This window comes from Danio rerio, chromosome 17 (genome assembly GCF_052040795.2).
Source record: "Danio rerio strain M-AB ecotype USA chromosome 17, GRCz13ab, whole genome shotgun sequence".
NCBI classification, from domain to species: Eukaryota; Metazoa; Chordata; class Actinopteri; order Cypriniformes; family Danionidae; genus Danio; species Danio rerio.
The window spans coordinates 13,429,938-13,574,116 of NC_141037.1; the positions used below are offsets into that span (position 1 = coordinate 13,429,938).

General features: G+C 35.0%; 5 protein-coding genes, 2 long non-coding RNA genes, 1 other non-coding gene and 1 pseudogene across 23 annotated transcripts in view; 4 read left to right on the forward strand and 5 right to left on the reverse strand.

Annotated features, from left to right (window-relative positions):
• LOC110438035 (serine/threonine-protein kinase pim-2) overlaps nucleotides 1-444 on the forward strand; it is a 6,188-nt gene extending 5,744 nt beyond the window's left edge. For 4 of the 5 annotated variants that reach the window (XM_087290148.1, XM_087290149.1, XM_087290150.1 and 1 more), the window contains one exon: nucleotides 321-444. In XM_087290148.1, coding sequence (XP_087146274.1) covers nucleotides 321-332 — 12 coding nt within the window. In that variant the 3' untranslated portion in view covers nucleotides 333-444. Of the gene's footprint in view, nucleotides 1-57 lie in introns of all 5 variants that reach the window. The other variant, XR_015513107.1, reaches the window with a different exon arrangement.
• Nucleotides 445-9,783: 9,339 nt separating this feature from the next.
• On the reverse strand, nucleotides 9,784-100,191 carry snap25b (synaptosome associated protein 25b). 5 transcript variants are annotated; one of them, NM_131434.2, is made up of 8 exons: nucleotides 100,078-100,191; nucleotides 49,065-49,194; nucleotides 42,850-42,891; nucleotides 35,087-35,135; nucleotides 28,439-28,556; nucleotides 18,721-18,837; nucleotides 14,017-14,161; nucleotides 9,784-10,654 (listed from the first exon to the last, which is right to left on the reverse strand). In NM_131434.2, the coding sequence occupies exons 2-8, from the start codon at nucleotides 49,134-49,136 to the stop codon at nucleotides 10,586-10,588; spliced, it is 612 nt and encodes a 203-aa protein (NP_571509.2). In that variant the 5' UTR covers nucleotides 49,137-49,194; nucleotides 100,078-100,191; the 3' UTR covers nucleotides 9,784-10,585. The 5 variants fall into 5 exon arrangements, with proteins under 5 accessions (NP_571509.2, XP_087144718.1, XP_087144720.1 ...); XM_087288592.1 differs by having other exon boundaries at nucleotides 49,065-49,186; nucleotides 100,078-100,134; XM_087288594.1 differs by lacking the exon at nucleotides 28,439-28,556 and adding an exon at nucleotides 28,768-28,882 and having other exon boundaries at nucleotides 49,065-49,186; nucleotides 100,078-100,134.
• LOC147839936 (uncharacterized) lies at nucleotides 22,061-25,018 on the forward strand. Its single transcript, XR_015513112.1, has 2 exons — nucleotides 22,061-23,358; nucleotides 23,404-25,018. It is a non-coding gene; the product is annotated as an uncharacterized LOC147839936 (long non-coding RNA).
• Nucleotides 31,749-31,831, forward strand: trnal-uaa (transfer RNA leucine (anticodon UAA)). Its single transcript has one exon. It is a non-coding gene; the product is annotated as a tRNA-Leu (tRNA).
• Nucleotides 45,548-45,666, reverse strand: LOC137488168 (5S ribosomal RNA; annotated as a pseudogene).
• A 10,177-nt stretch (nucleotides 100,192-110,368) lies between the features above and the next one.
• Nucleotides 110,369-122,173, reverse strand: ankef1b (ankyrin repeat and EF-hand domain containing 1b). Its single transcript, XM_087290145.1, has 9 exons — nucleotides 121,831-122,173; nucleotides 120,395-120,782; nucleotides 119,863-120,062; nucleotides 119,555-119,704; nucleotides 119,350-119,473; nucleotides 115,355-116,186; nucleotides 112,524-112,750; nucleotides 111,756-111,909; nucleotides 110,369-110,490 (listed from the first exon to the last, which is right to left on the reverse strand). The coding sequence occupies exons 2-8, from the start codon at nucleotides 120,777-120,779 to the stop codon at nucleotides 111,797-111,799; spliced, it is 2,031 nt and encodes a 676-aa protein (XP_087146271.1). The 5' UTR covers nucleotides 120,780-120,782; nucleotides 121,831-122,173; the 3' UTR covers nucleotides 110,369-110,490; nucleotides 111,756-111,796.
• Nucleotides 121,937-137,613, forward strand: khk (ketohexokinase). Of its 5 annotated transcripts, XM_087288941.1 has the most exons (9): nucleotides 122,125-122,300; nucleotides 122,472-122,588; nucleotides 126,107-126,241; nucleotides 126,508-126,642; nucleotides 129,161-129,233; nucleotides 129,368-129,514; nucleotides 131,772-131,860; nucleotides 132,545-132,702; nucleotides 135,692-137,613. In XM_087288941.1, the coding sequence occupies exons 1-9, from the start codon at nucleotides 122,209-122,211 to the stop codon at nucleotides 135,778-135,780; spliced, it is 1,035 nt and encodes a 344-aa protein (XP_087145067.1). In that variant the 5' UTR covers nucleotides 122,125-122,208; the 3' UTR covers nucleotides 135,781-137,613.
• Nucleotides 126,989-127,882, reverse strand: LOC147839937 (uncharacterized). The gene is made up of 2 exons (XR_015513114.1): nucleotides 127,631-127,882; nucleotides 126,989-127,494 (listed from the first exon to the last, which is right to left on the reverse strand). It is a non-coding gene; the product is annotated as an uncharacterized LOC147839937 (long non-coding RNA).
• A 3,743-nt stretch (nucleotides 137,614-141,356) lies between the features above and the next one.
• Nucleotides 141,357-144,179, reverse strand: part of emilin1b (elastin microfibril interfacer 1b) — a 181,960-nt gene continuing 179,137 nt past the window's right edge. For 3 of the 4 annotated variants that reach the window (XM_087289502.1, XM_087289501.1, XM_087289503.1), the window contains 4 exons: nucleotides 143,904-144,020; nucleotides 143,656-143,673; nucleotides 143,207-143,341; nucleotides 141,357-143,126 (listed from right to left, as the gene is read on the reverse strand). In XM_087289502.1, the coding sequence (XP_087145628.1) occupies nucleotides 142,798-143,126; nucleotides 143,207-143,341; nucleotides 143,656-143,673; nucleotides 143,904-144,020 (599 nt within the window). In that variant the 3' untranslated portion in view covers nucleotides 141,357-142,797. 4 annotated transcript variants of the gene reach the window in all.

Here is a 144,179-nt window from a genome sequence, read left to right on the forward strand (position 1 = left end):
ATTAATTGCTTCAGGTGTGCTTGATCAGAGTTGGAGCTGAACTCTGTAGGAAGGTAGATCTTCAGGAACACGGTTGAGCACCTCTGTCTTAAATCAAAAAAAAGAAATTTTTTAAACAATGGATGTGACTTTTACTCTAATCATATAAGGGTCCAAGAACATATTTGTAAGCCTACAAAAAAATACAGAAGATAAGCAAAAGTCTCAGAGGATTGGAATGAGTGATTAAAAGCGGGGTTTTCATTTGTGGGTGTACTAAACCTTTAAAATGTGTCCAAAATGTAATGCATTTAGACAAATAACACTGATTTATGTTTCAGGTCATGGAGTAAGAGAGGAGAAACAACTCAGTGACCCCAGCACACCTGAGGACTGCTGAATTGAATTGCTCTTTGTATTGTATTGTTGCCTTGTCAACTTCTTTAATAATGCAGGGCAAATGAATGTATTGTTATTATTATATTATTATTATACACATATGCAAATGCACTATATATGTCATGTGTGTGTCTTTTATACTGGTGAATTATTAAACATTATAAAATCAACATCATTTCCTTGTTTTTATTTATTGTGACCAGTTACTGATTGTACACTGATTTCATACTTTTTTTCTTACAGGTTTCACCTTTTTAAAAGACTTTTTAAGACATTTTAAGATCATTTTGAATGAAATTTTAGACTCATAAAGCGCTAAAGACTAAGGGTTTTTTTCAAATTACCCAGATGGAAAAAAATATTTATTTGACCTCTCTCTCAAAAAAAAAAAAAAAAAAAATATATATATATATTACTAATAATACATTATTAATGAACAATTAAAATATTTTAGATTTTATTTCTTAGCTAAATATTTTAAATAATGTGTAAAAAACAAGCAAGCTCTACTTGTATCCATACAGTTTTTTCCCCAACATAAACTTCTATAAAACTTCTAAACTTCCTTATGTCTATAGCTGTATATTTTGACTATCAACTTTCTTCCCCTTTCTGATGCTCGGTTTGAACGGCAGCAGTCCGTCTGGGCCATGTCTGCATGCCTAAATGCATTGAGTTGCTGCCATGTGATTGGGTGATCAGAAATTCGTGTTAACGAGCAGTTGGACAGGTGTACCTAATAAAGTGGCCGGTGAGTGTATGTAGAACACACAAACACTTATAGACTTAATATTTGACTGTCATCACTTCAGACAACCAAATGATGTTTGCTAAAATAATACACTTTAAAAACTTGACAAAAAAAAATAATTTTTTAAATTTAGTTAATCATGTTACAAATACATTTTTAAACTCATTTTATAGTTAGTCAGGTTTCAACTAAATATTTTGAGTTCAACAAAGTTTAACTTTGTAACAATTTTAGTCAGTTTGACTTGAGATGACTAGAAAAGTTCAATTGATTCAACTAAAAAAACTTTCAAGCAGCAAAAATTATGACCCATAGATGTTAGAAATGCAATAGATTTAAGAGCTAATTAATAGTTTGAGTGAACAACTTTATGTTCACTATTTTTTATTATTTTAACTTAAGATTTGGAACAAATACCCAAATTGAATGTTCCAAAATATACAATAGGCTCAGAAACAAGCTTTCCCTAAATATATGTTAGTCTTAAGTGTTCTACAGACAGCAAAATGCCAGAAGTGCACGTAGGATGTCACTGGCAGAAATCAGCCATACATGTTCTTTTGAGTGCCCTTAAGTGTTCAAAACACTGCCAACAGTGATCTTCCCTCTCAAAGGTGATGATGAAGATGAAAAATACAGTTATGATCACTTTTAAATGAACATGCTGTGATTTAATTTGTCAAAGATAAGGCTATTGTGTGCGATATACCACATGACGAATGCTAGGAGGAGCTGATTTATAATGTAAAGCATATATATATATATATATATATATAATATGAACACCCAAATAACACTCAAATAACACTCGCGCAAACAAACAAAATAAAATTCACGAATCAGGTTATTACAAGATTCCTGCTCCCTACTGGACATAAGTGTGTATCGTGACCCATGACGAATGATGACACCAATAATAAAACAAACATAAAAAACTAATATTAAACAAACAGTATTTATTCCAAATAATTACTTATGCAACCTTATATTTATTAAACCCATAGCTTTCTAATAATTTAATTGCATAATAAACCTTTCATTTGCTGGAGCATTCCTTAGCATTATCTTTTTATATTTTTTATGATTACCATAATCTATTTTCATTATTAAACAGATGTAATTCCTCGATTACTTGCATTATTTCTGTTTCCTAAGCTTTGCAATAACATAGATTGATGACAAATAATGATCTTGTTCATTTATGCTCAAAGGACTTTTAAGTTGAAATTGACCTACTTCCTTTTAATGTGAAATAACTTCCGTTTGCACTGAGAATTCATGCATAAACTCATATGAAATCACTTGCATATATGTATATACACAACTAGCTGTATATATGATTGTGAATTTTATTTTGAATGGTTGCGTGAGTGTTACTTGGGTGTTTATGCACACATCGAGTTTACATTAATATGTGAGAGTTTATGGTGGGTGCATATGCACTGATCAAGTTTATATGTATATGCGAGTGTGTACAGGTGTGTTTGCATGCTGAAGTTTATATGTATGTGCGTGTGTTAATGTGGGTGTTTATGCAAGGATTGAGTTTATATGTATGTGCGTGTGTATGTGGGTGTATGCATGCGTGAAGTTTATATGTATCTGCGCAAGTTTCATATATGTTGTTTTGAACATTCCAATAGTGTAGGTGTATATGCACGTGTTTTATGAGTGTGTTGATAAGCGAAGTTTGATTTAAATTCTACACAGCGCCTCATAGAAAACAACGTCTTTTGAACACGATGTCTATTGGTGCTCTAGATCTGCCACTTTACTCTCGAATAAACTGATTGGTGCAATTATGCAATAACAATGGTTTGAACCGAGGTCAAATGTGTATTTAATATTTATTATTTCAATTTTATACGGATCAGAGTAAAAATATATTGTTTTGACCTCCTTCGGGATCAAACGTTAATTAACAATCCACCCCAAACCCCCCAGTAATTCGCACCCTGATATACAGTGTACCTCGGTATATATATATATATATATATATATATATATATATATATATATATATATATATATATATATATATATATTTACTACAGACTGTTAAAAAAAAAAAAAAATATATATATATATATATATATATATATATGTATATATATATATATATATATATATATATATATATATATATATATATATATATATATATATATATATTTACTCATATAGGAGTACAGCAACTAAATTTTAAATACAAACAAACATGGATTAGGCTACATATTATTTAATGCATTGTGTTAACACACTCTGTAATGTGAAATTTTGCTGAATTACTTTTGCTACTTTATATTAAAAGTGTTATTGTTTGTTTGTTTGAGTGGAAAGAGCTTAATTAATAGTTTTTTTTTTTTTTTTAAAGAAATGCCAGTATTAGCCAGCTGGCTATTTCTTTAAAAGCCATTACACTCAGTTCAGTTTGTATGCATTTACTTACATTTTTGTTTATTTTTATGTATTTACTTACTTTTTACAAATACAGTTTTGCTTAAATAAACGAACCAAATATTTATGCTTTAAGAATAACTAGTCTGGTTTACACTGTTTTCCTAAGTCTTCTTGTTTTCACACCTCTGACTGCAGCCTAATTTTATTTTTCCACCTTTCACTGGAAGGGCAAAGGAAGACTCTCTTTCTTTCTCATGTGCTCTCTCTATTCCCATTATTTCTCCCAGTATGGCAGGCTGTTTTAACATTTAATCCTTAAAATCTACCAACATCCTTTTCATTCTACTACTACTTATATTTCAGACTCTTTCATATACATATTTATTAGACACTGATACAGGTACGCCTATTTTTAAAAATGTATTGTAGTAATCTCTCAATTTTTACTCCAAACTTTCCTCCAAGTATGATAATTTTGAGTTTCTGGTACGATACTTTGACATTTCCAACCTGGCAACACTGTTTCATACAGACTTTAACTGCTAAAATGGCTTGCCATACTCCCTCTCCTCGCGTTCTCTCTGTCTTTTCCTTTTCATATATGGCCTCTTCATGCTAAGATGGAGCTCTCTTCCCTTCCCCCACACATCCTCGTTCTTCCCCATCACTGGTTCGTCAGACTGAATAAATGCGAATCCCTGGAAAAACCCACTAATGCTTCCTCCACCACAGTGTTTATGGCGCTGTATACAATGAGGGAAGCGTGCAAGTGTTTATGCATTTAAATCATTATTCAAATGAAATATGATGTACTAATGCATTCAGACTTGTACAAAAACCCCATGAGTCAGAGTTCGAGAGGCTTTTGGAGTTGCTGTCAGCGTTCGTTAATGAGTTCTTCTGGAGCCGGTGTGTGTACAGAAGCGTGAATAGGGGACGTGGATGTAAAGAGGCCGATGAGGAGGTGGACTGGGAGAGATGAAGAGCAGGGCCATGCAGCGGAGGGCTGAGAGTGACTCAGAAAAGCGAGTGGGTGTCAATCGCTGAATAATGATCCTGTTCAATCAGCACCTGCGCGCGCTCAACAGCAAATTATGTATCAGAGGGATTGTCACATCCCATCTGCTTCACGCGCTAAATAAGGTTACTGATCACAGGTGAAATTTCAGGCGGAGAGAGTCGAGCGTGTTCAACTAAAAAGTTTCTGGCTGAAATTCACTTGCGAAAATTAACTTCATGAAGACTGTGAGTGCTTAAGCCTACATTTTTATGAAACCAGAAAAAATTATTTCAACAAGCAGTTGTCTATAAGGATCATATTTGTGCAGTTCTTTGCACAACATCAAATAAACAACTTAAAGGTCCCATGAAGTAAAAAAAAAACATTTTTTTTTAGATGTTAGTATCAGTATTGTTCGTTTTTAGGATATCTATAAGCTATTGCGCACCAAAACAGTGACAAAATTTGCGTATAGAAGATATAAAACAGATATAAACATGTAAGGCTTGTAGTTTGTCATTTCCGCCTAAAGGCTGATTTATACTTCTGCATGGAGTGATCAGTGTGACCCATGTCGCATGCCTAAAGGCTAATTTATACTTCTGCGTCAAGCGCACGCGTATGCTACGGCAGGGGTTCCCAAACTTTTCAGGCCGTGACCCCCAAAATGTGATAACCAGTGACTCGCGACCCCCAATATCCTCTGAGATGGTTATAAATACAGAAACCTTGCATGCAATGGCGCACACACACCAATGGACCCAAGTCTATTCTTCTTTAAATTTTTTTAATGCATGAGAGCTGGAAATGGGCCACAAAGTTTAACCGGTTGTAATAAAATCTGCTTCATCTGACGCTATTGCTGTGTAAACGACAATTTTTTCTCTTCAGAAGGTTATGGATAAAATATGGTTATTCTTATGGTTTAAATAAAAATAAATAGATTTTTGGAAACCACCAGGCGACCCCCCCTTCATTGTCCCGCGACCCCTCGGGGGGTCCCGACCCCCACTTTGAGAACCATTGTGCTACGGCGCAGCCTACACGTAGACGCATAGCCCTACGCCGTGGCTGTCGGTGTCACTGACGTGCACCTTTCAAAAAATGTAACTACACCTCGCATTGACGCGTAGCTAAAGCTCTGTGATTTGTCCGCTTGGTAGCGTTGATGAGTGTGGGCGGGAACGAGAGCTGCGCGAGCCCCATGGAGCGATTGTTTAGAAGTGTGAAGTCCTGTGAAGGAGCTCCGGATAGAAAGTTTTGTTTTCTGTTTACCTCATGGTTAAAGTTGTTGCATGTCCGCCGGTTACTGCCTCAAAATGAGCGAGTTTGAACCACTTGTACATTAGGGAACACCAAAACAAAACACCAGCAAATAAACTTGACACAGAGGAACATAAACACCTCACTGCCAAGTAGCGTTTCGGAAGTGTCATTGCAGAGCAACTGAAACAGCGTGCAGAAGTATGAATGCACAGCTACGCTTGTTGCATGCGCTGTGGGTCACGCCGATCACTTGACGCAGAAGTATAAACCAGGCTATAGCCCTCGCCGTGGCTATCGGGCGATGTTGACGTACACCTCTCGAAAAATGTAACTACACGTCACAGCGACATGTAGCGCAAGCTTTGTGATTGGTCAGCTTGGGATCACTGACGTGGTTCTTATGTTCCTTTGTGTCTAGTTTCTTCGCTGGTGTTTTGTTTTTTTCTAAATGCTGCCTTAATGTACAAGTAGCTAAAACTTGCTAATTCTGAGAGGGGAACTGTCAGACGTACAACAACTTTAATCATAAGCTAAACACAAAACAACAGTTTCCATCTGAAGCTCCTGTAGGGAACTTGACACTTGTAAACACTTGCTTTAACGGGCTCGCTATAATCTCACAGCTCGTCAGCGCTGCCAAGTCGACCAATCACAGAGCATGCACTACGTATCATTGCAACGTATAGTTACATTTTCAAGAGGTGTACATCAGTAACGGCCACGGTGAGGGATATGCGACTACACCCAGGCTGCGCTGGAGCATACTCGTGCCCCTGACACAGAAGTATAAATCTTAAATGGATCAATAGTTTTATCCAAGTCACTTCATACTTAAGTTTCTCATCAAATCGTGACCAATCAAATGCTCTCAAATGTCTGACATGCACCGCCCCCTTCATAATGCTTCACATTTGATGCACTTGAGCTCAACCACTCTCACTGGCTGTTTCTCAGTTCCGAGAATGCAGAGAATGGACTTGCGTTCTTGTGAAGACTGGTCTTACCAGGTGTCCTCGGAAGAATGAACTCGGGAGACTGTGAGAACACAGAACGCATCCTGTGAGAAATGAGATGCTGCGTTCTTCCTGATGGTCACATGACCTTCATGCATTGTTAATGGAAATTAAACATTTTAAAAAATGTAACTTTTGTTGTTTTTTTTGACCACACACTCCACGACCCACTGAAAATGTTCCCGTGACCCACAGCAGTTGAGAAACTCTATAGCAGGGCCCAAACTTGGTCCTGGAGGGCCGGTGTCCTGCAGATTTGAGCTCCAACTGGCCTAAACAAAACTGCACGGATATGTCTAGAAAGCCTAGATAGAGCTTGATTAGCTAGCCTAGGTGGGTCTGATTGGGGTTGGAACTAAACTTTGCAGAACACCGGCCCTCTAGGACCAAATTTAGACACACGTACATAGCAGTGTAAAATATTGGTGTACATCTATAGAAGCCATTAATGCATATCTGGCAAATACATATCCTCAAATGTGGTCTGGCTGAAGAAAATCATTAGACAATGTGGAGCAGAGAAGCGCGACACTGATAAGGGCAGAAAGATATTGCAGTCTTGGTTGTCGGTGCTTTCATGTGTGTTTTTGCTTTTCAGGTTGTGCGATAAGTGGCATATGAAAGTCAGCCACTGCTTGAGCACATGCCTTTCAGCTTGGACAGCAGAGGACATTATCTCCATCTGATGACGACAGCGTAGTGTTTCATTCTCCACAACAAAGAGGAAAATAAAATATGTTTGCTGCATGGACACCAGCAAAAGGTTCGTATCTCAGCCAGGTAAGGTAATTTAAATGGACAGTTCACCCAAAAACGAAAATGTTCCTTTTCTTATAATGCACCCAAAATATGAAATGCAATACCTGCATCTGTTCGGAATGCTGTTTTCTTACTTGTCTTTTTAGTAAAATGTTTAATTCGTCATATATTCTGTATGCAATTTGCTGATTTGTCTGATTACTACGGTCTGACTTATTACTGTGTACTGGATAGTAATGATGTTACTAATTAATAAAAAATTTTAGGTTTGTTAGTCTGTTTTTGGTTGTATTATTTTTGTTTTGTATACTTATTAGCACTTTGATATTGAGAAAAGTGCATCATAAATAAAATCTATTATTATTATTATTATTATTATTATTAATTTATTCTGGCTCAATTAGTTTTAAACCTGATGAATTTCTTTCTCCCAATGAACACAAAACAATAGATTCTGAAAAAATATTAAGCCACTGACATGCATAGTAGGAACAAATGGAAGTCAGTGGGTTTTCCAGCATTCTTCAGAATATTTTCCTTTGTGTTTAACAGAAGAAAGAAACTCAGACTGGTTTGAAACAAATGGAGAAAGAGTACATGCTGACAGAATTTTAGGATGAACTATCCCTTTAAATAGTTATTTGGTGTGATTTGGTGGCAATTTTCAATCAAAAATGGCTACTAAATTGAACTTAATTGAAGTTGAAATTATTCAACTTGCATATATGTAACATAGGCTCGCTCTGAAAATGTAGCCCTATATACATTTCTGGAGATCATGAGTTATGTAGCCAGAGGTACGTATGGCTGCATTTCATCTTTAAACGAACGCTACTAGGTGGTATGTCGCTATTCCTATTCGTGCTTACCAGCTGACCGCTTACCTCCATATGGACGGCTTTCCCACCGTTACCAGTTTGTCCAGTGGCTTGTCATGTATGTCGGCAGACGTAGAAATGCAGAGACAAGTTAAACATGATGACGGGGTTCGAGTCTGGTGAAGAACGGTTCCAGAAAGCGGGTAATACAAAAACAGAAGCCAAAAATAAAACAAACATGTAAATAACAGGTTAGAATGTGGTAAAATCTGAAAACGTGCTAAAAATCCGGCGTGGGCTTTTCTTTTTCTGCATTGCTTTTGAACACTATTAGTTGGGTTTAGAGAAGAAGGAGGGTAGGTCAGTCAATCGATTAATCATTCAGTCAGTCAGCAACAGTCAGTCGACAGCGGCCTCTAGTGGATTTACACGAGAACAGCAGGCGCAAATTGCACTCGCTAGAGAAATTTGAGGTCTGAAAAAGCATACACAGCGACCTCATGTGGATTTGCGAAAACAAAAACTGCAAACAAACGTAGCTCCTGGGACATATTTGGCACTCTCCAGAAACGTATATAGAAGTACGTTTTCAGAATGAACCTTGTATATATGACATTTTGTCTATCTATCTATCTATCTATCTATCTATCTATCTATCTATCTATCTATCTATCTATCTATCTATCTATCTATCTATCATCTATCTATCTATCTATCTATCTATCTATCTATCTATCTATCTATCTATCTATCTATCTATCTATCTATCTATCTATCTATCTATCTATCTATCTATCTATCTAATTTACTATTACACCTATTAATATCAATAATATTTCAAAATCTGTTGCGCATATATAACAATAAATATATGTAAAATCCAAACATTATTTATTTTGATTTGTACTATTTCCTATATATCAGATTTTTATGAGGGGCAGCTGACAAATTAGCCAAATTGGATGATGCTTAATCATGTCATTATAGACCAGAATCTCAGAGGAACATTTCCAGCACCTTACTGAATCAATGCCACAAAGAATGAAATCCCTCCATCCTTTTATATGATCTGTTCATCACGGTGGCTAATCTTCTCAACATTTACTCTTTTCCAGCCTGATGAAAATGTACATTATTGGCAGCTGCGCTTCAAAAATCACCATGGCACAGCCGTCCCCTAACACCTAGGTTTACACGTGCTTGTGTTTATCCATGCTCTGTGTGTGTGTGTGTACTTGTGTATTCCAGCATTTGGATGTACTTAGTGACGTTGCCAGCCATAATCCATGTAAAGCCTCTGGTTCAAAGAGGATCTGGGTTAGTACAACGTACTCGAACACACTTGTATCAACAGCAAAAGCCTGCTATATAGTAAATCAGATCACAGAAAGCAATAGATTCAGGTTTGTTTCGTTTTTATTGGCATTTCTTATAGTTCTGATTTTACACCAACTGACACATTTCGCAGATGTACAGAAAATAAAAAGTGTGGCACTATTTTGTGACGTGACTTCAAAACCGAATGCATGTACCGACATGCCCATGCTTGTATGGTAATGTCTACACATAAGGGAGGACTCGAGGAGGGTAATAACACGTGAAAGTGACACGCCGCATACATGGATGACCACTTTAAGGTGGAATAATCGTCACTGAACACTGTCTAAAGGCGATTACAAAATGGCAGGCTAAGATAAGCAAACTGTCATGTGATCTCCAGCGCCTCACCATCTCTAATTCATCTCCTGCTGCGCTACGTCTCAATATGAAGCATGGCTTATATAGAGTAAAACACAGAGAGCATGGACACACAGATGACTGAAAACCTTAAGAAATTTCATCAACAACAAACAAAAAAAAATGGTGTGTAAATGGACTTGATGATATACACTTGATAAAGAAAATGAAAGACAAAAATAAAAGAAGAAGAAACTTCACACGTGAGTTCTAGCCATCAAATATGCACTATGTACATTTAACCTTTGGAGAGAAAAGATACAGAGTAAATGTGACCATTTGCTAGACTATCAGTAAAGACAGACACATACACGACGACACGTTCTAGATAGAGCGCAGAGGGGCTGAGAAGTGCATGTGTGCGAGCCGGTCGGGCCGAATACCGTGGTGAAAGCACATGTGCACTGGTGCAGGAACGGCGGGGGGACGGGGAACGGGACACGAAGCACTTCTCCGAGGGATTTTAGCCACTTCCCAGCATCTTTGTGGCCCGCTGGTTGGCTTCGTCGATCCTGGTTTTGTTGGAGTCAGCCTGGAAGATAGTAGATAATATAGTTATATACAACAGTTCTGTCTGGTTCTTGAATCTGATTGGCTGATAGAAATTTTGCCAGTTACATCACACAAAGGCCTCTTCACCCTTCATTGTGTATTACTCCGCCCACAAACAGCCAACAACAAGCAAAGACGCTACAGTTTGACAAATATTACTGTTGTTAGACAACAAAATGTACTTTTGAGGCTTTTTTAGTCGAGAATGTAGTTATTTAGATTTCAACTATAAAGTTATTTGTAAGAATAGTGCCTATTTTAAAACATTTATAATTTCTGAGAGACAGCTTGTCGGCGGCCAAAAACGGTTAACGTTGTCTATCCGCAAGATGGCAACAGGAACGCATAATAAGCCCTTGCTTAGTGTGTTTTCCTGAGCGTAAATAAGAAGCTGAAAAACGGAAGCGTCGCGGTTTTTAAGGTGGACCGGATAGAGTCAATAAGAAGCTGTGAATAAGAAGCAGGATCCAGCCTTGTCCCTCCTTATCGCAAACACAACAGCAGTCTGGTAGTGACTGCTCTGTTTTTTTTTTCTGGGTTAATTATTGTGATATTGTAACAGTTGCTTAATGTTTGATATGCATTTTGCGACAGATGTTTGAGTGTATTTTTCTTTTCCTTTTGCCCACTCATTTTCTTGACTGGCATGTATGTAGTCAACAGCACTTGGGAGAAACACATAAAGGCCAATATGAAGAGCGAACTAGTTTCTGACTCCTTTTTATATTCCATAAAGTCTCGGGGTAAACGCAGGGACACCTGGCACTCGTCACAATACCAACGGCAACAGAGAAATCCTGTAGACTGTAATAGACTGTAGAGAGATATCTCTTTAGACAGATGGCATTTTATGTCACGTTCAGCCTTAAAATCAGATGGTAATATTTTCAAATAAATTTCAAAGTGATATTTAACAGATTGAACATATTTACATGGTCTTTCCTATAATATTTTTTCTTCTGGAGAAAGTTTGTTTGTTTCATTTTGTCTGGATTAAAAAAAAAATCTGTTTTACATTTGCTTATAACCATTTTAAGGTTATTATTATTAGCCCCCTTAAGATTTTTGTTTATTGTCTAGGAAACAAAAATTGTTATACAATGACCTGTCTAATTAGCCTAACCTGCCTAATTAATCTAATTGAGTTTTTAAATGTGACTTTAAGCTGAATACTGGCAAAGATAAAAGAAATCAGTTATCAGAAATTAGTTATTAAAACTATTATGTTTAGAAATTTGTTGAAAAAAATCCCTCTGCTCAACAGCAATTTGTGGGAAAGGATATAAAAGAAATAAAATTTAACAGGACGGCAAATAATTAATTAATAATAAACTGTTTATTTGGTATTAGATTCAGTGTTCATGATACATTTATGGCAAAGCTGGTGGTTTTCAAATAGTACCTGGGAGAGTTATAAATTAAAAATCAGCTAATTATTATTAATTGTTTAGCTATGATTATTTCATGAGTCTAGATGTTTTAGTGGCAGCTATTATAAAACACTAAATAAAAGAATAAATAACAAATTTTTTTTTATTAAAAACCCAAGTTATTTTATTATTAGTTATTTAGAAGTTTTAGTTATGTAGAAGAAGTTAGTTTAATCATAAAATAATATAATTCACTCATTCATTTTCTTGTCAGCTTAGTCCCTTTATTAATCCGGGGTCGCCACAGTGGAATGAACCGCCAACTTATCCAGTAAGTTTTTAGACCTTTTTGCTGTGAGGCGACAGCACTACCAACTGCGCTTCGCCCCCAAAAATAATATAATATTCATAATATTTAGTTCATTTAAATAATTTAATGTTGTGTTAATCCCCCCTGATTGAGAACCAATAAGTTAAGGCGACTTAAATCATTTGACAAAACTAATTGCTACAAACCGTTTGAGTTAAAAAAAACTAATCCATATGAGTACGGTGAACTTGCTCCATTTAAGTTGAAGTAATGAGGTATTTAATGAACTCAGTACCTTCAGCACTGTGTTCAAAACTCTTCTCAAATGAGTAGAATTAACTTTCAGTACATTTTGAGTTAATTACACTCATTTCATTAATAAAGTTGACTGTCAGGTTTTGCAGTAAATATTTATGTTATTTCTGCAGAAGTTTTAAAACAAAAAATAACAACAGTTACTGAGAATGAAAAAGGTGATTATATTGCATCATTGCATAATATATTTAATAATAACCATATAATATATTGCATAGTTAAGCCTGTTTTTTGTAATATAAATACAAATAATAAATTCAGGATGTTTAAATGCAAATAATTTTACATCATACTGAGGCCACCTGATTATCTTAATTAATAACCTGTTTAATAATCATTACTGTTATTGTTATTATTATTATTATTATTATTAATAGGTTTCAAGATATTGTATTCAATTAAAAACAAGCTTACATCTTCCAAATCTGATTTATTTTACAGTTTTTATTTTTCAATTTTAATTTCACAATTCTGATGTCACAATTTTATACATGCCACAGATGTGACTTTCATCACAATTCGAAGTTTATATCTCACAGTTTTATGCTTGTTACCAGTTTGCAACTAATGTTTTTTTTTATTCTAGAAGTTTACATCTCATGTTTTTTTTTCCTCCAGAAGTTTCACAAATAAAAAGTAGCAACAGTAAAATACAACAAATAAAGTATATCTTTTTGGCATTTTAATTAAGCTAGACGTAAAACAAATTCTGGATAAGTTGGTGGTTCATTCTGCTGTGGTGACCCCTGATTAATAAAGAAACTAAGTTAAAAAAAAAAAAGTATAAATTCAGATAGATTGTTAAATTGTTAATTTAACATTGATAATTGTTATAATATTAATACAAATAATCATAAATTCAGGATGTTTAAATGTAAATAACTGCCATACTGAGGCTACCTGATTATCTTTAATAACCTAATTAATAATTATTGTTAATATTAAGTTTCAAGATTTTTTTTATTTAACAAAACAAGCTATTTTTGTACCTATAGTATTACATCAATACATAAGCTCATAATAAGATTTTAATTACAAAAACATTACATCATGTTGAGCTTCTCTGATTGAAAACTATTTTGTTATTAAATAAAACACCCTGTTCTGAAGAGAAATAGTAATAAAATGCATTCCTTAATAAAGTGGATTTATGATCCAGAATCCATTAATACTCCAGAGTAAAATAAATGTCTTTATTTATTTATTTTTTTACAGTGGGATGTGTCATTTCAAGCACCAGCAAGCATTATGTGTTATAATTAGATGCTCTTATCTCTTGAGAGAGTCTGTACTGAGGCTGTTGTGTTGGTTAATAATTTCTGTGATATTGCAACTGCATGATCTCACCATGTCCATAATCCTGTCGATTTGACGGTTCTGGGTGTCGATCTCGTTGCCCATGTCGAGAGCCATGTGGCGAAGGTTACCGATGATACTCCCGACCTGCTCCAAATTCTCATCCATTTCATTCTCCCGCGCATCATTTGTTACCCTGCGGAAAAGCAAACAGATAAAACCGTTGACTGATGCGCAAAACCCTCAGGAGGATTTTCATATTAAAGGCAACACTGAAATGCATTCGCAGTCCATCTTACTTTCATAATATGACATGTTGTGAAAGACACTACAAGACAATGAGACTTATTTATTGAGTACATGATAAAAAAAATCGATTTTCTCGACTTTTTTTCTTGATTTCCTTTTTATTTCGTAATTCTGAGTTTACAGCTCACAGTTCTGATGTTGTTTATATTCTAAGTTTACATCTCACAATTGTAATTTTCTTTGCAAATCGAAGTTTAAATCTCACAATTCTGATGTTTTTCACAGTTTCAAGTTTACATTGCCCAATTCTGACTTTGTTACAAATTCGAAGTTTACATCTTGCAATTCTGATTTTTTTTTTTAATTTGAAGCCTAAATTGCACTATTGTGACTTTGTTTTCTCAATTCATCTCATAATTATGACATATTTTCTGAATTCCAAGTTTAATCTCGCAATTCTTTGTAATTCTGATTTTACATCTCCCAATTCTGATGTTTTTTCTTTTAATTCTACATCTCACAATTGTGACATTTGTCCCAATTTGAAGTTTACATCCGACCATTTGGATGTTATTTTTTAGATTTCTAAGCTTTCATCTCGCAATTCTGACTTTCTTCGCAATTTCAAGTTTACATTTCACAATTCTATAGCGACGCAGTGGCGCAATAGGTAGTGCTGTCGCCTCACAGCAAGAAGCTCGCTAGTTCGAGCCTCGGCTGGCTTAGTTGGTGTTTCTGTGTGGAGGTTGCATGTTCTCCCTGCGTTCGTGTGAGTTTCCTCCGAGTGCTCCGGTTTCCCCCACAGTCCAAAGACAGCTGAATACAGGTGAATTAGGTAGGCTTAATTGTACGTAGTGTATGAGTGTGTGTGGATATTTCCCAGAGATGGGTTGCAGCTGAAAGGGCATCCGCTGTGTTAAAATGTGCTGGATAAGTTGGTGGTTCATACCGCTGTGGCGACCCCGGATTAATAAAGAGACCAAGCAAAAAGAAAATGAATGAATGAATAAATGCATTCCGCAACTCTGACCTTATTTTGCTATTTCAAGTTTAAATACCACAATTCTGACTTTCTTTGCTATTTCAAAACCACTGAATCAAAAAGTTTCGAATTGCCATGAGATTGTGTTGGTGTTTCTCACAATTCAATTTTGCATCTCTCAATTCTGATCTCGCAATTCTGACAAAAATTATTATTATTATTATTTGCAAATTAAAATTTCATCTCACAATTCTGAAATTTGTTTTTAGAATTTCATGTTTACATCACACAATTCTGACTTTCTTCACAATCTTCTTATTTTTTTTACATTTAACAGTTCTGTTGGCTCTCACGACTTCAAGTTTACATCTCACTATTACATTTTTTTAACAATTAAGTGTTTTTTTTTTTGGCCATTATTAAGTATTACATTACAGTATTACAGTATTTCAGACAGGAAGCAAAGAGGGGGAAGGGATGGGAAATGTCTTCAAGCTGGGATTCAAACTCAGAACGCCCTGAAGTGCTATTGCACCATATATCAGCATGCTAACCACTAGGCTATTTACAATATCCTAATTCTGATAGTTCCTCACAGACCTGACTTTTTCTTGTATTTCAAATCTCACCATTCAGATTTTTTTTTTTTTTCAGATTTTACATCAAACAGTTCTGGGTTTAGATACGGTTCTGACATTTTTACATTTTACAATTATGAATTTCTATTTCACAGGAAAAATCTCAGAATTCTGACTAATTTTGACTTATTTTTTAACTTGCAATAAAACTTTTTACGACTTCATATTGTAACTTGATAATGCAAAATTCTGAGAAAGATTTCTGAAAAATAATGTTTCAAGATCTTAACTCACAATTCAGATTTTTCTTTCCACAACTGAACATTTTTATATCAACTGCGTGTTAGTAATCTGCAATTAGGAAATAAGAGCTATATAATCTGTGCCATATAATCTTGCAACTACAAGAAAAATAAATAAATAAAACTGTGAGCTAAAGTTGAAGTTGAAAATTATTAGACCTCCTGATTTTTTTCTCTTATTCAAATATTTCCCAAAAGATACCTAACAGAGCAAGGAATTTTTCACAGTATCTCCTAAAATATTTTTTCTTTTTGAGGAAGTCTTATATGTTTTATTTAGGCTAGAATAAAATCAGTTTAAAAACAGGTCAATATTATTAGCCCCCTTAAGCAATATTTTTATTGATTTGTCTACAGAACAAACCCTCATTATACAATGACTTCATGGTCATCATGGCAAAGATAAAATAAATCAGTTATTAGAAATCAGTTACTAATGAGGTATTCTTTCCGTTAAACAGAAATTGGGGGAAAATATAATTCAGAAGGATTAATAATTCAAACTGTATATTTTTTACTGCATGATGTTGAAAACACAATGCCATACAATGCCTGTACATTGATCTCAATCTGTTTAATATTTTATACTGGACAGAAAAAGGACAGTAAACACATAATGGCACAGCTGATGATTCTGTTGACTCACATCTCCCCTCCTGTATGTTCTGTTTACACTAGCATGAGTACAACAACTGTCTAACAGCATTAAGCTGTATACGGATGCTAGTTTGTTTGTGACCTGACATTGGATATTTTGAGACAGAGGACCAACAACAGTTCAGTGGTTTCATGACCATCCCCGATGTGCCTGAAGCTACAGTCTGGCACAAAGCGGACATCCGTCTTCAACAGACAATTATAGAGATCCTCGTGACTCACTGACAAGCCAAACGCGCTGCACTTACTGCGGATACACTGCGCTAGATTGATGAAAACAATTAGCTTTTGCTCACACAGGCAGTGTTTAGGACTGACAACTGTATTTACTAACATGACACTCAATCTGTTCTGTCCACACAACAGCCGATGGTCAACAAAACAGGTAAATGATGTTTTTAGATTAGATTAGATTCAGCTTTATTGTCATTACACATATACAAGTACAAGGCAAAGAAATGCGGTTTTGGTCTAACCAGCAGTGCAATAAAAGCAAGTGCAGGATACAGGTATAAGTTATAAAGTGCAGTTATAGAAAGACTATGGTGATATTTACAGATGGATGTACCATGAACATTATGTACAGGTTGTATTAGCTATGAACAGATGTCAATCCCTTTCTCTGATTGATGGATGATGCCAATAATCATACGCTGTAAGAAATATCTCCCTTTATTTACAGTTTCACTACCAATTTGTGATTTACAAGTATTTTTTCTTTTATTTAGAGTTGTAAATTACCTTATGGGATTTTGATCTCTGCTCTGTCGACTTTTAATGTTGACAAATCAACTCAACAAAATAACAAAGTGACTTTTAATGAGTTTTAGTATTTTTAAAGTAATATAATATATATATATATATATATATATATATATATATCACTAGATATTTTTAAGACACTTCTATACAGCCTTAAAGAGACATTTAAAGGCGTAATTAGGTTAATTAGGCAGGTTAGGGTAATTAGGCAAGTTATTGTATAACGATGGTTTGTTCTGTAGACTATCGAAAAAATATAGCTTAAAGGGGCTGATACTTTTGTCCTTAAACTGGTGTTTAAAAATAAAAAATATCTATCTATCTATCTATCTATCTATCTATCTATCTATCTATCTATCTATCTATCTATCTATCTATCTATCTATCTATCTATCTATCTATCTATCTATCTATCTATCTATCTATCTAATCTATCTATCTATCTATCTATCTATCTATCTATCTATCTATCTATCTATCTGTCTGTCTATCTGTCTGTCTGTCTGTCTGTCTGTCTGTCTGTCTGTATATCTATACTCAGGTGAGGATCGAACACGTCGTAACGCAACGTGCTGACCACTGGACCACAATGTCGCTGTTACGCTTATGTTGCCGGAATGATTTTTACATCATTACCCTGCAGGCTGCATTTTGCTCATGAGGCTGCGAGACAATAAATGAGAAGAGCGGAGCTATGGCAAAATAATGAATAAAAAGAGTGAGGCTATGGTCAAATAAATAAATAAATTAAAAAAAAAAAAAGTGTGACTGCTGAGAGTGCAAGCAGCTAGAAACACCGGCCCTCGCGGCCAAAAAATGGACCGGCCAACCGGGAACTCTTCTAGTCCTCCCGATTGGCCAATCCAGGCCTGGTTTTGACACACGAGTGAACTGTTTTGGGAAAGGTATGAGCTTTTGCAAGCGAGCTATAGTGTTGTGCTAAACTGTAACACTGTTTTGCCAAATGATCTTAGAATTTTGAGAATGTAATTTCTGTTTCAAGAAATGAGTCAAACCAATGGAGAAAAACTCTAAATGGCAAAATTAAAAATCACAGCTTTACTATTTTTACTTTATTTTGTATGAAATAAAGGCAGCATTTTCTCAAAAACACAAAACAGAGTACTTTTACACAGTATAACTGCTCATTTTCATCTATACATTTTAACATTTATAAACATAGGCTCCGCTGAATTTAGCAGTACTGTTTTCATAGGTAACAGACCTGCGGATGAATCCTCCGCTGATGGCCATCTGCTCGCGTTCATCGACCACACGGGCTGGCTGGCTGGACACCACCCCGTCCTGGTTATTACCCCAGGACTGACCACCACCTTTCAACCTGAACAACAACAGTAAGGCAAAGACACAGAGAGAGACAGAGCGAATATGAGAATTACATTAGACTGAAGCTCTAAACATGCAGAGGACAACATGCAGATATTCGACACAGAGCACAGGAATATCTGCATGTTATGGAAATACATGCACTAAAGGTGTTGAATAAATGAATAAACGATGGACACATATATTAATGTAATGTTTTCCTGGAACTAACATATAAAGTGTCCTTCACTAATACTGGCACCCTTGGTAAATGTGACCACAAAACCAGTCAAAAATCTATTTATTTTTGTAATCAAAATTTACACATCATCTGAAGCTGAATAAATGAGCTTTCAACTCTGTTAAAATAGTGGGGTTTAAAATACCCCAACATATAACCCAACTATAGGTTAATATAGCACCTTCCTAATTATTAGTAATTTTAACCTAATGCATTGGGTTATTTTTTCCATTCTGGTTTTATTATTGAAGTACTACTATTATTTTTATAATCATGGCTGTGTAAATAAATTAATGTCTCCGCTAAGTCCTGAAGGCGAGAATGACAGCTGAATATCTCAAATATATATATCATTTCCTCCCCCCAAAAAAGGTAGAGAAAGCGTTTTATCGGCTATGAAGTGTGTGTTTGTATCATCAAGAATTAAGAGTGCTGGTGAAACAAATATAAAAAAACACAACACGGAGAGGTAATTTGATAAGTAAAATTACAACAATATTATTGAGTTTCAGCTTAAGTAAACTTTACAACACAAAAACAACATTATGTATGCATATTTATACAGCTGTTCTGTGTAAGTTAAATCAGTTGAATGTTAAAATTCTAAATTTTAACCCAACTGGTTGAGTTATTAAATAAATAACCAAATAAAGGTTATAAATAACAAATAAAAATGAATGAATGAATGAATGAATAATCTTACTTTTCTTCTATTGTGACCACATGAAAAAGGGAACTATTTATGTGCTTTCAGTTATCATGTATTTCCAATGTGTATTTTGTTGGTATCATCTTGCTTGACATTTATAGCCCTACTGAAAGCACCAGCAGATAGTTTACCTCATTATTGAAATAAAAAAAAACCCACTTGCAGTAGCATAGACTAACATTCATACATTCATTTTGCTTCGGCTCAGTGGAATGAACCGCCAACTATTCCAGCATATGTTTTATGCAGCAGATGCGTTTCCTGCCATAACCCAGTACTGGGAAACACCCATACACACACACACACACATACAATAAGGCCAATTTAATTATTCAATTCACCTATATAGTGCATGTCTTTGGATTGTGGGTAAAAATGGAGCCCCCGACTGAAACCCACGCCAACATACATTTCTTCACTGTAAAAGGGAAATATTTAGCTATAATGCAACTTAGATTTACATTAGACAAATACTACTCATTTATTTATTCATTTATTTTTCATTTTATTTTTTATTTTAATTTATTTAAAAAAATTAAGTTTGTTTATAATTTTTAAAAATTCATTTATTTAAAAATTTGTATTTATATATTAAAATTTTAAAAAATTTATTTACATTTAAAAAATTAATTATTTTTAATTTATTAATTTATAATATTTATTTAAATTGTATTTATTTATTGTAATTAATTTTATTTGATTTATTTAAAATAAATCAATTGTTATTTATTTTACATTTATTTATTTATTGATATCTATTTTTTTTGTGTAAAATTTGTACTTATGTTTAAATGCCAACTTTTATTCACTTATTTTTTAAGTCCAAAGAGAAATGGACTATTGTTTGTTTTTTTATTATTATTTTGTGTCACATTATTTGGTTACTGAGCAGCAATAAATAACACTTTAAAATATAAGGAGTTTTCATCAGATTTTTCTAAACTAGTAATGTTTTGAAATTAATGAATGCATAATAATCGTGATAACTGTGATTATTCCTCAGACTATAATCGCACAACCAAAATCACAGTATTAATGCATCTTATGTATCTTTGTTCTCAATAATAAAACTGTGGGTTTTTTATACTTAAGCAAAACAGAAAGGTTAAACAACAAGCTTCTTTGGTTTTTCACAGCTTCTTTGCTACCAATATTAGTGAAGGCCAATGCAAGACGTCACAAACAATAGAGCACAACAGACAACACACACAGACACTAACGGAGATGAAACGAGTACATTGAGAGAGGTTCACAACAGTTATCAGGAAGAAGAGACAAAGAGAAGCATTCAGAAGTACAGTTTAGATCAACTCCAGACAAATCATATGCATTCAGTAAACATTCACAGCTTAATAGATCTGAAAGGATATCAGTTCACAAATAGAAAAGCTTTCATCATAACAAGAAACATGCATTGCATTCAGCCAGGGAAAGGGAGTTAGGCAGTGTTTAGTAACAGTGTGCATACAGTAAAGGCTTTGTTCACACTGCACCCATTCAAATCTGAAAGACAATATGCTCAGTTGCATGTCAAGGTCAGAGTAACTTAGCGATAATAAAAAAAAAAGTGTCATAACTTATTTATCATCATGCCTATATTACTTTCTTTCACATATAGGACATCAGTCCTTGTATAGTTAAAGTACGGACCCAACTGACCAAAATGTTTGTTTGTTTGTTTATGTATTTTTTTTTTATTTATTTATTTATTTATTTATTTATTTATTTATTTATTTTGATTTATTTATTTATTTATACATTTGTATTTTTATAATTTATTTATATATTTAATTTATTTATTTATTTATTCATATTTTTAAAATATATTTTTATTTATTTATTTTGTTTTATTTATTTTATTTATTTATTCATATTTTTTTACATATATTTTTCATTTATTTATTTTGTTTTATTTATTTATTTTGTTTTATTTATTTATTTATTTATTTATTTATTTATTTATTTATTTATTTATTTATTTATTCATTCATTCATTCATTCATACATTTATCCAAAACTAATATTAATGATAGCAATATGCTGTGGTATCTATATATATATTTTATTTATATAATTTATTTATTTATTTTAATTAATTTATTTATATATTTTATTTATATACTTTATATATATACTTTATATATATATATATATATATATATATATATATATATATATATATAATTTATTTATCTATTTATATATTTTATTTATTTATTTATTCATATTTTTAAAATATCTGTTTTTTTATTTATTTTGTTTTATTTATTTATCTATTTATTTATTTATTTATTTATACATTTATCCAAAACTAATATTAATGATAGCAATATGCTGTGGTATCTATGTATAATTTTTTTTAAACAAATAATTTTGTAAGTCAGGTACATTTTTGTAAATTTTTTGGCCAATAAAACATAGCACAGCCTCAATGTATAACAATTTATGAGAATATTATTAGTATACTGTTATGTTAGGGTTCAGAAGAACATGAACGTGAGTAAATTATGTTAAAATATATTTATTTATTTTATTTTGATCTACATATTTTATTTATTTGTTTGTTTATTAATTTAATCATTATTTGCAATCTCAGTGATGAGCATAATTAAAAGCAGTTTGCACAATATGGAAAGTTTTACCTAAACTCTTGTGTTCAAGAATAGTGTTAAAGAAATAAGTTAAAAAAATGAAAAGACTTATGAATTATGAACCTATTAAGATGTCAAGATCATCTTATGATGATCCTCGTACAGGTTTGGGTTTCAAATTGAATTTAGAAATTGTGCTTTATTTATTTGTTTCTCTCTCTGGCTGTCTGAACAAAGCTTAAGTTCACAGCAACTCTCTAAGCAATACAGGTGATTTCCTATAAGCTGTTATCTTTTATTTCAACCTTTTATGTAAGATAGGGCTGCTTATAGAGATTTTATGGCATGCAGTGCCTTATGCCACTGTGACATTGTGAGCTGACATGAAACGCTCTGACCAGAGGCAGTGAGACTCAACCATGACCTTAATCCTCAGTGACACAGACACAGGTGCGTGTCTTTAAAAAGAAACATGAATAAAAAGTTCTGAGGTAAGCCAAGATCTTCTTTACATTCATCTGCCAATGCTTTAAAGTCAACATGAAATCAGAATTGACCTTGTTTACAATCTGAGGCTGTGTTCACACTTGTAGTTCAGTTCTCTAGGTTTGTTTTTTACCACATAAGACTATATTATGTTTGGTTCTGGTTCGCTTAGTGTTCACACTGTGACTTTAAATCTGAACCTAAAGATACAAAACAAATTAAAGCTGCAAGCAGCGTTCAAAATGCTCTTGTACCCAGGATCAGATCCACCGGGGGCTGATTTACTTTTTCGCCTGCCTCTGCAGGACGATCTTCCTCTGAGTTGTGGCGCCTTTCATATTTCATGCACAACCAGCTCTAGAGTTTACAGAGAATGGTTTGAAAAAGAGAAAATATCCAGTGAGTGCAAGTTTGGTGGGTGCAAATGCCTTGTTGATGCCAAAGGTCAGAGGAGAATGGCCAGACTGGTTCCAGCTGATAGAAAGGCAACAGTAACTCAAATAAGCACTCGTTACAACCGAGGTACACAGAAAAGCCTCTCTGAACACACAACAGGTCCAACCTTGAGGCAGATGGGCTACAGCAGCAGAAGACCACACTGGGGCGCACTCCTGTCAGCTAAGAACAGGAAACTGAGGCTACAATTTGCATAGGCTCATCAAAATTGGACGATTGATTAGAAGATTTACAATAGAAGAATGGAAAAATGTTGCCTGGTCTGATGAGTCTCGATTTCTGCTGCAACATTCGTGTGGTGGGGTCAGAATTTGGCGTCAACAACATGAAAGCATGGATCCATCCTGTTTTGTATCAACGGTTCAAGCTTTTGGTGGTGGTGCAATCGTGTGGGGGATATTTTCTTGGCACACTTTGGGCTCATTAGTACCAATTGAGGATTGTGTCAACGCCACAGCCTACCTGAGTATTGCTGCTGACCATGTTTATCCCTTTATGACCACAGTGTACCCATCCTCTGATGGCTACTTTCAGCGGGAGGACGCAACATACAGCGCCAATCATCTCAGACTGGTTTCTTGAACATGACAATGAGTTCACTGTACTCAAATGGCCTCCACAGTCACCAACTCAATAGAGCACCTTCGGGATGTGGCGGAACAGGAGATTCACAGCATGGATGTGCAGCCGACAAATCTGCAGCCCCTGTGTGATGCTATTATGTCAATATGGACCAAAATCTCTGAGGAATATTTCCAGTTCCTTGTTGAATCTATGCTACGCAGGATTAAGGCTGTTCTGAAGGCAAAAGTGAGTCCAACCCAGCACTAGTAAGGTGTACCTAATAAAGTGGACGATGAGTGTATATTTTTCAAAAGAACTTAGTAAACATCCAAAAACAATGAGTTCATTTGCAGGTGGACAGAGACTGATTTAATTTCGGTCTGTTTGGCTGGTGTGTTGTTCGGATGACAATGTTCACGCTTCTTCAAATGAACAAACAGAAATTGCACCAGAGTTTGTTTTGACTGAAGTGAACCTGCCAAGTGTGAACACAGCTTTAGTACACATTCTGGTCCTGCTTTGCATAAATTATTATGCCAACATTTTTTATTAGCTTGCATCACTACTTTTCTTTTCAATTCTCATACCAAAAAACTAATCATTACATAATAAAACAACAATTCCAAATGCCTGTTCAATACATAACCTATGAATCATCCAAACAATGTGAATTCTGTTTCATGTTGACTCTTTAAGAACAAAAAATACATTTACTGTTCTGTCTTATTACACTTTGATCACTTCAACCCCATACATAAAAGGGATAGCAAACTACCCAAGAGTTAACATTCATAAATACTTCATCAAACAACTGGCGAAGGCCTGCATTGCCAAATGATGACCGTTCAACACTTTTTCAGCCAGTGACAGTTGCTCACATGAGTATTTATGCAGTGCCTGCACCATTATGCAAGAGTTGGTCACACAGAATATCATTAACATATTATTTGCAACTCATGAAACACTCAGAATAATGAGAACCAATGTCTGTGCCCATTTGGAAATTACTGAAAATGTGGTTAAATGTGCCTGCTCGATTACGTCGTTTATAGGTGCGCTAAGTCGTGTTTTCCAACTAAATGTTATGACCACGTTTCCAGTGAAGAATTAAAATGCCTAGGAATATCCATCAACCACAGAACTGTTGCTATTAATGAAAATCAGATAATTAAAAGTGATCTCCCTGTATAAAGTGAATAACAGTGTAAATATTGGATAATTCATAGCATTTTTTGTTTTTAATTTGAGAATTTTTATTTACTCGTAATTGCATAACCTTTTTAGTTCTTAGATGAATCAGTGTTTTAAACAAACTTGTTGATTAAACAATTTAGTAGACAGTCAATTATTTAGATCCGTAATCAATGAGAATATTGAACAAATCTGTTCAGAAAATGATCCAGTGACTCACTCCTGTCACTGTTTCATTCCTCAATGAATCAGCATTTTTGAATGAATATTTTTGTAAAAGATTCAGTGACTCATTCAAAAACTTGTTTTGTTTCTGAATGAATGAATTTCTTAAGAAATATGTTCAAAAAAAGATGCAGTAAATTTCTCCTAAATGGTCAGTGTTTCATTCCTCAATGAATCAGCATTTTTGAATGAATATTTAAGTAAAAGATTCAGCAAATCACTCAAAAACTTGTTTTGTTTCTGAAAAAATTTATTTTAAGAAATCTATTCAGAAATAGATTCAATGAATCTCTCATAAATGGTCACTGTTTCATTCCTCAATGAACCAGCATAACGAATAAGTAAAAGATTAAATGACTCATTAAAAAGACTTGTTTTGTTTCTGAACCAATTTGTTTTAACAAAAAAATATTCAGTGACTTACTACTGTCACTGTTTCATTCCTCAATGAATCAGCATTTTTGAATGGATGAGTTTCTTAACAAATACGTTCAGAAAATGATTCAGTGAATCTCTGGTTGCTGTTTTATTTCTCAATGAATCAATATTTTTTGAATGAATAATTAAATAAAAGATTCAGTGAATCACTCAAAAACTTGTTTTGTTTCTGAATTAATTTATTTTAACAAATCTGTTTAGAAAATGATGCAGTTACTTATGCCTTTCACTGTTTCATCCCTTAATGAATCAGCATTTTTGAATGAATAATTAGGTAAAAGATTCAGTGACTCGCTCAAAAACTTGTTCTGCTTTTGAATAAATAAATTTTTTGTTTAACAAACCTGTTAAGAAAATGACTCAGTGAATCTCTCCCAGATGGTAACTGTTTCATTCCACAATGAATCAGCATTTTTGAATGAATATTTAAGTAAAAGATTCAGTGACTTACTCAAGGACTTGTTTTGTTGCTGAACGAATCATTATTTTTTAACAAATCTGTTAAAAACACGATTTAGTAAATCTCTGCTAGATGGTAACTGTTTCATTCCGCAATGAATCAGCACATTTTTATGAATACTTAAGTAAAAGATTCAGTAAATCACTCAAAGGGCTCTATTTTGACGATCCAGGTGCAAAGTCCAAAGCGCAGGGCACAAAAGCATTAAGGGTGTGTCAGAATCCACTTTTGCTATTTTTAAGGAAAGAGAATCCTCTTTGCGCCACGGCACATGGTCTAACAGGGTTGAGTTTATTCTCTTAATGAGTTATAGGTGTGTTTTGAGAATAAACTAATCTGAGCCTCATCTTCCATTCCCTTTAAGAGTCAGTGGCGTCGTGCGATAGCGCATTTGCTATTTACATGGTGAATTGCTTTGCAAGTAGAAAATCTGAGCATTTCACTAGAAAGAAAATAGTTAAGCAGAGCATCTACAGCGCAAGAATGAGAGATGAGCCTCCTCATTCTTTACTTTCACTCTCATGGATATGGAAACGTGTGGTACGCACAGACGTCCATTAACCTATACATAATTAATTTTGTTTATTAAGCGCAAATATTTCATCCAAAACTACTTCTAAATTCAGTTCTTATTTCCAGCAAATGAAAAAATTAACAATAATAATGAAGTGTGGTCAAAAAACTGAGTTATTTCCAAATTCACATGCTGTGGCCCATATGGTCTGAAACCTAAAGGGTGGGTAAATCTAAGATTGTTTTTAATAAAACAAATATAAATATGCATACAATAAATAATACTGCTAATAATAATAACATTATTCAAAAGCAAATTGTCATGAACAAACTAAAAAGTCCCCCAAGATAAAGAAGGGATGGAGGCAGTGGTTTTTATATATTTATGTAGGCTAGAAAATAATGTTTTGTAATATTTTAATCCTTGAATTCTTTTTCATTTGTAAAGTTATTTGTGTATTGCTATACATCCAGTGTGTATTAAGCAATTTTTAAGCGAGGAGCACAACTAACACGCTCTGCACTGGACTTTAGACCTGCTCTAAGCTAGTCTATTGAACAGTGTATTTTAGTTCCTTAAAATAGCAATGCGCCAGCAATGCGCATTAACATGCCTCCTTTTTGAGACCAGAATGCCTATGGGTGCACAAATGAGCGCAAATGCATTTGCTATTTAAACAGTGTGGTGCAAAACGTCAAAATAACACTTGCGTCGAGCTGAAACTAGCAAACAACATTTGTGTTGCGCCTTGCGCCGGTCATTTAATAGGGCCCAAAGACTTAGGTTTGGTATCTGAATGAATCAGTTTTTTTAACAAAGCTGTTCAGCAAATGATTTAATGACTCACACAAAGACTTGTTTTGTTGCTGGATAAATCAGTGTTTTTGAATGAAATGGTTGGGAAAGGGATTCAACGACTACCTCTTAGAAAGACTTGTTTGTTTCTAATTAAATCAGTGTTTTTAAACAAAGCATTAAATAAATAAGAACAGTTGCTTGTTGACATCTTCAGGGGTGATTGTATAACCTGGATAGACCATTTCTGAAAATCACTGAATCAATGATAAGTCACTGTGGTGTAAAACTGTATATAATCGCTCATGAAATGCTTCTCAACCCAATAATATTTGTGGACCAGAACTAACTTGTCTAAATGAAAGAAAAATCGACTTAGCGCACCTTGGTCACAAATAGCACATTATTAGAAATCAGCTGCACTGTAATCAATTAATATCGCCAGGATAACTTATCCCACCATCTCACCCACATGCATTGACATGCTTCGCCTTTAGAGAACCCATACAAAAAGCCAGCTCTGCCAGCCTCCAGTAAACAACGTGCGAATATCTAATCTGTGGTTGATTTAAAAAGTGTGTAATGCTTGCATTTCCAAAAGTAGCACATGCATATCAAGCAGGCACTTAACATTTACGAACAACAGTCCTTGACCAAAGGATCAGTGAAGCATGGAGCCCAGCAAATTTGCGCATTCAGCCGGCAGAGAGCAGGGCCTACAGCTACAACTATGGGTTAACCAGTGGCGCCGCAGACGGACTTAGCTCTACCAGCATCCCCATGCACAGAGAAGTAGTCCAGGCAGAGCAAAGTAGGGGGAAATTCGCAGCTACGGAGCGAGCAAGAGCGAGCGTGCAAACTGGCCACGTGCTTTATCTTTTTTTTTTTTTTCCTATTTGTCGGGTTCAGGCAAGCAGGCAGGCAGGCAGGCGACAGGCATCACCTACTTGTTACATGGACACGGACATAGACCACAGAGATTTCCTAGATCCGTCAAATTCTTTTCTGCTTCTTTCATGTCCTTATTGATCTGATCCATTCCCTCTTCGATGCGCTCCAGTTGCTCTGATTTAAACATTAGTCAATTACAGCCCCCGAAAAAAAGAAAAGAAATAAAGAGTATGGAAAAGGGGGACAAAGAGAGAAAGAGAAAGGAAAGGCAAGGAGGAAAAGAGAGGGACAAAAAGAAAGAGAGAGGCTTAAACATTCACAGTGACAAGAGACAGTCAGACAGCAGCAGACAGGTGAGAGCCTTGGACGCTTCACCAGTACCTACTTGTCGCAGGGACATACTAGTCCACAGCATTTGCCTACATCTTTTAAACTTTTCTCAGCTTCCATCATGTCTTTGTTGATATGGTTCATGCCATCTTCAACACGCTCGAGTTGTTCTGGTCAGGACAAAGGGGTGACAGCAATGAAATGAGACTTTGCATCCTGGCAGACAAACGGTGATGACAAATGACATCTAAGCTGTCCAGAAACACATCTACGCAGAACTTTAACGATGTGATGAGTGGTTAGGCTAGATCGTGCCAAGAACTTGGTCTATGAGGCATAGGTGTCTTTTCAAGCCAAATGGGTTTACAAATAGAATTTGGGATTCACTTCAAGCTAAACGAGGAAATAGTTCACCTTCAAATGAAAACTCTGCTCTTACTGTAATGTTTCTCTGATATTTGTTATGAAGAATGACACCAAAAACACATTAGCTTAATTAGATATTAATGTCCTACATTTCTGCCACAATACCATGGCTGCCATTTAAAGTTGTTTGCATAGTGCATTGAAATTATTCAGATTGTTTTATTTTGTTTATTGAGAAAATGTATATCACAGTGTTTATTGCTACACTCAAAAAAATAGCTCATTAGGTTAACTCAATTTAATTGTGTGCAGGTTTTCCATCTAATAAGTATGCGTAGCCCTAACCAAAAGAAAGATCATTTACATAACGAAAAGTAATTGAATTAGTCCAACTCAATTTTATCAAATATAGCCAAGCAAATAAAAATTCATTAAATTACTATAACTGATTTACATTCGTTCAACTAAATATAAATTAATTAATTGGAAATATTTATTTTTCATTTGATCCCTTGTTACTACACACACACACACACATAGCAAATTGTTTCTGTCCAATGCCAAAACAATATGATAGGGCTGTCATGAATTACAAAAGAAAAAAAAATTCACTCAAATAATTGGTAACACTTTAGTTTAGGTTTCCCAGAGATGGGTTGTGGCTGGAAGGGCATCCGCAGCGTAAAAACGTGCTGTATAAGTTGGCGGTTCATTCCGCTGTGGCGACCCCAGATTAATAAAGGGACTAAGCTGACAAGAAAATGAATGAATGACTTTAGTTTAGGTTAATAAACCCTTAACTATTATGACTAGCTAAATAAACTACTAATTAGCTGTTTATTAATAGTCAGTAAGGTAGAAGTTGGGTTTAGGTTTTGTGTAGGATTAGGGAAGCAGAATAAAATCAAACTTTATAAATATTAATGAACAGTTAATATTTTAATAATAGTTAATTGTAAACTAAACTAAGGTGCTATCAAATAATTATGCCAATGAAGAACACCTTTCATTTTTGGGTGAACTGTTGTTTTCAAACAAATCAACTATGTAAATATTTTGTAATGGCGGTGCTGTTCCAAGCCTTTGGGGAACCCAGTGGTTATTGGCATAAACACTTGGCAGCAACTGAGCCACCACTGTTTGAGCTAAACTGTAAAAAAGAACATTGTGAACACATGCTGAGGAAAAAAGATGATCAGAAATAAAGAGCAAAAGAGAATGAAATATGAAGCATTAGTTGTTGTGATAAGGAAAAATCAAACTGAAGAATGCAATGGCTGATCAAACATGAACTGAAATGAACAAAGACTGAAGGGATAAACATTCCTTTAGGGCTTTAGAAACACTGTAAAATCCCTGGGGGAACAAAACAGATGGTGCTATTTATAAACGAATAAGATTTGCTTTAGAATATATGATCATTTGCCTTTAATTGAAGCTTGTGATATTAGTGTTTCTAACTAGTTTAAATATAACCGACATGGTCGAGTGTGAGGTAACCATTTTAAACCGACAACTAGCCAAATGGCTAATTGGGCTTTGCAGCTAATCTCATGAGGAAGAGCAGCGTGACTGAGGGAAGAGGGGGAAGGGGGCGAGAACGAAACTGTGAGACTTGTCTCTTCATTGGCTGACAGTGAAGTGGAGCATATTTTTACTTCTTTTTTTCGCATCCAAGTGGAAGAACACCACAACTGAGTCAGAAATGTGACAACGCCCAGACTGTGGATCTCTCTTTGGGGCTCTTCAGTACCTTTGAGAAATACCAGGATGGCTGAGTGGTTAAGGTATTGAATGGACAAATTTTCATGTAAGTTTAAACTCTACTCGTATGAAAAACACATGTTTAAACAAGAAGTCTGCCTTTTAATTTGAACCTTAAAATAAATAAATAATTAAAATAATAATAATAAATAAATAAAATATTATATAGATATTTATAGATATTTTTCAAGACACTTCTATACAGCTTAAAGTAACCTTTAAAGGCTTAACTAGGGTAATTAGGTTAACTAGGCAGGTTAGGGTAATTAGGCAAGTTATTGTATTACGATGGTTTGTTTTGTAGACAAAATAGCTTAAAGGGGCTTTTAATTTTGACCTTGAAATGGTGTTTAAAGCAATTAAAATTTTTTTTTTTAACTTGGCCGAAATAAAACAAATAAGGCTATCTCCAGAATAACAAATATTATCAGACATACTGTGGAAAATTCCTTGCTCTGTTAAACATAATTTCGGAAATCTAAAATAAAAAAGAGAAAATAATTCAAAGGGGGCTAATAATTCTAACTTCAACTGTATGCTTAACTGTTCCTTATGAAAAATAACCAGAATGCCCAATAGGTTAAGTATTTGTACTCAGGCTCCAATAGATGCATGCACTTTCAAGTTTAGACCTCATTACTGGTTGTAAATGTCAACACTAGCACCAATTATTGCATCAAATCTCCATTTATTCAGAAGCTTAAAACATATTAGAGAAGCAAAATCCCATAACAGCAACCAGGGACTGATTATGGTGTTGGACTTAAGCCCAAAGTATACTTCAGTTAAATTTTTTTACAGGTGCATTTGGACTCTTGCATTTAGAGTCAAAAGCAAAGCCTTTTTGAAGTATTCTCTATTTTCTAGTTTATGACCACAAGTGCTCAACACTGAAGAGCATAACCAACCAGGATGGCCGAGTGGTTAAGGCGTTGGACTTAAGATCCAATAGACTAATGTCCTCGTGGGTTTGAACCCCACTCCTGGTAATGGATGGACTTCCATCAGCAAATTGTTTGGAAATACTTAATGGTGTCCATTTGAAAATTCAGGATGCAAGGCTGACTTTGACAGATTAAACAAGAATTATATTTGAATAATACCTATTTATACTCACCAGGATGGACGAGTACTTAGTGCATTGAACTTAGGATCCAATTGACAAATGCTCTCATGGGTTCAAACTCCACGATACAAAAACCGATTTAAAATGACCCTTAAATTTATGTAAAAGAAGTATCCAATGGATGCATGCGTTTTCAGGTTCAAACCTCATTACTGGTTCAAAATGTCAATACTGGCACCAATTAATGCATGTAATCTCAGTTGATTCAGTTGCAACTCCTATTACTGCAATCTCATAACAACAACCAGGGACTGATTATGGTGTTGAATGTAAGCCCAAAGTATACTTCAGTTTTTTTTTCCATGTGCACTAAGATTGCAGGAAACTAGGATGGCTGAGTGGTTAAGGCGTTGAACTTAAAATAAAATGGACTAATGTCTTTGTAAGTTTGAACCTCACTGCTGATAATGGATGGATTTCCATCAGCAAATTGTTTGTAAATACTTAATGGTGTCCACTTAAAGGTAGGATGCTAGGCCTGTCTAATATTTGAGTAACAGCTATTTTTACTCACCAGGATGGCTGAGTAATTAGGATATTGCTCTTAAGATCCAATTGACAAAAGTTCTCATAGGTAGGTTCAAACTCTACTCCTGATACAAAATCAGATTTAAATTGACCCTTAAATATATGTTAAAGAAGTATCTGAGCAACTGTATGTTCAGAAAACTATCCAGAATGGCCAATTGGTTTAATCATTGTACTTCAGCTCCAATGGATGCATGTGTTTTTAGGTTCAAACCTCATTGCTGGTTGAAAATGTCAACATCAGCACGAATTAATGCAGGCAATCTCAATTGATTAAAATGCTTAACACATTTGAGAAGCATTTCCTACAACTACAATTTCATAGCAACAACCAGGGACTGATAACGGTGTTGAACTTAAGGCAAAAAGTATACTTCAGATTTTTTTGCAACAAGTAAAACGCCAAGCCTTGTAACGTATTCTCCACTTTATAGTGTTTGTGAACTCAAGAGCTCAAACACAACAAATCTGGATGGACAAGTGTTTAAGGCATTGGACTTAAGATCCAATGGACTAATGTCCTTGTGGGTTCAATCCCATTCCTGGTATAGTGATTAGATGTTTTTTTTTTATACAAAAATCTTATTTAAATTGACCCTTAAATATATATAAAATAAGTATTTGGGCATCTGTATGCTATTAAAAAAAAAAAAAAAGAATGACCTTTTGTTATAACCATTGCACTTTAGTTCTAATGGATGCCTGAGTTTTTAGGTTCAAACCTCAACTCAACTTTTAGGGCACTGTTTTATATGAATTTATTAATCATTCTTACTGTTCAATGAATGCATCCTGTCTTAGTTTATTAAAGACGCAAATCCCTCGCTGCATGTCAGCTGTACCTTAAGCAAACCCCCTAATACCTGCAGCACAAGGACTTTTATTAAATTTATGAGCGTCAAAAGTGGCTGATATGTTAGTCAAAGTGTTTGACTGCATGTCACTGCATCCTAAACAACAAAAAATAATACAAAATGATATAACTAAAGCAATCTCTTGTGCTAAGTGAGAGCGCTTCGATTCCTGCTAAACTGAACAGTCGCATCATCGATGATGCAAGCGTTCTCAGGTAGGGTAAGTATAAATGCAATGTGTGTGCAGGCTGAGGGGATGGGGGACAATTGCGCTTTGGCATAGTTTAAGGCAACTGTACCTAATGTTGGTGCGTCCTTTAGATCCAGTGAACAAATGTCCACATTCAAACCTCACTCCCGGTACACTCTCAGAAATAAAGGTACAGGAGCTGTCAATAGGGCAGTACCTTTTCAAATGATACATATTTGTACCCAAAGGTTCCACAGTGGTACCTCAATGGTGCATATTAGTGCCTAAATGTACCTTTGAGGTACCATTATGGACCCTTCAAGTACAAATATGTACCTTTTGAAAAGGTACTGCCCCAATGACAGCTCCTTTATTTCCGAGAGTGTAGAAGAATGTCAATCTTAAACTTATTAGTGCAGAAAACACCTTTTTCTTCTCAGAGAAATCAGGTTGTTAAATGCATTTCTGAGAACCAATTTCTACAAGATTTCTAAATTAAGCAGGAGGAGCTCAAGACCAAATGTGAAAGTATATTTTCATGTTGGAACCCAACGTTTGGCAAATTTCAAATGTGTTCTAGATTATTGAAACCTCGTTTTGCAGAGGTCCTTAAAAGAGTACATTATTGCAGTAAATAAAACAGGAGCAATAGCATGCATTTGGGAATATAGGTTGTAGGTTCAAAATGCTAGAAATGTGATTAATGAGCTTCCACCATTGTGCCCTTGAGTGAAACTGACCTCAGGTTGCTCCAGCCATAATAGGTACATAGTTTAAAAAAGGACATTCTTATGGCTCCCTGTATATGACAAGAGAACTGCTAACTGAAAGATCTAGCAGACCATTACATGCAGCGGCTTTACCAATAGGATGTGCAGTGGTTCTGCTCTAAAACTGGAGGCGATGAAGGTGGCGGGATCATTTAAGGTAGGAAATGGATTGTCCTGAGGCAGTCTGAGGAACACAGCATCCATAATTTAACTGAACGAAAGGAAGGGCTGTATGTTGCTTTGACAGACTAATTAAAATCTCTCTTGCATGTGGAAAGAACTCTACACTTCTTATTATCCACAATAAAAAAGCCTCAAGCATTAAAAAGGCTTAATTTATCAATAGAGACGTGCTTGTTTCGACTAAGCTGAGTCACACAGCACCGATAAAGCAATTGTTGTTTTATTTTTCACTAAATGCTGTTCACGGGATCGCATTAGATAGTGCTAACTGGAAAGTCTATCTATCGCCCCAGGGATTGTACACAGATATATTTCATCTGATGAAGAGGAGAGCTGTTTGTCATTACCAGCAACATCGATCGTTCAATTTACCTCTTACATGACCCTCAAAGCTTCTTTTTTTTTTTTTTTGTTGTTTTTGCTTTTTTGACATGACGGCCTGATGATTATGATCGTAAATGAGGTTTTAATTGTGTTTATGCATCATCTGCAAAACAGCTCATCAGGCGAATAGTTTCAAATAAGAAAATAAATATGACTTACTGCACAACTTAACTAAATGATTCCATATTGTGTTTTTCGCCGTAACTTACCTCCCTGTTCGTCCAGCATAACCAAAGTTCTGATACCAGCATCTTTACTCTAATCCACCAAGAAAGCAGGAGGAAAAGAAGAGGAAATAACAAACAAATGAGAGCAGCCTACACTCTAAAAATAACTCAAGAGGTCTGTTACTAGTACATAGTTTAATACATTATGGTATCTTAAAAATTCTAAATTGGATTAAAGATAGTAGAAAAAAACTTTTAAGTTGTCAGAATCATTTTATTAAGTTTTCACAACAGGAAAATATTGATAATTACATCAACTAAAAAATGCGGCTTTTTTAAAAGTAAATACGTCTGTGATTTAGTTTGAAACAACATTTAAGTTGTAGCAACCCAAAGAAATAGGGTTGATAACTCAATTTTTCCACACAAATGGAGTTCTGGATTACTAAACTCCTCCCCCTTTGAACAAACAAGAAGCAAGTCCGGGCAAGTTTTAGGCAGAATGTTTGGCACATTATAAGGTGAGATATCTGAGTTTTATTTCATTTCCAAATCAACGTTCTCCTTTTCACTAGAATATTGGCTACTCTTGGTAAATAAAGTTGATGTTAGCAGTGTTTTTTGACTCAAAAAAGATTTTTTGCTTCACAAGAATACACAAGAATTTGAGGAGGAGCAAGTGACGAGGCAAGTCATTGGTGATCAGTCTACTTTGAAATTGAACCACAAGATGGAAACCATCATGGTTGAGGGTAGGAGAATCCTAAATGGATATCTCAAGGTGCTGTGCTCTGCTGATAGGCATAATATATGCTCTGAATCTGAGCTACCTCAAGGAACTTAAATATATTTGTGAAGTTTCTTGAACTTGATGGACTGAAGCCCAGTGCAAATGTATTGCACCTCAAGAACATTATTTTATGAAGTCTCCTATTATTTTAGAGTAGATTTTACTCTTTATGTTGCACTTAATGTTGTTTTGTATTTTTAAGTCCACACACTGATGGTTTTTTTTTTTTTTGTTATTTTTCATACTGTTTACAGGGTTAGAAATTAACTTTCTTACTTGGGAGCACCGGTGCTACCAACCTGAAATATTTAGGAGCACCAGAAAAAAATTAGGAGCACCAGAAAAAATTTAGGAGCACCCACCAAAAATGAATGAGCACCACTGCAAATTGTATATTAAGGGATTTATTGCATTTGAAAACACCATCAATTAGGACTAACAAAAACCAGAAACAACTATCTAACTAATGCTGTGATGACTTAATTTTTATGCAATAATTCCAAAATGAATGCTGAATAATTATAAAATATTAATGATGACGATGATGACAATAATACTAATAATGAATTATATTTCTCATCATCATGCTGCCTTGAATGTGCTTTAACGTAAGTTATCTGCTATATAAAGTCCTACTGTTACTTTATGAAAAATAAATTGATGGTTTGCATCAAATACAAATAAAGCATTGTAGAAAGAAATACTTATTTTGTACTATTGTTTTTATATGCATGTCAATTTAATAAATAATATTTCTGCTACAAAACAAACAAAATATTATAATAAATTATTCAATTTAATGCTGAAAGCTTCAAAGCAGTCATCAGTAATTAAATAGAAAAACATTATACATCTCAAGAAAGAACGGACAAAAGAAAGCAAGAAAAGTCTCACTTTTCTTGCAAAACAAAAGTTTTGGTTTCGGTTCGTGTCGTTTTAATGCTCAGCCTTGTTACGCGCTGAATTTTCTGTGTTTGCGGAAAAGCATGCGAGTCAGCCGGCACAATATGAGGGGGGCAGAGCAGGATTCTCCCGATGACCACTGGCGCAATACTGTTCTTTGTTATAACCCGCATCAGTTTAAACTCAGTAAAGGCGAGCTTATTTGGCGATGGTTTTTTAGCGGACATTTGCGCTGTTGCAGCCTGATCTCACAAGGAAATGTATGAAAAAGTTACGAATTGCTGTGAGATTGTGTTGGCTGAACACCCAGTGCATGCAACGCATCGAGATTCAGTGTACTTTTCACTCTTCAGCCGTTTGCATTCCTTGCGGTCACAAAAGCTCCCTCCCTGTCATCTGACAGCGGAAAGTCTTGAGTGATTGACAGCTAATATGAACCAATATAGCAGCAGGGAAGACCGATTTTACCATGTTTTTAGAAAAAAAAAAAAAAACAGGTCGCACTACAACCTAAATATTCAGTCGCATGAATGCTCCCAAATATATTATGAGGTCGCATAGCTTAAATTTCGGGTGCATATGCGACCAAAATGGCCGCAATTTCGAGCCCTGGTTTATACGGTACAGTACACATTTTTGTTTTGTAAAATACTGAAAAACTGTGGTGTGAAATAAATAAAAAATACTGGAAAATGTTATTGAATATATTTCTTATAAGCAACTAAATGAACAGTAAATTTGAAAACATGCACGTTTTTTTTTTTTTTTTTTTTTTTTACAATTTTAGCTACTTAATTTATTTGCAAGTTTTCAAGTTTAGAACCTCATGTATAATTATGGTAATTAAGTACACAACACTAGATTTATTTAAATTTTTTATTAAAAAAGCAGTTGAAACTACTTAATTTTTTAAGTTGTTTATGCTATGTACTGTAAAACGCATCTGATTGAAGAGGAAAAGGTTATTTGGCTAACATAATAAACTTTGTTGTCTGAACTTCATTTTGTTAGATGTTGTCGAAACTTGAATATATTGGATTATTTTTTTTGTTTGGTCTTAACAATATTTTTTAGAGTGTACAAGTGAACAGAAGTGAGATTTAGGTCAGATTTAAGATGAGAAAGGGAATAAAAAGAGCACAGGACAGACTGTAGCACACACACTTGAAATTATTCAAAGAGAGCTTTATGCGTTTGGCAGGTAATTATAAGAAGGCAGTGAGGTGGCAGACAGTATGAAGCTAAATATAGTTCAGAATTGTAAACAGAGCGCTGGGTGGAACTGTGAAGGTATGAGAGCATGCGTGCGCAATATGGCGCGCCGTTCTCCCTCTATTGACCTAAATAAAACAGCTGATTATCTCATTCTGAATCCCGCATCACCTCATTATTTTAACTAAATGAGCAGTATGTTATAGTGACGAGTACCTACGGGAAATAATGCGAGCAAAAACGTTCTGAATTTAATCAAACATCACCACTTATTGCTACTCATTTCCATACTAATAATAACAGGACCGTGCATTTAGTCAAAGTGACATGTGGCGTAATGGAAACTAGTAATGCCTAATATGAAATCAGATGCAAGTAGCAGATGGGAACATTATATTTGTTCGGCGCTGCTGAACTTAGAAGTTCATTAGCAGCACAAGTGTGCAATTTTCTCCCAACAATGGATAGACTGAAACGAGGAGAATGATTTGTTCTCAACTTCGGATAGCCAATTACAGGATTTAGTTCAGCGCAGTTGGTTCGAGGGGCTGTTTTATTGTAACCAGAAAAAATATTTGGACAGTATTGAAAAAAATGAAGAGGCCTCTTCAGAGGTTGTGTTCTCTGGATTTGCTTTTAGTATATCTATTTTCTATCTATATCCATATCACATTAAATAAAAGTATTATCATTTACATAGCAGTTTTATTTGCAGAAAACAACAACGTTTATATAGAATATTCCATGATTTGAGATATTAAAGGGGACAGTTCATCCAAAAATGAATATGACCTTGTTATTTATGTTCACACTTTATTTTGATGGTCCGTTTGTTGAATTGAAGTTACATTGCATCAGACATGCTAAGTAGACTGTTAGGTTGGGGTTAGGGATAGTGTCACAATCACCAGCGATCTAAACACTATAGATCGCTGGAAAACATTCACAAGCGCTAACGGACTCTAAATCCGCCATTTCTTGGACTACAACTTCATACATGCACTCTGCTCACACACACGTTCCTTATCCTGACTGCTTGCATAAACACCACCGGAGGATTGTCAAGGACTGATTACACACACTATTTAAGTAGCACACACATTCACTCTAGTTGCAGAGTCTTGTTACTTTATAGTGACATTACAATATGTCTCCTTTGTCTTCATTTTTGGGTAAACTATCCTTTTATATATTGAGATTTTTTTAATGTGTATATTTGAAGAGTTCAAATGCATTAAAATACATATAAAACTACAAGTGCTGTCTTAAAATTTCATCTAAAAAGAGATTTTTTCAGGCTTGAGTGTTCAGTAATTTAAAGTAAATTAAAGTAAAAAAAAAAACTTATTTTAATTGCCTTTAAAGTGAAATAACTGAACTTAAACATAGGAGTCTGAGAAATTTTTTAGATTAGATTAAAAATTCAAATGTCATTCAGGGGTTTTTGCATCTGAACTCTTCATTTGTAGACAAATACGGCACACCCAGTGAGGAAAATAAGTATTGAACATGTCAGGTTTTTACCTGGGAATAATATTTCTAAAAGAGCTGTTGACATGGAATTGAACCAGATTTAGGTAAAAACACAAACATAAAAAAAATAAAAATAAAAACAGTTTTAATGTGTAAGAACAATGAAATGACACAAGGAGAAAGCACCGAACTAATGAAACGTATTTAATGCTTTATATAAAAGCCGTTTTTGTTGATGGCAGCTTAAAGACACCCCTCGTATGGAGAATGAAGTCGCATGCATTGCTCAGGTCTGAGTTTTAACAGAGTGTCAAAATCTTGATGGTTCTGTGGGTCTCATCTATCAAATCTGATCTTTAATTTGTATTTTCTATTAGATTTAAGTCAGGTGATTGGCTGGGCCATTCTACAGCTTGATTTTCTTCCTCTGAAAGCATTTGAGAGTTTCCTTGTCTGTGTTTTAGATCATTGTCTTGCTGAAATGTCCACCCTGATTTCATCTTCATCATCCTGCTAATTATTAATTAAATTAGTTTACAATGACAAAGGGAAGAGGGTCGCTGAAGAACCACTGAAAGATTCTCCCTCCCTTTCTATTAATACTTTTTCAGTGCATCATTTCATTTAATTACGCATAACTTAATTTGTAAAATAATTAGATTTGTTTTCTTTGCATATATGGATTTATCTGGTTGTTACCAACATCCGGGGAAAATTTCAAGTCAACAGCACCTTTAGATTTCAAGTTAACAGCACCTTTTTAATAGCTAAGCCCAAGCAAGAATATTAGTTCAAATTAAACATATTTTACTTTTCCAAATTTTTTAGACATTGATTTGTGTCTGTGTCACATTTCTAAAGTTTAAACAGACACAATATAACTGTAGCTCCTTAAATAACTTGCACTTTCATATCAGTTTTCAAAGATATAAGCTTTCAAGTCTTCAAAACAATTTTTGTGAACAGGAAAAGGCAAAATGCATTAAAACGCTTTCAGTTTTTAGATACAATGGGTTCATGCGACCTAAAATTTCAGGTGTCTGGTCTTCACAATGCCAAATCCCCATCCTTTCTGAACAGTGTTTCATCTTCACACGTGGGGTCAGGAGTGTTTGATCCCTATTAGACACCAGAAAGACTGGTTTTCTCTACTGCTTCTCGCTGCTGCCCTATCAGTAACACATAGATGAAGCTTCTCTGAAATCATTATTGATTTTTATCAGAGCGGAAATTTGGTGCTGTTTCATCGTCTCCATTTCTGACCTTCAAAGACCATGAAAACAAGACGAAAACCAAACTCTTTATAAAAAAATGGTTTCATTAATGCGCTTCATATACAGTCAACCTAGAATCTCTACTAGTGATAACAGTTTGTAATAGTTGTGTCTTTTTAATATGCAATTAAATTATTTATACAGATATACAAAAAAAAAAAAACAAGACAATTTATGATTTGTGGTTGTCTGTTGATGACACCAAATTTAAAACTAAATTTATAAATTTTTTGGCATAAAATAACAAATGTTTGTATTAATATTTTGTTGTTTTACCCTCAGAAGTTGGAATAAAAATATCAATAAAACAGATTTTCAATTACATTTTTTTCTGAAGAATAAAGACTAAATGACAATATTTTTTATTGGAAAATTTTTTTATTCTTTATAGGAAAAAAATAAAAAACATTTTAACATTTTACCCAAAATTACCTTACTGGATAAATCTGTTAAATTGAGAATTTAGGTGGTGTTTATCTGTATATACAGCGGGGAACAAACTTGGGAATAATGTTTCTAAAGGAGCTGTTGACATGAAATTGAACATGATTTTGATAAAAACCTAAACAATACAGACATAAAAAAACTAAACAAACATAACAAACAAAAAAATAGTTATGTGTAAGTACTGAACTACTGAAATGTATTTAATACTTTATATAAAAGGATTTTTTGCTGATGGCCGCTTAAAGACGACCCTCATATGGAGAATTAAGTCACATGAATTGCTCAGGTCTGAGTTTTTTACAGACTTCAACAGAGTGTAAAAATATTAATGGTTCTGTGGGTCTCGTCTATCAAATCTGATCTTTAATTTGTATTTTCGGTTGTATTCAAGTCAGGTGATTGGTTGGGCCATTCTACAGCTTGATTTTCCATCTCTGAAAGCATTTGAGAGTTTCCTGGGCTGTGTTTTGGATCAGTGTTTTGCTGAAATGTCCACCCTGGATTCATCTTCATCATCCTGCTAATGTAGATGTTGGACTGAAGCAGCTAATATTCATTTACAATGGAGGATTGCTGAATAACTACTGAGCGATTTCTGCTGCTGTCTGGGCTTTCACTGCCTTTCTACACCTGCCTTTTTTCTTGTGTTCAATACTTTTTCCAACCCAGGCGCATGCTGAAAACGTAGTACCGTGGACGTTTCTGGAGACAGCAAAATATGTCCCGGGAGGTACGTATATTTTTGCAGTTTTTGCTTTCGAGAAACCGCAAGAGGCTGCTGTGTGCATTTTTTTAAAATTTCAAATGCCTCTGGCCAGTGCCGTTCTCACGTGAACCCACCAGAGGCCACTGTCAACCGACTGAATGACTGAATGACTGAATGATTGACTGGGTGTCCAGCCAATCGACCAACACACCCTCCTCCTTCCCTAAACACAGCCAATTTTACAGATTGACCCGCCCGCCTGCTTACTTCCCTAAACCTAGCCGACGGTTTACAAAAGCCGTCCAGAAAAAGAAAATCCCTCATCTGATTTTTACCACATTTTCAGATTTTACTACATTCTCACCCTGTTGTTCAGTTCTTCGTTTTTTATTTTTGGAATCTGTTTTTGTCTTACCTGATTTCTGGAACCGCTCTTCTCAGGACTCGAACCTGGTTGTCAACTTCTTTCTGCATCTTAAGTCTGTTGACGTACATGACGAGCTAACTGGACAAACTGGTTGCAGTGGGAAAGCCCTCCACATGGAAGTAAGCGGTCAGCCGGTAAGCGCCAAAAGGAAGGGCGTCATACCGCCCGTACCTCCGGCTACATAATTTGCGGTTTCTAGAAATGTCCGCAGGACTACGTTTTCAGAATGAGCCTGTGTTGACTTTTTCCCTGCGTCATTTTAAATTATTATGCATAACTTAATTTGTAAACTAATTAGATCTGTTTTCTTTGCATATATGGATTTCTTTGGTTGTTACCAACATCCGGAGAACATTTAAAGTCAACAGCACCTTTAAAAACATGTTTTCTGAGAAAAATGGTGACGTGTTGAAGACTTATTTTCCCCGCTGTTTAATCTGAAATATGTTGATGACCTTATACATTCAATTTTCAAGGAAAAATATATATCCTCCAATAATTTAGATTTTATGTGCAACATCATAAAAGAAAACGCACAATGGCTTTCCGTTATGTACTAAATTAATATCTCACCTCTTCGACCAGCTGCAGCATGCGTCGAGTGCTCTCCAAAGACTGTAAAAGAAAAAGAAAAAACACTTAATATTTACAGCAAGTGTGACTATACATTGTTTGCTTCTTCATAATGTTACATGAATGCTCTGTGTTGAGCACCACAGTTGGAACGAAGCTATAATATTCATAATATCAGTTCCGACAGCACGTTACTAATGGCTGCCAAGTTCAAGCTGAGCTGAATGTACAGCCATTTCTGTTCCCCCTTTTCCTTCCTGTTCCTTTAAAGAAAGCTCAAGATAGCATTATCCACTCATGAATATTTAAAGCTCTGCCATTCTAGTCCAGTGTATATGTCTGAGCTGGAGAAATATGACTGCGCAGCGCCACAGGACGCTCAATAACAGGCTGGGATTAAAGATCATTATTGAGATCCCGATTTGCTTTTTAGAGAGCCATCAGGACGAGTTATACAGTAGATCATATGGAACCATACACCGCCTTGTCATTGTGAGGGCTTGAAGGTGAAGTGTGGTATTTTTTTTTTTCCAATGTTAAAATGAAGAAGGGAAAAAGGTCAGATTTACTAGACAATTTAAATTTACACAAAAAAAGTGCATTCTTAAAGACCAATGGAAAATGTTTATCTTGTAAATTTAACTAATTGCAAGTAGGGATGCACAAAAATGAAAATTTTGGGCCAAAACAGAAACAATATTGTGCATGCACCGAAATGATTTGTAATAATCATCCATTATTTTCTCGCCTGGCTGGGTTACAGTCCAGATTGGGACACAAAACAGCACACAAATAAACGAAAATGTTTTGTACTCTATATAAGTGATATCTGATGAATCAAATCCTAATTGCGGTCTGTTTAGCAACACAAGCTACCTTTTTTGCTGTGTTTTGGGACTGTTTGGTCATATCCAACTTCTAGAAACATACAGCTCAAAAATGAAAAAGTTACAAAGTTGCAATTTGATTTATTTCCTTGTCTTATTTTGCAAAATGATAATTCTCTTTGTAAGTTTTCATTAATTGTTAATGTCTGGCTTCACTGCTTTTTTTTTTTTTTTTTTTATCTTTTTATTGTTTTTAGCATAAGAAATAATCAACAACATAAACAGAACAAAAAAAAAAAAAAAACTACATAAATAAAAAAAAAAAGGGGGGATTACAAAGGCCATTACAAAATATACAAATAGTCAGATACAACATAATACAACATCATCCAGAAAGCATAAGGAAATAAATAGAATTAAATATGAAACAAAAATAATTTACAGAGAAATGCATAGGCTCCACAATTCGATTTACTCCAGACCAATCTCACTTATAAAGAGTTACAAGTTAGCATTACTGATAAAGAACATAATTGGGCTCCAGATTTTTAAAAATGTGTTTAGTTTGTTTATCATCCCATATCGCATTTCCTCCATGGGCAACACGAAACTTAAGCTTCTAACCCACATTTCGAAAACAGGCACATAATCTGACTTCCAATTTTGTAATATTATTTTCTTTGCTAATATCATACACAAAGATACTGCCTGTGATATATATTTATCTCCTATTTCTGAGGTGTCTCCGAAAATGCCCAATTTTGGATCTGGTGACAGACTTATCCCGTATAATGGTTCTCTCCTGACATGGACCATGTAGGATTTTGGCTGCTCTACTGTTATAATATTGTTTGTTTAGAATGCAGCCCTACAAGGAGGATTAATGGGGCTATAATACAAACTGTGACTTATTGGAGTAAAATAAGCCAAGCCTTAAACTAATTAAATAATTGTTTAAGATGTATCCCACTCTATGTCATTACTTGCTGCTGTTGGTTAAGTGGTATGTTGTGGTTCTTTTAATATATACATACATACATATATACATATAGTTGAAGTCAGATTTATTAGCCCCCCTGCATTATTAGCCCCCATTTATTTTTTTCCCAAATTTCTCTTTAACAGAGAGCAGATTTTTTTTCCAACACATTTCTAAACATAATAGTTTTAATAACTCATCTCTAATAGCTGATTTATTTTATCTTTGCCATGATGACAGTAAATAATCTTTGACTAGATATTTTTCAAGACACTTCTACAGCATAAAGTAGCATTTAAAGGCTTAACTAGGTTAATTAGGTTAACTAGGCAGGTTAGGGAAATTAGGCAAGTTCTTTGTTCTGTAGACTATTGAAAAAAATATACCTTAAAGAGGCTAATAATTTTGACCTTAAAAGGGTTTTTAAAAAATTAAAAACTGCTTTTAGACATCAGACATCCATTCATTTTCTTGTCAGCTTAGTCTCTTTATTAATCTGGGGTCACCACAGCGGAATGAACTGCCAACTTATACAGCACATTTTTACACAGTGGATGATGCCCTTCCAACTGCAACCCATCTCTGGGAAACTTCCACATACATACACACACACACACACACACACACACACACACACAATTTAGCTTACCCAATTTACCTGTACCGCATGTCTTTGGACTGTGGGGGAAACTGGAGCATCGGAACGCAGGGAAAACATGCAAACTCCACACAGAAACGCCAACTGAGCCGAGGGTCGAACCAGCGACCCAGCGACCTTCTTGATGTGAGGCGACAGCACTACCTGCTGCGCCACTGCGTCGCCCCTAAAGATACTAGCAGCAGAGCTGTGACACGGGGAAGTGTATTAGCTGCTAAATAAAGGAATTCAAAACACTTACAGCACCTGGAATTCCCAGGCGGTCTCCCATCCAAGAACTAACCAGGCCCAACCCTGCTTTACTTCCGAGTTCAGATGAAATCAGGCATTCCCAGGGTGGTATGGCCGTAAGCTAAACATTTTATGATATATTTTGTGAATTTTAAATATGTAAGCTTCCTCTAATGTATACTTTTGACATCACAAAAAAGCACTTTTATATGTTAATCTTGTACTAAAAGTCTGCATGAACTAAGTTGCTTAGACTTTCATTTCAGCATGTTGATGTACTTCCAACTGAAATTGAATATTATGCAGGGGTGTGTCTTTCTTTATATGAATCATTCCCTCATAGCAGACGGTAAGAGGGGCATGATTAAGAATATTGTGTCTAAAGCTGTCAAACAGACATCGACAGAAGGACTGCCACTCCAAAAGCAGTAGCAGATGATGAAAATTTGATTGAAGATTACTAAAACAAACTTTTTTTTCAGTGGATTACCTTGCACAAGTTAATTGTTCACCTAAAGAATAACAATGTGCGCTAGCAAAATAGATTTGAAAAAGATTTGATCCCACATGGACATTTACAGGAATTTTATTTTATTAAACTAGCTGTATTTATTAAATTATTAAGTGCTTGATCGATGTACTTCATCCACCACTGAGAAGAGCCTAACAAAATAAAGACTGACCCTTCATAAAAGCCACTGCACTGTGACGCTGTTAATAATTCCCCCATGTGCACTGTGATTCAGCTGACGTGCTCAATCAGCCATGTTAACCCTCCTGCATGCCGTCGTGTGTCAGAGTTGTGATTGTTCAGCAGGAGATCAGTGTGATTAAAGGTCTATCAAAGCCAGTTCAGATCTCCCACAGTGCAGACACTGTGATGAGCGAGAAACCCGATCGCCAGCAGCCTCGCTTTCTCACAAACAGACGAGCAGTCTTAATATAGAGATGCTTCTGTTTTTTTGCACAAAACAGACTTATTCAAGCTCTTTATAGATGTTCTGTCTTTCACACTACACAGAAATCTGATAAATGGAAAAGTATGCAAATAACATATATGACATACACATATGGAAATGTATGCAAATAACACATTTGATATACAAGTTCATATTTGGATTTTATATATAGAAAATACATCATATATGCAACATTTATTTTGAAATTTGCAAACATGACCATTTACATATAGTTTTCATCCAATGGAATTACTTCATATACAGTTGGAGGCAAAATGATTACCCCTCCTGTGAAATCTTTTATCTTTTTAAAACTAATTTACAAGTGATGTTTTATGAAACAAAGAAATTTTCTATAAGAATTTGTCTTTCTTTATGTTTGGCTGGAATAAAAACAGTTTTGAATATTTTTTATACAAATTCTAAGTTCATTATTATTATTTTTTTCCTGATAGAAGAAAAAAATACTATTGTCTAACGACTTGTTTAATTGACCTAAGTTTTCTAATTAACCTAGTTAAGCCTTTAAATGTCATTTTAGTCATTAAGTCATTAAGTATTTTTTTGGATACTAGTATCATCCAAAATAAATAGTAAAATATCATGTACTGTCATAGAAAAGACAAAAGAAGTTAGTTATTTGAAAAGAGTAGGGTAGATATTGAGGTTGATGCTTTTTAGGCACCGACCGAATTGTCTTGATACTACCAGGTACATTCGGTACCAAATTGTAATAGCAATCTGCTTGTTAAGTGTGAAATCATTCCGGGTCCAAGTGCTGTATCAAACCAGATGTTTGGACTCATTTAATGCTAATAATAAATGTTTACAAAGCGATGTAATTCGCTGTAACTCGATGTAAAATCACAATCGCAATATATATATATATATATATATATATATATATATATATATATATATATATATATATATATATATATATATATATACAGTATATACAGTATATATATATATATATATACAGTATGTATATATATATATATATATATAAATATATATATATATATATATATATATATATATATATATATATATAAATATAAATATATATATATATATATATATATATATATATATATATATATATATATATATATATATATATATATATATATATATATATATATATATGCCTAATATCCTATAGCTAGAAAGTGATTAATTTTTTTATAAATTGTTAAATATTTTATATTATTTGTGATGCAGCAAGTCCAGAGACTGTTGTGTACACTATGATTTTATATAAAATTCACTTTAATGTGTGATAGGACTAAAAAGTGATCAACAACAAATAATTAGTCTATTCAAATGAGCAGCGTTTTTGGACCCGGAAACAGTATCACATACATCACTGATATGTCACGACTTAACAAACGCATATGGATAAATCAAGTCAGTGTTAGTGAACCAAGTGTGTATGACGGCAAATCTGACAAAAGCAACTGAACTGAAATAAATAAACTGATGCTGGCAAACTAGGTGAATTATTTCTTTTTTTGTGGCTACATTTTGTTTGTTTATGCTTTAAAGAGTTTGACTGTATTCAATAAAAAATAGATGTATTGTATAATGATGTAATATGTAAAACAAATTTGATAAAATAGGTATCTAAAAAGTATCAATTGAGAACCGCTATCATATCGGTACCAGAGTTTTGAACAATACCCAGCTGTAGAAATGAGCTATAAAACTGTTAAAAATTGCGTTGAAAAAAAATATCAATTTTAAAATCACATATTTGTAATTCCAATGGTTGAAAAAAATACATGTAAGCAGTCATTTGTGTAATATTTTGAAATGAACTTGCATGTGATTTACTTTATGTAATTTGCATACATTTAAAGTCAAAATGATGTCCTGTGATTTTTCCCCCCAATTTTTTCCCAAACGATGTCTAACAGAGCAAGGGGGTTTTCCACAGCATTTCCTATAATATTTTTTCTTCTGGAAAAAGTCTTATTTGTTTTTTTTTCGGCTAGAAGAAAAACAGGTTTTTAATTTTCTAAAAATCATTTTAAGGTCAATATTATTAGGCCACTTAAGCAATTTATTTTTTTTCGATTGTCTACAGCACAAACCACTGATATTTAATGACTTGCTTAGTTAACCTAATTAACCTAGTTAAGCCTGGAAAATTTGCACTTTAAGCTATATATTAGCATACTTAATACTAGCATCTTGTTAAATACCCAGTTATGTATTGTCATCATGGCAAACATAAAATAAATCAGTTATTAGAAATTAATTAATAAAACTATTATGTTTAGATATGTGGTGAAAAAAATCTTTCCGTTGAACAGAAATTGGGGAACAAATATACATAGTTCGGACTTTAACTGTATATGTGAAATCCAAATATGAACTCGTATGTCATATATGTAATTGGCATCTATTTCCATGCATGATACTCCTATGTGAATCCGAGTGTCTGGAAGTCATGGTGTGTTCATTCTCCTTCACACTGGGATGGGTCTATTTATACACACTTGCTGTCGTATTTAGGGGTTATTTATAGACCTGGAGGTTGAAGGTGTACTTACTTCATCGCCCAGCTGATCGGCTCTGGCCTGCATGTCATTCAGCTCGTTGCGCATGTCGGACTCGTCTGCCATGGTGGATGGAGGGATGAGCTGCTCAACTCAAACGGAAAGTGTAGCTCTTACTTGAAAGCTAGAGAAAATAAAAGAGAGGGAAAATGCTTTGGGTTAGAGTGTGGCAGACCAAAGTGAGTCCTTTAGACAGATCTGGTTCAGCATTGCATTAAAAAAGTTCAATGAGCAAACAGAATTTAAAAGCAAGAGAAGAAAGTCACATGATTGTCAAAGTATTGTTCTTTGAAGACAAGTGCAAGTATTGTGGAAATATTCAGGTTCATTCACAGAAACTCATCAGTTTAAGGACTCAAAAAAACTCACAAAAAATATAAAGATTTTACAATGAAGAATTGGTTTATGAATTTTTCGCAGTGTTCATGTGGGTTTCCTCTGGGAGCTACAGTTTTCCCCACAGTCCAAAAACATGTGGTTTAAGCAGGGTGCGAATTACAGGGAGGTTTGGGGGGGATTTACCCCCCTAATTAATAAATTAGGTTAAAAATAGTTTTCCCAGATCTGTCTCTTAACTAATAACATCATTAATTAAAATAATAGATAATACAAACCTACATTTGACCACCCCTATAATGGTTTAAACCGTATAATGGTTCATACGCCAATCAGTCTTTGCAAGAATCATTCCACAGTGTCTAAACCAGCAGATCTAGAGCAGCGATGGATATCGTAAGTGGTCACAAGACAGTTTTCTTGTAAAATAGGTGTTTATATTTATATATAGCCAGGGGCGGATTTAGTGATTTGGAAAAAAAAAAAATTATAAAAAAATGTATTAAAAAAAAATTTATATAAAAAATTTTATAAAAAAAAAAAAAAAAAATATATATATATATATATATATATATATATATATATATATATATATATATATATATATATATATATTTTTTTTTTTTTTTTTTTTTTTTTAAAGTACAAAAGATGCATTTTTTAAACTTTTGGGATATATATTTCTATATTTATATAAATGATACTTCTTTACATAATTTATACATATATCACTCGATCTCCTTTTCTGCATTTTATCGTAATGCAAAATAATAATAACATATAAAGCATAACATCTTCCAAAACCTTTAAAACTATTTGTTTTCTAAAAATAAATTCACAACTAACAGTTATAAATAAACTATTTTGTTTTTATAACTAAATCTTTACTGATTTGACTGCTGGACTGGTCCAAGATTGGGGGTGGGGGACACAAATAAACATTTTTACACCCTCACCATACATAATATGATAGAAAACAATGTTATATATAATTCATAGGTATCATTTATACTTCAAGGTATTTATTTGGGGGCCTTTCGATTTCCTGGGGTCCTAAGTGGCCGCTTACCTTGCTTATAGGTTAAATCTGCTCCTGCATATGGCCTAGTAAGTAAATATTAGGCTCATAGTCTGAGCAAGTAACCTTTGAAATAATCAGGTTACTGTAGGTTAGAATACATTTATTATTGCTCAAAACACTAAAAACTTAAATACGTTTTATTAATAAATTTGATGTGATTTAAATAAATAGATAAATTTAATTCACTGAAAGCTTAACAAAAAAAGTCCACCCCCCCTGATCGCCCATGTGTAGTTCGCACCCTGGGTACAAGTGAATTGGATAAACTAAATTGGGCGTAGTGAGTGTGTGTGTGTGTGTGTGTGTGTGTGTGTGTGTGTGTGTGTGAGAGAATGGCAGAGTGTATGGGTGTTTCCCAGTACTGGGTTTTGGCTGGAAGGACATCCGCTTATTGGTTCATTCTGCTGTGGGGGCCTTTGATTAATCATACACTAAGCCAAAGGAAAATGAATTAATTTTTTGCAGCTTCTGAAAATATTGCAGATCATTTCAAAAGTAAAAATCAAACCAGAACTTAATAAATTAAAATGCACTTTTAAAGGGACAGTTCACGCAAAAATGACAGTTCAGCCATCATTTACTCACTCCTTATTTCACTTCAAAATGTGTTTGAGTTTCTTTCTTATGTTGAACACAAAATAAGATCCCTTATTTGACTTGCATAGTATTTTTGTTGTAAATAAAACCTTTAAAGTGTATTTATTCAGCAGCAATGCACTAAAAACAATTGAATTAGCCATTTTAAAAGCTAGACTGAACACATAATGAAAATGTGCGACATCACCTTTTCACAAAATTGAAAAAAAAAAAAGACATGCTTCACCTTGAACAAATGGCTCAGTGCAAATTGTTGCAAACAATTCATACAAACAAATTAAGCTGAACATTAGGAAATTGAATTTGTTTAAATTCAGCCCAAATAAATTGTTTGCAACCAATTCTGGGGTTTCGTTTCAGCGTAGAAGGATTGAAACCCAAACCTTTGAAAATGGAGGCGTGACTATCCAAAACCACTCTCTGAATGGTCTTCTGGTGTGTTGTGTATCGTTCCCTGATTCATCAATTAAGCCTCTCTCATATAACCAATAAATATTTAACCAATATTGGTGAAATGTGTGCATACAGTGAGCGCGAATGGTCAAGTATCATGTGTTTTAGGCTGTAGGAAGGAGATTGTTTTTGTGATACGCAATAATAACTCCAGTCTGGATAAAAAGTGTTTTTATTCTGACATGGCAATTTAAAAATGAAAACAAATAGAAACCTAATAAAACTGACTTGAATTTTGAAGAACATTTATTTATTATATTTAATAATAACTTCACTTGTAACATCCAGGCAATGTGATCAGCCAAGGACAAAAAAGAAGGAAGATGAGACCCTGCCCCCTTCAAAAAAATAATAAAATAAAATTAATAATAATAACAATAATTCTCAATGAATATATAAATAATATCTTTTATAAAAATATTTGTTATTGGCCACACAATTTGTTTAATTTTTGTGTTTTATCAGTTTAAATGTGAAAAATAAACTACTAGTCAGTCAACAACTCGAACTGTAAAAATATTAAGTGCTGTTGAATTGAGTAGCCAATATATACTTTAACATTCCACTTTAAAAAAATAATTATACATTGTTAATAAGAGTTTGCAGTTTCTTTCAGTTATGCCCTGTTTTTAATTTAATTTAAAACATTTTTTATTTAATTTGTGCAATCTAATCATAACAAGATGGAGAAAATGTCATGTCATAAATTCCTCTTATATATATATATATATATATATATTTATAAGCAGTGTACAGTTCAAATCAGAATTATTATCTTTCATCTCTTAGCTCTTATCTTTTTTTAAATATTTCCTAAATGATGTTTAACAGAGCAAGGACATGTTCACAGTATGTTTGATAATGTTATTTCTTCTGGAGAAAGTCTTGTTTGTTTTATTTCAGCTAGAATAAAAGCAGTTTTAAATTTTTTAAGAACCATTTTAAGGACAAATTTATTAGCCCCTTTAAGCTATTTTTTCCCCATAGTCTACAGAACAAACCATCATTATACAATAACTTGCCTAATAACCAACACAATCTCACGGCAATTCGTAACTTTTTGATTTAGAGGCTAATTCGTATAAAGTCGTACGATCTAATTTAAACAATTTAGTACGATTTTCTCATCACCCAATGACGGTTGGGGTTAGGGGTGGGGTTAGGTGCCACGCCTCCTTTTTTAAATCGTACGTTTTTGTACGACTGAACTCGTACGAATTCGTACGAATTAGCCACTGAACTGACAAAACGTATAATACTTACGTTTCCCCATGAGATCAGGCTGTAATCACCCTAATCTGCTAACCTAATGAACCTAGTTAAGCCTTTAAATGTCACTTTAAGCTGTATGGAAGTGTCTTGAAAAATATCTTGTAAAATATTATGTACTGTCTTTATGGCAAAGATAAAATAAATTAGTTATTAAAAATGAGTTATTAAAACTATTATGCTTAGAAAATCTTCTCTGTTAAACAGAAATTTGGGGGTAAAAATAAACAGGAGGCTATTAATTCAGGGGGGCTAATAATTCTTCAACTGTACACACACACACACACACACACACACACACACACACACACACACACACACACACACACACACACACACACACACACACACACACACACACACACACACACACACACTTTTTCCATTTTATTTAACATACGATGAACAAAATTAACCCCCATCCTACATATTTTCTAAAAATACATCAGATTACAGAAGAAAAGTGGGTCACGAGCACCTTTTAATGTTGACTTGAAAGCCAAATGCGCGATCGCACAACTGACCAAAGGGCACTTTTAAAGTGTTTTCAGCTGAAATTATGCATATGCCACAACCGTCTGTGTCAAAGATCTCGGAGCATTCAAAAATGCCACTGTATATCTGATGCACCGTTTATACTTTCTCTCACCGAAACCCGAGTAAAATCACAAAGCTGCTTTCATAATTAGTTTAAATGTAGAAAAGCATTGGATACAAGTGTGTAATATTAGCCAAGGCACCATCTTGGCATCCTGGCACTGGCACGTTTCCCTAACATTCCTCATCTTTTGGCGTTGAAACATGCTTGATCTACCCACTGCTGATCAGAGATTCAGATTTTTTCAGAATTCTCCACTTTAGTGTTATAAAATGTCTTTTTAAACAGGCAATTTCAATGCATTTCTATCTAAAACCACTTATAATCACTCGTTCCACTAGGATTTGTTATCTGGGAACTAAACTGATGAGCTACAGTAACAACAGCTGACACTTTTTTGTCCGCTTGGATGATGATGCCAAGAGTGCATGACCACCAGTCCGTGCAATGTTACTTTAATCAAGTGTAAGTTGGCATCGACTCGTGTAAATACACTGCCAGAAATGTGCTGGAACTGCTGCCGATGCTCCCTGTCATTAGGCATTTCTTTCCGTGCCAACTGGAAAAGGCAACAGACCTCTGATATTGAATCTCTTTTCTTTGGCTGCTCTATATATTTCTCTCCTTCTCTCTCTTTCTTTCTCTGCTTCAGTGGCGAAAGGTCCAGAAAAAAACAAATGAGTAATTAACTTAACTCGCTTCTCTATTACAAGACAATTAGATTAACTAAAGAATCACATTCAAACAGAGCGTCGAGGTGATCTGTGACATGCTGCGTCTACTTGCTTTCATTATTCTGATTTAATATCTCTCTTTTGTTCTACATTGAAAATAGCCGAATTATCAACAGCCTTGTAATGCATTTGAATGCATTGTGAATTTAAAATAGTTTTTCTGAATTACTTGTAGTGACCTGTGCAATAAAGTACCAGTGTAGTAGGGTTGTCATGATACTGGAATTCGGTTTCAATCAGTCCTAAAACTAAACACGTCCATTTCCTGCTATCATTTGAGAAATGTTAAGCACATTCTTAAATACCACTGATTTGCCATTGTGTTTCTGTGCTCAATAGAAATAGTTGTGATTGGCCGTGAAGGTCATATGTGTGTAACAACAGATATTCCAGCCTGATCTCACGAGAAATAGTAAGTATATTATGTTTTGTCAGTTTAGTGGCTAATTCGTACGAATTCATACGAGTTGAGTTGTACCAAATTGTACAATTTTTAAAGGAGGCGTGGCATCTAACCCCACCCCTAAACCCAACCGTCATTGGGTGATGAGCAAATCGTACTAAACTGTATAATTTAGATTGTACGAATTTATACGAATTAGCCACTAAATCAAAAAGTTACGAATTGCTGTGAGATTGTGATTGATATTCCAACACTGGAGCGTTTTAAAGCCGTAAAGATCAGCTGCTATGTCTATAATCTGACGTAAGAGCGATCTGCTGATGAATCGTCTGATCTTCGCAGCTTTAAAATGATCCATTGGGAAATTGACGTGTTTAAAATTTCAGTACCGATTGGTACCGAATTCCAGTATCATGACAACACTAATTTGTAGTATTATGAATATTAATATAAAGTTGTCTTGTTAATTCCTTAAAATAATAAGAAAAACAGTGCAAAATATACACACACTGTAAAACAGGGGTCTCAAACTCAATTTACCTGGGGGCCGCAGGAGGCAAAGTCTGGGTGAGGCTGGGCCGCATAAGGGATTTCACAAAAAAAAAGTCCTCAAATGTCATTATTAACAGTTTTAATTATTTCTTCTGAACATGAAGTGTCCTGAACATTAATAGAACATTGAGTGAAGATTATGAACAGTTCTTATGAACATGGCATCTTTTGCCTACTTCTTGCTGCCAGAGACTTGACAGCGCTTCTTCTCACAAATCTGAACCACATTTGGCTTTAGAGCGGAAGCAGTTGAGACCCTCAGTATGGTTTGAAGATGATCATCATTAAGTCTAGACCTGTACTTTGACTTATTGAAGTCCTAGGGAAAAAAGTGGGGGAACTTACTCAAAACTTCCATTCCCTCACCTAAAAAAAGGCGTATGTATAAATAAAACACCCCCACCCCACTCCAGTCAGTACCAGTCTGTATCTACCTAGTGCACACATAGGGCTCAACCTGTGCAGAGCACATGCCCTTTTTAGTCTTGCATAGAAAGTGCCCTTCCAAAATGATCAAAAGTGCCCCCGCGACACGACACACCCTCGGTCCCGCCCTTCAGTAGGCGCACGATAACACCGCTCTTGAGTATGCGCGCGACAACACAGCTGATCAGAACGCGCGCGACAACGCGCATTGAGTGACAAGCGCGCTGTGTACGGATAGAATCAGCGGAGCGGGGAGCGCTCTCTCTCCCCGCTCCGCTGATTCTGTCAGAGTACAGCGTTCGGCGCGGGCCACAAAATATTGCACTGAGGGCCGCAAATGGCCCGCGGGCCGCGAGTTTGAGACCCCTGCTGTAAAACAATGCAGGGTTCCACACAATTCATTCATGTTGTCCCAACACAAATCAATTAAGTTAGTTTAAAGGGCACCTATTTTACCCTTTTTTCAAGATTTAAGAGAAGTCTTTTGTGTCTCCAGAATGTGTCTGTAAAGTTTCACCTTAAAACACATATCAGATTATCTTTATTAATATTGTAATTTTCTGCTTTGAACACTATGTAGTTGTTTTGTTGCCTGTGGCTTTAATACTGCCCACGTGCCTGCCAGAGTGAGCCTCAATCTCCACCTCGGCTGCGTCAGATACACAGCACAGTGACAGACATGAAGAAAGCATATCTCACACAATGTTGGTGAGAAATGCTACAGTAAGAACTTTCCCAATGATTATTTGATGTATTTGTTGTGGAGTTAATTCAAGTCTTTCTGCAAGGTGTCACACACAACAACCTTACAAGTTTGTAATGTAATGTAATGTGTGTATTTATATAATGCATTTATTGTGTATGGCCATACACCCAAAGCGCTTCACAATCATGAGGCGGGGGGGTCTCTCCACATTACCACCAGTGTGCAGCATCCACTTGGATGATGTGACGACAGCCGCAGGAAAACGGCTCCAGTGTGCTCACCACACACCAGCTATTGGTGGTGGAGTGAAGAGGTAGTTATAGAGCCAATTCAGGGGATGGGGATGATTAGGAGGCCATGATAAGTAAGGGAATACTGAGGAATTTTGGCCAGGACACCGGTGGTTACACACCTACTCTTTACGAGACACAAAGAGTCAGGACCTCAGTTTAACGTCTCATCCGAAAGACAGTGGCCCCTGACAGTGTAGTGTCTCCTTCACTTTTACTGGGGCATTAGGACTCACAGACCACAGGTTGAGCACCCCCTGCTGAACACCACTTCCAACAGCAACCTAGTTTTCCCATGTAGTTCACACACGCACAAACTTTTCATGGTTTTTGCACAGCAAATGTGACAGAATACATGTTAATATCCTCTGCTGTATGGATATCCGTTATGTTAATGTACAAAATAAACCTGATTCACGGTCTACAAACAGGGATTGAGTTGTCTTCTTTTATAATTGCACTGATACACGGCTGTGATGATATAGTAAAATCGGTAAAATCCCAGTAATTCATTACAAACATGCCCTGTTTTAAAAATGTTTTAAACTTGTAAAACTCATTCTTGATCACATTTGATGATGATTGATGAACACAGTGAGCTGAACAGATCTTTTAATCCCAGTTGCTTTGTGCACGTCCTGTCTTGTTGATATGATTATACGCGTTACTATGGAGACATGTTAATATGCGGCTGTCAATCAAATCGAATTTACGTCATGTTTTGGTAGGCCTCAAAATGGGAGGGAGTTAAATCCTATTTTAATGTTAGAAAAAAAGAGACGTATTTTCTTTTTATTACTCCAATATGACTGAGGACACACTTTACCTACACACAGCTCTGTCCAAACAGCTATTTTTCATGTTTTTTAAGTGGATTGAACATAAAACAATAAGTTTGTCCCATAAACATCTCCAGAATTGTGTTGTTTCAGCTTATTTTAATGAAGTAGTTTGAACAAGATGCAAAAATCATTTTTCGAGTGCTGTAAACAGCGATTAGTTTGCTTTACTTTAAGTAAGTAAACCCATTGCTTTTAAAGTGATTAATTGACTTTACTTAAAAAGTAAGTAAATATGTTGTCGTAAAATTATTAGGTAAATTAGTTATGCACATAATTATCAACAATACATTAAGCCAACTCAACCGTAAGTTACAATGGATTTCATTCATTCATTCTCCTTCAGCTTAGTCCCTTTATTAATCTGAGGTTGCCACAGTGGATTGAACCACCAATTTATCCAGCATATGTTTTACGCAGTGGATGCCCTTCCAGCTGCAACCCATCACTGGGAAAAACTCATACACTCTAGATAATTTAGCTTACCCAATTCACCTTTTGCGCATGTCTTTGGAATTGTGGGGGAAACCGAGGCTCGAACCATCCTCCAGGTTGGGGGTTGAGCATTAGGCTAACAACCCACCTCATAAAAACTAGATGATACAAAACACCAATATGGTGTGGCTAAATATCAACTTCGATATAAAATGGCCTTGGGAGTAAGCAATTTTACAATATAGAATATTTTACTAATTATAAAGTGCAATTTAAAGGTTTATCTAGGTTAGTTAGGCAGGTCATTGGACAACAGTGGTTGAAAATATATATTTCTCAAGGGGGCTAATATTGAAAAAAAAAACATTATTCCAGCCAAAACAAGACTTTCTCCAAAAGAAAAAATATAATAGAAAATACTGTGAAAATGTATTTGCTCTGTTAAACAGCACTTGAAAAATACTTGATTTAAAAAAATGTACTTTTCACATTAGGGCTAATAATTTTGCTTAAACCTGTAGTTTGAATGCAAACCCATGACTTTCAGTTCAACATACAGTAACTGATTCCTTTTCTTTACTAAAATTTGTAAATAATTTCAAAGCCACTATTTAACATTCAAGCTCAAAACATCCAAATGCAAAACATCTTGAATATGGCTAACGAGACAGAAATTGAATCCTTGAGTCTGAATGATCTAAAATGCATGTTAATATTTGCACATCTGCAGCATGGCAAGACAAGAAACATATGTATTGCTATGTAAATAGGTCAGTCTATATGGAGCACATATGGTATTACGATTCCCACTTGCTGTCATCCTCTAAAGCTCTTTTTTTTTTTTTTTTAATTCCAGTTCTTTCTTTAGACGCTGTTATAAAAGAATCATTCGAGAGGAAAGCTCAAAATGCTATGTCTCACACTTTCAACATCACACTGGCAATGCAACGCCTTGAAAAGAAATCGTCAAGACTCCTCAAGTGCCAATTATGTTCAGAGAGAGCAACATCTCATTTCTAAGCTCATTTTAAGCTTACGACAGAACATAAAGGTGTACGGACTGCTTAAGGAGATGATCTAAAATACATTAAAAAAAGAAACGACGCTCAGAAAGGAAGCTAAATGTAAAAGCAACTCAAAAGCCTGCAGTAAAGTTTGTCATTGTGATTTTATAATGTGTGAGGACGCCGAGGTCATGCTCACGACGATGTGCTATGCAGACTGATTTCTACATGGCAGACTGAAATCTACCGTCGGCTGTGAGCACTGAGTTCAGAACTATTTTTACTTCATGACTAGCCAGATATTTAATGTTTCATGACCATAACCCAGCGCCCGAGTGCGGCGCATGAAAAATGAATTACGCTTTTATGTTCTTTTAGGAGTGTATAGCGAACGGGGGCTCAAAAATAATTGCAAGCCATTTTGTGGTTCGTCGTCATCGGACACAAAAAAAATTCAATATCTTTTTCAGAAGCTGGATAATAATCACAAACTCCTTGGAGAATGTGCATTACAATCACCTCAGCTCAGATAAACCAAGTTTAAAGTCTCCTAATTATACTATTTTATTGAGTTTTGAAGCGTTTATAATAGGCTTACATCCAATTAAAGTCAAAAATCATATTTTTTCTCATAACTTACATTACATCATCAGCTACTTCTTTCTCAGTCTATGAAATGGTTATTTTAGGAGTCTGACCTCCTCTAATTGGTCAAATCATAACCCAGTCTGTTGTGATTGGTCGCCCACTCGCAGTGTGTGCTGGAAACCAAATACTCATTATCATATCTGAATTTCAGCTCTTAGTTGTAAACAGAAAATCAGAAAACAGCGTCTTCTCAAAATCTCAGCAACACAAACCAAACTCTTCCAGACATCTGCAGCCAATGAGGACCATATACTACCAGACAAACGTCTTTTCGTTGATCTCAGTTGTAAGTGCAACAAATAATAACTTGACTTCTAGTTGATCATTTGGAAAAGTGGCAGAAGGTAGGTTTTGCATCACAAATACCACAGAGGACCAATTTGAACCCGCACTGACCCAAGATTCTCACAAAAATCAGTCAAGTTTGATGAAGAAAATTCATGTTTTGGGGTTACATTCAGTATGGGGTTTGTGAGAAATCTGGAGAGTGGATGGCAACATTAACAGCCTCATGTTTAAAGCCATTTGTGCTGCACATTACATTACAAACCACAGGAGAAGACAAATTCTTCAGCAGGATAGTGCTCCTACTCATACTACAGCCTCCACATCAAAGTTCCTGAAAGCAAAGAACGTCAAGGTGCTCCAGGATTGGCCAGCCCAGTCATCAGACTGAACATTATTAAGCATGACTGGGGTAAGATGAAAAAGGAGGCATTAAAATTAATCCAAATAAATCCAAAAAACTTTGCCATTCCAGATGACTTTATTAAAGAGTTATTTGAGTAATTGCAGAGATGTATGGATGCAGTCACCTTTGCTTTGCATATAAGCCACTTCTGATACCAAATGATCAACTAGAAGTCAAGTTATTATTTGTTGTTCCTAAAACTTGCATAGTGAACAAGACTTTGGTCATGTAGTGTATACTGACATTATACAAATATATAATAAACCTGCTTAGATTTGTTACAAGAATTACTGACGACACTTTTCAGGAATTCAGAATCAAAACCTCAGTCTGCGTGCATACGATCTTTGAAACTTTGCAGATATTTTACACCACACAGTGCTAAATTACACACTATATGAAAAGTACTATGTGAAAAAGCATAATATAAGCCCTTTAAAACTAAGTTTTACATTCATCTGTGACCTATATCAAAAAGTTCACCGTCCATCACTTTGCTCCCCGGAGAGAACAACAGTACATTCTGGTTATTTAAAGCACTCTTGTTGAACCTGACATTTACAAATAGTATCAGTTAAATCTGAAGGTCACAAATGACCTTGTCCAAACACATCAATGATACAGGCTTTGTTCAGAATCTCCTACGGTTTTTGTATTATACAGTGTACTTCGCACAGTGTGCACATTTTCTGTATGAATACCTGAATCACCTACTGTTCCATTTTTGATTGAACATGTATTATAACTGTACTCAGTAGAGCTATGATTTTTTTTTATAAAAACTGGACTAAATTGCAAGGCAAGGCAAGGCAAGGCAAGGCAAGGCAAGTTTATTTATATAGCACATTTCATACACAGTGGCAATTCAAAGTGCTTTACATAAACAGGAATAAAAAAAGACAAGTTTAGGAACATAAAATGCAGACAATAAAAATTATTAAAAACAGATAAAAACAAATTAAAATGAGTTAAAATAGGTTATAAAAGAATGAAAAAGAAAACGAAAAACATAATAGTGCGATCTGTCGGACGCAGCACAGTGCTCATTCAGTAAAGGCACAGCTAAACAGATGTGTTTTCAGTCTTGATTTGAATGTGCCTAATGTTGGAGCACATCTGATCATTTCTGAAAGCTGATTCCAGCAGTGAGGAGCATAGTGGCTGAAGGCAGATTCACCCTGCTTAGACTGAACTCTTGGAACTACTAGTTTATATGATCCTAAAGATCTGAGTGATCTGTTAGGTTTGTATTCAGTGAGCATATCTGTAATGTATTGAGGTCCTTGGCCATTTAGTGATTTATAGACTAGTAATAATACTTAACCATTTTATATGCCTTAGAATTTGATGTGACTTTCTGAATTAAACATGCAACATGCTGAGCTCATATAATGGCATTTATTATTATTTAACAAAAAACGTTCTAAAGAATCCTACACCATTCAAATGCTTGGGGTTTGAAGGATTTTCATTTTAATTTTGATCCAAACTGGACTGGGTTTACTAATAGCGACGTATCTTAGCTCTTAAAAGCATTCCCTATGTGCAAAGCTTTGAACGCTCATCCCAATTTTCATGCAAGTTTCCCAAAAATGCATGTACAGTTGAAGTCAGAATTATTAGACCCCCTTTGAATTATTTTCTTTTTAAAATATTTCCCAAATGATGTTTAACAGAGCAAGGACATTTTCCCAGTATGTCTGATAATATTTTTTCTTCTAGAGAAAGTCTTGTTTTATTTCGGCTAGAATAAAAGGAGTTTTAAATTTTGTAAAAACCATTTTAAGGTCAAAATTATCATTCCCTTTAAGCTATTTTTTCATTATCATCATCATTATACAATAACTTGCCTAATTACCCTAACCTGCCTAGTTAACCTAATTAACCTAGTTAGGCCTTTAAAAGCTGTATAGAAGTGTCTTGAAAAAATCTATTAAAATATTATTTACTGTAAAATATTATTTATTTAAGATAAAATGTATCAGTTATTAGAAATGAGTTATTAAAACTATTATGTTCAGAAATGTGCTAAAAACATCTCCTCTCTGTTAAACAGAAAATGGGGGAAAATAAACTGGGGTGGGGGTGCTACTGGAGTTGCTGTCCATTTGCAAAAAGCTGAAATATAACTTTATATAGAGTATCCTGAATGTTTAGATGCAGACTGAGTGCAGTTGCAAGCTAAGCTTCATGCAATGGTTTCAATGTGCACACCTAACCCCACCCCTAACCCTACTCCTCACAGTGATCTCACTAGCTCCATTGAGTGCATTGTGTCTGACATTGCAAGTCTGAGATATGCAGTCTCAGCGTGCAAACCCAGTCTGCATCCAGATACTATTGGAATGTTTTACTCCTCACAGTGATCTAAAGTTAATAATGGTAATGTGACCTCTGTCTTCTTATGATCCATGCTGCTTTACCGATCATTGAGCACTCATAAAACTACTGCGGTTTTTGAGTGCTGTTTAAATTACAATGGTTTTTGGAACGGATTGAAGCATTGAGATGTATGCATTAACGACCTACTGAAACTATTTGAAAAGCCAGCCCACATAATTTCTTTTTTGACGAGATGCAATAAACTGATTAAATGTAAAACTAAAGACAATATCAATTTTTTCTACCTTAAAGTGATATTTTTTACTTTCTGTTTGTCAAATTAAAACAAAATATACCTTTAATATCCTTCAATTTATTGAAAAACAAATATTAAACGATGCAACCATCATCAGCCAAGATAACAATATAAAATTTTACAATTGCAGTTAATGCTGATATATCTCTTCTCACCACCCTCTCTGTGTTTATATATATATATATATTTACAAAACAGTTCTCTCTGGTTCTCGAATCTGATTGGCTGATAGCTGTGCGATATTCTGCAATAACAGCACTCGTACAACTACAGCCTCTTCACCCTTCTGTATTACTCCACACACATATAGTGACAGCAGATCAATAAACTCACTACAGTTTGACAAATATTGCAGCTGTTGGACAACATAATGTACATTTGAGACTTTTTTTAGTTGAGACATGTTTAGATTGCAACTATGCAGTTTATTTATAAGGATAGTGCCTTTTTTAAATATTTATAATTTCTGAGATTCTGTACATCTGCGGCCATAAGCCTGTTGATGTTCCACCACAGGATGGTAACAGAGACTACAAATGAGATAAGTGCATAGGGGAGAAAGTGTTGTGCTGTATTTGTACCATAGTAATCTGGAAGTGTTTGTTTTGCTTTGGCCTTTTCGAGGTTAATTATTGTGATATCCCAATTGCAAAAGAGAAATACGGGGGAAATCTCTGTAGACGGATGGCATTTCAGCCCTAAAATGTTGTTCAACATCTTAAAATGTGAGCAAAATCCCCTGTTTTGTCTTCATTTTAGATATTACGCTAGAGAATCATTTAATTACCAACTCTAAAATGATGTTGATGAGTTAGCAATGGTTCATGCTGTTTTGATGGTCAGCTGCAGATGTGAATGGTGAAAGAAGTAGTTTCTTGTACGAAAGTATTGTTTAGACTCTCCATGTTTGATTTTCCTTTTTTAAACACGATTTTGCTGTCAAACTGTTGTATAAATGCAATATCACGCTTATATCACACTTATATATGTATATCATCACTGGTGGGATATTAGCACATGCCTCCCACCAGCACCAATATAAAGCCATCATACTGCTACTTGTGCAATATTGCTCATACACACACACAAACTTGTTGTGCATATGATTTTTAAAAACAACAACAAAAAAGGTATTGATCTCAAATTCTTAAAAAGTAATGCTTCTATTGTATTTTAAGTATTATGCGTTAAATCTTTGCAAGTTAAGCAAAAACAGCCCACATAGCAAAATTTTTTCGGGCCCAGCTCTGGCCCACACAATCAGGTTTTGCTTGGGCCACATGCTGCAGTGAATTACGGTACATGACTGGACCAAGTCTTTCTTCCAAACAAGGGCCAAACAAGGACCATATCTGGGTCAAGTCTCAGCCAAGTTAATAACTCATAACTGGACCTGAACTAGGCCGATAGGTTGGTGTGTCACGATTGCAATGAAATTGATAAACCCATGAAGCATTGTACTTTAGGCACACTAAGTGCATGCTTTTTCTCAAAGCGATTTGATTGGTAGATTTTTTTTTAACTCAAAAATAATCGTTTTAGGTATTTTAAATGTGGGCTAAGGCAGGCCAAACTTACGTGGGCCACATATACATTTTTAACTTCTGGGCCAAATACAACATTTTCAATCTGGCCCAAAGTATGTGTGCCACCTTAAAGACAGTGCCACCACTGCCAAACCCAGGCCGTGTTTAGCCCACATGCTGTATGCCAGTGCCGGATAAAAGCCTGCTGTGCCAGCTTTATGCCAAATCTGAGCCAGAATTCTTTGCTACCTGGGAGATTACTTTAAATTCACAACACTTCATAACATTCATATGCCACACAAGAATGAATGCTGTATTACAAACACAAATATTAGCCACATTAAATATGCACTCCTTAAGCAACACCCAAAAGAAATGAGCTTGTGTTATCTTTCAGTCACACCGGTGTGATGCATCTCATAGAGCGCAATGGAAAGTGCATTTTCTCCAGGTGATAAACAAGAAATTAGAGATCCAGTTACACTGTACACTACGCCAGTCTCCTCGATGTGCTTTCTCTCCATCTCTCACTCCATTACGGCCTCTCCTGAGCCACAGTAATTCAGTATTCCATTAATAATGGACGATGTGTCAGATAAGGAACAAGAGCAATGGCTTTCTCATTGGCGAGTATGTTTTTTCCCCCCCGCCATGTCTCCACAATGCCATGGATGCACAGGCCATCTTGTAAATCATTGTTCTTCAAGGACGTGGCTTATCCGACGAACCAGAGTTAATCTACACCCGAGAGGAAAAAACTAAACTGCCATCCTGACATGGCAGCTGTGGGCAGACTTTACTTTTCCTGTAATCCTGACAGGAAAACAGGCCCGCAATGATGTAACGGGGACAATTTTGACAGGATGTCTCACCAGCTCTTCACACCGATACAGTTTTGAAAGATTGTTTTATCCAACAGAGTAAAAGGAGGGAAAAAAAAGACAAGCAAATCAAACACAGATTATTATACTACCATTTCAATGAGAACTGTTTTTGAAGTCAATTTAATCTCATAGTATTGAGTAAAAACAACTACACTTCTCATTTTGAAGTTATATACTGTAAGTGTAACCCGACGGTTCTACACCACTCACTTGCTGATGCTTAGCTTAATTATTCATTTATTTTCTTTTCGGCTTAGTCCCTTTATTAATTTGCGGTCGCCACAGCGGAATGAACCACCAACTTATCCAGCACATTTTTATGCAGCCGATGCCCTTCCAGCCACAACCCATCTCTGGGAAACAGCTTAATTATTATTATTAATTTAATCTCATAGTGTAAGTTTGACCTGCATAGCTCTTCACTAGCTTCCCTTCGTTGCATATTTTATTAAATGCACAAAACTATACTGTACACATAATTGTACAAAGCTGTCACTTGGGTGGTACCTTTTCAAAAGTTATACTTTTTTAACCAAAAGGTGCACATTGGCACCTTAAACCACATTGGTACCACATTTTTGTCCCTTTAGAGCAGGGGTTTTTAACCTGTGGGGTGCACTCCACCAGGGGGGCGCCAACACCTATTAAGGTGGGCGCGAGAATTTGAGGCGTGTACTCAAGTAAATTATGATGCCTTATGATGATTTTTATGCGTTTAAAGTTTTTAAATTAAATTAAATTAAATTTAATTTAATTAACGTTAGTTCCACAGCTAACTATAAGGCACCAGTAGTGTTAATGCATTTCAATAAAATATATACAAATAAAATGGACCGGGTAATTTTTAAAAATTATGATGGTGAATGAAAGTAAAATCGGTGAGCCGTCTGGATCAAATTAGCAGGATGCCCTTTTAGATCTTACACTTAATCTGAAGACACTATTGACTATGTTTGCAAACACATCAGTAGTTATTTGCCTTAATTTGAATAAGATAATAATATGATTAAAGTGTTTACGTGAAGTGCTTTTTGAACGTTGCGTCACCAGGCTATCCACATTTCCTGCAGAGTGTAATTTTGGGTGTTTCATCTTTAATTTTTCACTTAACTGCAGTTCGGCACTTTCACTCATAAACATTTTGTTCATGCCCCTAAATGACAAACCAGGGTATTGGGCATGAGTATGGTATTGACTGGTGGAAGAGTGTTGTTTTAATGGAATTAAATACAGCACTCTAAATTCAAAGAAAAAAAAATCTGCATTTCACGTCGTGTGTGTGTTTGTGTGTGTGTGTGTGTATCCTTTACTGATAGCTGTGTTTGTGGATCTTGTCGCAAAATGCAGCTAAAGGTCATACGAAACAGTTTTTACTTCAATAATGCCACTAATATATGCATACTCCACATGACTTAATTCCATTTCTGTTTAGTTTAATTATGACTTTGGCCGTATTAATATAATCAAACAATCGCTGTTTACATGGTAGATTCTTAATCAGGGTATTGACGTATTAAAGTCAGAGTATTGGAGTCCATGTAAACATACTCAATGTTCAACTCAACCACACTGTCAGTGATCTGCAAACTTGGCTTTGTGAAGCAGCATTTTCTGTACGCACTTCAAAAGCAATATGCTATGGCTCACGCTTATTGACAGTGGAAGATTATTTTCAGTTAGTCACGTCAGGGAAACAACAAATTAGCATGTTGTCCACAGCCTGAGTGAGGTAAGCTATATATTTATTTTTCAATGTAATTATGCACTTTAAACACAGCAAGTAATATGTGAATGATGTTTGCACATGAATTACAATTTTGGCACGCAGGAGGGCTGGTGGGAAGGCACAAGTGAAATTGAACAAACTTCAAGGCGTATGGGTAACACTTTATTTTGATGGTCCATTTGAATATTAGTAGACTGTCTGCTTAATATCTGTTGATATTGCTCCTTTTACAGACACTTAACCGACTATAAGAAACTTTGCAACTTATACCAACTGTACCTCTAACCCCAACAGTCTACTTACAATCTAATGAGGGTTAGTTGGCAGGTAACTTAAATTCAACAAACGGACCATCAAAATAAAGTGTGACCGGCTTGTGTCCTAAAAGGTTGAAAACCCCTGCTTTAGATTACCACAAGGTACATTTTTGTTATATATAGGTACAATTTTTTGTGCTGGGCAGGATGACAGTATATATACCATAACCATGAAGTAAATTATCAACTGTAATTTTAATGAAACTATTTTTATTTTAAAATAAAAAATACATACAATTCAAATTATTTATTATGGCTCCTGATGACGCTAAACAATCAGTCTTAGCAATTGATCATTATTTACAATATTATTAGCTTTAATCCAAAGCTTGGTCAAACAGATATCAGTGCATGTTTGTTATTGTAAATAATTTTCAGTTTCATGCACAGACCAATCATTTTGCTTCACAAGGCCTCTGGTTGTCATTAGGAGCCATTGCTATTGATTTGGACTTGTTTCAGGGATTTGCGGTCAGGAGAGGCAAGTCATTCTCACCTGCCATCATGAGATAAAATCATTATTTGTCCTTTGATCTGTGCTATAAATACAATTTCTGTATGATTCAAATAGTTTTTAACATTTTTATCATCAAAAATAATGTATTTTAAGCATTTACTGTTCAATTACTGAGCTGTGCCTTACATAAGATTGAGCAATCCCTGCAAATTGGGTTGAACATGGGCCTTTTGCTCACTCAGTGCTACCAATACATTGTAGACATTTTTATTATATGTTCTCACTTTCCATTTAATATGTAATGTATTTTTCATGAATGTCTCTTCTTAAGTAGTCAAGTAAATTTCAAGAGACCATTATTTTTTAGTTTTTTTTTTCTCTGACTGACTGCAAAAAATAACAGCTGTAACGTTGATATCTTAGCTCAAAAATGTCTCAAAATTGGACTTTTAATCAAAACGTGAAGAAATAAATAATTTAAGACCAATGCCAGAGGTAAAGGTCTTGCTTCAAAGGTCTTGCTTCTACACCTGTGGTATAGAATAACTATCTTGACTTGAAACTTTGAATGTGAGTACAGAATAATGCAGTGTACAATATCCCTTGATAAGTTAAAAAGCTACTTGTACAGCGCTACAACCTGTGCTGACTAACAGCCTCCCCCAGGTCCAAATGCCCAGCGGGTACCATAATTGATTCATATGAGGGTATTTTACACCTTTGTAAAAGAAATAAAATACACAAATATCATGAATTTATGTCATAAAATGCTTAGTTTGTTTCATATATTGCACAGAATGTATTAAAAAGGGATTGACTTATTGACGTGACACCAATCATACAGAGGTTAAGTCAGATTCAGATCTTCCTAAAAACAAAGCATCTATTGGGGTCATATATCATATTTCTGTTAATAAATTATTGTGAGAAGCAAACATTTAAAAACAAAACCTTAAACCAGACTCTGTAAATAAAATTTTTTTAAAAACATACAAACAGAACAGATATCAGCATCATCTCGGCCAAAACAAATTTGAAAATACAATATTGTTCATCCCTACAATATTTAACAAGTTTTAAACAAAAGAAAAAAATGTGAAGTCTGTTTCATTAAAATTATTCAAGATTATTTATTATAATCCATTTTTTGTTGATTTTCTAGTCTATTTAAATAACTATTATGTGGAATATTTTGTTACTGTGATAAAAATAGAGTATTTACAGAAAGAATCGAAGTACAAGATGTCCAGACCCCGCCCCCTCTTAGGAAAGGGGTGGGTAACAGCAGCTCATTTGCATTTAAAGTGATACACACGCAAAAACAGTATTTTGTTTCCATGCAAAAAGGGGCATATACAGCATCATATAATAAATATTCCATCAGATATTATGAGTTGAAACTTTAAAGACATACTCGAGGGCTATATTGTATCATAAATGACATCAAATACTACAAGGGGAAATTTATGCAATCTTCAAAAATGATTGTACAATAAAACCCATTTATATGACCAAACCACAGCAATATAAGTGCCTGTGCCTCTTTAGCATGCAAAAGGTCATTTTGTTCAGCCCTTCGGCAAGTGTTGTGCAAACCACCTCTGACGTAAAGGTTGATATACACCGCAACCTTGACATTGAGAAACAGGTTTGTTGAACTCAGGCCACTAAGAAAACAGAATAAAAAACGGCTCTATTATGTACTGTGTGTCTTCTTGTGATTATTAATTTAGGGGAAATTGCCTTTTCATATTCAAGAACGAAAGCATGCCATTATGTTGACAGAAAATACATCCATTTACACATCCATTTAAAAGGGAGGAAAGGAAAACCTTTAATGGGGCTGTTATTACTTTTGTGCTGTCGAGTCAACAATATATTCGCCATCTGTATTCAATGTGATGGTGATGAATCTTTATGATTATCAGAAAGAAAGTGCAAACTAGCACTGAACAAAAACGTGGTTCAAAAGGGTTGATTTGCACGCACATAATAGGCTGGATTGAAAAGCACTTTTTATTTCTGCATCAAATAACCTACAGTTCAACGTTTTAGCAGATTTTTCACAGGCACCTTTGATAAGAACCAGCTGATGCAGAAATGGCCCTCGAAATGTGATGCTCAATATTAACGACAGAGCAAAACCACATTACTGAGTCAGCTGCTAATGCTAATGTAAAATAAGCAGGACAATTAACACTGGCATTTTCACAGAACATGATGAACTGCATCCTGCTGAGTCTGACTTCGAGATATGCATGCAAATACACAACATAAAAATATTAGTAAACTATCACATAAAAATATATATATAACATATTTATATATATAATATATATATATATATATATATATATATATATATATATATATATATATATATATATATATATATAAATGGTTTAATGCTATAAATTCCCCCAAAATAACTAATAATTATTTATAGTAATGTTACTGAATCTATTTTTTAAATTAGAAAATATTAATAGAATTTATGTAAGACTATATTTTTTTAAAGAGTCCATAGTTATAGTTATAATCTGATAAACAGAATGTGAATGAATCTGACATTGAGGCATATTTATGCAATTAAAAATGCAAACAAAAATCATTTAAAAAACAAAGCAACAGGATCTGATGCATGGCAAAACAGAACATAAATCTATGTAATATATATATATATATATATATATATATATATATATATATATATATATATATATATATATATATATATATAAATATATATATTACATAGATTTATGTTCTGTTTTGCCATGCATCAGATCCTGTTGCTTTGTTATATATATGTAATATTTCTATTATTTTTTTTTTACTGAGATGTTTATAATATAAGACATCCGGTACAGGTAAATTGGGTAGGCTAAGTTATCCGTACTTATTTACACTTATACACTACGGATAACTTAGCCTACCCAATTCACCTGTACCGCATGTCTTTGGACTGTGTGGGAAACCGGAGCACCACGAGGAAACCCACACGAAAAGGCATCTGCTGCATAAAACATATGCTGGATAAGTTGGCAGTTCATTCTGCTGTGGCGACACCAGATTGATAAAGGGACTAAGCCGAAAAGAAAATGAATGAATGAATGTTAATGTTTTGATTTTATCCATTTCTATAAATGAAACTGTAAAATTGTTTATCGAAATGCGATAAACTGCACCCAACATCCACATATCATTTTTGGAGCTCCTTATGATGGCACATTAACCTTTTGTGAGCATTTTTTAATTACGTGAATCTTCATGTTGCAAGCATTACAAAGTAAATGCTGACAAAGAAAAGGCCAGGTGTTTCTTTATAACATCCCAAAAGCACGCTGCTCGGCAGGCTGGGTCACCCTGCACAGTTAAGAATAGCTTGCGATGATGAAACATACAGTAAAAAACACACTGCCGGATGAAGGACAAACAGTTCATTGAGTGTCCAACACTATGTGAGACATATAAAGAAGATAAATGCTAGCATGTCTGTCATATATCTCACAAAGAGAGCAATGAACGTTCATATCAAAACTGAGGGCACAAAAAATAAAAAAAAATGGAGGCCAGTATGACAGAGCATAGATTGAGATGTAGACCGACTCATTTGATTCTGATTCTCACTCGATTTTTATTAGTTTTAGTTTGATGCGATTCTCTAGTCGACCAAAGTCAAAAGTATTAGCCTTCCTTTTTTCAATTATTTCCCAAATGATGTTTAACAGAGCAAGGAATCTTTCACAGTTTATCCTGTAATATTTTTTTCTTCTTGTTTTATTTCAGCTTAACCTAATTAATCTAGTTAAGCCTTTAAATGTCACTTTAAGCTGAATAGAAGTGTCTTGAAAAATATCTAGTCAAATATTATTTACTGGCATCATGACAACGATAAAAGTAATCAGTTGTTAGAAATGAATTATTAAAATTATTGTGTTTAGAAATGTGTTGAAAAAAAGCTTTCTGTTAAACAGAAATTGGGGGAAAATATACAGGGGGGCTAATAATTTAGGAGGGCTAATAATTCTGACTTCAACTGTGTATTTATTACAATTGCTGTTTCCAAAAAATAATTAGTAAACACTTTATTTCAGGTGCATGTTAAAACAAATCCTACTATCTTTAAGCATAAAATAATTATTCATATTGTGAATTATAGCAGGGGGTTTTAAAACTCAAAGTCTCTTCTGCTACCCAAGGCTGCATTTATTTGATCCAAAGTAAAGGGAAAATATTTTACTATTGCATATAACTGTATTCTATCTGAATATACTTAAACATGTCATTTATTACTGTAACTTTTAAGTAGATTTTTTAGAATAATTGTTCTAATTAGTCACGTTTTCTAATGTGTCATTTAATTGGTTGTCCAAGAAAGATATTTTGTTAATATTATTATGATTATTATTATTATTACACTCTAAAAAACGTTGAGTTATTTATTTAACCCATTGGTGGAGTTAAACATATTTGGTGCTTTGTTGTTGTTGTTCTTTTTAACCTTTATTAGGTTATTTATTATTAATCAACCAGTCGCGTTAAATATTTGGTGCTTTGTTGGGTTATTTATAACCTTTATTTTGTTATTTATTTAATAACTAAACCAGTAGGATTAAAATTTGGAATTTCATTCAACTGATTTAACTGACACAAAACAGCTGTATTAATATGCGTGTGTGATGTTTATTTTGCGTTATAAATTTAAGCCATAATGCAATAATATTGTTGTTATTTTTTAACAAAAAAAATTACCTCTCCGTGTTGTGGTTTTTATACTCGTTTCACCATCCAAGACCATCTTTTAGAAGCATTTGGACGTGGTTAAAATGTATAGTACACAGACAGTGCGTGGAGCCTGCTGCAGCTGCTGGACAACCTCTACAGCACACAGAGCTCCATATTCTGCTCCATCAACACAGTTTATAACTGTCTGCGCTTTGTTCTGTTTCTTCTTTGTTTGCTATTCTTGATTTATTTTAACAAAAGTGTCTGGAACTAAAATGAAATGAAAATAAAGCATTTTCAATATTTTTAAAAACTGTATGTTATTTATTCACCCAGCCATAATTAGTACTAGTAATACAAGCAATAGTAATACCAGAATGGAAAGAAATAACATTTAATTAAAATAACCCAATGCATTGAGTTAAAATAACCCATAGTTAGAAAGGTGCTATAATAACCCATAGTTGGGTTGTATGTTGGGGTATTTTTAACCCAACTATTTTAACAGAGTATTGATATTTAAAGACAGATGGATGGATCTTCTCAGTATACTTTTTGGTAAAGTAATGATCAAAATCAATGCTTTTATTAGCAAGGATGCTTTCAATTGATCAAAACTGATGACAAACAAATGTATAATTTCACAAAAGTTTTTTAATAACAATATTAATAATAATAATCAATATTGCAGCAAAACTAATAAATCCTGACTATAGTAATGATGCTAAAAATCAGTTTTAAAATCAAAGGAATAGATTACATTTCAAAACAGCTATTTCAATATTTTAAAATATTTAATACTTTTTGCAGTACTTTGGATCAAAAATGTAAAATCTAAAACTTTTGACAAGTTATGTATATATAGACACACACAGAGACTTACAGATTTAAATGGGTCAAATAAAATCTACATATAATAAAGCTATGAACCCTATTCAGCCAAAAAGTTTTTTTTTTTTTTTTTTTTTTTTGGCTGCTGCCACTTTAAAATCGTATACACTTATTATTGTCTCTGAATTTCTTTAACAAACTTAACTGATTGTTGTGTATATTAACACAATATGTTGTGTTTTTACACATAAGCATTTAAGTTGCAATAAGCGCAGAAGTGAAGTGAACTAAGCTCTACACTGAGGTTTTGCTTTGTTTATGTGCTGCGGAAAGACACCTGTCAGTTTGTTTCATGTCATTTTTATGATTCATCAAACCATCTCGCTTCTTCTTCTCGCTCATCCATGTTCCTTTGCTATCCTAAGGCATATAAGCAGTACTGCGCTGCACGGATATTTTAACAGAGAAAATATACAAAGAAATACCTGTTTATTGACATTATTAAAAATATAATAATACTGCACTTTCCCTGCTTGCTCTCACATCCACACTTACTGTAGATAACACCTGGAATGCAGAATACATGCAGTTAAAAGTCAGAATTATAAGCCCTCCTGTGAATTTCAAATATTTCCCAAATGACGTGTAACAGCGCAAGGAAATTTTTAACAGGATGTCTGATAACATTTTTTCTTCTGGAGAAAGTCTTATTTGTTTTATTTCGGCTAGAATAAAAGCAGTTTTTATTTTTTTAAAAGCCATTTTAAGGTCAATATTATTATTTTCCCTAAGCAATTTCTTTTCCTGGACTTTTACAGAACAAACAATGGTTATACCATGATTAGCCGAATTACGCTACACTCAAAAAATAACTCATTGGATGAACTCAATTAAATTGAGGGCAGAATTTCCAATCAATAAATTTGTTTAGCACCAACTAAAAAAAAGTATTTACACAATTAAATACAATTGAGTTGGTCCCACATGATTTTATCAAATAAAAGTTTAAATACATCTGTATTTGTATTTAAATTAAACACAAAGGTCTGATAATATTATGTACAGTGGAAGTCAGAATTATTAGCCCCCGTTTAAATGTTTTTTTTCTTTTTAAAATATTTCTCAGATGCTGTTTCACACTATTTTCTATATAAAGTCTTATTTCTTTTATTTCGGCTAGAATAAAAGCAGTTTTTGATTTTTTATAAAACATTTTAGGGTCAAAATTATTAGCCTCTTAACGCTATATATTTTTTTCGATAGTCTACAGAATAAATTATCATTATACAATAACTTGCCTAGTTACCCTAATTAAGCCTGTAAATGTCACTTTAAGCTGTATAGAAGTGTCTTGAAAAATATCTAGTCAAATATTATGTACTGTCATCATGGGAAAGATCAAATAAATCAGTTATTAGAAATGAGTTATTAAAACTATTATGATTAGAAATGTGCTGAAAAAATCTTCTCTCCGTTAAACATGAACTGGGCAAAAAAAAATTGGGGGTAGGGGGTGGCTAGTGAATAATTCAGGGGGGCTAATAATTCTGACTTCAACTGTATATGTAAATATATATATAATCCATCACTTTAGAATTATGAGGTTCTGTCTGACATTTTTGTCAAAAATGAGTTATTGGCATATCTTATTTACATTATGGGATGTTTGATTTTTTTTCACCGTCGTTTACATTTTTAGACTTTTTATTTAAAAAAACAAATGTTACACACATACTGTTTGCTATACGAAATGCAAAAAACTATAAAGCTCAATATCTCAAAATCCTTCAGAACACAGAACCTTATCATTCCAAGGTGACGAAATATTAACTGCTTTGAGAATTACTTTTTCTTTTGCAAAATGTAAAACTGAAAAACCTATATTTTGCCCAGCTCTAGAGGTCAGTGAGATAAACGGCTGTCACTCAGTGTTTCTGTGTCTCCTGCTGTCTGAAGTGTATTAAACCCGTCAGGCTGTGTCACGTTGGTCATGCCAGGTGACACCGGGCCACAGATTAAACCCACCACTCAAAGAGGATTTATGGCCTACTGGCTCTCTTGACATCGAGCTTACTGAGTTTTCACACTCCTTCTGTTGAATTTGCAGTACTTTGAAAGAAATATATCATTTATATCATGTACCTGCACTGCCAGTTTAACTCATTCTTTTTCATTTTGTTAATAATTGTTCATTTTAAAACTACGAAAACTTAACCACAATAAATTGTATAAAAATGTAGTTTAAAAATGTTAATATGCAATTAAAAACAATTATTTAACATTTTAGCTATTTAATTTTATACTAACTGACAAATAAAATTATCATTATTATTATTATTATTATTATTATTATTATTATTAATTCATACATTAAAAGTGTTACAATATTTTAATTAATTTATATATAATGTTATAATTATTTAATTTATTGCACCAAAAAATTGCTGCATGTTCGAACTACTTATTTGAAATGAGTTGAAACAACAAAATTATTGCAATTATTTAAGGACAAACGAATAGTTTTTTGTTCAAATCACTTAAGTTTGTTAAGTTAACTTAATCTGTGTTGGGAAAACATGAATGAATTGTGTGGAACGCTGGAATTGTTTAGTGTAATTAAAACTGAATGAGTTTGTAGACTTGAATTACTAAAACTAAAACAACAAATTTCCGACATAGACTCTAGAATACACAGGACATGTCACTCGTATGTTTTTGAATGGGGAAAAGTGAAACAGTCAATATAACGAATGAAGTCCCACTTACTTGCACATTAATCAATCGCTACAGACTGACGTTTCTAAAGGGGAGAAGCTCGCACCAGACGTGTGCTTTGACGACAGTCTTTGTGGTTAACAAACACACTGGAATCTCAGCGAATACTTGCCTCACAAAGTTTTGTTTCGTAATCTGTATGAAATGAACGCGTGGATAGTCCGTCCTAAACACACATCACGTGACAGCAACTACAAGTGCCCACAAACTTGTAAACAATGAGTCGCTGTTACTTTTGGAGGAGATTCGCCATCAAGAACTAGTTGTGAAGCCCAGCGCAATCGGACGAAGCATTATTCAGAGGATGAAAATGTGTAGAATAGCCATAAATGAGGTTGGTGTCGTGATCTCGTTCTGCTCAAGTGCACATGTGTATTAGCTTGGGCAAGCTGAACAAAATGCAGATTTTGCCTGATTCTAACATTTAGAAACGAAACCTGTAAGATGGTTGCATTTCTGTGTGTTCTTCCCGTGTTCATGTGGGTTTCCTCCGGGTGCTCCGGTTTTCCCCACAAGTCCAAGAACATGCGCTATGTTTAACGAGGATGTGACACTGACAACAAGGGTGTGGATCCAAACGCAGGGTTTATTAAATGAATGGTCAGGCAAGCAATGGTCAACACAGGAGCAAACAGATGTATATCATGGAATACTCTTCAGTCTGAACTAAAAATGTCTGAGCTCATCCAAATTCCATTGTTTTGCTCTATCCTTTTTAACAAACAACAACAGTCCGTTTCACAATGTTTGTGTTTTTAACATATTGTAATGTGGTATAGCTGAACAACTAAACTGCTTTTTTATATTATATGAATTTTCTATTTAATATTAAGATTTTTTTTCTTTTTCTTTTCATAAGTCGAGTGTTTTGGACCTCTTGGCCAGGTCACCCTTGTAAATGAGATCTTGATCTCAATGGGTTTTTATCTGGTTAAATAAAGAAACATCATCATCATATGGGCAATCCAGAGTCCTAGTCAGATACACAGGCAGATGGTCAGAAGGCAGGCAGCAGACAGGGATAAACAGATAAACTAGGCGAGGATCAAAACAAGGTAAAGAAAGACAAAGTAAACGCGTTGTAATGTCACTATACAGCTAAAAAGACACAGCAACAACTGTGTGTTTAGGAGGTGTGTATATAGTCTGTGTAATCAATACAAAAGCAGCTTCAGCTGTGAGTGTCTAATCAATGGTGACTTAGAGCAGGTGAGTGTGTGTGTTGCATGACTGGGATCTGCAGTCCATAACATGGCAGATTTGTAGTTTGTGTGAAGGTGAATGTTTACCATCGACCTCCGGTGGTCAGATAGCTGGTGATTGACAAGGTGAATTGGGTAAGCTAAATTGTCCGTGGTGTATGTTTGTGAATGAGTGTGTATGGGTGTTTCCCAGTGATGGGTTGCAGCTGGAAGGGCATCTGCTGCGTAAAACATGTGCTGGATAATCTGGAGGTTCATTCCGCTGTGGCGACCCCTAATGAATAAAGAGACTAAGCCGAAAAGAAAATGAAGGAATGTGTTGTACTTGTTAGTAAATACATTGACTAAAATTAACTAATACAAGCTTATTATAAAGTATTGTAAACCTAATTAACAACAATTATTAAATATATGTTTAAGTACTAAACTGTTTTATATCCGAAAACTTTATTTACGTATAATTTATTACTAAAATACATCCATTTATAATGGCATAATACATTTTTGGTGCATATTTCCAAAAATATTGCAGTTAATGAAATAAATGCTGTGTGAAAACATTTGGGATTATCTCGCTTGGCGTGACAGGAGCAAGACCCAGGGGTGAAAACTTCTTTTTAAGATTTCGTTCTTCCAGCCCAGTGTTCTCTGGCACTGGGACGGCTTTAATTATAGTCCAATGTGATGTTTACTCTTGCAGAAGTGCCTTTATGCATGATTTAGTCTCATGCCACACCAAATGTTCCCTTAATATGCAGCATAATCAGATCTCATTTCGAGCAAAACCGCGTCACAGGATATTCCAGCTGTGACCTCCATCTGAAGCCAATACTTCACTGGATGTCAGTAAAAGCAAAGGGCTTTCTGTCCTTCTACCATTACCTGATCTCAAGATCCCTAGACAGCCATTAGACAGCAGATGCTGATCAGTTTAACACTAGAACCGCTACGGAGTAACATTTACCCATTGCGGTTTTTCAAATGCACATACTGTAACTGATTTGCAGCACAACATCTCATAGAGATCTCATAGTCACAGACTTTTACTAAAATTGTGTCGATTACAATTCCCATTGTTAAAAATTACTTGGATATACCAGAATAAAAACAGATTTACACATATAAGTGACTGCAAATTCACCTATACAATGCCTTTGTTTTCAAAATAATTATTCAATCATTTTAGAGGTTGCTATTATATTGAATTGGCCAATCATCAGAATGAACCGCCAACTATTTCAGCATATGTTTTACGTAGCGGATGCCTTTACAGCCACAATACAGTACTGGGAAACACTCATATACACTCATTCACACACACTCACACGCTTTGAACAATTTAATTTATTCAATTCTCCTACTGTATACTGCATGTCTAGATTGTGAGTGAAACAGGAGCACTTGGAGGAAACCCACACGAACATAGGGAGAACATGCAAACTCAACTGGCACAGTTGGGACTTAAACCAGCGACCTTATTGTTGTGAGACCACGATGCTAACCACTGAGCCACTGTGCTGCCCCCCACAACTTATGTTTTAGCATTTTATGCTGCTATAGTCTTTCACCCAGTAATAAGTATAAGTGAAATTGGATAAAACCAACGACTATAGAATACACATGAGGTGCCACTCATATGGTTTTGAATAGGAAATAATCCAATGGTCAATATGGATGCGCTACTGAAAGGAAGCCCCGCCTTCCAGTAAAGGAGCCAATCATTGGTCACTATAAACTTTCTCCAGCTTCATTATGAACCCTCTGGTTGGAACACATACACAGGAATCTCAGCGGAAACTTTCCTCACAGACATGACAAATACATTTACAGAAAGCTGAAAATCTGTTCTTTTAAATGAACTAGCTACACTTATGCCGAGTAAATGATTTTAACCCCAATTTTGACTCGCCGACAGGTTTTGAGAAATCGCCGACGAATGCCTGAAATCACATGCAAGTCGGTGCTTGTGCACGCAAGTGACAACCACACAGTTTGAACTATCAAAGACGTGATCTGAAAGAATTGCCGATGAGTCGCAGATGCACGTGAGATATTTGGTGTGCTAAATATCTGAAGCTGTCGGCGATTCAAATCATGCCGTGTGAAATGAGTTTTGACTTAATATAACATCTGCGATCACCTACAGCCAATGAGAGAGCAGCATTCACTAGTGTGGGTACCTGCAGGCCAGCGGGAGATTGGGGGAGAAGTTAAAAGCGCTCATTTTCAGTTTTTTTGGACCCAAGAAATGGAGGAAAATAGAGCAGAAATGTGGCATCTGAGCAAAACCACAACCGGGGAAAAAAATTGTTGAGCAGAAATTGCTAATTCCCTTCAAACCAAATTGAGCAAATATGTACATTTTCTACCCCAGTAAAGGCGTCTTTCTCGTTATGTACTCAATACCAAAATATATATTACATGTTTTTGGCTTTGAGACGTAGTTTGGACAAAGTAGTTGGCGATTCTTCCTAATTTAAAGTCATACAGTATGAAACCCCCTGTCGTTGATCCATCTTGCAGTGTAAACAAAGCAGCTACAAAAAGCTAGCCCAGATAGTCACGCAGTGTGAAAACATCTGCGATACGACTACTTTAAAAATCACTGAGAGTCTGAACTCTGCATTAAAAAGAAATCTGATCACATCTCCCAGAAACATTCATAAAGGAGATTGGTGTTGTGAATTCGCTCAGAGGAATTTTGATTTATAAACTTGTATATCCACATGCAAGCTAGCTCGAAATAACAAGGCTTGGTAAGGGACAATAAAAAGAGAGAGAGAAGGAAAACATGCTGGGATGTCCAAATAGCAGAGACAAGTGTTGGATAATGTTCAAGTTACCAAGCAAACTGAAGAACCATCAGAGACCCTACAAAGCAGATGTCTCTCTGTTCTATCCATCCTGCTCAATGCTGAATGCAGAGATCATCTGTATTACTTATCTACATTACATCAGCACAAACTTCAAGCTTTTAAAGCTTATATCAGGTTTAATTCTTCTAAATACAAATTTAGTCAATGTCACACCAGCTTATAGACTTTCTTAAGAGCATTTTGAGGGATGTATACACCAAAACAATGGTCCGGGGGTATTTCCTGTTTTTTATTTTTAATTTCTATAGCTTCCGAAAATCTAAAAAGAGCCACATATTGATAAATAATGTTATGATAGTCCTTTTAATATAAAGTTATGATTGAATTGTCTCTTGTTATAGTTTGATAACAAGCAGGAAATGTTCATGGGCCAATGACATGACCACATTGAAAAGGTCTATATCATACTATTGCAAACTTCTATAAAACTTTATTTTAATTTCACGGGACTTTTAACACATAATGAACATTCAAGTGTGTGCATCTGCCTTTTCACATCCACAAAATTTTCTTTAATATGCACAATTTTATGCACAGTTTGATACAAAACAACACAGCGCAACAAAATCTATTTGCTCTTCTAGATGCACACATGGACTAGTTGCAAGTATGTACATCTGATACAATGCTATTGATACATTGTGTATTGTGTCATCCCATATAATCATTAAATGTGCTATTAAACTATCGGCCATGTATTCTTTTTTAAATCCAACTAATCTTATTTTAGGTAAAAAAAAATAAATAAATAAAAATAAAAAGATAAAAAGATCCTCTGTGTGAGGATCCTTGTGTTTTGAGTGGCAGTTACACATTCTTCCAGGCTTGTGACCATGTGCCACTGAAGCAGATTAAGGTTACTGATTAAATAGTCGTTAATTTGAATTTGTGAAAAATGCAATCCCTCATCAGATTTAGTGAACAAAAAGCTAATTTCAGCATGTGTACAGTCAATAGCTGGGTTTTTACATCCAAATGTAAAGCAAATATTTTTTAAAGTTGGCAAAGATAAAATCCCAAATACAAATTAGTAGCGTTTCCATCAACTTATTAAAGTGGCTAATAGTAGTTTTGGTAACCTAGTATCCAACAGTAAACAAGGCAAGCATAATGAAGTCGTGTGGGTGTAATGTCCAAAATCACCTCCAGTGAGTGTAAAAAAAGTTTTCGTGAATCAAGGGATTTGAATTTTAGCTCTTCCATCACACATTTCTCATGTAATACATCAAAATACACTTTAACACAGGGTGATTGGCACCCTGCTACACTGTAAAAAATGCAGGGTTCCACACAATTCATTCATGTTGTCTCAACATAAATTAAGTTAAATTTACACTTTTAACAAATTTATGTGAATTGAACAAAAAAATTAAGTTGTCCAAATGAAATCTCAAGAATTGTGTTGGTTCAGCTCATTTTAAATACGTAGTTTGAACGAGCAAAAACAAAATTTGAGTGTACTAAGTATGAATCTTTTTGAAAAACATTTGCTTCTGAGTACTATGGAGAAAGTAAAATCCTGGTTTATTGTTGGTTACAACATTCGCTTTGTCTAATTATGCGATTTTGGCTACATAAGAAACATGAGTAGGGGTAACAAATATGTACACTACATGAGAGAAAACGACTGAATCTTGCATCCATTTGTCAATTAGGCAAACCAGACTCATTCTGAAAGCGTGCCACTATATACATTACTGGAGAGCACCAAATACGTCCCAGAAGCTACTTTTTTTTGCAGTTGTTGTTTTCACTAACCCACCAGAGGCCGCGGTGTATGCTTTTTTTAGACCTCAAAATGTCTCTTGCAAGTGCCATTCACACCTGCTGTTCTCGCGTAAATCCACCAGAGGCTGCTGTTGACTGACTGACCGATCGACTGACCCACCCTCCTCCTTCCCTGAACTCAACCAATAGTGTTTTTGAATTGAATTGAATTGAATTTTATTTGACAGATTTTAGACAAACTGTACAAAAAGTATTCCATACACTTTGTTAAAAAAACTGTTGAGGATAAAAACACAATAAAGCCCTGGGCTTATTTCCATTGTGGTCCTCTGTTAAATGAAAACAATGTATGGCTTCAAAATACTAATGAAGAAATAAAACAAACAGTCGCCACAGCGGTACGAACAGTCAACCCATCCAGCACATGTTCCACACAGCCAATGGCCTTCTAGCCGCAAACCTATTCACACTCAAGTAACATATAATTTAAAAGATCCTCGTCCACCATGCAAACTAATTATCCTCATCAAACAACCATCTTTTGATAGCTTTTTTGAACAACCTTAAATCTTTTATTTCCTTAATTGATTTTGGTAGTTTGTTCCACATGATTGCACTTGTATATAAAAACATATTTTTCCCCACTAAACTTCTAAATTTAAATAAACAAATATTAAAATCCCAACTCCTAGTACTGTATGAATGCTGTTGCTTCACCATTTGAAAATAATTCATCAAATAGCTAGGAACCACATTATTAAACATTTTACGTACCATTCCCAGTTTTAAAAAACACACTCTATTACTAACAGTTAACATACCTAATTTATTAAAAGACTCTTTGTGCAAATGTGCTCTAGGATGCATTTTTAAAATTACTCGGACTAATTTATTTTGTGCCTTTTGCAATTTCTCCTTCAAATTTTGTGAGCAGCTACTGTACCAAAATGACGTAGCATAATCAAAATGGGGTTGAATTAAAGCTCCTGCCAACAATTGTAAAGAATGAACATCCAAAAGATCAGATTGCCTTGCTAAAAACCTAATTTTTCCACAAATCTTCGTAAAAACTTTTTTTGCCATAGCATCTCCTGATAATTTATTATCTATTAAACAACCCAAATAGAAAGCACTGATTGACCCGCCCACCCCCTTCCCGAAACCCAAGCGACAGTTTTCAGAAGCAATCCAGAAAAAGAAAAGCCCTCGCCTGATTTTACCCATGTTTTCAGATTTTACCACATTTTCACCCTGTTATTTACTTGTTTATTTTATTTTTGAAATTCTGTTTTTGTCTTACCCCGCTTTCTGGAACTGCTCTTCATCGAACTCAAACCCTGTCGTTGGGATCAACTCCTACCTGCATCTCAAGTCCGCAAACATACATGGTGAGCTACTGGTCAAACTGGCAACAGCAGTAAAGCCGTCCATACGAAGGTAGTGGTCAGCTGGGAAGCGTGAAAAGGAACGCCCATCATACCGCCCCCCATAGCATTAACTATTTCAATAGATTATAATATGTATGCAATTCAATGCAATTGAAATGAATGACAGCTCATTCAGGTAATGAATAATGGCTTCATTTCAGTCAGTTTCTCAAACAAAAGCTGTCATTAGTCTTTAAAAGGTTTTTTTTACAGTGTGAATGTCTTTAAAGTACTTTAAAATGATCTGTTGATGATGCAATACAACAGTATGAAAGTAATGTGCCAAAAATTAAAGTTCATATACATTTGTTCTGTTACAAATGAGTTATTCTGAATAACTGAAATGAGGCGTCAGTAATTCCAGTCATCATTGGAGCTTTCTAACAAATTTGCATAATGTCGGTCTATAGTATATTGGCTGACCTTAAACGTCTACATTGAAACATTGCATTTCAAGCAGAGGCCTGGAAGAGTTTGGTTCACGTTGTTGAGAAGACACTGTGTTCTGTGCTGCAAAAGCAAATACACTTAGCTACACTAATGCCATTGATACTGCTTTTATTATTGTGTTTACAAAAATGACCAATCAGAGCAGAGCAGACTCTCAAAGCGAGGTTTGAAAATACTGGTTTCTTGAGCCAACCATATCAACTGATGCTGCAGTGCATATTAGGGAAAAAAAAAGTGTTTTTTGCCCTTGGATAGATAAAGACTTACACTAACCGGCCACTTTATTAGGTATACCTGTCCAACTGCTTGTTAATGCAAATTTCTAATTAGCCAATCACATGGCAGCAACTGCTTGTAGACATGGTCAAGAGGATCTGCTGCAATTCAAACCGAGCATCAGAATGGGGAGAAAGGTGATTTAAGTGACTTTGAATGTGTCATGGTTGTTGGTGCCAGAAGGGCTGGACTGAGTATTTCATGATCTACTGGGATTTTCACGCACAACCATCTCAAGGGTTTACAGAGAATGATCCGAAAAAGAGAAAATATCCAGTGAGCGGCAGTTCTGTGCATGCAAATGCCTTATTGATGCCAGAGGAGAACAGTCAGACTGGTTCAAGCTGATAGAAAGGCAACGGTAACTCAAATAACCACTCGTTACAACCGAGGTATGCAGAAGAGCATCTCAGACACACAACACGTTCAACCTTGAGGTGGATGGGCTACAGCAGCAGAAGACCACACCAGGTGCCACTCCTGTCAGCTAAGAACCCTTTGTCCATCCCGTTATGACCACAGTATACCAATCTTCTGATGGCTACTTCCAGCAGGATAACGTGTCATTTCATAAAGCGTGAATCGTCTCAGACTGGTTTCTTGAACATTACAATGAGTTCACTGTACTCGAATGGCCTCCACAGTCACCATATCTCAACACAATAGAGCGCCTTTAGGATGTGGTGGAACAGAAGATTCACACATGGATTTGCAGCCAACAAATCTGCAGCAACTGTGTAATGCTATCTTGTTCATATAGACCAAAATCTCTGAGGAACATTTCCAGTAGCTTGTTGAATCTATGCCACGAAGGGTTAAGGCAGTTCTAAAGGCAAAAGCGGTCCAACCCAGTACTAGTAAGGTGTACCTAATAAAGTTACCGGTGAGTGTATATTACAGAACTACAAAACAAAATTCGGGACCTTTAAATAGCATAAAAATGGTACTTTAAGATATCGTTTTCCCAATAACACTAAAACAGAGACCTGGTAATGCATTTGGGTGATTCATTTACACAACAACAGTATTTTAAGAGTGTAAATTGCAAACTTTTGAAAAACATTTTAATAATGCAATCACTTTTAAAATCTCTTTAAAACAATGTTCAGTCAATAGACATGCAGCAATACTTGACAAACAAAACAAAAACAGCAAACTACAAGACTGGATGTCTTTCTTTACAAAGTGACTTCAACTACTGGCACGTGTAATACAATAGTTTAAGATGTTTTTGCAGAAACTTTTTCCAAACGCAAAGAGAACATGGTAACACTTTAGTTTAAGTACCAATACTCACTATTAACTAGTGGATTATTAGCTGCCCATTACTAAAATATTGGCTCTTTATATGTATTTATAAAGTACATAGTCTTATTCGCCATTCCTAATGGCTAAACCCAACTATTACCTTACTAAATATTAATAAACAGCTAATTTATTAAGTCAAAGTTATTTATTTATTAATTTTTTAGTTATTCAACCTATCCAGCATATATTTCACGCAGCGGATGCCCTTCCAGCTGCAACCCATCACTGGGAAACTTAATCAAAGTTAATAGTTTGTTAATAGCGGTTTGTTAATAGTTCTTAAAATAATTTGCTTTAGACTTTAGACTTTTTTTTCTGTCTATAGTACACTGCAGTCATGCAAATACAGTATCTTCTATAGTATCTTCTTTCTCAGTGAAAAGAATACATATACATTTTCGTAAACAACACCAGTGTGGAACTGCGTAAATTGTGCCACTTTCGTTTTCTGCTTAAACTGTCCTTTTAAAAACAGATAGCATCAATTCTGCTATGAAAGACGGTCATAAGAAGAGAAAATCAACTCCATCTAATCTTCTGAGAGCTCTTAAAGTCTAATAATCAGCTCACTATGAAAACACAGCTCATCAAACCTAATCATCCATTCCGACAGCTTCCAGAAGACAACAGTCCTCCAAGGTGTGATAAAAAAAGAGAAAGCAGGGGTAGTTAGCGTGAGTCTGCTGTCTGTGAAGTGAGTGTGATTAAATATTTGAATGCAGCTGTCAGGAGAACGACAGGTTCATTCTTCAGACTGATGTTTTGACGCTTACACCAACCGACAAGGTCAGCTTACAACCGTCCCGCAAATATACGCGCCTCTAAAATTACAAAAATGTCAGGAGAATTGAATCTTGTAATGCTAGCAGGAAGCGAACTGGCAGTGTTAATTTCCCAAAGTCAACAGAATTTCAGTTAGTGCTGATATAATATCGGCACATTTGGAAAACACACTGAAGCAGATTAATCATGCTCTGCATCACACTTGAGTAGAGTCTGAAAGTAGGACACCCGATCATGATCTCAGCCCTGTGATGGAGGGGATGTCATGTTCAGCTGCTCGTCTTTGTTTCAGCAAACACCAGGGGTGATTTTAGGATGTTCATTTTAGGAGGGCTCAGCTCCTTATGAGGCAAAAAATATAAGCCTGATTTTACATTTTTAAGTAATAATTTAATAGTAATACATTAAAAAATGTTTGACTATGGTAAACTAGCACTTTATTGTATAGACAGGCATAGCAATGTGAGTTCTGAATGAGCCAAACCGGCTCAACACGCCTGTTTACTGTATTACAGAGTATTAAATAAATATTTTATTAAATAAATATTATTAATTAAAAGGTTCCATGTATTCAATTAATAAAACTGACACTTTTCTAGTTAAATGATACAAATATAAATATTTTAAGGCTAATTCACGCATTTAACAATCTGAATCATGATAATAAATATATCTATATTTCTAATACAAGACAACACACAATGTTTCTATGCTATCTCAGTGCTTCTGTCACTGTGTTTAATCCTTTCTGTGCATGACTGTATGGTATAGACTAGTTAATGCCATATATGCTGTGATGTGTTTTATAGTCATAGTTCATTTTGAAATAAAAATAGCGAAATGTTCGTTAAGAGTTACATTTTCGCTGGAGGAGGTGAGCACTGAGGAAAAAGTAGATTGGAAACCCGATTACTCCTCTGTGACATTGGTATAAGTAATACAAGTGTATCTATATCCAGCAAGCAAAATTCATGTGGCTCAAATCCGGCCCATATACCGCAAGGAATGACGGCACTAGGCCGGCTCCTGTTTGCCAGATCTGGGCCACAATTAAGCCATAGCAATATCACATATCAGCCAGAATTAAACCAAATGAACTCGATCTGACCCTATTCTGGGCCACAGTTTGCTTTATTCTGGCCCAGATCCGGCTCACACCAGACACTTATGCATGGACCACATACTGAAAGGAATGATGGCTCTAAGGCGGTCCGCTCCTGTTTGTCAGATCTGAGCCACAAATAAGCCAAAGCAATACCACGTTTTAGCCAGAATTCAACCAAATGAACCAGAACTGACCCTATTCTGGGCCACAGTTTGCTTTTATTCTAACCCAGATCTGGCACCTTACACTTGCTGGGTGTGGCAAAGTACAAAAATATCAACGTGCATTGCAGTATAAATACATTCTATAGCTTATTGATGCTCCAGTTCTCATTATTTTCTTTTGATTCCGCTGTTTATGTTGGCGTTGTTGATTTTGTCACTTTGAATATCCTTTTTGTGATGTTTGTGAGATTGGTTCACTTTATTAATTGTCACCGGTGTTTGTTATTGATATCTCTGTGAACATAAGTTGAACCACAGAATTTTTTAGCTTATAAGCCTAAATATTTCTGTGACATGTGCAAGCATGTTATTACGTTACTTATAATAATGGATTAAACATTGGTTAACTTCAGTGAATTATATTATTTCATCACAGGTTGTGCCTCACTTAATTTTATTTATTTATTTTTTTAACTTGGCTTGTTTGCTGTAATAAATAAACAAACTTTTTAAGAAAGTTCTTAGGAGTTTAAGCAGCTCAAAAGACAATTTATATTAAGAGGTTCAGGGGTATGAGCGCAACTAAAGCAAACACTATTCTCCATGATGGTGACTTTAGTATATGTGGTCCACATATGTTTTAAGATAACTGGGCCACATTAGCCATATCTCTTCTCTGGGCCACTTTAGGCTCACAGCCACATTAGCCAGAGCTTACTGTGCCAAATATTTGCCAAACGTGGCTCACATTTGTTTTAGGATAACTGGGCCACATTTGCCATATCTTCTCTGGGTCTCATTAGACTCAAATCCATATTAGCCAGAGCTAACTGTACCAAATATTCGCCAAAGTGGCTCACAATATTTCAGGCTGTGAATACTTCTGTACATGTGCTTTTTATTATTATTATTATTTTTTAATAAATTCGCAACAATTTTAAAATCTTTTATTTTCACATTGTCATTATGGGCTATTGTGTGTAGAATTCTGAGGAAATAAATCAATTTAATCCATTTTGGAATAAGGCTGAAAAAGTGAAGTGCTATGAATACTTTCCAGATGCACTGTAGGCTTGGAAAAATTTAGATATGATACAGCTGTGGATGCGCACATCAATATAGCATCGTATTTGTGACATCGTACAACAATAATTAATATTTTTACAGAACTGTGACAGTTGAGGTAGCGGTAGGCATAATTTTTTAAATAATTTATCTGATAAAATTTATTGGATAATTTGATAAATAACAATCAATAGTCAGTGCAACTACTGTTTTACATTACTGTGACGGTTGGGGTTAATAAAATACAATAAATGGGAAATTTAATAAATAATATGAATAATTCTCGTTAACGTCCAGTCACAGCCGTATCTCATCTAGCAACAGCCACATAGGCCGAAGTCTGTGCATGGCGGTGAAACCTTCAGAGGTGCATTGTGGGTCTAGAGATGCAGCTGTTTCTATGTCAAGGACGGTGGAAATGTCAGTGCAGCTACAATGTCACATCTGTCTCTGCCTTCACAGTGCAGACATACATTATTCACCGAGAACTATGAGGTCAAGATTATTAATGCAACGCTGTTTTCATGGGGAAACACTGTGCACAAAATATTTATCATAAATTAGATAGTGTAGACTCTAAGTTTAATCTCTTTACAGACTGGGCTGAGTAATGTCTTTATTCTGTGGAACACAGTTCACACACAAACACACACACATTTTTTTTTTTCTTAATGCAATTAAAATGAATGACAGCCGGAGCTTTCAAGCTTGAATTGTCACTGAATAACAGCTTAATTTTTCAGGCTGTTTCTCAAACAAAAGCTTTCATATGGTTTCAAAAGACTATTAAAATCTATTTTTGTCATAATGGAGTTTGAAACATCTAGTTTTGATTCTGCTTTATTATATTCGATTTTTTCTAACAATACAGTTCATATAATCCATGAATTATAAAACCAAGATAATTATCAGACTCATGCTTGATACTCATATTGCTATTGCTGCTCTTTTCAGCTTTACTATGTTAAATAAAAGCCTATTGACATGTATTCACATGATTACATCTCATATTATAGTATGTTATTTCACTTTATCTTTTAAGGCTTCTGAATATAATGACGGAGATTGTTGAGAGGGTTGTTGTTCACCTTTCAATCATTTGTTTGAACCAAGGACGCTGCCAACACCTTGAGAGAGCCATCGGTAGGTCTATTTATCTCAAAAACACAGCCTCAAACCCTTCACTACTGACTATACTGAGCGCTGACGTCAAAGGCAGCAGACAGGGGAAAATATAAGCCCATTCCATGCTTTTAAGGGCCCTTCAAGAAAATCAGCACTGGAAAAACATCTTTGCAATGTATATGTTGCTTGCAAAATTGACACTGGTAGATTACACAGCCTTTGGTTGATGGTTTAAGAAGCTAAATTTTAGTATTTTTCTTTCATATTTATACATATACATATATATATATATATATATATATATATATATATATATATATATATATATATATATATATATATATATATTATTATTATTTATTTATTTATACAGCAGTTATGTCTGGTCCTTGATTTCTGATTGGCTGATAGCCGTGCAATATTCTGCAATAACAGCATTTGTACAGCGTCCTCACTCCTCTGTATTACTCGGCCCACATACATCGATAAGAGGACACTTTACAGTTTGACAAATATTGCAGCTATTGGACAATATCATGTATTTTTGAGACTTTTTTAGTCGAGAATGTATTTGTTTAAATTGCAACTATGCAGTTTATTTATAAGGATAGTGCCTATTTCAAAATATTTATAATTTTTTTAGAGAAAGAGCGTTGGCGTCCACTAGCCAAAGATGGCTGTAGTTGTTTGTCCACAAGATGGCGACAGGATCGCATAATAAGCCCTTGCTTAGAAGATTGAAACAGCGTGATTTCCAACTACAGCTAATCAAATCATTATTAAACTGGTGAGTGATGTTCTAAGTCGATCTCTCTTATTTGTATACTTGCAACTATTCAGTTTATTTATAAGCACAGTGCCTATTTTAACACAGTTATTTTCCTATCCCGGTTCTCAACAGTGTTATTTAGAGACCTAACCCCCAATCATGTCACATTCAGCCTTATAATCCTAAAATGTCATCAAAATCACCTGTTATGTCATCACTTTATACATTACGTTAGAGAATCATTCAAACACTAGCTCTAAAGTGATGTTAGTGAATTTGTAACGGCTTCTGGTGTTCTGACGTCAGCTGCAGCTGTGAATGAATGGCGGAAGAAAGTTGGTTCCTAATGCAAAAAGGTTTTTAAACTCTTCGTGATTTTAATGTTCTTTTTTATATACACGATTGTGCCATCAAACTGTTGTATACATGCAACATCACACTCGTAGTAGTGCAATATGGCTGTATATCAGCACTGGTGGGACGATAAGGCAACGTACGCCTCCCACCAGTGCTGATATACACCCATATCGCACTACTACTACTGCTTCTCGTGTGATATTGCTCATATATATATATATATATATATATATATATATATATATATATATATATATATATATATAAATCAACAAAAAGTGCAATTTTTTTGCAATGCTGCAAACATTTAAACACTGCAAACATTTAAACTCTAAATAGTCGCAAAAAATGTAAATAATCTCATAAACCATCCAATTCCAAACAATAAAATCAAATTATATTTATCTCAGTTTTAAATGAATTATTTTACATGACTTATAGATGTTGCTTACACACTGCACATGATGTATTGGAGTCTCTTTGGAAAAATGCCCCATCTGCGCCCTCACAATCCTAACATTATTTGGAAGGTGGGGGGAAATTGTTTTGCAGTTGGTGAAGTCCCATTCCCATTGTGAAGTCAATGCAAAGATGTGATTAGACATCCTGTGGTGCAAATCCAGTAAATAACATGGCGCGAATTGGGCATTTTGTGCATTTGATGCGCTTCAGACTGCAAAAAATGTTTTACTTCCTGCCCTCCATCAGAATTTCACACATCATCAGAACCATGGATTGAAAACAACTTATACTACCAGGTATAACTAACATGGCCAAGGATTTAAGTTTTGAATACTAATATATGTGTGTGGTTTAAGCCATACATGTTATGGCTTCATCTAGTTTTTGGCTTCATGCTTTGCTGCTGTATTTTTGACTTCATGTTTTATTCACTCGTTCTCCAGCTTTAAGATGTCTGCCATGGATTTGTACATGGCTGAACAGTTTTTGCATGTTGTTTGCTGGAAAGTTTTAAAAACTGAACCCCATTCACACTCTGGATAAGCCTTTCTGTACCTCCGAACAGCCTAAAGAGGTGAGAAGTTCATTTCTCACGGAAAATGGGGTACATCAGTGTAAAGGCTTTATTCAAATGGTGTGTGTCAAGACACCGATCCCTTGTTGAATGTGGAGATTTATTCATAACTTCAATGCCTGTGAGAAAATGAATCGCTTTTGCTCCGCGCATAAAAAAGTGCCCCCTCACTTTCAGTCAAAAAAAAACATAATGTACAATAAAAACAAGAATTACCCGAATACAAATAACTGTGCCTCTTTCAAAAATGAATTCCACCGTTCTGTTCCACCTTTGCTTCCCGTCTCCCCAAACTCGCCTTTGGCAAGGAGAGAGAAAATAGACTCAAAGCACAAATATGGCCCTGGGTTAAACTCCATTTTCCCTCTTATTTAGGACCAATTCCCCTCTCATGGAATCTGTCTGCAAACATAACCAGAAAAATGCCAAAGCCATGTCTGACTTTGTTTCCAGACACAATATCTCCCAAGCAGCAGCCTCCGATGCTCTCCGATGAAAAAAGTTTGTCAGCGGAGGGCCGTTCCCTGCCCATGGGACTTTTCTTGATCCCAGGATCAGGGTTTTAATGCTGATAAGCCTGTGGTGTGTTGGAGGCACAGCCCGGGGGTTTAAGGGTCAGATGTGAGCAGATGGTCTCTTGTGAACTGTGCAAAATTGAAGCCATATTCATTGGAGGATAGGGAAGCATGGGATGGCCTTGAAGGGGTGGGACCTTTGGATGCACAGGTTGGGGATAAATATGTCGACAAGGACAGTTTGGTCAAGAAGGTCAGCACACTGAGCTTTTGAGTTGCGTTATATAATTGAATTTAATGAAAAGTATGACCATGAAACAATAAACTGTTAATGTTTATGTTCTTTTAGTATTATTTATATACTATTATAGTGTTTATTGAGGTTTTCATATTTTATTTTTATATATTTTTTGTTTACATTTTTGTTTGTTTCAGTATTTCTGTATTATTATTTATCATTTTCTGTAATTCGTGAAATGTTTGTTGTTATGTTTTTTGTATGTGTGAATACATACATGAAAAATAATATTTTTCAAGCAAAAACTGTAGGTAAGATAGACAAAGATTAATTGCATACTAAATAATAGTTTGTTTTGGCATAATGGGCTCTATTTTAATGATCTATGCACAAAGTCTAAAGCGCAGGGCGCTAAAAATCATTAAGGGCGTGTCCGAATCCACTTTTGCTATTTTTAAGATGAAAAAGTCTACTTGCGCCGCGGCACATGGTCTAACAGGGTTGAGTCTATATTTTCTTAATGAGTTATGTGTTTTGAGAGAAAAAAAACAATCAGAGTCTCATCTCCCATTCTCTTTAAAAGTCAAATCTGCTATTTACATGGCAGAGTTTGTAAGCGGAAAAACTGAACACTTAACTAGCGAGAAAACAGTTAAACAAAGCATCTGCAGCACTATGATAAAGAACGAGCCTCCTCCAATCAGCCTTAAATTTCACTTTCTCTCTTCCATGGATAAGGAAACGGTGTTGTACCATACACATAGGCATCCATTAGCCTACATAATTAATTTTGTTTGTTAAGCACAAAGATTGTTTCAAAACTATTTCTAAAATCAGTTCTAATTTCCAGCAAACAAATAAATGAACAACAATAACGAAGTGTGTTCAAACAACTGAGTTATATCCAAACATGCTATGCCCCATATGGTCTTAAACCTGACAGGTGGACAAATCTAAGCTTGTTTAATAAACAAATATAAATATGGATATAATAAATAATACTGCTACTAAAAATAACATTATACAAAAGCAAATTGTCACGAATAAACTGAAAAAGCTGAAAAAGATAACGAAGGCATGGAGGCAGTGTTTTTTTATTTATGTAGAAAATAATAATTTTTGCAACATTTTATTCCTTTAATTCTTTTTCATTTGTAGAGATATTTGTGTATTGCTGTACATCCTGTGTGTATTAAGCAATGTGTAAGCGAGGCGCACAACTAACACGCTCTGTGCTGGACTTTAGACCTGCTTTCAGCCAGTCTATTGCACATCTATTTTTGTTCCTCAAAATAGCAACACACCAACAATATGCCTTAACACAACGCTTTCTAGACTGAAACACGCATGAGTCCACAAAGGAGCCCAAGTGGATTTGCTACTTAAACAACATGACGGAAAATGGGAAAATTAAAGTTGCGTTGGTCTGAAAATAGCAACACGTTGGTGCAAACACTACTTGTGCCTTATTGCGCCTGGTGTATGATAGGGCCCTATATATATGTGTGTGTGTTTGTGCTTTGTATATTTATTATGCATATATAAATATTTTATCACCATCTGCTTTTGGTTGTGTTTTGTCTGTTTAACAAAGGTATGATGTTAGTACTTCAAAACTCTGCGTAGGGCTATATATAAATAAAATAGGGTAGTTTACAATGAAACTTTGAAAAATTGTTTACACTTTTTACCGTATTTTTAACAGTAAATTTCTGCCAACCACATCTGCTGTTTTTTTAACTATATATATATATATATATATATATATATATATATATATATATTACAGTATATGATTATGGTTGTGTGTTTGTCTGTGTAACAAATTATTTGATGTGTAGATGTGCTTCAAAAAATTAGTGTATTAACATTCATATATAGGGAAAAAATAAACTAGCAATTTACAATAAAAAATAGAACTTTCTTTTACTGTTTGTACTCTATTTTTAAAGGTACAATATTAACAACCAATACTGAACCAAAAAATAAAAAATACCATGTATTTTGACTATTTTTTGCTGTTTGTTACTCCTAGTCACAATCGCAGACAAGAGCTGCATTGCATACTAAGGTGAATAGTGAACAATAGAACTACATAGGAACAGTATAAAAGTATGATGATTGGAGTTTTGTAACATAGTGAATTATCCTGCTAGACATTTTCATCACAAAATGGGCACACTGTGGTCATAAAGGAATGGACACAGTCTGAAACATGGTGTTTAAATAATACTCAATTGGTAAGGGGGAGAAAAAGAGTGACAAGAAAATCTCCTCCACTCCATTATTTCAAAAGCAACATGAACCACAGTTACAAAGCATTATGGATCTTCTTTGCTATAGTATTGTTCACACCAAATTCTGACCCCATCATCTACATATTGCAGCAGGCAATCTTTTTCAATGATATCTTGTCAGCTTTGTTGAGCTCAAGTGAAATGCAGCCATACAGTAGTTTGCTGTCTGACAGCAGAGTCACCAGAGTGCTCTGCTTCTGCTGCTGGAGCTTATTTGCTTCAAGGTTTGATGTGTTGTTTGTTAAGAGCTCTTCTGCAGTCTAGTCAAGTCTTCTCTGTCCTCTGGCATCAAAAAGGCATTTCATCCACAGACATATACATATATATATATATCAGATGCTACCATCTGGTTGGTTGATTGCATTTGTATTAATGAGCAGCTGAACATGTAATAAAGTAATCAAAGTATGAATAATCAATACTTTCATACTAATACTTTTTCATTGCACATTCCTTACTGTGCACAATGCATCATGCTATTTGAAATAAAAAAGCCAGTCTTTTTTAATCTTAAATCAAAACTAATATCCTGTTCTGTCTCTGCAGCTCTATTCCTTATCACACACCGTATAAACTCCTCCCCTCTAACTGCTTGCCTTCTTATGGTATATTTCTCACTGGCCAAACAACAGGAGAGACATCACAGTCTACATTTTTTCCCTCATAGTTGCATTATATAATAGTCCTCACAGTCCATTCATAGTCCAGCTCAAAGTGGGTTGCAAATGACATTCAAAGCATCTCATAAAAATGCGCTGGCAGACATTATAGGAAAAAAATCAGTAAAACATAAACAATGTCCAATCTCATAAAACTTTAAAGGCACTTTGAATAAATAAAGAGAACAATAACAGATAATATTTATATTAGCATCCACACCAGTAGATTTTGTTCTGTTGTCTGTCGCTTTAAGTGCTCATAGTCTTTACAGCAGATGAATTTCGATTGGTTGCCAGTGTTTTTATCAACCAAGCTTCAATGTAGATATGTACCCCTGTATAAATTTCTGGAGAGCACCAAACACACCTCAGGAGGTTTGTTTTTTTGCAGTTTTTGTTTTCGTGAATCCACCAGAGGCCGCTTTGTATGCTTTTGAGATCTTAAATTTATCTCACGAGTGCCATTCGCGCCTGCTGTTCTTGTGTAATTCTACCATAGGCCGCTGTCAACTGACAGACTGACCAACCTACTAACACCCCCTACCCAACCCCTTCCTTAAATCCAACCGACAGTGTTTTCAAAAGCAATCCAGTATATACAACCGTACGACAGTAACTCAAATAAGCACTCGTTACAGCTATGCAAAAGAGCATCTCTGAACACATAACATGTCAAACCTTGAAGCAGATGAGCTACAGCAGCAGAAGACCACACCGGTTGCCACTCCTTTCAGCTAAGAACAGGAAACTGAGGCTACAATTCGCACAGGCTCATCAAAATTTGACAATAGAAGATTGGAAAAATGTTGCCTGGTCTGATGAGTCTTAATTTCTGCTGCAACATTCGGATGGTAGGGTCAGAATTTGGCATCAACAACATGAATGAATGGATCCATCCTGCCTTGTATGAATAGTTCAGGCTGGTGGTGGTGGTGCAATGATGTGGGGGATACTTCCTTGGTACACTTTGGCCCATTAGTATCAATTGAGCATCGTGTCAATGTCACAGCCTACCTGAGTATTGTTGTTGACTATATTCATCCCGTTTTGACTAATGTACCCATCTTCTGATGGCTACTTTTAGCAGGATAAAGCGCCATGTCATAAAGCAACAATCGTCTCAGACTGTTTTCTTGAACATGACAATGAGTTCACCGTGCTCAAATGGCCTTCAGAGTCACCAGATCTCAATCCAATCCAATCTCTGGGATGTGGTGGAACAGAAGATTCACATCATAGATGCATGGTGCTATCACGTCAATATGGATCAAAATCTCTGAAGATGATTTCCAGTTACTTGTTGAATCTATGCCACGAAGGATTAAGGCAGTTCTGAAGGCAAAAGGGGGTCCAAATAGGTGCTAGTAAGGTGTACCTAATAAAGTGGCCATTTAGTGTACATTTTTACTGTTTACTGTTTTCTTGTTATAGTTATCATCCTTGATGTAATATGGGCCTTATTTTATACTACTATTTATACTACTTACCTATCTACATTTAAAGCATGCAACCCGTGTTTTGCCCCGTGACGAGCAAAAGAAGCACAGCCTATATGATATGGTTACGAAGAAAAAGCCGTGAAATGTGCTGTGTTATCAAAGACCACATGTCCTTTTTTGAAAAGAAGAAAAAAAAAAGATGAAAGTCTGCCCTTGGAAAATGTTGCTATTCTGGTTAAATGCCATAGATTACACACAGACAAGTGACGCAAACCGAAAAGGACCAGCAGAAAATAAAACACACACTTCGACTATTCGAAAACTCCCCGATTATATAATTGTCATATTTGTGTCAAAGCGTTGGCTGTGTAGCGCCAGCGTTCGCGAGGTTCAAAGCAATCATCTTTACCAGAGGGGATTACAGCTTTAAAACCAAAGTGAGTGTCCCATTCAGGAAGGGATAAAGCCCAGTGTACTAATCTGATGGAGCGGAGGTAGCTTGTACAAAGCCATCCATTAAAGCCACCAGCCACAGTCATTTATGTAGACTGCTAACTTTCTCTCTGACCCTATAGGCGAGCCTAACCATGTCAGCATTGTTCGCCTTGAGCAGTGCATGAGCTTGCCATGTGCACAGCTCGCATGCACAGCATGAGCGGCATTAGTCACTGCCGGAGTCATCAAGAGAAGAGAACATTACAGCAAACAGACAATTCGTATGCTGACTGTTTGACATACGGCGCCGTCCACACAGCCAGTAAAGTCATATGCAGCCTAAGGAGCGTGTTATATCATAATCTCTGACTGCCGTGATGTTTCTGCACATGTCACTATGAAAAATCAGCTACATGACATGAATTTACTTCAGAAAAAAAAAAAAAAAAAAATGGGATGGTTTCACCCAAAACATGTTAATTTGCTCATTATTTAAACCTATATGTAGACTAGATATTTTGAAGAATGCTGAAAATCTGTTACCATTGACATCCATAGTAGGAAAAACACATACTATGGTAGTCAATGGTTACAGCTTTCTTTAAAATATCTTCTCTTGGTAAAAAAAGAAAGTCAAACCAGTTTGGAACATCTAAAAGGAGAGTAAATAATAACTGTATTTTCATTTTTGGGTGAACTATCTCTTTAAGTTGCCTTACAGGTCTGTAAATAATCCTCCAAATCTTCTGTATCATAGACACTCCGTTTCACTGTTTTGATTAATTTCTAACACCATGTGTTAGGAAAAGCAGTGCTAGACTTCACGCTGTCCTGTCCCACGAAACAGGTAGAAGTTGTGCTCAAAATATTCACTTCCACCTGCTTCAAGCACCAATTATTTTCCAAAACTGGATCGCAATCATCTAAAAATAAAGCGACAGATTTGCTCCAACATCCACACACGAACCCTAAACAAAGTGTCTTTCTGTTCAATGTCACCAGCCTCTCTTAGGGAACAATTCAGTGCCAGCACCCCCTTGGAAGATATAAAGCTGTAAACAAACCTGATGACGAAGAAAACACACCCTGTCCTAGATAAACAGTTATGCAATCCGAACCGGCTATACTTCCCCCCCAAAACACAAGAGCAATGCCAACATGGCAAGTCCCAAAGGCTCTGCTTGAACAACTGATGTCTGCTGGATCACTGCACATGAAGAGGTGTGATTTTGGCAGCGTTGATTGCCGTTCAAAATAGCTCAACCTTTAAATGAAATCATGATCAAGAATTATTATTTTTTACCCAAAATCAAGGTGTGTTTGGTAATGTTGCTTCAGTTGTTTGGCAGCTTTTAACATATCAATACGATTTCATCTTATGTTCTACTAATAATAGTATAGATACGTATACAGTGCTCAGCATAATTGAGTACACCCTATTTTTATCAATTTCTCAGTGAATATAGGTAATTTTTTGGTGCATTTAAACAAAACAGATTCATCAAACAGATGTATTTATTAAAGCATTATTTTAGTCACCAAACATATTTAGAAATTGAAAGATAATTCAATTAAATTCAAGCAAAATATTGCAAAAAATAAAAATATATAATTTACAAACAACAAAATTTCAACTATTTTTTTAAATATTTGTATTTAATATTTTTCTATTACATAAATTTGAGTGAACAAGTATTTGGACCGTTATCGTAAGTTATTTTGTTACATAAGCTCCAGATATGGCTTAAGTACTGACTAATCTAATGTATATGCACAAATATAATACAGCTTTCAATTAAAAATCTGAATTTAAAAGAAAGATTTGTGAGGGGTGTACTTACAAATGCTGAGCACATATACACTACTGTTTTTTATGTTAAAACCTCAAAATAATCAGTCGAAAAATGAATAAACAATAAGTAAATAAATCATCATGGATGTAAGTGTATATACAGATGAAAAAACAGCTGCCATTTTAAATATTAAAAAATATAAATTTCAGTGGAATTATGATATTGCATTTTTGAGACAAAACAAATCAGGTATTGCTAATAATACAATTTATATGAGCAATTAAAATGGGTTTTTACTGTAAAATCCGACATACATTGAATCCAAAATTAGCCTCTCCAACAGCAATGAACACTATCTTAATTAATATCACAAGATAATTCTTCAAATATATATATATTAATTAAATAACATAACTAAAATGCAATAAAACAGCAATCAATCTCTCATAAATTAACAAAGGCACGTTTTTTTCGCAATAAAATGAACATTTCCACAGTGCACGCATATGTTGTATATATTAATAATAATAATAATTATATATGTAATTTAGAAAACCATTCTTTAACTAAATATATTTGCAAATATGCCTTACAATAATCGTATATCTTATTTGACCACTCATTTTCATAATCTGTCTTTCAAGTATATCCAAAAAACAGGTCACATTCTCATTTTGCCAAAAATGCTCCAAAACTAGGACACGTCTATGAAAAATGACGCTTTGTTTTGTACCATGGAGGCTCGACTTTCACAAAAATCTGTTTTGAAAAAGTAGTTTCGCGCTTGGTCAGCCCGTTTTTTAATGTTTTGGCGCGCGCGCCTCTTAATGAGCGCTCTCCGCGGTGCTGAAATCCACACAACAGGCACGAGCACGACCTTACGCTTTGATATCTCTGAAACTTCGACCAACAAACAAACGCAATTTACACCAAAGAAAATACTAACGAAGTAAACCTGTGGGAGTTAATTGTCTACAGCTCATGCAAAAGCTGTGCAAAAAAAGCAAAACACCTACCTTGCACTTGATGAACCACGTTGGGGATGTTACTATCGCCTTGCCTCCTTCAGCTCTGATTTGGGTCACCGAATGCGCGTGCACGCAGCTCTAGAGTGAGTGAGTGAGTGAGCGAGTGAAGAAAAAAAAACTCATCCCTCATCAAAGATGGCGTGCTCCCCTGACGTCATAATGACCCTCAACACTAGGGCGTGTCCATACAGTACCGGAGTGTGTAAATAACCCAGCCCTCTGTGACGTCACAATGACCCTCAACACTAGGGCGAGGCTGTTAGGGATTTGGTATTCATTAATCCCTACTATATACTATTTTCGATTGGACACTGGGTTGTTTGGTTGATTTACAGTGAGTATGAAATGAAACGTTTTCCTTCACATTTAACATAGCACTCAATGACCTTGGGAGTCACCTACTGTAATAGATGTTGTCCTTGAGTGGTTCTCAATCCTTTTGACACTTAAGCTGCCTCATTGTTCAAGACCATATTAAAACACAACCTCCTCCATCTACAAACATCAATAGTTCCAATTAAATCTGTGAAATCATCATTTTGTACTATACAGGATATGAGTGTTTTCCCATTCATTAATCAAATAATATTTTTTGTACAGTATACGAAGCTCTAGAAGAAAATAAAAGACCACTACAAATGTATTACTGGTTCTATGGTTTTGCCATTAATAGGTACATGTTTCAGTAAAAATAATGTTTGTGCAAAAAGGTCTAAATGACATACATTTATTTTAATCTTGAAAGATAGAGTAAACAAATTACATACACAAACAAATGCACAGTAAATTCATAACATCTAGAGAAACTGAGTGTTAATTTATTTCCATATATATACAGTTAAAGTCAGAATTATTAGCCCCCTGAATTATTAGCCCGCCTGTTTATTTTTCCCCCAATTTCTGTTTAACTAAGAGAAGATTTGTTCAACACATTTCTAAACATAATAGTTTTAATAACTCATCTCTAATGACTGATTTATTTTATCTTTCCCATGTTGATAGTAAATAATATTTTACTACATATTTTTAAGACATTTCTCTACAGCATAAAGGGACATTTAAAGGCTTAACTAGGTCAATAGGTTAACCAGGCAAGTTAGGGTAATTAGGCAAGTTATTGTATAATGATGGTTTGTTCGGTTGGAAAAAAAAAAATAGCTTAAAGGGGCTAATCATTTTGTCCCTAAAATGTTTTTTTTAAAATATATTTTTTACTATTAATCTAGCCAAAATAAAACAAATAAGACTTTCTCCAGAAGAAAAAAAACATTATCAGACATACTGTGAAAATTTCCTTGCTCTTTTAAACATAATTTGGGAAATATTTAAAAAAAAGAAAAGAAAAAAATCAATGGGGGGTTCTGACTTCAACTGTATAAGGGCCATAGCCAGCCTGGTGAAAGAGCTGGTTCTTTTTTTTTTCTCGAAAAGTGGACTGTTTGCAGTTATTTGACTCACTTTTTCTTTAATTACAAAGTTTAAATACTGCATTTAATGACATTTTAAGAAGTATTATTTTATTTTATTTTTGCTGGATCAGTTTGTCAGATGGTCACACTTTTTGAAGTTTTTGAATTATTAGTCAAATAACAAACTGGGCAGCACATTTAACTTTCCCCAGTGAGAATTTGGGCATTTCAATAATAAAACTTTTATAATAACTTAGTGCTTCACAATTTATCTAGCCTCTCTTGTAAAAAGTACAGTTGATAAAACAATAGCATATTAAGTATTATATGTAGCTTAATATAGGCCACCTTTGGTGATTCACAACATTTTATTGGTCATATTTTTCCCATAAAAATAAGGTAAAATATTTTAGAATAAAATGTTTTCTCCATTTAACAACAATACAGTGGAGTTGACTTTACCTGCGGGTCTTTCTTTAGGTCTTAAAGCCTTTTTGATGGGCTATTTTTTATAATTTATCATGGCATAACACTCAAAATAGGACAAATGAGCTAACGTATGGGACAAATACTGGACCTTTGTCAGTAGGTGGGTGGGTCTCAAGCACTCATACCCCACCCTGGCTAAGGGCCTGTGTGTATGATCCTGTATCACAAAATCAGTTACATTTTTATAAACTGATATTTATACATAATCTGAAAGCTGAATAAATAATGTAAATGGTTTGATGTGAAAGTACAATAGTTGGCCGAGATAAGAGAACTATTGGAAAAACAGGAATGTGAGAATTAAAAAAAATAAGGTTTAATTTTGTATAACATAAGCTCTTAGCAATGCATATAAATAAACAAAAATTCAGTTTTGATATATTTCACAAGAAAATTCACAAAAAGTCTTCATTGAACATGACCTTTATATTATAGTGTCAGTAATTTCAAATTCAGTAAAATCAAACCATTTATTTTTAGCTATTGCCAAAAATACCCATGCAACATACGACTGGCTTTATGGTCCAAACATTCATTCATTTTCTTGTCGGCTTAGTCCCTTTATTAATCTGAGGTCACCACAGCAGAATGAACCGCCAACTTATCCAGCACGTTTTTACGCAGCGGATGCCCTTCCAGCCGCATCCCATCTCTGGGAAACATCCATACACATTCATTCACACACACTCGTACACTACAGACAATTTAGCCTACCCAATTCACCTGTACTGCATGTCTTTGGACTGTGGGGGAAACCGAAGCACCCGGAGGAAACCCAAGCGAATGCAGGGAGAACATGCAAACTCCACACAGAAACGCCAACTGAGCCGAGGATCGAACCAGCGACCCAACAACCTTCTTGCTGTGAGGCAACAGCACTACCTACTGCACCACTGCTTCGCCCCTTTATGGTCCAGATTATATATATATATATATGTGTGTGTGTGTGTGTTTGCATGTGTGGTTTTTTGGCGAAATTTAAACAAACAAATTAAGTTTAACATTACTAAATGCAATTTATGTTTAAATTCAGCCCATATAAATGGTTTGCAAGCACTTACATTAAAAAACTATTAAACCTAATGAATCCTTTTTAGTGTAAGTGCTGAAGTCTCTAGTTGCTCCTCCTGGATGAAAAGGTCAATACGAATTATGTTTACAAATAGTAACATTAGTCAGTCCCTTAATGGATGCCTTCTTTGTATTTCCAGTTTCTTTAAAAGAGCAAAATTACTTGCTTCTTGCCCCGAGCATCAAGTCTCCCTGATCTCTTAATAGGAGCAAGATCAGATAAAATGCTTGAGCTACCGAGACTTCAAAATTCAGATAAGGAGGGGAGTAGATCAATGGAACTTATTTGATTATTTAATGGCTTTTAGACTTTCAAAGATTGTTGCTTATTGTTGATTAGTCTGTTTGTATGAAGGAGGATGTGTTAGAGAAGGTTACTTATTGTGTTTGACTTTGAGCTGAAAAAGAGAGAAACCATATGTCAGTGGTACGAAACAATCTGGCAAAGTGCTTGACTACATTAAGACAGATCAAGCCATAAAATGTGGATCTGGAAAAGCAGGACAGATGAAGGTCAGAACTCTCTCTAACACACGGAGAAGAACAGATATGAGTGTACGCACTGTACAGAAAACCACACACCCTATTAGACAGCAACTGTTCACAAATTGACTCAGCACAAACAAATGAGACAGTAATGCTAGTTAGTGCAACAACCACCAAACAGAAAGCCCTGCAAAATGTATTGATTTACACTTACAAGACTGCATCACGAATGAAAAAAAATCCATCTTTAACACCGTCTGAAGATGATGCTGTCATCCTGAAAGAAGAAGAAGTTGCTTATTTAGTTTCTCAATGATATCTTGATGACATTTAAATTCAAATGCAGTTGTTATTATTTTATGATGTGATTTACATATCACTGCAGCTTTTTTCAGCGTGCTCCAGAAATGAGGCTCCTGATTAATCCCGCATTCTTTGACACAAGTGCATATTTACAGGACCCACACTGTTCCCAATTAAAGCTAATTTATTTGAGCCAGATTCCCCTCAGTCTTTCTTGTCAATTAGCACTGCCAGAAGCCACCCCCACAACACCTCAAAAAAAGAGAGCCCTTATCCTGTGTGGCTCATGAAAAAAAAGGTGGGAAATCTGTCATTAACCTCATCATTTGCCTACCATCGATGATTGCATGCTGAACTGCGAATGCGCTGCAGAAACCATCTTTGTGTAGGCTTAATCACTCTGCTGCAGATGTAGATAATTATATACTGTAGGACAAAACTGCTTATGAAACAATAAAAAGAGGCACATTTACAGAGAGACACCTCCCTAAATATCATCTTGATAATTCATTCGAGTATGGCACCCAGCACTTTACAGCAGCATGAAGCATCAGTTTTTAAAGATCTAAATGAATCACTGTTAATTACCTGAAGAGGTCAAACAGGGTCAACTAACTTCAATACGCAAGCTAAGGAAATAATAGTAACTGATTGCTTAGTAATGTTCCTTTCTTACGATTTTCAATGAGAAGCTGTGCTGTGTTAAGAACGAAATCATATATCACTAGGGGGAAAAAAATAGGAATCTGTTAAAGTATTAAAGTAAAAACTGTAGCCTATTGTCAATTATTAGTCAAATAACAAACTGGGCAGCACATTTAACTTTCCCCAGTGAGAATTTGGGCATTTGAAAAATAAAACATTTATAATAACTTAGTGCTTCGTGATTTTTCTAGCCTCTCTTGTAAAAAGTACAGTTGATAAAACAATAGCATATTAAGTATTATATGTAGCTTGATATAGGCCACCTTTGGTGCTTCACAACATTTTATTGAATTGTTTTTCCCATAAAAAATAAGGTAAAATATTTTAGAATAAAATGTTTTCTCCATTTAACAACAATACAGTGGAGTTGACTTTACCTGCGGGTCTTTCTTTAGGTCTTAAAGCCTTTTTGATGGGCTATTTTTTTTAAATTTATGATGGCATAACACTCAAAATAGGACAAATGAGCTAACGTATGGGACAAATACTGGACCTTTGTCAGTAGGTGGATGGGTCTCAAGCACTCAAACCCCACCCTGGCTAAGGGCCGGTGTGTATGATCCTGTATCACAAAATCAGTTACATTTTTATAAACTGATATTCATACATAATCTGAAAGCTGAATAAATAATGTATATGGTTTGATGTGAAAGTACAATAGTTGGCCGAGATAAGAGAACTATTGGAAATTTATAAATAATGGTAACTGATTGCTTAGTAATGTTCCTTTCTTACGATTTTCAATGAGAAGCTGTGCAGTGTTAAGACGAAATACTAGCATTTACTGCACAGTACTCTGATATTAAACAGGTCACACTAGGGCTACATGATAGAACACAATTTCTGGAAGTGTTTATCCTATATTGAATAAAGGTCCCAAGAAATTAAAATAAAGCCAACATAACCAATCAAATCAAAGTATCTGGCATGCCCCGCCCGCTTCAAGACGCTTTTCATTTGCTTTTTATTTAATATACCTGAGTTCAACCAATCTCACTGACAAAGCTGTGATAAAACACTATTGTTTTTTTGTTTTTTTAAAACAGGGAGTAGCTACTTTATGTCTCAGCTTCTCATCATGTTTCAGTTGAGACTATGTCAAACATAGAATAAAAATGCATATTTTAAACCACTATACGAGACCTAGACTTATTATACAGCTAAAACAAACACAAAAATGAGTGATACAGTTTAGTCTCCTGAACAAATTTAATCATGTGTGACAATAACAGGGTTCAGATTCTGCTGTTTCAATATATGAATACAAAATATGAATTGATATTGATAATATAGTTCCTCTGAGAATCACTCCACAGGGTTGGAAGAAAAAAAACATTGAAATTTAAATGAACTGAAAGACCTTCATGACTTAAAAGTTTATAAAAGTTTAACTCAAGTTGTGACAGATCTATTTTCCTAAACCATGAATTAAAAAAAAAACTATTCATTATGTATGTATATATATATATATATATATATATATATATATATATATATATATATATATATATATATATATATATATATATATGTATGTATATGTATGTATGTATGTATGTATGTATATATATATATATATATATATATATATATATATATATATATATATATATATATATATATATATGTATGTATGTATGTATGTATGTATGTATGTATGTATATATATATATATATATATATATATATATATACATATATACATATATACATATATATACATATATATATATATATATATATATATATATATATATATATATATATATATATATATATATATATATATATATATGAATAGTTTTTAAAAAAAATTATTATTACATTTCACATTACATTAATATTTATTGTGCAAATAAATTGAATGAACAGTAGCTACGCTAATTATTTTCTTTGTTCTCTTTTTCACCGCCTCTAGATTGTGGAGTGCCACTTGATCAGATTCAAGACCTGCGAAGAAATTATGCCAACCCTATGAGGACTTGAAAAGATGATGGCAATCATCTGAGAACTTCAAGCAAACACTCAATACACAAATACATTTCATAGTACATGTATTATTACATGTAAATATATATTTTTTGGAAGGATGCTGCATATACTGTATAACTGCACATTAACTGCATTTCATACTACCAACCCTATACACAACCCCTTCTGATCTTGACTGTAATATAATGATGTGGACCTTTTGTGAAGCTGCTTTGTAATGATAATAATTTTGAAAAGTGATACATAAGTAAACTTGAATTGAATCTTATTTTGATAAAAATTATGCAGAATGAGAAAACATTTGAAACATGAGGTGCAATTTTTTATTCTAAGCTAAAAATGTGCCTCTGTCTAATGCTTGTCATTTAAAAAGCGAGATAATTTATTTTATTCCATTATAAAATGCATGCAATTTAGTGATCAGCAGGATCTTGGAAAAATGTTCAGCATTTTAAAAGTACTTTAAGAGCATCTGGTTGACTTTTAAAATAATAAGCAACAGTATAGGTCCATTTACAGTACATTGTGAAATACAGTGCTCTGTTGCTGCTTCTCATCAATTAATTAAATACAATACTGTTTGAACTTAATGATGTAAGGCATAATTGACAACAGCCACTGAATTAAATATTAATAATATTGCACATCTGGATGGTGATGCATTACTTCCAGGAGTGCATTTTTTTCTGAGTCCATTATTCCTCTTATACTACAACTACCATACTTGAGACATTGATCTGACGTTGGATATCAAGAATCCTTTTGATTGAATTTGATTTTTGACTTGTCAGCATTGAAATTACTCAGCGTAGTGATATGGAACTGTAACGCACTACTACTTTAGCTGCGTGTTTATTTGAAAATAATTGCACACCTTAGAATCAGCTAATTAGAATCAAGCATTCAACATCCATGTAATATAAACTTGTTTGACCTTCTTTCCTTGATTAACCTTCATTTGCTTCTCTACATACTCCTCTCTTCTCATTTGTGATACAGGTTTGTCCAACGCCCCTCCTCTTCCTTTTTCCTTTGGAGCTAAAGATTAGGAGCTGAGGTCAGTATGTGTGTGTGTGAGTGCCACATCATCAAGGCCATTACCTCTTGCACTGGAGCTGATTATCATTTCCTCATCCTTTTATAGCCTAGCACTTATTAAACACTCCTGGTGTATGAACTATTTCATACTGAAAAAACCAACCTGTGCATTGATTGCCCTGCTTCTGTCCTTTCTGCAGCAGTCAGTTGAATTATTCTCACATCCGGTTTCACAGTACAGATCGACAGATAGAGTTCCAGCTGACGCTGCTGCGTATCCTTTCACGAGAATGTGCCAAGTCAGAACCTATGAACAACAATAAGCAGGTGTTATGAATTTCTAGGTTTGCAGATTGTACAGTGTATCTGGAAAGTATTCATAGCGTTTCACTTTTTCCACATCTTTTTTTTATGTTGCAGCCTTCCAAAATGGATTACATTCATTTATTTCCTCAAAATTCTACACACAATACCCCATAATGACAATGTGAATAAAGAGTTTTTGAAATTTATTAAAAAAAAAAAAAAAAAAAAAATCACATGTATGTCAGTATTCACAGCCTTTGCTTAATACTTTGTTGATGCACCTTTGGCAGCAATGACAGCCTCAAGTCTTTTTGAATATGATGCCACAAGCTTGGCACACCTGTCTTTGGGAATTTTTGCTCATTCCTCTTTGCAGTACCTCTTAAGCTCTATCAGTTGGATGGGAAGCGACGGTGTACAGCTATTTTCAGATCTCTCTATAGATGTTCAATAGAATTTAGATCTAGGCTCTGGCTGGGCCACTCAAGGACATTCACCGAGTTGTTGTGAAGCCACTCCATTGATATTTTGGCGGAGTGCTTTGGGTCATTGTACTGCTGGAATATGAACCGTCGCCCCAGTCTGAGATCAAGAGCACTCTGAAGCAGGTTTTCATTCAAGAGGTCTCTGTACATTGCTGCATTCATCTTTCCCTCTATCCTGACTAATCTTCCAGTTCCTGCTGCTGAAAAACATCCCCACAGCATGATGCTGCCACCACCATGCTTCACTGTAGGGATGGTATTAGCCTGGTGATGAGCAGTGCCTGGTTTTCTCCAAACATAACGCCTGGCATTCACTCCAAAGAGTTCAATTTTAGTATCATCAGACCAGAGTATTTAGTTTCTTATGGTCTGAGAGTCCTTCAGATGCCTTTTGGGAAATTCCAGACGGGAAGTGACTTCCGTCTGGCCACTCTACCATACAGGCCTGATTGGTGAATTGCTGCACAGATGCTTGTCCTTCTGTAAGGTTCTCCTCTCTCCACAGAAGAACGCTGGAGCTCAGACAGAGTGACCATCAGGTTATTAATTACCGCTCTGACTAAGTCCCTTCTACCCCAATCACTAAGCTTAGATGGCCGGCCAGCTCTAGGAAGAGTCATGGTGGTTCCAAACATCTTCCACTTACAGATGATGGAGGTTACTGTGCTCATTGGAACTTTCAGGGGAGCAGAAATTTTTCTGTAACCTTTCCCAGCCTTGAGCCTCGAGACCATCCAAACTCGTAGGTCTACAGACAATTCCTTTGTCTTCATGCTTGGTTTGTGCTTTGACATTCACTGTCAACCCTGGGGCCCTATATAGACAGGTGTATGTCTTTTCAAATCATGTCCAATCAACTGAATTTACCACAGGTGAACTCCAATTAAGCTGCTGAAACTGATCAACATGTAAAAGCGATTTTTCAGGCTTTTAATATTTAATAAATCTGCAACAATTTTAAAAATATATTTTTTCACATTTTCATTATGGGGTATTGTGTGTAGAATTTTGAGGAAACAAATCAATTTAATCAATTTTGGAGTAAGACTGTAACATAAATAAATGTTGAAAAAGTGAAGCTCTATGAATACTTTCCAGATACACTGTACTTTATTGAACAGTAGCTACAATTTTCATACAAAAATGTATGTTTCAGTGCATTGCTAGAGTGTCTTGTTTGGTTTCTAGATTGTTCTGAAAAACAGTAAGTGATTTTTTTTCTTAGTAGGCAAAACTAAAAAGAATTTCATTCTAGTTTTAAACAATAATTTACATTTAGGCACCCAAGAGCTATTTCATTTTTCCTTTGGTGAATGCTTTGCTAAATTCCCTCTTAGCAGGATCTCACACTTCAACAACCCTATTGATTTCTTGCTGTTGCTTAACAAAAAAACATACTCACTTTCCCTATATTGGACTGTTCATCCTACCTGTAGATCCAGAAAAGTTATTCATTGTAATATTTATGTACATACAAAATACATTTGTATCACTGATGTGTATTTGTCAAGCAAAACATCCTCCGTTTAAAAATATGCATTGTATTTTATTGTGTCTGCCTGCCCCCTACTGTTCAATTTGGTAATAATACATGCATGAGTACACGTGTGGACGTCAATCAAAACGACACAATCACCTACACTGATTAATGTGTTACCTTGAAATATGTGACTGTCATCCTCTCTTCCTGTGTTCAGTGGGGGTTGCTGATTAAAGCCAAAGTCACAGGAGAAGCATAAAGGAAAACGGCTTATAGAGCAGGTGGTGCTCTCGGTCAGGGGTTTGTGTAGCAGTATCCCAAATGGCAGCAAACTAGGGTGACCACTGTGCATCTCAATGGCTGACTTATGAAAGGTTATTTTTATCCTGTGTCAGGAAAGAAATGTGTTCTTTCTTTAGCTATCTTTCACTTAAGCTCAAATGACAGGTCGAGCATGTCTGGGAAAGACTAATTTGTCAGAAAAAAAGAGACAGTTGCTCTGAATAGAAAGCAGCTATTGTGTTCAGATATTTCATTTATTCCTCCCCAGTCGTTCAATCCTATTTGGCTCAGGGATGCTCTTGTTAAAGTCTATGAAGTCCTTGAGAGGCATCTTTTTTCAAAGTTTTTCTTAAAGCTGTAATGCAGAAAAGAAAAAAATATATATATTTAAAAAAATGAATTATCTATCTATCTGTCTATCTATCCATCCATCCATCCATCCATCCATCCACATCAGCATTGTAAAAACTCCAACTCACAAATTGTTAACCCAGTTTATTTTTGAGCTCAGTGTTGAGAGTTTACTCATTTACATTATTTAACTGCATGTTTAGAACTGTTTTTCAATGAAAATAAAGAAATCTGTTAAGGAGACGTAAAATTTTGATTTCTACATTTAAGTGTCTAATTCCTGCACAGTCAAACATTAAAAGTTGAGTTAACTTAAAATTTTAAAGCAACCAGCTGCAAAGAAATATTGAGTTTTTAAACTTCAGTGGTTGAAGTTGTGCCAAATTATTTTTTTTTAATTGAGTTGAATTGACTTATTCCATTAAGTAAACTTGACTTAAACCAGCCTTTTCAGTCGACTTAATGCATTTGGCACTTATTTGGCACAAATTTTGAATAAACTCCCAATTTAAAGGTTGAATAAACTCTCAATTTATTTTCTAAGTTGATTGATTCATTCATTCATTCATTCATTTTCTTTTCGGCTTAGTCCCTTAATATTAATCAGGGGTCACCACAGCGAAATGAACTGCCAACTTATCCAGCATAGTTTAACGCAGCGAATGCCCTTCCAGCCTCAGCCCAAAACTGGGAAACATTCACTCACACTCATTCACACTCATACACTACGGACAATTTAGCTTACCCAATTCACCTATACCGCATGTCTTTGGAATGTGGGGGAAACCGGAGCACCCCAAGGAAACCCACTAAAACACGGGGAGAACATGCAAACTCTACACAGAAATACCAACTGACCCAGCCAGGGCTAGAATCAGCGACCTTTTTGCTGTGAGGCGAACATACTACCCACTGCACCACCGCGTCGCCCTGAGTTAACTCAACTTAAAAAATATATTTAGCACCACTTTAAACACTGAAGTTGACTAACCTCAAAATTGCTTTTCAGCCGGTTGCTTTAAAATTTTAAGTTAACTCTACTTTTTTTTTTTTACAGTGCATCTATCTATGCTTGTCTTTCTGTATATTGTAAACCACTAGCCACAGATATCCATAGTAGGAAAAAACACAATAGAATTCAATGGAAAACAGTTTGAAAAATTCAAATGGGCAGGAGAAGGAACATTCACACACAGAAGACATGCACAGGTTATAGAAAAACTCCAACAATACTTAACCATGACATTGTTTTGGTATTGTTCCATTTACCTTTTTTATACAGAAGAAGCTGGCATTGAAGCAGGTGGTCTTTATTTTCCTTTCCAGTTGTTTTTATTTTTTGGAAGATTTTTAACTTTGGATGTAATCAATTGAACAATTCTAGCATTGCCATAAATCATAGCAATGTCCAAGCAATTTTGCCCTGGGAAAACAAACATTGTGTTGACTATTTACTTAAAAAGAAAATTAAACAAAAAAATACATATACACATTCACTAAATGTCCAAATGCTTGGGATGAGTAAAATTGTTTACCCTCAATGATATACATAATTGTATATATAACAGCTGAAGTGATCTCAGCATTCAGTGAAGAACAGCAGTATATCTAGTAAATGTCATTTCATATTAAGTGTATGTTTGTTTGGTTGAATTAATGTCTGCTATTTGGAAGGAATGACGTTGTGGTGCATTTATGAAGTGTGCTTCACACACAGGTGAGAGGGCTTGACAAACCACCTTTAGAAACACTCTTCTCACTATAAAAGAAACACTCTCCTCATCTTACCCTAGCACTTAATTATATGAGCACTAACGGTTCCCTTGATATAATTAGCACTTCTTTTGTTTATTGTCTTGTTGAATCGCTGAATGCCTCCTCAATTGTAAGTCGCTTTGGATTTTAAATATACTCAGCCCAAGACTGCAAAATCCATCATGAAGGTCAATTTTTGGAAAATTAGATTTATACATAATTTGGCAAAACACAACAAAAGGTAGAGATAGAAGTATTTACTGTAAATACCCCAAGCAGTACCTTGTTTATTTTCTGCCATGACATTGGCTCCAGCTGAGATGAGACACTCTACACTGCTGAATCGACAGCTTTCAATAGCTCTCATGAGTGGAGTCGCTCCATTCATTGCCACTGCATCCACCATGGCTCCGGATTGCACCAGCATGTTGATAATGTCTACATGACCAGCATGGCAAGCATGGTGGAGAGGCGTCCAGCTAAACTGGTCAACTGCATTGACGTCAGCCCTATGAAATCCCAAAAGCAAAATATTCTTAATATTACAATCATTCATTCATTCATTTTCTTTTCAACTTAGTCCCTTTATTACTGGGGTTGCCACAGCAGCATGAACCACCAACCCACTAAGCATGTTTTACACAGTGTATGCCCTTCTAGCTCCAACCCAGTTCTGGCAATCATCTATACTCTCTCATTCACACTCATACCCTACGGACAATTTAGCATACCCAATTCACCTATAGTGCATGTCTTTGTAATTGTGGAGGAAACCCACACCAACATGGGGAGAACATGCAAACTCCACACAGAAATGCCAACTGATCAACTGGTGCTGTATGTAAGTCTTTTTAAATTAATGCATAAACATACTATAATAAATTTGCAGCTATTTAAAAAACATCACAAGTTAACAAACTAGTTCATCTGAAAAACAATGCTTATGTCAGTTATTCTGCTTTGAAAATGTGTGTCTTTGTTTTAGGCATGTGTAACTCCGCCAATGAAAATTTAACCAATCATATTTAGGCACCCAGGGCTGTCTTGAAGGAGACCACATCACATTTAATTTCAGTCACAAAACTACAGCAATAAGTTGTAGTGCAAAGATATAAACACTAGATATCGCATAGGGACCCTGAGCATACGTCAATAGCGCCGCCACATTTGTACAGTGCTTCCAGGACAAATGTTATTAAACCGCACTAGTCAAGACAGTGTTACTACATGAAGATGCTGGACTATAGCGCTGTGTACGGGTGTAGTGATGAGTAAAAAAAAAAAAAAAAAAAAAAAAGCACAAAGGCAGAATATTTCATGGTTAAGATTTAGTTTTTTACGTTTTTGTATGTTACGAACTTTTGTGCTAAACAAGTAACGTTATTGATGATGATTGTATGTGCCATCGATCCATCTCTTCTTGTCTTGTTTCTCTCTTTGAATTAGCAGGATTTGAACGCGGGTAACATAAGACAGTCCACTGATGTCGTTTCGAACATGTTTAATAACAACTTAACTGAACTATAATACACGGTCAAAAAACTGTCTTGCTTCCATCTTCATGACACTTCTTCTTCCTAGCCGGAAGTGACATCAGCATATACTCTATATTAAAAATTAAATTACTTTTAGTAAAATATTTTCAAGTTAGCCTTTTACATTATAATTAATTTAACATAAATAAAACAATGAACTTATGGCTCTTATAATGATACATTCACTTACAGCACTCAACATAAGGCAAAGTAGCATCAACTCACAGTAAATACTCGGCTTATGCAAGTTTTGTTGAATAAAATAAGCAAACAATGCAAAATAAATATGACAAGGAGATACTGCGGTGCTAGAAGCTGGTTAGCTTACAGTGTACTGTTTGTACTGTTTGTACTTAAAAATAAGTAAAAAAAAAGTTTGACATTTACACAGAAGCAATAATTTTACACTGAAAATAAAAGACAGAGCAATCTATAAATAATATTAATATTAATAATAATTCCTTACATTTATATAGTGCTTTTTTGGACACTCAAAGCGCTCTACACTTTGGGGCGAATTTCCTCATCCACCACCAGTGTGCAGAATCCACCAGGATGATGCAATGACAGCCATATTGCGCCAGACCGCACACCACAAACCAGCAGATTGGTGGAGAAGAGACAGAGTAATAAAGCCAATTATGATATGGGGATAGTTAGAAGGCCATGACGGACAAATGCCAGTGGAAAATTTGGCCAGGATGCTACATAATAAATAATAATGAATAAAAAATAGTAATAAATAAAGTAATTTATATGTCTAATGTATATCTAAGCTGCACATTAGCTAAGTATTTCCTTTTGAAAGAGAACAAATGTAGTCAAAGGCTGCTGAACCTCTCTGTCTGAAACTATATTCCAAAATTGTTTGGTTTTATAATAATGCTAATGCACAAAGACACTTTATGGACATTCATGTTTGCACTCATTTGCCATAATGTAAATACTGTGACTATTACATTTAGTATATTTTTATCTTACATCTTATATTTTTAGTATTATGTCTATTGTTTGTTTTTCTCTCTTTTTATGTTGCTGCTGGTCTCTGTGAGTTACCAAACAAATTTCGTTGTACAACTACAATGACAATAAAAGTTCTTTACTTTTTCTTTACTTTAATTTTTTTTGAGTAGAAATGTGAGTTTTTGTGTTGAGTTTGTTTTGAGTAGAAATGTGTATACTCCGTACAAAGTATGAAGCTGATCAGTCAGTCCTTGTTACTTAACTCGCTGTGCGCTTGCAACACATTTTCAACTAGGGGTGCCTGGAAAGCACAAGTGCGTTGCACCCAATATGCGCGCACCTCCATTGAAAAAAACGAACTTGTGCACGCAAAAGATGCGATATGTGAACGGCCCTTAGTTTATGGACTTAGCCATGGTTAATCCAGTGTACATGCGTATTAGCCTCAGTGTATGAGCTAGGAATTTTAAACTAGCACACAGTTGGCAAAACTTTGTTTAGTTGCAGCAGTTTTGTTCCGTGCAATTAATTAACCGTGATGAATTAAAACGCAGTTAATAGTGAAATCAGTTAATCCTTGCATTCCTAGTAGTATTAAGTAACTAGTAAACTTACCCCAGTGAAATGAGGAATTCGGCGACTTGGTAGTTTCCACAGCTGCACGCTGTCAAAAGTGGAGTCTTATAGAACTGATCTTTGATATCAACAGGCACTTGTTGGGCAAACGCCAATCTTAGAGATTCTAGATCTCCACTCCTCACACAATAATTGATGTTGCTATAGATCTTTTCCGGCTCGATATACCAAGCCGAATCGTTCTCAATGTGGTGGATTGAAGGTTGGTCCCGGTTGAAGGGTTTGGTGTGAGTATACAGCTGGCAGATCTCTATCATGTAGTACGGTAGCCCACTGTCTTCTCTTTTGCAGATAAGCTCAGGTGGCATCATACATATGGGCAATAATGAGGTACATTTATCTCTCTTCTTTTCCTTGGGGCCCTTTTCTTTTTTAGCCGGCTTTGGAGCATAGGATGAAATGACAAAGGGCTTTTGAAGGTATTTGAGGCCTTTGAAAAACTCATTTAGATTGATGACATCTTCATGATTTTTGTCATGCTGCTTGATTATCCTCTGCAGGTTTTCATAACTCACTGGTGCTTGATTCGTGGACAGCAAAGACACGAATGTCTCCAGAGAAACTGTTTGAACAGGTTTATTCAGCTCTACAGCGGATTCAAAGGATCTGCGCAAGGCTGCCTCATGTTCACAGGACCAGTCGTGAAGCGTGATAGCCCAGGGTTCATTGGGGTTTATGGCATCAGGTGCAGAAAACTTCACATGCCTTTTCTCTGCTTTCTTAAGCTCCTTCAATGCAGCTTTGTGGCCGTTGCTTTTGGCGACTTGGCTTGGAAGTTGACCTTCCAGATTCCTCAGTTTGGGATTACATCCTATTTTAGATATAGAAAAATCAAAAATATTACTTCATGTAATAAACAGCTAACGTCAAAATAAAGCCTGTGAAATATTACTTCTTTAAAAATGTTTTGCATGCGTTGTTGTTGGAATATCTTGCCAATTCCATGTGTTTTCAATAAAAAAGGTCAGGAAAGGGTTTTCTTCAATGTCAAAAATATTAGTCATTTATTAGAAACAAATGAATAAATCGAGGGCAGAGCTGGGTTACGTTACCCCAATGCAATACAAGAATTACATTCAGGAGGTTCGCAGCTAACTAACATTTCCCTAAATCCAGCATATATACACAACTGATATAACAGGTGGAGTTTTGGTGTATCGTAATTCATCAGTCATTCTGCAGTCCTTTGGCTCTTGTACCCAAACATACTTCCTCTTTCTGCAACCCTTCTCTGCAAACCAGACCTGAACAGTTAAGTGGCCTTCATTTCACAACTTCTACAAGCATCCAGCTCCTTGTGACACGTCTAGACTTTTTATTAGACAGCAGTCTGGAGCAAGGCCCCGCAATATATTTATTCTTATTCTGTTATTTCCGTCTTGTCAGCAATTCCTTCTAAAAAGTATGCAACACAAAAGAAAGAAGTATTCTTGGTCAATATATGGTATCATACAAAAGAAAAAGATTGATTAATCTGTTGTTAGTCTAAACATTTTTTCCAATAAAAAACAAAGACACAAAAGCAATGAAAATAAATTCCTTTTCCTCCGCATTGTTTATCAAATTTTTACATTTTGAAAAATAATATATTTTTAATAAATACTTTTTAATAACTAGGCCCATACAGAATCTGCAGACATTTTTTGCAATTTCTGCTGAGAATATTGTAAAAAATCTGCAGATTTATGCAGAATGATTTTAGGAGTATCGTAACTAAAAACCTAATATATGAAATAAAAAAATACCTTTAATAACTTTTATTTTAAGTTTACAATGCAAATCCATAGGCAGATCCACTTATTTGGTAAACAAAGCAGGTCTCTCATTCAATAGCTCTACTAAAAGACAAAAAAATAGTTCTTTACAAGCTGTAAATAAATCATATAAACATTCTAATATTACTGTTATTACATCACAATAAATGTTAGTGAAATTAAATTAAAAACTGATTAAATATAAATTTACACAAGTAAATACAAACACTCACTAATGGGCTAAAAATCTGCAGATTTCTGCAAGCACAGATCATGTGTGGGTCTAATAACTAATTTATTTTCTCTTTGCCATGAAGAAAGTAAATAACATTTCTAGTTATTTTACAAAACACTAGCATTTAAAGAGCTAACTAGGTTAATTAGGTTAGGCAAGTAATGTTAGTTAGGCAAGTCATTTTACAATAGTGATCTGTAGCAAAGAGGGATAATGATATTGCCCTTAAAATGGTTTTTATTTTTATTTTTTAAAAACTGCATTTGTTCTAGCCAAACTAAAAGACATAAGACTTTCTCCAGAAGAAAACAATATTATAGGAAATACTGTGAAAAAGTACTTGCTCTGTCTAAAATTACTTGGGAAATATTTTAAAAAAGAATGAAAACTTAACAGGAGGGCTAATAATTTTTGACCTGGCAAATGACCAAAGTAAAATAAAAAATTTTGCAGGCACTGATAACTCTTTATATTTAGAATTTGATTAAAAATATATACTCCTGAAATCCTGTACAAATTGCAATTTTGCTGCATCCTTTTTTAACGTTGGAAAAACTCACACACTGCCAACATTTTTTCCTTTCCTCAAGCAAAAACTCTTTTTTTCTTATTGGGGTGACAAAGATAACATCGAAAATTAGCATTTATCAGTTATCAATTTATCTTAAATCACTAATAATAAAAAAATTCGGCATGAACTGGAAGCTGTGATCGTTTATTTATTAAGTTATTTTTTCGTATTGTGATGCAGTTCCTAGAGAAATGGAATGTTAAATGAGAAAACAGTGGGCGTGGCTTGTTTTTTCCACTGCGAGCTGATTGGATGCAGTAAAGTAGTCATTTCATTCAGAATAATGGAGAAAAGGGTTTCAGGAAAGTTAATACAACCTAACAGACAGCTGATTAGGGTTGCACCAGCTGATTGGAAGTTCTTTCTTAAACTGAAACGTAAAGTCCAAATTAGGGACTTAGTAAATACTAGCTAGTTTGTAACTAAAATTATTCTCACTTAGGTTTCACCACATGCTCTTAAGGCAAACCGCAGTTAAAAGCTCATAAGCTCTCCGTAAAGTCAAGCGTACAGTAGTCGCACTGAATGACGTTATATCCGATGAAAAGCATTTAAATTGTTAAACTGCTTTAAAATTCTGTAACTAATGCATCTATGTATAAAACTGTCCTATGAAAATGAAATTATAAATCACAATTTTATAGCACATCACATTATAGTCAGTCACTAATAACAGACGATGCACATACCGGCATCGCGAGCTGTGAATGCACAAAATACACATAGTCATCAAAAGATTAAACTTGATTTAATAATAAAGAATAAATTCTCGTTTTAATTGATGGAGACAATTAACACAAAATACTCCTTGAAACAAAAATAATCTCTTCTTTCATAAACTGAAACAAATGCGAGATTTGAGAGGAAAATAAGGATGGGAGTAGAGGAATATCCTTCCTCATTATCACATTGTGAGCTCCTCAGTGTAGACTAATCTCGCTGTCATCTCTTTTCTACCGTTATACATGGGGGGCTGCTGCCGTAAATATTTAGATGGAAGGTAGCGTTAGGTTTAAAATAAGTTCATTGGTGCAACACAAAAATATTTAGTAGTAAGTTGTACCTTAGGGTCCCTTTAAGTCACAACTAGGTTGTTTTAACTATACACACTTTTGATGCAACCAGCCCCTGGTCCTTACCATTTCTGTTTGTTGTCATAGAGCTGTCAAAACTGACCGTTGGTGGGGCGTGGTTAAATATGTTAGCCACGCCCAATACCTCAGACAAATGTAATCTAAGAATTTAACTTAAAATAACCAGGGTTATCAGATTCTGATTTTATAATACAAGGGAAAGCTTTTTTTAATGACATGCACAGATACATTGTTCTCATGATGGTTAGTTTTGAGTTCATGGTACTTTACTGGCTCTTATTCTCCATTTTTGGAGATAATAGAAAACCAATAGATCATACCTCTCTGAGACAGGAATCTACAGCACTCATTGAACCCACCGGCAGCAGCAAAGTGCAGTGGTGTGTTGCCATTTGTTGTGCTTACACAAAAGTCTGCCGAGTATGCTGACAGCACCTGTAAAACCTAAAACAAAACAAAGACAGTCATACTCTCCGAAGTGAAACAATGCCACATTTTGTGCTCTTAACAATGCATTTAAATAACCTCAAGAAAACCTCCTTCTGCAGCAAAGTGGGCAGCACACCGTCCTTCTACATCAACTAAGTTAGGATTCCCTCCTTTTTTTGAAATGGCTCTTACAAGCTTTAATGCACCAGCTTTAGATGCCTCCATGAGCGCAGAACATCGTGTCACCTGTGGGGAACCAACAGGACAAATTATAATAATTTCACTTCATCAAATATAACATTTGTCTATTAAAATGCTGTAAAATTGTGTCTGTCTAAAAAACCCTTGTGTAATGATTGCTTTTTTTTATTGGGTCAAAATATGAGGAAGCTTATATTTGAAACCTGATCAACTGCATCGGGATCAGCTCCTTTCTCCAGAATGTTTATGCACAGGTCTTCACAGTCCTTTGCTTTCTCACAGGCAAACACAAGAAGTGGCTTTCCTGAATTAGGAACGTTGTTGAAATTTGCCTTGCTGGCGAGCGCCATCTGCAGGCAGAGAGCGTGTTCTTTGGATGGAGAGATACAGTAAAACAGCACCCCTGCAAATAAAACAATAGAAGTTTAGTATATATTCTAAACACATGCTCTAAATATCCTTTAAGCGTATATTAAAATCAAAGGATATACCCCCCCCCCCTTAGCAAATGTTTTTTTTTTCAAAAATCTTAATTCTTTCTATCTGCAGAAAGAATAAAATTAACATGTTGAATGAAATGATAGTAATCTGGAATTTTTTAATCTAATGTAATAAAGGCATAGTTCAAGCAAAAAAGTAAATTCTGTCAATATTTTGTCACCTTTTACTATCTTAAATAACAAGATAAATTCTATAACTATAGAGTACCATACATTTCCAAATATATGTTCTCACCTTTGCCCTCTTTATCTGTACAATTCACATCTGCATAACCTTTGATCAAAATATGCACAATATTGTAGTAGCCCAACTGTGCAGCCAGCATGAGCGGTGTGCAGCCCTTCTTATCCTGTGTGTCGGGATGGGCTCTCAGAGACAGAAGGAACTGTACTAGCTCTTCATCTTTATCCACAGTTGCCTGATACAGTGCACCGAGTCCATGTTTGGGTTCAGTCAGGTTTATCAGGTTGAATACACCTGTGCAGACCATCTTTTTTATCTGTGGTTTGTTCTTCTCCCTTACATGTTGCAGGAGTTTGTAGATCTGTAGGATCTCCACGTTACTCTTTGCCATCCTCGAAACACCACTTTCTGAAGTCATCTCTGTTTCTTCATTCATGGTCTGTTTTTAGAAATGATAAATAGCATTAACATTAATATAGAATATCATATCATGTGTACATTCAATTTTTTAGTATTGCCAAAGCTTGTTGTGCCTTGATGAGAGATAAACATATATAGGGCCGGATTTAACCAATAGGCAAGGTAAGCAGCCATTTAGGGCATCAGGAAATCAGGGGCCCCCAATAAAACCAAGAAGTTTCTATAAATAATATGTAACTTAAAGTAGTTTTCTATCATATTTTCTATGGTGAGGGTCTAACAAATAAAAATATATAATTGTTACATCCATGCAAATCTGTCTCGCTCCCCCAATCATGAATCAGTCCAGCAATACAGTCAGGTAATGATTTTGTTTTACAAACAAAAAAGTTTATTTATTATTTTAGTTTCAGTCATTTTTAGTCATTTTAAGAATCAATTAATTTGAAAATGTAGAGATTATATTAAGATTAAAATCTAGAAACAAGATTATAGACAGACGGACGGACGGACGGACGGACGGACGGACCGACCGACCGACCGACCGACCGACCGACCGACAGACAGACAGACAGACAGACAGACAGACAGACAGACAGACAGACAGACAGACAGACAGACAGACAGACAGACAGACAGACAGACAGACAGACAGACAGACAGACAGACAGACAGACAGACAGATAGATAGATAGATAGATAGATAGATAGATAGATAGATAGATAGATAGATAGATAGATAGATAGATTTTGGGCCCCCCAAATCACCAAATCCGCCCCTGAACATACACATAAAATGTAAAAAGTATTTAAATAATATTTAATATTAAAGACTGGAAATAAAATTTTAAAACGTAGACTAGATTGTTCGTTTGTTGTCATTTAAATCAATTTCCTTTGAAGTTACTGCTAATTGGTCAAAATGTTCTTAGAGTTGAATTTATGAAACTGCCTAACGTTAAATATACATAAATATGTCGACATATTTATACATTATACAAACACGGGTACTTAAAGGTAAATATATAAGTTTAGAAAGTCAACAGATACGTTAACGTTATGCTTACCGAAACTCTCGTCAACTATCAGCACGCAGGAAACTGCCTAAAATACAACAGTATTTGTATATTTATAAAAGATAACGATGAATGAACAAATAATCTGTATGCCCGTGGCATAAAATACGTTTGTAAACAACTACAGGCATTACAGCACAAACAAATTAACGGTAAGAGCTCGCATCGACACTCGGTAAACTTCGGAAATCATCGTGTCTTTCGTTCCGTTCGTGTTGGTACTTTCGGACACACTCGGTAAAAGCCGTCACACTTCGTGTCAGTGTTTACCTCCCCCATTCACTCAGAAAGAAAAATCTTCGGAATAGTGTGACGTTATGACCTCTCCTCCCAGGTCCATAGTTCAGGATTTCTTTCTGCAGGGAGAATATGGGAGAGAAAAAGATACTCTGCATTGGTTTGGTGTGTCTGGATATTATAAATGTTGTGGATAAATACCCGGAAGAAGATACTGATACCAGGTAGGAAATTCGGAAACTATCCTACAGCTTGTACAATATTACTATATCAGTGCACGTTTTGCGTTAGCATTCCTAAAGCATAACCACCCATATAACGTTAGACTTGATATACCCTGCAGTTAATGTTGCATCACCGGTGTCATAAAATAACGCAATTGTTGATCATGTTAGGTGCGTGTCTCAGAGATGGCAGAGAGGAGGAAACGCATCAAACACGTGCACTGTGTTGTCTCTTCTCGGGGCCCCTTGTGCATTTATGGGGTCTTTGGCTCCTGGACCAGTAGCTGAGTAAGTGGTTTCTACCTACTTACAACGACATATTCAGGGTAACTATTTACAATAAAGTTCCATTAGTTAATGTATTTTATAATATAAAAGTGCCCTTTTTACAATATTTATTTATCTTTGTTATGATTAATGAAAATGCAATCGCTCCTTAATAGTTGTTGATAATTCATAGCGCATTAGATTGAGGTAAAGTTGGTTTTATGGTTTTATATTTGCACATTCGTTAATTTTTATTGGTTCTTAAATTTTGTAGCACACTACTTTGAATATTTACATGCAAATATCACTTCAAAACAACATTAGCGCTATTTAATTGACTGTAAACAATGTTGCACTTTGATAGTCATTCATTCATTTTCTTTCGGCTTAGTCCCTTTATTCATCAGGGGCCGGAAAGAACTGTCAACTTATCCAGCATATATTTTACGCAGCGGATGCCCTTCCAGCCGCAGCCCAACACTGGGAAACACCCATACACTCTTGCATTCACACTTATACACTATGGCCAAATTAGCTTATTCAATTCACCTATAGTGTATGTCTTTGGACTTGTGGGGGAAACTGGAGCACCCGGAGAAAACCCACGCCAACACAGAGAAAACATGCAAACTCCACACAGAAATGCCAACTGACCCAGTAGAGGCTCAAACCAGTGACTTTCTTGCTGTTAGGGGATCGTGGTTGTAACTGCGTCACCTTGATGATGACTACTTTGATAGTGATTGGCTGCTAATATGATATCCCTATTTAGAATTGGCAAATAATGTTTTTCTGAAATGATATTTGTGGACATATACATTTTTATCATCTTAATTCCAAATGAACAATAATCTATGTATAACTGAAAAGTTATATCCTGTGTTTTTTAATTAATTCATTTCATTAACATCCCAGCTAGGAGGGACATTTAACCTTTGTCTTTCTGACTACAGTCTGAGCCAAAGTGATGCATATGCTTTAAACAACTCTGTCTGTCTTCGGGTGTTGCTTTTATGCTACAGAAACCTTTTGTGGTCAGTAGCTGGGCCGGTTTTTAACACCTATGCTATGCTGACTCCAATACTGAATTTGCATGCTTTGTTTAGCCATGTCCCCTCCTCCTAACAGGACAATATAGACAGGACATCTTTGTCTTAATTCAGACTTTTGGAGACTCGTGATAAAACTTGCAGACTGCAGACCTCCAGTAGGCTCCTGCAGACACATGGACTTCTTGAAGACATCGCATGACTGCAGATCAACCATCACGTCTCAATAAAGAAATTCTGCTTGTTTCGAGTCTCCTGGACTGGGTTCTTCTCTTCTTTTTCATTTATTTTTTAACAATATATTATTAAGGAGAAAGTCAGAATGTGCGAATATAAAACCAACTTTACCCCAATATTGACTAATGCTGACTAGCACAACTTTGGATTTTACAGATGGATTAGTAAATGTTGAACTATGATTAATAAATGCTTTACAAGTATTTGCTCATTCTTAGTAAATAGATAAGCATTAACTAATGGAACCTGTTGTAAAGTGTGACCATTTTCAGAATAATAAGTCACATATTTGATACAGATTACAATATATAGCGGAAAAAATAACATACAACATAACATAATTTACAATTTAATAAAACAGCATAAAAATAATATATTTATGTGTTTGAGTAAAACTTTACATTGATTTTAGACAATATAAAGTCAATAGTTTTTTCGGAAGAGTTTCAAAAATCAATATGGGGTTTATAACCCTGACTATACAGTACATACAGTTGAAGTCAGAATTATTAGCCCCCATATTTATTTTTACCCCTATTTCTGTTTAACTGAGAGAACATTTGTTCAACACATTTCTAAACATAAATAGTTTTAGTAACTCATTTCTAATAACTGATTTATTTTATCTTTGCCATGATGACAGTAAATATTTGAATAAATTTTTTTAAAAACACTTCTATACAGCTTAAAGTGACATTTAAAGACTTAACTAGGTTAATTAAGTTATCTAGGCAGGTTAGGGTAATTAGGCAAGTTATTGTATAACGATGGTTTGTTCTGTAGATTATCAAAAAATAATTTGCTTAAAAGGGCTAATAATTTAGACCTTAAAATGTTTTTTGAAAAATTAAAAACTGCTTTTATTATAGCCGAAATAAAACAAATAAGACTTTCCCCAGAAGAAAAAATGTTATCAGACATACTGTGAAAATTTCCTTGCTCTGTTAAACATCATTTGGGAAATATTTATGAAAGAAAAAAAAATTAATAATTCTGACTTCAGTTGTATGCACACAGATACTGGTATGTGCAATGCATTTTCACCTAGTTTTAGGCTTAAAAGTTTTAAAAGGGCGGCACAATATATTGTTTCAGCATCAAGATCGCTATGTGTGCATTCGCTATAGTCACATCGCAGCATCTGCAATGTGGAGTCAGGATTATTATTGTTGATCAGCCATGAAGAATGTACAGTGTTTACATTTTACATTACATTTGATTATTTAATAATAGGGGCAGGGCAAAATACCGATATGCATGAGGTGGTGCTTCTCATAATGGCGAACATAGATCATTGTTGCAATTCAAAGAAATATATGTGCTGTTAATAAAAAAATCCTATGACTTATGATGCATTTTTCCCTCTTCATTTACAAAAATCATGATATATTTTGAAAGATTTTCCTGTGATATATCGCCGATATCGTGATCTATTATTTTCAGGGGCAAAATATTATGAAAATATCGTTTCGTATCGTATCTTATTACTGACTACTTATTTTACTTTTATCTTACAATTTTCAAGTTTATGATTTTATTCCAAATAAAGCTAGCTTTATGTCAGGGGTCACCAAACTTGTTCCTGGAGGGCCAGTGTCCTGCAGATTTTAGCTCCAACTCTAATCAAACACACCTGAACAAGCTAATCAAGGTCCTACTGGGTATACTTGAAACATTCAGACAGGTGTGTTGAGGCAAGTTGGAGCTAAACCCAGCAGGGACACCGGCCCTCCAGGACCGAGATTGGTGACCCCTGCTTTAAGTCATCTGCCGAAATTGTATTCATATCAGAATATAAATCTCTGCAAAATAAAATATCGAAATGTCATATTTTTTTAATATTGTGCCGGCCTACACCATACAATGAAACTTGTTTTGCCAATGAACAGAGACTAAACAACATATTAAATGAGAACTTTATATGTATGAAAAAAAGCCAGAATTGTGAGGTAAATGTGCAGAATCGTGAAGGGGAAAGTAAGAACTGTCACATCCAAAATCACAATGACTTTTTTTGACAAATTGTTGAGACATAGACAGACTTTGAAGTTTATGTCTTGCAATAAAGTCTATTTAAAATAATATTAATTTTTGAACCGTAAGAAAAAGTTAGAATTGTCAATCCTGTGGCTGAAACAAGCTTTTCAATGGCTCCCACAACCTTCAAAAGATCACACTTTTTTTTTAGATCACACATTAGCTGTACACTTAAGTTCTGTATGCATACTTTTCCTTGCTAATATGTTCTTCTAGCTTCGTCTTGAGTGACTTTCAAATGTACAAGATTGACATCTCTCTTCTTCTGGAGCATGCTGAATGCTCCTTTCCAGCCTCTGTAGTAATCAGCAGCGTGACCACAGGAAGCCGCACAATTCTGCATATGAACAGGTTTGTGTGTGAGAGTTCATGTGTAAGAAAAAATCTTTTTTCACAGGAACAACTATCCCAGCTGAAATATTCCCGATTGCATCAAAACACTGAGTGAAAAAATGCTATCTGTGTGTGTGTGGTGATGCTTTTTACATTTCTAAGGGTGCACAGAAGGTGCATGGTTCGAAGTTCAGTGCTGCACGCTTTGTGAGCCTGAAATCAGTAAAGTTTTGACTCAGTAGTGCATATGGGTCACTGCAGTACCTTTCTGTTTGCTGTGCTAGTTTCATCACGGGGGATTTTGCTCGGCGAGGGGTGGACATTTCTGGTGTGGCTTGGCAGAAGTGGGGTGAGACCCCGTGTGCCTGTTGTGTGGTGTGTCCTGCCAATGGCTCTCGCACTGTCGTGCTCTCAGACACGTAAGAGCAACATCTAAAAGTCACAATAATCATAACAGAATCGAAGGGCGAAGCGTGAATTCTAATAATCATAACCTGTGAATGTGCTGTCGTAATTGACACTCATTTAGTCTTGAAGTAGCTGCCATTAACAAATCACGACAATTTGACATTGCATGCATTTATTTGAGTGCTTATGATTATTTCTGTGGGAAAATATTATCAGTTAATTTAATTTGCAAGATTATTTTGTTCATTTGTTTAAACAACACACAACAGCACACAATGTCAATGCTTACTAGCTCACTTGCAGAGTGCAACTTGCAGGTTCCAGAAGTAAAATCTCCATTTTTTTATTTCCATAGGGAACCTGTTTTTTTTTTTTTTTTTTTAAGAATAACTGACACTTTTAAAGGCAGACCTGCTTTTGTAACAGTCTGAGGTTGTTAATCAATTGCATATGCTTTTACTAAATGCATATATTTACAATAATTGACCAGTTTTATAATATAATCATGTTAAATAGCAGAATTTGTTAAGAAAAACTACACAGAAAAAATTCCATAAGTTAAGTTATCCATATTATTTTGTGATTAACTTTTTTTGTGCTATTTATTCATGCTTTAAAATATTTTGTTCTATTTTATTTTTTTTTAAGTGGTTTATTGGTTGTGTTGTAAATTACAGTACTAAAACCTACTAAACTGCCAGTACTTTTTCTGTTATTTTACAGACATAATTCTCTCTCTATATTATTTCTTATGCAATATATTGTTTCTAAAATAGCAATAAAAGTAGTAGGCATGGGCCGGTATAAGATTCTGACGGTATGATGGATAAAAATATCACGGTATTACAGTATTATGATTACTGCTTAGGTACAGGAGCTGTCACTGGGGTGGTACCTTTTCAAAAGGTGCAAATTCGTACCTGAAAGGTCCATATTAATACCTCAAGGGTATATATTAGTACCTAAAAAGTACAAAAGTACCTTTTGAAAAGAGACCACCCCAGTGACAGCTCATGTACCTTTATTTCTGAGAGTGTAAAATATATTCCTTTTAAATGTCTTAGTAAAAAACAACCTTTTCCCCTTTGAACAATATACTTTAATTTTTATTTTATTTTTTACTATACTTTTTTTTTTACTTTGAGAAACATTTAAAATATTTTTTACCAGTAAATATGTCAAGCTAAATAATTCAGATGAATCATTGACTTCATTCATAAATAATGCAATTCATAACTGTAACAAAACTACAAAAAAAAAAAAAAGTGAATCAAGAAATACAGAAATTGTTAAATAATGGATATTCGGGCCGATCATTGTAGAATCTGAAAAATAATATTTGTGCATATATATATATATATATATATATATATATATATATATATATATATATATATATATATATATATATATATATATATATCGTAACAATTTTATTCAAATTATTCTTTTACATATGCAGTACGCATCTGTATTTTATATTAAGCAGTGGTTTGGATTGTAATTTTTTCTCATTCAAACCTTAGTCATGCATCTTTGTTTTTTATATAATTTTCATATACATTTTGCTTCAATTGAACGTTTGTAATGTTGTGATTCAGCTTGTAGCTTATTGGTTTGGTTCGCAGCTTGTAACACTTTCACAAAAACCTTTTTAATATCCCTATTGGATAAAATGAATGGGAAAAATACTTCTGGAACTTGAGTTGATGGGCACTAATTCACTCTATTCCATGGCTGTCTTGAACACTAAACTGAATGTTCACTTTCCACATACTATGTCCAAATATTGCAGTTTAATGACCACTAAACAGCACAACCGAGCAATTACTGGCAACTGCATTTATAGCCGTACCACATAATAATACTATTTAATCTCAAATCAATATATAATTGTAATTGTTTCTATTTATTTGTCAAGCAGCCGTGTAATAAGTGGGATGATCCAGTTAGATGCTCATTATCTCAAAATAAACCTTATGCAGAATGATACAAAACTCTCTGTTGAGGTTTGTTTATGCACACTAGTGGACTGTACAGTATCATTTACTTTTATTTGCCTTGTCTGTATAGCAAATTAACATATAAAACCAGCTCTTATTTTCATTTCTGCCTTAAATAATGTTTCTCATGACTACAACCTGTTCTGAAAACTTCCAAATCCATTTCCTTGTCTATGAGGAGAAGCACACATTGGTTTATAATCACTGTTATCTTATAATAACAGCCTGAAGCTGACTATTTGTCTGCGCTGATGACTGTTATTGAATGCTTTTCTGTATACAAACTGACAGGCATCCGCTCTAGAGCAGTAATCTAAGGTTTTTCCACTGCAGATCTTGCACTGATTAACTTTGTGACAATAAATAGTTTTGTATTATATGATTACAGCGAATCATATCAAAATAATAGAGAGTGATTATGACCTATCAGGAACATTTCATAAACTGACCATTCTCTTTGAACACTGATTGTTGTAGTCTAAAATCTAAAAAGCACTTTCATCAGCTATTCTCTTTGTTTAATCAGAAACTTGCCAGATGTTTCTGTAGAAGATTTTTCAAAGGTGGATCTGAGCCAATACAAGTGGGTCCACTGGGAGGTGAGCGGGTCCGCCAAATATCTTTCATTTGCTACATATTAAAACACACTGAAACGTCATTTAGTTTCTTCTGATCTTTATTTTATTCCACAAGTGGAGAGCTAGAGCTGATTGTTTTATGAATGTTTTGTCAGGGCCGTAATGCTGACGAACAAGTGAAGATGATTGAGAGGGTGAGAGAGTATAACAAAAAACAAGACGAGAAGAACAGAATCGCCATCTCAGTGGAAATCGAGAAGACCAGGGAGCCGCTCTACCAGCTTTTTCCTCTGGGTGATTTCGTATGATTAAACTCTTGCGAATAAAAAGTTGATAATTATTTTGATTTTAATTCATTTCTTTGTTTTGTGGTTTATTAACTTTGGATTTATTAACTGAATAATAGTCAAATGTTGATTGAGATTTTGGCCAGTTTACACATTAATAACCCTTTAACAGGCATCTTAACCACATGGTTTACCTTTTATCCATAGGTTATTATTATTTTTTTAAATTGCTTAATTTTGTTGATGAGAGTTGTGTCAGTATATTATTTAATACAAGATGTGGGCCAAATAATATTTTAAAGGAGTGCACCTTAAAGCTTTAATAAAAATCTATATTATTAAAAAATATTGATCATCCGTCTGCGCCAATAGCCTAGTGGTTAAGTGCACTTACATATAGCACCATGGTGCTCACGATGACCCGAGTTCGATTCCCAGCTCGGTCCTATGTTGACCCTTCCCCTCTCTCTGTTTTCAACTATTTCCTGTCAATTCTATGCACTTTTTTTATCCATTAAAAGTTAAAACCCCCTAAAAATAATTATAAAAAAAGTATAGATCATCTAATCAGCAGATTAAATGATTTCTAAAGGATTTTGTTAGGGTTATGAAGGATTGTGTGTTTACCAACCTCTTTTGTCCAGCTACGTGCCTAATTAACCTTAGTTAAGCCTTTAAATTGGACTTTTAGCTGAATACTACAGGGTTTCCATGCTTTTTGAAAGCACTTGAATTGCAGACATATGGATTCAAGGCCTGGAAAGTACTTAAAAACAAACAGGTCCTTAAAAGTGCTTGAATTATTCATTGATTTTCCTTTGGCTTAGACGCTATTTATTAAGGGTCACCAAAGTGGAATAAAACCCCAACTTATCCAGCATATGTTTTACAGCGGATGCCCTTCCAGCTGCAACCCATGCTGGGAAACATCCACACACACTCAAACACTTACACCACAACCAGTTTAGTTTATTCAATTCACCCTATTCAACTGACCCAGCCAGGACTCTAACCAGCGACGTTCTTGCTGTGAGGCAACAGTGCTGACTACTGAGCCACCGTGTCACCCTGCTTAAATTATATTTGAAATAAAATTTGTTTATAGTGTTATTTCAATAATTGTACTGTGCAGCTGTCAAAAACAGAATAATAAAAAAAAACCTTTTAAATCTTAAATTATAATCTGACAAATAACGCACGTTTTAGCAAATTTATTTATAACCAAGATTGAATTCAACTAATTTTATTAAAGTTTTAAAACGGTCAACATAAACATTAACTGTAAGTGAAGAATTCAGTATGGACTTTCATTCTGCTACACATGCTGGGCTGTGAATTACAAAGGTGCTTGATTTAAAATGAATGGTGCTCTAAAAAGTTCTTGAAAGTCTGAATCTGGTAACCATAAAAGACTCGGAAGCCTTATACTATTGTTTAGCAAATTTACTAGTACAATATTGTGTTCTGTCATCATATCAATGACAAGAAATTAGATATTAGAAATTAGCTATTGGGTGGCGTGCTGGTGCAGTGGGTAGCGCTGTTTTCTCACAGCAAAAAGGTTGCTGGTTCGAGTCTCGGCTGAGTCGGATGGCATTTCTGTGTGGAGTTTGCAATGCATTGTCTCCTCGTGTTCGCATGGTGTTCCTCCGGGTGCTCCGGTTTTCCTCACAAGTCCAAAGACATGCATTATAGGTAAATTGGGTAAGCTAAATTGTCCGTTGTGTATGTGTGTGAATGAGTGTGTATGGGTGTTTCCCAGTGATGGGTCGCAGCTAGAAGGTCATACGCTGCGTAAAACATATGCTAGATAAGTTGGCGGTTCATTCCGCTTTGGCAACCTCAGATTAATAAAGGGACTAAGCCAAAAAGAAAATTAATGAATGAATGAACTATTGTTTAAAAAATCTTCTCTGTTAAACAGCACTTGGGAAATATTTGAAAAATAATTGAAATTTCACAGTAGGGATCATAATTTTGTTTTATACATTTTAATGCACACTTAGTTTATGAAAACATTCAAAGAAGTTAAGCTTTCCGTACTGCACTGTTACATGGAGATGAAATTAAAATGTCTAATAAATATGAAGTATATAGTAGACACAATGTTTAATAAATGAACATGCATGGAGCTCAAAATTTAAACAAGCCTGTGTTGTTTTCTTTTTAAATTCTGTAGAAATGCTAATGTGATGTATTATATACAGACCAGCTATTAAGCTTGCATACATGTTTGGACACCGCGTAACCTGTGTTATCTGTTTTTACTCAGGTCTTTGTTAGTAAGGATGTGGCCCAGCACTTTGGGTTTGACTCAGCTGCTGCAGCACTGAAGGGTTTCAGTGGTCGGCTGAAGAAGGGGTGAGTCTGTCTCCTAAAATGACCACTAGATGTCACTAGTGTTACAAAAATTATACTGACTTGATATTTATGCTCCAGAATCACCACCTAATGGGAAAGTTTCATTAAAAAAAATCAAGAAATCTGTCATCATTTACGTTTGATTTCCTTCTTCTCTTAAACACAGTCGAAGATTTTTTTAAAAACTGCTGAAAACCACTGACCACCATAGTATTTGTTTATCCTAATATGGAAGTCAGTGGTTTCCATATTATTAAAAATATCTTTAAACACTCATTTTACTAGTTTTAGAATACATTTACTGACTTAATTATGCACAAATTCCCTTTATATTCTGTACACTTGGTTATGCATCAGAATCTCCGCTTAAAGGGAAAGTTCTGCCGAAATTCTGTCATCGTTTACTCACTTGTCACAAACCTGTTTGAGTTCCTTCTGTTAAACACAAACAAAGATATTTAGGAAACTTGAAAACCATTGGCTTCCATAGTATTTGTTTTTCCTACTATGGAAGTCGCTAGTTTCCATCATTCTTTAAATTATCTTATTATTTGTTTGCCAGAAAAGAAAGAAACTCATAAAGGTTTGGTATCATTTGAAGTGAATGGTGATGACATTTTTGTTTTTGGATGTGTTTTTTTTCCTAATTGTTACCTGTTTATATGAGTTTGATTGTGTATCCAGTGCCACCCTCATTTGTGCCTGGGCAGAAAAAGGAGCTGATGCCATGGGTCCGGACGGTGTGATCATCCATTCAGATGCATTTCCACCTGAGAAGCTTGTGGACACACTTGGAGCAGGCGACACCTTCAACGCTTCTGTGCTCTATTCACTTTCTAAGGGTAAGGATGCAGGTCTGATTCTGAAATACAGAGACAGAATGGGTTATTAAGCATGTTTACATGCACACTGTGTCCTCACACACAAAAAAACTGTTTAATAAGCAAACCAATAACCTGTCAATGCAAGTAAAGAGCGTTCACAAGACTAATAAATCAGTTTATTTGATGTAATGTAATCATTTGGAAAACTGTCATGTTGTGTTGCATGAAATGAGAACATTTTTATTATACTTTAAGGTCAAGAAAGTATCTGAGTTTACAGTTTATTTTTTATTCTGCAGCTTATTTACTTTTTCTGAACATGCTTTAATCAGCAGTAAGGATGCGTTCAAATCAGTAAGCAGGTTAATGTGTTTGAAAAATTGGTATGATGAGTCTTGGGTTAAGAAAGTGCATGTAAACAAACGTACTCAGTACTCTTATATGGACAACTATTTTCCGATATTAACACAGTTAAGATAATATTCTGATTAAGAATACAATGTCAATTGAGATTACCTTTATTTACTTTTACACTTAAAGTAAACACAAACTGATTTAAGTTGTTGCGTATTTCTATTTTAGTCACGTTATTAAAGTGCAGTATACACCTGTGCATTTTAAACATGTTATTACCGTCACATAGAATTTAATTTAGTTTTTTTTTTTGCAAGAGAATACATAAGCAGTACCCTCATGACAAAATTCTGTAATCTATAGTAAATTACTACAACTGTTTTACCTTTTTAGTTGCTATTTTTATTAAACCATACTATTGTAAAGTACTTACATTAATCTGCTGTAGTTTTTCTGTGCTAATACAACAACTAACGTGACATAAATCACCCAATTCTGTATAAATACCATAATTCAGCAAAGTTTACTGTGGAAAACCCTAAAGTGTACTACAGAATTTATTACAGCTTATTTTATTTAATGCTACCCACATTACGAAAATACTGCAATTTATAGTAAATAACTACAACTGCTTTACCTTTTTAATTGTTCTTTTTTCTAAAACCATATTATAGTAAAGTACTTAAATATACAAGATTTCTTACAGTTTATTAGTTTACTTTAGTTAATACTACAGGTACCCACATTAAAGAATACTGTAATTTATAGTTAATTACTACGACTGTTTTACCATTTTAATGTTTTTATTTTTTAAACCATACTATAGTAAAGTACTTGAATTAATCTGCTGAGGTAATTATGTGGTTCTCATTTTAATACAACAACTATAGTGACATAAATGGCAAAATACTGTATAAATACCACAATTCACCACAGTTTACTGTGGAAAAATCTAAAGTGTACTACAGTATTTATTACAGCTTATTTTATTTAATACTACCCACATTACAAAAATACTGTAATTAATAGTAAATAACTACAACTGCTTTGACTTTTTAATTGTCATTTTTTCTAAAGCCATACTATAGTAAAGTACTTAAATATACTACAAGATTTCTTACAGTTTATCAGTTTACTTTAGTTAATACTACAGGTACCCACATTAAAGAATACTGTAATTTATAGTTAATTACTACGACTGTTTTACCATTTTAATGTTTTTATTTTTCAAACAATACTATAGTAAAGTACTTAAATATACAAGATTTCTTACAGTTTATCAGTTTACTTTAGTTAATACTACAGGTACCCACAATAAAGTATACTGTAATTTATAGTTAATTACTACGACTGTTTTACCATTTTATTGTTTTTATTTTTCAAACAATACTATAGTAAAGTACTTGAATTAATAATTCTATGGTTGCCATTTAGTAAAACCTAAAGTATGCCACATCATTTATTACAGTTAATCAGTTTACTTTAATTAATACTACAGTATGCTGTAGCATTCATTAAGAAAGTGTTGTAGATACTATAAAATATATTTTATAATACACTTAAATAATAAAATACTATAGTTTTTTTTTATGAGAGCAGTGTCAACTGTTTAACTGCAAACTAAAAAAAAGAAATTGTATCCTACATCGTCTCTGCATGAATAGCCAAATAATGCCAAATAATTAACTCATTTACTGTAAAAGCACCAAAATCTTTTCTCTAATTACAAATGAAACACCCAAACTATAAAAGGCACCATAACAAATAAATACTGTGCAGTGATACATGAAATTCTGGAGTTAACATTAGATGGCATTGATTTATAATGTGTGATATTACTCGATCTATGCACTACTAATAGACTGTACTTGGGGTAGTTTGGGAAATAAAACACTTCATTCAATAATTCAATTCAATTCAATTCAGCTTTATTTGTATAGCGCTTTTACAATGTAGATTGTGTCAAAGCAGCTTCACATAAATGGTCATAGTAACTGGAACAGTGTAGTTCAGTTTTTAGTGTTTAAGTTCAGTACAGTTCAGTTTAACTCAGTTCAGTGTGATTTAATAAGGTTGTGTTCATATTCATATACACAGTAAAAACTGAGCGAGAGGTGCTTTATGTTGTATTTATCATGAAAATAACATTACAGTTACAATAGGTGCTTTAACATGACATTAGTACCATCATATCTGTGGTGAAGCTCTTTTCAGTTCACTGTATTTGTATTTTTCTTTGTATTGCCTACAGTACATTAATGTTTAATATGTCAATAATATTATGGCTTAAATACTCATTTTGAATTTTTGGGGTTATTTATGGTCTACTGAAAATAATTTGTTAATTCTAACAAGTTGCCTTTTGACATTGGATGGATGTACGGTGAGGAGAATAATGATACCTCATTGCATACAGTTTTTAATTACATTTCACTGATTGTTTGCAGATTAACATAAGTTAGCTTCATAATTCACGCAAAGCATCATGGAGTGCAGGAAAAAGGTGGTTAACATGTAAAACGGGAACACGAAAGAAATATTCTAAAAGCAACTCACGTAAACACCTCATTCATAATATTGTCTACTTCAGAACAATATACTGACGTCCATGTAAACGTACTGATTGTAAATCTGTTTCATTCTCTTTCTGCAGGAGGCAGCCTACAGGATGCTCTCACATTTGGCTGCCAGATTGCGGGGAAAAAATGCGGCGTCCACGGATATGATGGAATTCTACACTGAACATGCCGGAGAGGTGCACAGCTGGAATGTAGTGCAGACATACATATAGCGTGCCGATAAACTTAACTAGGGTTGAAATAAGCCACTAGTCATTGTCAAGGCATGGTGGTACTGCTAAATAGTGTTGTTTCACATAAGTATAATAATAATGTAAATGCAAAGGATATATTTAAATAATGATGGCATACTGTACTAATGTTACTCTGCATAATTTAGATTAAATTAATTGAAGGAGACTTGTTTAGAACTCTTCACTCTGGGTTGACACTAATATTAAAATGTAAGTCAAATTAAATAATGAGAAAGACAATAAGAACAATTTAATAAATGAAACTGTTGGAGCTGTTTGTGCCAAGCAAAATGAAATGTTTGAAATAAATATGATTTTTATTTTGTAAAAACAGTGATACTGTGAAATATTGTTAGTTTATAACTTTTAGTTAATAACTTTAGTTTACTTTTTTTTTTTTTTAGCAGTCATGAACTTTTAGTACAATGTGGATCTTCAGAAGAAATTATGATAATTTATGATACATTACCATTACAAAATTTGGGGTTAGCATTCACATTTTATATTGTTTGTAAGGATGTATTAAAAAGATCACACTAAGTAATAAACTAATAATATTTTACTGTTTTTGATTTAACAATTTGATATACACTCACCGGCCACTTTATTAGGTCCACCTTACTAGTACCGGGTTGGACCCTATTTTGCCTTCAGAACTGCCTCAATCCTTCGAGGCATAGAACAAGGAACTGGAAATATTCCTCAGAGATCCATGATGTGAATCTCTTGTTCCACCACATCCCAAAGGTGTTTGAGTACAGTGAACTCATTGTCATCTTCGAGAAACCAGTCTGAGATGATTTACGCTTTGACATGGCGCGTTATCCTGCTGGAAGTAGCCATCAGATGGATACACTGTGGTCATAAAGGGATGGACTTGGTCAGCAACAATACTCAGGTACTGTAGGCTGTGGGGTTGACAATGCTCAATTGGTACTAATGAGCCCAAAGTGTGCCAAGAATACATCCCCCACACCATTACACCACCACCACCACCACCAGCCTGAACCGTTAATACAAAGCTGGATAGATTCATTTTTTCATGTTGTTAATGCCAAATTCTGACCCTACCATCCAAATGTTGCATCAAAAATCGAGACTCATCAGACCAGGCAACGTTTCTCCAATCTTCTATTGTCCAATTTTGGTGAGCCTGTGCTAATTGTAGCCTCAGTTTCCTGTTGTTAGCTCACAGGAGTGGCACCCAATATGGTTTTCAGCTGCTGTAACCCATCCACCTCAATGTTCCATGCGTTGTGCGTTTTCGAGATGTTCTTCTGCATACCTTGGTTGTATCGAGAGGTTATTTGAGTTACTGGTGCCTCTCTATCAATATGAACCAGGCCATTCTCCTCTGACCTCTGGCATCAAGGCATTTGCACCCACAGAACTGCCGCTCACTGGATATTTTCTTTTTTTCGGACCATTCTCTATAAACTCTAGAGATGGTTGTGTGTGAAAATCCCAGTAGATTAGCAGTTTCTAAAAGACTCAGACCAGCCTGGTTTGCATCATTCTGATGCTCGGTTTGAACTGCAGTAGATTGTCTTGACCACGTCTACATGCCTAAATGCTTTGAGTTGTTGCCATGTGATTAGAAAAATTGTGTTAACGAACAGTTGAAGAGGTGTACCTAATAAAGTGGCCGGTGAGTGTGTATTTGATACAACAATGCAAATGCAGCTTTGGTAAACAAATGATTTTTTTACAGTGTAGATAAAAGGATAGTTCACCTCCCCCAAAGAAATATTTTACACCCTCAAGTGGTTCCAGGATGTTTATGGGTTCTTTTTTCTGTTAAACAAAAACTAGAGGTCAATGGCTACCTGTTTACAACATTCTTCAAAACAAGTGAAGGATGAGTAAATGATGACATCATTTTATTTTTTGACTGAACTACCCCTTTAAATCAAGTATAATTGAACTACTTTGATCCAAATAAGTAGTTTGTACTGGTAATGCTCAATTATCAGTTCATTATAAATGTTCCTAAAGCTGCATTGGAAAGCAAACATGTTAGCCTAACATCCAGCAGTGCTTTGATAAGGGTTATGAGGAGGGGTTGAGGGATATTGTTCTCTGATTGATACTGACGGGTTGGCAGCGGTTGCGTCTCTCCAGCAGTGGGGAGCTCAGGCCTGTGTGTTTGCACTGTATGCAGAGAGAAAGAGAAGGAGGAAGACAGCTGAATGTAAGTGCACAAAGATGAAAGACAAACAGGATACGTGACATTTTCCCACCCAATCCCATTTAGACACAGCTGGCCAGCACTACACAGATTCTTGTACCACACCCAAATGTACAATAATGACACCCTGTCTGTCTGATAGAGCATGGTTGAAAGTTATGAGGAAAAACACACAAAACACACAACTTTCATACTTTATAACTTTTTTCATGTGGAAATACTAGGTAAATATTCAAATGCTTAAAAATCTTATTAAAAATCACTGATATAGTCTTGAGAAAATTATTTTAAATGATTGTTGGAGCAGCTTTTCCTTTTTCAGTTTTAAACGGCACCTATGATGAAAATCATCTTTTGTAAGTTGTCAATAAGTCTCTTTTTTTAATTTACTGATGTTCAAAAAGGATCCAAATCCCTCCTATTTTGTAGGCCCTCCGCAACGTGACATAGGAGTGCAGATTTTCTTGCCCATAGAATTGACAGCCTCTTATTAACATGTTTCCGTAATAACACGTAAAATCATCAACAAAACAGGACGTGCGCAAAGTTACCAGGATTAAAAGATCTGTTCAGCTCTCTGTGATCATCAATCATCATCAAATGTGATCAAAAATGAGTTTTACAAGTGTAAAATATTTTTAAAACGCTGCATGTTTGTAATGAATTACAGCGATTTTGCCGTCTTTATCACCAAAGCAGCATGTAAGTACAATTATAGACGTTAACGTGGACGTTAAATCAGATTTATTTTGTACATTAAATTAACATATATGTTATGTCACTCAGCAGAGGATATTAAGTAATCTGTCACATTTGCTGAGCAAAAAAGTGCAAAGTTAAACGAGCACGCTATATATATATATATATATATATATATATATATATATATATATATATATATATATATATATATATATGTGTGTGTGTGTGTGTGTGTGTGTGTGTGTGTGTGTGTGTGTGTGTGTGTGTGAGAGGGAACTTTACCTTGGGTCCATTCTTCGTACCTCGCTTAAATGATCTAAGATGATTTGACCGATCATGGATCTTTTAAACTTAACTGATCTCTGGCTAAACAAGTTCGCGAATCAGATTATAATGTCTGGATGAACTGATCTGAGATCTCAGAGTGTTGTGAAGGACAGATCTATCGAACCTCAAAATCATGATCAGCAATGCAATTATTGGCTGACGGCACAGCAGTGCAATGACATCATCCTATTAATATTTGATTATCCATGTGAGCAAAATTACATAAAATTCTTAGTAAACGGTTTGTTAAATAATAACGCAATAACTTTCCACCTTTGTTGTGGGCTGCAGGCTTTACACTTTACACATTTTGATATCGGTAATGTAACTTTAGCTAAGCATCAAATCACCGCCATATTTGCTGTTAAAACACGTATGTTGACTGCATAAATGATTATTCTTTTTTTTAAAGAAAAAAAAAGTTGAATATTGTGCATGTCTATTATTATAAACAACGTGTACTAAAGCTTTTTGTACTTTCTTTTCAGAGTTTCAGATTGCATAAGTTTTATACAATATTAATATATAATATTTATATATTTATATATTATATAAACCTAAACTGAATACACATATATATATGTGTGTGTGTGTGTGTGTGTGTGTGTGTGTGTGTGTGTGTGTGTGTGTGTGTGTATTTGGTTATTTCACTACTTAGATAACCGTCAAACGGCATCTGGGTAACATTTTGAATTTCCACTTAGTAATAAACTTTTTTGACGACACTACATACATATACTATGCTCTTGAGTGTGTAAGTGCATAAGTACAAAGTGCATAAGTCAACCCCGGCTCTTTCTGAAAATGTACCTCTGTATACATTTCTGGGGAGCGCCAAATACGTCCCAGGAGCTACTTTTTTTGCTGTTTTTGTTTTCGCGAATCCACCAGAGGCTGCTGTCTACACTTTTTCAAATCTCAAATTTCTCTTGCGAGTGCCATTTGCGCCTTCTGTTCTTGCGTAAATTCACCAGAGGTCACTGTCTGACTGAATGACTCACCCTCCTCCTTCCCTAAACCTGGTTGTTTTCAAAAGCACTGATTGACCAGACCACCAACTTCCCTAAACCCAAACGACAGTTTTAAAAAGCAATCCAGAAAAGAAAAAGACCTCGCCTGATTTTACACATTATTCGATTTTTCCACAATCTCCCCCTTTTATTTACTTGTTTGTTTTATTTTTTGAATTTTGTTTGTGTCTTACCCGCTTTCTGGAAATGTTCTTTTCTGGACTCGAACCCTATCGCTGTGGTTAACCCCTCTCAGCGTCTCAAGTCCGCTGACGTACATGCCGACCTACTGGAGAAACTAGTAACGGCGGGAAAGCCATCCATACAGAGGTAAGCAGTCAGCTGTTAAGCATGAAAAGAAACGGTGTCAAACCCTCACATAGAGTTAATCTACAGAAATGTATATAGGGCTACATTTTCAGAACATACATTGGCATAAGCGCTTAGTTTATAGTGTGCCATTTGGGTCGCAGCTCATGTTTCATCCCACATTTACATGTTGAATTTTCTGTTTCCCTTGGAATTACAGTACGCTTCAATACAGAAGTAAAATGACTGTTGAACGCTTTTTTATGTTGACATTAATAAAGAAAGGAAAACATATGTTTGGATTATTCTACAGTCTGGATATAGGGATGTTAAAGTACTAAAAGCAATAAAGAAATACAATATTATGAAGAAATGGAAAAATAAGTTAACTCCCCATGGTGGCACATATCAGCGAGAGGGCTGGGGGTTCACAAGCCAACACTTTGTCTAGACAAACAGAAGGCATTATTCACCATAAACTACATCCCAGTATGACTATGGATGGACACCCAGAGATGTTTTTCTTTCCATTAAATCACAAGCCAATCTCCAAACGACTTCTCTGGCTTGCGACATGGAAAATGAAATGCATTGTGCACTCCTCTCCTTAATCACATCATTTCTGTGCACATGGCTCTAAAAATAAGTTCTTAAAAACAGAAACAGTGGGTACTTTTCTATTTGAGAACGTGTTTTCAATCACATTTGGCTTTGACAAATGATCCAGCAACTTCTTTATGGACTTTTTCCATGAGGACTAGAAAAAAAAAAGTCACAGACTGTGGCTAAACCTGTGCCATCAATCACTGACTGGAATTCTAGTCAAAACAATCACGCTTATTGTGTACCAGTGCACTCTTCATTGTCTCTGAAACAACGAACAGTAGTCTGCTAAATGAAATGCCAAGTCTTCTAGTAATCCAACACACCTGACAGAACCTTGCAAATCTAGGCTCAGCAGAGATTCAAATGTGTAAAATTAAATATCTTTATTTGAAACACACGTGTTGCCAACGTACACATTCAAGGTAACAGGTTAAACCATGAGAGGGAACTATAAAATCTTAAATCTGGAACTCTTAGGTCTGTTACATGAACACAGATGTTGACATTGCGTCCATTTTATGAGCTGCAGAATTTCTTTATACCTAAAAATAATACATGAAATATAGCACATAAAAGATAGCAGCCTTAATCTTCAACATTCTTATCCATATGAACTCTGGAAGTTCATAGTAATGCGCAGAACTTTTCTGTCAGCGTGCTGTGAAATTGCACAAGCATGTTTCAAACAAGAAAAAGCAAAAGCCACGTAAGTTCAAAATTCTCTGGGATGTCTTACAGTAAACATTCGAGCCAGACCACACAGACAGAATCGGTTGACGAAGGACACCCTCTGAATCCTCAGCATTGTTATTCTTCAAAGGCACTTTGTTGAACCACATTAAGGACAGGCTCTGTTTGATAGTAATCTCCATTGAGCGCTCAGGCTGTGAGCTGGAAATATGAAAATGCAATGGTCCTCCACTCCAGTAGAACTGACGTTGTTGTCAACGGCATTACAAATGCAGAACAATGCATGCACAAAGATTTCTTGTTGGTTAGATTCTACTGAGGAAAGTTTGTGCCTCAGGAATGGAGATTTCGTTGCAATTTTCCAGCGGCACTCGGAGAGTTTGCACAGAAAGCAATGATATACCTCACTGATTGTCAGTTTGGAAAACATATTGAATGTTTCCTGAAGTCATTAACCACCAACCACAGTAAAAGCATCTTTGGCAAGAGCAGGATGTTATTCCTCAAAAACTTGGCACTTGCAATATAGAGAAATATAAATTGAAATGAAGGCACGTTTGCCTTGAGTCTAAGTAGAAAAAGAAGCACAGGACTTAAACATTCACAGCAAAAAACATGAATTCCTTTCACCAAATCTCCCAAATTCCACACCCATCAGCCTAACCTATAACCCTGACTGTGAGTCAAGCTCTTTGGCAGAAGAGTATTTTACCGTGCAGTGGCGTACATGGGAAGTCAAACAGACCTCATGGTCATCTTCGGTGCATGAGAGATTATTCATAACTCATGTCTGTGATTCCTATAACATGGAAATATCTCAATAAGAACATCGTCATCAACGGCAGCACAAACCTGCAGTAGTATTTGTTACAACACTTCTCCAAAATGCGGGTTAGGATTACATATCAAGGGCGACAGTTCCTCCGTATAAAACTATATTCTCTGTTCAAGGAGTTCATTGGAGGTCTTACAAGATCCATAGATTTGGAAATTATACCACAGGAAAATCAACGAGCGGCATGTGTTGTGTCATCCTGGGCGGATAAACGTTATTTAGCGTGTCTCTTTCTAGCCCCGTCGTTTTGCTAGTCCACTGAGTCTGTTTGCTCTCAGGGCTATATCTGTACATCTTCATATAAAAGCATGCCACTGAAGATGGTTAGAGGCTCCACTGAATGAGCCAGTTTGCCCATCACGAGGTCTATGCAGACTGTGTCGCCCATCTGAAGGGGCAGGATGATGTTGAAGACAGCCAAAGAACCTGGTGTGGGTTTGGCCTCTGCCATTGGTTTGTTTTCCAACCCTTCCGGTTGGTAACCGGCAGAATCTACACGAGCCATGCCATAGTTAGACCTGGACAGCACAGCTTCAATCTTCTCGTTTTTGTGTCCCGTCAGGATAGCGCTAAAGAAGTACTTTCCTTCTACTGGTGCAGTAAACATACCTGTATTCAAGAGAAGACAAAGACGTATACTGTTTTTGTTTGTTATTTCCTTCCACATCATGTAAAAGTGTGAAGATTACCTGTTCGTGAATTGTAAAAGTTTCCTTCATTTACAAAGGTCTTATCAAAAATAATTGTTCCAGCTGTAACCATTGGATTTGTGAGAGCTGCTGAGAAGGAAAGACGTCTTATATTGGCATCTGCACCAGCCATACCTAAAACAAAGATCACAACAGTTACTTTAAAAAAAAATAATTAACTCTAGAATTATCCTTTTTACTCTCTGTCTAATATAGTCTTCCTTTACACAACCAGTTTTAGTGATCAGCTGCTGACCTTTGCTTCTACTACTGACCCAGAACTGACAATAACAACTGAACACATGTCGCAACACTTAAGGCAGAAATATCACTGACTCTCATACAAACTGAAATGTCTCTCAACTATTGCATTCACTCCAGACATTAGCACACAGTATGGGTGTTTGAGATGTGGCTGCTATAGGAATTTAAAGCAAATTTATACATACCTCTCTCTCCTCTGAGACCTAGAATAGGAAAAATCTAAATTAGTCCGTGTAATATGTGGTGCAACAACAATTGGATTCAAGTCTTGTATCGAGTTCCTTTATTAAACACAAAATTAGAATTTATGTAAACATCCAAGCTTTTGGTAGATAAGGACAATTATGACAAAATTGTAATCTCTAGGTTAAGAGTACCACTGTTGATTGATGTATGGATTTCATGGACAGGAATAATGAACAGAATTTCTCACCTGGAGGTCCTCTTGGACCTGGTAAGCCCTGAATACCAGGTGGTCCATCATTACCTGGTGGCCCCTGTGGACCAGAGAACCCTCTTTCTCCTTGGGGACCTGGTGGTCCAGGTAAACCTGTAATCAGAGGTGAAGCAAATCAAAGATTTGTTCTCTATCCATACCCGTTAAAGTTGGGAAAATTGTATTTGGAGATTTAGAATGACAGACAGATGAATTGTAATTCAAAAGCATTCAAAACAAAGTAATGCATTATAAGAAATGTAACCTGGAAAT

What these genes read in the sequence shown, in the direction of transcription:
- khk (XM_087288941.1), top strand. Translation starts at nt 122,209, where the DNA reads ATGGGAGAGAAAAAGATACTCTGCATTGGTTTGGTGTGTCTGGATATT. An exon ending in GCTCCTGGACCAGTAGCTGA is followed by an intron (nt 122,589 to 126,106) that starts GTAAGTGGTTTC and finishes ATGTTCTTCTAG; the next exon opens with CTTCGTCTTGAGTGACTTTC. An exon ending in ACAATTCTGCATATGAACAG is followed by an intron (nt 126,242 to 126,507) that starts GTTTGTGTGTGA and finishes TTGCTGTGCTAG; the next exon opens with TTTCATCACGGGGGATTTTG.
- snap25b (NM_131434.2), bottom strand. Translation starts at nt 49,136, where the DNA reads ATGGCAGACGAGTCCGACATGCGCAACGAGCTGAATGACATGCAGGCC. An exon ending in TGTCCGTGTCCATGTAACAA is followed by an intron (nt 18,838 to 28,438) that starts GTAGGTGATGCC and finishes GTTGTTGTTCAG; the next exon opens with GTTGAAAGGTGGTGGTCAGT. An exon ending in AGCGGAGGATTCATCCGCAG is followed by an intron (nt 14,162 to 18,720) that starts GTCTGTTACCTA and finishes GCTTTTCCGCAG; the next exon opens with GGTAACAAATGATGCGCGGG.
- ankef1b (XM_087290145.1), bottom strand. Translation starts at nt 120,779, where the DNA reads ATGAATGAAGAAACAGAGATGACTTCAGAAAGTGGTGTTTCGAGGATG. An exon ending in TACAGATAAAGAGGGCAAAG is followed by an intron (nt 120,063 to 120,394) that starts GTGAGAACATAT and finishes TTTTATTTGCAG; the next exon opens with GGGTGCTGTTTTACTGTATC. An exon ending in GAATTCCTCATTTCACTGGG is followed by an intron (nt 112,751 to 115,354) that starts GTAAGTTTACTA and finishes GGGATTTCATAG; the next exon opens with GGCTGACGTCAATGCAGTTG.